The sequence below is a fragment of the Myotis nattereri genome, assembly GCF_964212035.1.
Source record: "Myotis nattereri genome assembly, chromosome: 10".
NCBI lineage: Eukaryota > Metazoa > Chordata > Mammalia > Chiroptera > Vespertilionidae > Myotis > Myotis nattereri.
Window position 1 is genome coordinate 43,418,955 of NC_138085.1, and position 119,076 is coordinate 43,538,030.

General features: G+C 44.2%; 1 protein-coding gene across 2 annotated transcripts; it reads right to left on the reverse strand.

Moving 5' to 3' along the window:
• Nucleotides 1-19,900: 19,900 nt before the first annotated feature.
• On the reverse strand, nt 19,901-95,811 carry ARHGAP25 (Rho GTPase activating protein 25). Of its 2 annotated transcripts, XM_081101008.1 has the most exons (11): nt 95,398-95,811; nt 62,589-62,788; nt 52,962-53,049; nt 47,413-47,529; nt 35,082-35,289; nt 30,279-30,411; nt 29,384-29,457; nt 27,628-27,749; nt 26,398-26,594; nt 23,065-23,597; nt 19,901-20,792 (listed from the first exon to the last, which is right to left on the reverse strand). In XM_081101008.1, the coding sequence occupies exons 1-11, from the start codon at nt 95,456-95,458 to the stop codon at nt 20,585-20,587; spliced, it is 1,941 nt and encodes a 646-aa protein (XP_080957134.1). In that variant the 5' UTR covers nt 95,459-95,811; the 3' UTR covers nt 19,901-20,584. The 2 variants fall into 2 exon arrangements, with proteins under 2 accessions (XP_080957134.1, XP_080957135.1); XM_081101009.1 differs by lacking the exon at nt 47,413-47,529 and having other exon boundaries at nt 95,398-95,772.
• Nucleotides 95,812-119,076: the final 23,265 nt, after the last annotated feature.

A 119,076-nucleotide genomic window follows, 5' to 3' on the forward strand; every position in this document is an offset into this window, starting at 1 on the left:
TGAAGAATTATTTCCAAAGCTCATATTAAACACATAAGAACACGTTACAGTTTCTAATAGTGCTCTGAATGTGAATGGATCTCCATGGTGTTGTAGGATAATGGGGCCATGAGACTGGCTGCATGTGACTCCAATCACATGGACGAGAGTCCACTTTTGCGCACAAGTGACTATTTGTAAAGAAGAGGCCTATTTGGAGAAGGTGAGAGCTTGTTAACTTGGGTGGTTATAAATGGATTATGCGATTATCTCCGACTCACTCTCCCGAACTGTCAGTTTACAAGAACCAGTTCCTGCCCTCTCTTAACCTTCCTTGGACCATTAGCACAGATCCGAAGTGCTCATCTTGTCCTGAGAAGAAAGTCCAGAAACACATGGACACCCCAGTCCATTTTTACTCTTCAATGTGATTCTAAGAACCTTATCAAAAATTTAGGCCACTCAGTTCGAATTGAGATTCTCTGGTGGAAGGCATGAAGCACCATCGTCAGACCAGACTCCAGCAAAGAGTTTTCACTCACAGGACACAGGGCCAACTTTTCTGCACAAAGATGGGAACAGTGTTAGAAAATCCGGTTCAAGCCCCTTATTAGTATTCCTGCCTAAAATGGGTAACATGACCTGACCAATTATAAGGAAATACCAGGTAAATCCGTGTGAAGAACATTCTGCAAAATAACCAGACTGCACTCTTTTAAAATGTCAGTGGCAGTATCTGGTAGGTGTGGCATCAGTTGGCCCATGAATCAGGTGGTCAGGGTTCAATTCCTGTTCAGGGCACATGCCCAGGTTGCAGGCTCAATTCCCAATAAGGGGCATGCAGAAGGCAGTCAATCAATGATTCTCTCCTCATCGATGTTTCTATTTCTCTCTCCCTCTCTCTAAAATCAATAAAAGTATATGTTTTTAAAAAATGTCAGTGGTAGGGTCCAACTCTATCAATCGTACACTCTCAAGTGGTCTTCATTTACAAAACTCCTTTGCATGGCTATTGCTCTCTCCCTGAAGCTGTGAGAAGCTGTGTGGCAGGAGTAACTGGGCTTTTGCCGAAGGCGGAGTCTAAGGGGCAAGCAGGCGGCATTGAAAATAAGACCTCCGAGCAATAGGCAAACGCACGCGAAGAATCCGAGGAGACAGAAAGGAGGAGAAACCATGCATCCGTGTGGCAAACCCGGGGTCAGCACATGCGCTGCAGTGAGATATTCTCCTGAAATAACCAAGCTCAACCCTGCATTCCCTGAAAAGAAGCGTGCTCTTCAGGCAACAAACCATCTGCTTGAAGTGTTTAGAAAACGGATCTCCAATCACTGGCAATTTAAACTTCCTTATACCCCAGTTCAATGTTTGATAAGGAAGGAGTGCTAACAGGCCGGGAACGGAGTTACTATATTTAGCAGCCCAGCCAGAACAAAAACCAGCCCCCGCAGCTGTTCTGTTTATGCTCCAGACCCTTCCGGTTTAATTAACACAATATTTACACGAAACCAGCTCCTGTTACATCTTTTGCTGCAACTGTCACATGTTTTGTTCTTTGTTGTTATTTTTGCTTTTTTAAAAAATTTCCTGCAAAACACAATTGAGAATATGCCTAAATGAAGTATACACACGGTGAAATCATACCATAGATAGCATCCTAGCTCCCAAGGGCCAAGCCCACCTGCTTTTGGGGTCAGGGATTCGGTTGCCAGGTAAAATGCAGGATGTTCAGTTGAATTTGAACCTGAGGTAAACAAGGAATAATTTCTTTAATATAAGTATGCCTCAAATATTGCATACTAAAAACGAACTTGCTTATGTGAAATTCAAATTTCATTGGGTTCTCTGTGTCTTTATTTGTTAAACTTGGCAGCCTTATTCAGATATTGCTCAGTAGGTTACATGAGTGGTAAGAGCCAGAGAAAAATTAAATACCTCTCTCCTCCAGTCCCAAATGAGCGGTTCAGAGGATCATAGCTCAACCTATCAGGGTTCATTGTCAAAGAACAGCTTTGAGATGTGAAGATGAAATGCACTTGACCACAACACCTGCCAATACTAAAATAGAAGCAATACCTAACACATCCTCCTCCCCATTTTCCTGGACAGCTTACATTAAAAAATTCTTTTTCATCTTGACTTTGCCTTTAGATTTTATTATATTCATAAAAGTGAAATCACTGCAGAAAAAGATATGCACCCTTAGAACATTCTGAGAGGTATTAGCAAGTTACTCTCAAAACGTTTACCAAAAATTATACTCTATTAGCTGGTACAAGAGCACTGATTCTATACAGTTTCTGATATTCAATAATACTATTGCTTTTCTTAGTGAAGGCTGATATGGTTGAATTGTGTCTCCTAAAAAAAGATATGATGAAGTCCAATGCCCAATACCTCAGAGTGTGACTTTATTTGGAAAAAAGGTCTTCAAAGAGGTAATTGGGTTAAAATGAGGTCATTAGGGTGGGCCCTAAGCCAGTCTGACTGATGTCCTTATAAAAGAGGCAAATTTGGACACAGACTGGCAGGAACACAGTGAGAACACCATGTGAAGATGAAGGCAGAGATCAGGACGAGGCATCTCTAAATCATGGAACTCCAAAGATTGGCAGCAAACCACCAGAAGCCAGGAAAGAGACAAGGACCAGCTTCTTCCTCCCAGCCCTCAGAAGGACCAGCCCCATTGACACCTCCCAGCCCTCAGAAGGACCAGCCCTACTGACACCTCCCAGCCCTCAGAAGGACCAGCCCCACTGACACCTTGAGCTCAGACTTGCAGCTTCCAGAAGTGGGAGAGGATACATTTCTGTTGTTCAAGCCACGCAGTTTGCGGTACTTTGTTACAGCAGCCCTCGGAAACTAATACCGATGCTAAGTATAACAATTTTAATTAAATATATGTAAACTTACCTCTTCAATGATTGGTGAGTTTGACTATGTTTTCATATATTTCTTGACTAATTCTCTTTATTTTATCCATAGGCTTTTTCTGTCTTTAACTTATAGTTTATATTGCTTATATTCTTCTGATTTGTTGAAATTCTGTATTCTGTCTAGTTAATGGTTTGCTATATGCTAGCAATCGTTTTCCTGTTTGTTCTTTATCTTTTAACTTTTAAAAATATTACATTTTGCTGTTCAAAAGTTTTACATGTTTACTTAGTCAAATCTTTTCCTTTAGGGCTTCCTGGTTCTGTGCATCATGCTTACAGGCAGTTTCCCCATCTCTAAATTATTAAAATGTCCTGTCAGCACTGTTTGGCTGACAGGAGAGTTTTTCCTGACAAGGACCATCATCAGCCAAATTCACACTGGGCTTGGGAAAAAAAGTTTAAAGCTTCACTTGTTTTGGTAAGCTTTTCCTCAACCTCCAATTTTGCAATTGCCTCTCAGTCTGTAGTTTCTGTGGCCTGAGAGCCAGTGACTCACTCCTTCTGTAACGCCAGGGAACCAGGGGCCAACCCCGGTCAGTTCTTTTGCGTTAATGTCCCTTCATGTCTTTAAGCAGTCTGATTGGATGGTGTTCCCGTTACTATCACTGTGCAACACGCCATACCCAGAGGGTGCTTGCAACAATAATAATAAAGTGGTGGCCGGAGCTTCGTCATCTTGAAGCTTCCTTACACACACATATGGCCCCTGACCAGCGGCCCCTTGAGCCTCTCTCTCTCTCTCTCTCCACGTGGCTCCCCCCGGGTAACTGGAATATTTATATGGTGGCAGGTTGCCAGAGTGCGTGTCCCAAGAGCACTGTATTGCCTTTTATTATCTAGCCATGAAAGACATGCAGTGTCACCTCTGCCACATTCAATTTGGCCGGAGTGAGTCACTAAGTCCAGCCACAATCAGCAGGATGGGCATTAGACTCCATCTTCTGAAGGAGGGGTGTGCCAATGAATTTTCAGACATCTTTTAAGACTCCCATAGGTGGTATCTAAGAAATCTCTAAGCCGGTTCTCTTTTCTGTGCACAGCCCATACCAGGTCCATGAGAAACTCACCAGCATCCCTTGCCCGGCCTAACCCTGAGAGAGCGAGCTCATCCCTGCTCAACAGTAACTTCTCTTCTTCACTCTTCCACCAGATCGGCTCACCGGTTGGTCTCTTAAACTTGCATTTCCTGGGTGGGGCTTAGACTTGAGTCCTTGATGCCCCGCCCTGAAAAAGTAGGAAACACATATCTAGCTCTCTGAGTGGTTTTATTTGAAGTGAAGACCAGGCATTCTTACTCCTCCCCTTAATTCCAGAAACTAGAGTTAGTCTAAGTAAATGAGTAAATGAGAATACAGTCAAAATGAATTGAGAGTCACCAAAGTCAAGTTTTGAAGAATACTTGTAGGCATGGAAAATATTTCCTTAACAGGAAAAATATTTTTTCTTAAATTAAGTCAAATGATAATAAGATTTTTTAAAACTCAAGATAGTTAAGCAATATATTTAAGCTAGAACTGTACGCTTCTTTCAGTTCTTTTTGTTCATTAGATTTTAAAGCTCTACTCAGAATTCTTGCTCTTTGGACAAAGGAGTAGGAGAAAAATTAAGCAACTTAACTAAAGTCATCTAATCAGTCAGTGGAAGAATTTAGTACAAGATCTAGATATCCCAACTTCTTGTATCAGGATTCAGTCTCATGTGACCAAGATGTTTTTAGTGAAGTTATATCTTTTTAGTGAAGTTATATCCTAAGGTTTGCCTGAATACTTGTTTGTTTTAATTATCAGAAAACAAACAAACAAAAAAATCCAGATCCTATTAGACTATATTTTTCATTTCTAAGCATTCATGAGCGTATTTTAACAAAAGACAATTTTTAACCAACAAATACTACTGAGAAATATTATTTAGTACATAAGGATCTACCTAATGTGGTTGAATGTCACTGGCTTGAGGAGCTGCAAAGTGAGAAGCAAAGTGCTTTTGAGACAACCCAGGACATGGTGTTGAAAAGCTACATGTGGAGTTAAGTAAAGGTTGAAAGCAGTGTGGATTCACCAGGCAAGTACAGTAACCAAGTCCCATGATCCATCACCTTTAGTTTGTTGTGTTTTGCTATGACAACTGCTTATCTTTGAATGTTTTTGGATCCACAGCTGACACTTGAGGATGTGGCTTTTCTTAACTGGCTTGACAAACAAAGACTGAATGTGAAAATTCAGCAACACAGCAAGAGATTTCCATATGGAGGATATTGGGGATTTTATTATAATTACTCTTTTTATGATCACACAAGTGATATCAAAAAGACACTTTGGCAGTACATATAGTAAAATTAATACAGAGAAGATTAGCATAGGAATGACAGGCAAATTCATGAAGCATTCCATATTTCTTTAACAGAAATAAACAAAAAAAACACTACATGGAGAATATTTGTTACTCTGAGCAATATCCGTTTTACCAATATATTGGTAAATATTTACCAATAAGGTGGATTTAATCAATCACCTAAAGCTAATTTGAGCCCTTTAGAGCCAAAAACTAGTGCTCTTACTATCAATAATTTAAAATCAATGAGAGAAAGGTCATATGCCCAGGCAAATTAGAGCAATTCCAGATTGCAGACTCTGGCATGCCACTCTGAGTCTACATGGCCATCTTGTCCACCAGTACAGCCCTAGTCCCTATCTTCTTCTTAGACCATCAAAGGATCCCACCATTAACTTGAGCATTCTAGAAGAGGATGGCACCCCTCCCCCCTCCCCCAAAGGCCAGACAAATAGGCGAGGTGGCCTGGTGACTGTGGACCACCAGAGGGCTCAGGCTCTGTCTGTTGGCAGCAGCAGCTGTGAGGTTCCAGACAATTGTTGCCACAGTAGAGTTTAGGCCCAGGTTACCAGATCTTCCAGTGTTTAAGATAAACTAGAAATCTGCAATTTAAAAATTTTGAATTTTTCCATCTGATTCCAGAAAGTGTCTACATCCTGGAAAGTACAAATAATGCAAAGCTGTGAGCCAAATTTGGCCCATAAGCAACTTCTTTGTCTTCTCTGGCCTTGATGTTAGTTGGAACCCTGGGCGAATCACATTCCTCTTGACTAGGACTAGGACTTTTCTCGCTGATCCCACAGTAGTGAACATTGTGTTCAGAATTGGAAATAGTTCTTCTTGAGAGTCAATCTCCCTGTTTGATTCCCAGGTGCTTCTCTTGGTCAAGATGGATCAAGTGATAAATTTAAAAAAGAAAAGAAAAGAAAAGAAAAGAAAAAGAAAAGAAAAGAAAAAGAATAAAAAAAGATGGATCAGGTGCTGGAAACAGTACTTTCTAACCCCCAGTTCAGGGGAGTTTGCCTCTTCTCCTTGGTGCTTTCCCAATAGCATCATTGATGCCCTCCGCCCCCCCCCCCCCCCCCGCCCCCACAGCCCCGTTAAGGCCCACCCTGGATCTGGCATTGTTCCTACAGTGAAACATTAGAATGAGACTTTCTTCAACAAAGAGGCACTCTATATTGATGGTTCTCAAGCTAGTTTGTGCATCAGAATTATTTGATGAATAATTTTTAAAACAGAGCCCCTGGTTTTACCCAGGAGAATGATATTCAGTCAAAGGGTCTGATATCGGGCAGTAGTTCTCAAACGCTTACTTCTCAGGACCCTTTACATCCTTAAAAATTACTAAGGACCCCAAATAGCTTGTGTTATATGGGTTATATCTCTTTATATTTACTATGTTAGAAATTTAAACTTAAAATTATAAAACAAATATTTATCAATTAATTTAAAAATTGAACTCATTGTGCATTCATATTAAGTAACATATTTTTTGTGAACAATGAGTACGTTTCCCAAAACAAAATTTATATCATGAGAAGATTGGCATTACTTTATAATTTTGCAAATTTCTTCAATGTCTGGCATAATAGAAGGCAACTGGACTCGCCTATCTACTTCTGCCTTCGATCCATTGCCATATGTTGTTTTGGTTGAAGTAAATGAAGAAAATGGGACCTTGAAATTTGTAGTTGAAAAAACAAGGTATATTTAATAGCTTTTTCAGATAATTGTAGATATTACTCTCTAACACTATACTAAAATTTATTTCTTAAGTGTTAAGAGCAAAGTAAAATCTTAAAATCAATGACTTCTTTGTACTTAGTTACATTAACATCCATTTACTTTCTTGCATTTTTGTGGGATCTTTTACCCAAGAGTGAAACTATATAACATCATGCATTTGTTATTTGAAAAATATTTGTTCACAGATCTTCTAAATGTTGACACACATTTTTTGTACAATATTATCACATATCACATAGCTGTTGGAAAACCCCATTGTACACTCTCACTAGAGAATGAGAGTGATAAAAGCAAATAATGTCTTAGTATTATTATGAAAATAGTTCTGACCTCTATGGACCCTCTGGTATAGCAAAAAGAGCCCTTTCCTAGAAATACATAGATTTTACCTCAGGCTGTGCTACTAACTAGCTCAGGGACCTTAAGAAAGTTTCCTCACCTTTCTATGACTCACTTTCTCAACTGCAAAATGGGAGTTTGGAACATGAGTCAGTGTTTATCCGTGGGGCACCACTGGCATTCAAGACAGAAGACTTCGTTGTTGTGAGGGACTGTCACTCATGCTATAGGATATTTAACATCCCTGGCTCTTCCACTAAATGTGGGCAGTGCCATACGCCACACTCAATTACTGTGAAACACCCAGAACCTCAAGAGAACTCTTTGCGGTGAGACAGTGCCTGCAGTCTAGACCTACTGGATTACAGAAACTTGAGGTTTTCTTCCCATTTTGAAGCCAATTCTATTAGAAGAATTTAACGTCTTTTTAAAACTTTTGATATGTGCGTGCACCCATCTGTTTAGGTGTTCTAGACATACATCTATTTGATTGAAACGAATGTTTGTGACGGCTTTAGTGAGATGGAAGGTAACACAATTAGAAGAGCTAGGGTGGGGGCCGGGGGGGGGGGGGGGACAGAAACAGGAAAAACATTCGCGTTCTTTTGGCCATATTTTTACAGACTTAGGGTTCTTACAAATCTTTCCCAGCGGCTAGTGCTTTTCACACTCACCGGGGCCACTGGCCAGAAGTGTGGAAAGGAAGAGCGGAGCTAGATGACCAAACTCCAGGGAACACCCCTCGGCCAGCCCTGCTTCCTTCTGCTCCTGAAGGGGCAGTGCGACCAAGTGGCTAGAAGCCTGCTGAGCCAGCCTGCCTCCCTGAGTGCCCTCACTTGCCAAGTGATACCTACCTACCTTTCCGAAGACTAAATGTGTTCATGCACAAAGTACTGGGGATAATGTGTGCCAAAGGCTGAGAAAGCAATACATGCCATTAATAGTGTTACTGAGGGAAGCAGGAAGCCCCGCTCCCTCCCATTGAAAACCTTGGGCCACCTTTGATGTTTTGCTCACCTTTCCCTGTTAATCTTTCCATTCTTTTCCCATAAGGCTGAACAGAAGGCTGGTTTTATCAGGCTTTTATGTGTGCGTGAGGGATGTTGGTTGTAACAGGAGGAAGTGCCATCTTGTAACCTTCCTGGCTTCAGCACAGAGCTCTCAGGGAGCTCTTCTTATGTCCATTCTAAGTGAGAGCCAAGGAATTCCCCAAAGCCCAATAGAGCTGGCACACAAGGATTTGGGGGCTTGGGACACACATTTTCTTTTTGTGAATCCTCTCCCCTGGATATTTTTTTCCTATTGATTTTTAGAGAGAATGGAAGGTAGGAAGTGAAGGAGGAGGAGAGAGAAGTAAAGGAGGAAGATGAGAAAGACACATCAATTGGTTGCCTCCAGCAAGTGCCCTGACCTGAGTGGGGCCAGGGAGGGCCCGGGGATTAAACCTGCAACCCAGGTACATGACTTTGACTGGACGGGAATCAAACCTGAGACCTTTCGATGCACAAGCTGACGCTCTAACCACTGAACCACACCGGAAGGGCAGAGCACATTTTAAAATGAGGCTATTCTGAAACTGTCTCCATTGGCAATGAAAGTCCCACCGATACAGGCAAACACTGTAATGAACACTGAGAAGAAAATTCCAGGTTTTAAGAAAGAGACGACCCTTGCCAGGACTTGTCCATAGGAAGCAGCTGAACAGGTTGGGAGGTGAATCTTGGAGGAGTGCTTCCTCTTCTGAATTTGGCGATTCATGCAAAGTTGTATCTTATTCCTTATCCTCCTCCAGAAAGAAATATTATTTCCCCAATAATTCCTCCAAGAAAGAGTAATATTGGGTGGCACAGTGAAACAAGAGAAGAAACAATCTTTTATTTTTCTTTATATTGTTTTCTTGACATACCTGTCCTTGAGCATGCTGCATGGGTGATTGTAGAAGGGGTGGATGAAGAAGGACACTCAGGATGCCCTGGCCACTGCTCTCACCCCATCACATCAACACAACTCACTCCCCCAAACCAATTAAGTCTCTACTTAGGCTAAGTGCCCTGTCTCCGAGAGGCCCATGTGCTCCCAGATGGCTACATAACTCCTCTAAAATGAGCCCCTGACTCAGGGAGAGAAGCTGCCTTTGCCATCACATTTCTTGAAATTCCCAGCTCTCTCAAGACTGCAGCAGCACACAGAGCTACACAAAAATACACTGGAATTTAATGAGCCTTTCTTCTCTACCCCTTGCTTTTTTTTTTTTTCTTTAAATCCTCACTCAAAGATATTTTTCTATTGATTTTTAGAGAGAGTGGAAGAGAGGGAAAGAGAGAGAAATATCGATATGAGAGAAACACATTGATTAGTTGCCTTCTGCACATGCTCTGACCAGGGCCCGGGTTGCGGAGGAGCCTGCAACCAATGTACTTGGCCTTGACCAGAATTGAACCGGGACCCTTCAGTCTGCAGGCCAACGTTCTATCCACTGAGCTAAACCGGCTAGGGCTCTACCCCCTTGCTTTTGACATCAGTAACTATTTCTTGCTTCTAAGTAATTTTTTGTCTACTTACCAGGTTTCCCCCTAACAATGCTGTGTTTTGCCAGCCTTGTTAGTATGGAACACAGTCTGTATTTGAAACCTGGTTCCACTAGTAATAGTGGTGAGACTCTGGGCTAGTGATGTGATCTCGCCAAACCTCCTTTATTTATCTGTATGCTTATGTATTTAGTTACTTCTTAAGACTATTATCACATTAAATTGAATAATCCATGTAAATGGCTTGCATAATGTCTGGCCTATTGTTAAAGCTTAAATTTTAGCACTAGTAATAAAAGTATATTTAGCTAAAATTATAACTAATCATGACAAATTATCACAATTTATCATCATCATAATGATGATTAGGAGAATGGGTGTTAGTATAAAGCCAATCTGCTTTTGATTATTGTAGTTACCACGTACCCTCTTTGGGCTGTTTTTCTTCTATGGAACGACCTCCCTCAAAAGATTGCTGGGAGGAGTAAGTGAGGGCGGGTGAAAATATTAATAAATAAGAACTTGGGGCCTGGCTAATGGCTAAGTATTCAATAAGCAGCGAGTTGCTCAAAAAGAGAGCTCAGTGGCAGAGCCGCCTTCGCTGCGAGGGAACGCAGGAGCTCAGGGAGGCTCTTCCTCCCAGGAGTTTTCTCGTTCAATTTACTTTATGGGCAAAAGGATTAGGCCCAGCACTGCAATCCTGAGTCCACCTGTGAGCAAATTCTAATTAAGCCAGAGGTTCCCAAACCTCCTCAGTTCACGCTGCTCCTAGTTCTTTACAAAGTGGTTTGTGGTGCCCTGGGGCCAAAAGGAATACCCGATGACACCATTTAGTAAACAATTAAGTCTAAACAATTCAGTAAGCATTTATGTCTTAATGATCCAGGAGCCTTTTGAAATAAATACATAAACATCAAAATAGCGCAATACTAGTTTTTATTTCATCTTTAAACAACATGGAAGGAGCTCTCGAGGAAGAGTGCTAGTGCAAGAGTTTTTCCCAAGTGGCCACCCTTTCCAATTTTGCACACAGTAAAGTATGCACTTGATTAAAGATTGTTAGTAGTTATAATTACTAATGGGATATGCGCTTTGGGGCACCGCACATTTCTCAAAGCTCGGAACCGGATAGGACGCTGCCACTCTCGTTTCCTGCTCCACGTTGATTTTTTGTGCGACGCGTGCATCTCATCATAACAACAACCAAAAGCTCAGCTTCAATAGATTTGCTGTCACTGAAAGGAGTGCGATCGTGGATTGAATATTAAAGATGTGCATTACTTCAAGCAGGACTAGGGGATGAGAGTCTGAGGTCAAAACTCCCCACCACAATGTTATCTTCTGAGAGTCCCATTACTCCACACAGCTAGTGGCAAGCGAGGCCTGGATCCCATAATTGTTGGGAATTGCTGTGTTTCCTTTGAAAATATAAAATATTGCGGTGCCCTTGTGAGTGTGCGAGGGCTCCCAGCACACAGTTTGGGACTCGCCAGAGTAGTCAATCACTGTGTGCCAGGAACTCCGCTACACACGGGGTCTAATGATGATCGTGGTCTGTGCCCCTCGAGTCCTGCAGGTTAGTGATGAGACCAACATTAATCAACTCATCTTACCTAAGCACGCATTCTTGCAAACTGTGATAGTGCAAGGAAGTAAAGCCAGCACTTTGCCAGGGGGCCCTTGTTCTCAGGCCTGAAGGAACACTCTATCCACATGCAGCTCTCAGCAGGTGTTTCCTTTGGCATCCACAAACCTTCAGTTGTACTCAGCACCATCCTTCCTAAAACAATGACTTGGACAACGAAGAAAACCAGCATGTCCAACTTTGGAGAATTTAAAATAGCCATGTTAGTCATAATGAGATGCATCCAGATGGGGTCAGAGAAGCCCATAGAAGTCATCTTGTTACCCCTGGTTCTCAGCGATGATATTCAGAGGGGACTCTCCAGGAAAGACCACTCACTCCTATAAGGCTTTGGCTACAGCTCCTAGAGGCTGGTCCGGGTGAATGCGGCTTTTAGAAAGGATGCCTTTTGCCCGGGTCCTGGGCAAGCTGAAGCTCACAACCTGCAGGCAGGCTGCCTGGTCTCCCCGGCCACTGTGCTCTGGGCCTTCCCCCTCAGCTGTAGATCCCATTTTTTAAAAGCTCACAGCATGTAAAGAATGGAAGGGGGGGGGGGGCAAGGCCGCAGGCCTCGCTTGCCACTAGCTGTGTGGAATAATGAGACTCTCAGAAGATAACATCGTGGTGGAGAGTTTTGAGTCTCAGCCTCTCATCCCATAATCCAGCGATTTTCACTTCATGGTACACGTAAACTAATATTCACTAAAATTCTTCAGCACACCAAAAAGTATATTATAGTTTTTGCCGATCTAACAAAAAAAATAGGCATAATTTTGATTGACTCGCAAAAAGAGTAAGAATAGTAATTACCTACACTTTTTGCTCCAAAGTGACCTTTTAAAAAATATTTTTATTTATTTCAGAGAGGAAGGAAGAGGAAGAGAATGAGATAGAAACATCAGTGATGAGAGAGAATCATTGATCAGCTGCCTCCTGCACGCCCCACACTAAGGATCGAGCCCACAACTCAGGCATGTGCCCTGATTGGAATTGAACCATGACCTTCTGATTCATAGGTCAACGCTCAACCACTGAACCATGCCAGCCAGTCAGTCCCAAATTGACGTTTTTTAAAAGTCAGATGTCAATACTTGTATATAAGGATTTCTAGTACCAAGAATTAACCAATAAGACTCAACCTTATTACTCGATGAGACCTATATGATGTAACTCTATTATATGATCTATACCAGTATATTATGTTTCAAGACAAGGCGTTCACACAGGACAGCTATTGTTGTGTTGCCAATTTTTTTTTACTGACAATTAAGGGAAAAGAGGTCAGTGCCCCTGACTAAAAAGTCAGGTATTGCCTGTTTTAAAATGCCTGTGGCACTCTGATTGAAAATCGCTGCCCTAGTCCAAGGCCCACCCACCAAAAAGACACTGCTCTGTTCTAGCCCATCTTGAGGTTGATGGAGAGGCATGAACCTAGAGCTCCCACTAGTGGCAGGAGTGGACCACCACCATTTCTCGACTTTCCATTTGTTTCCTCCCTTATTCTCCTTGGCCAGGCCTATGATCTGCAAGAAGCATTCAAAAATGCCATCTTCACCTTTAATGGGACATTCCCCCAAACACTGACAGTTCTCTGTGGACCCACAGGGAAAAATGATGTTTCCGGGCCTTTATGAATGTCTCTTCATTGTTGACACCCAAAGCCTCAGTTACTAGGAGGGACGAGTAAAGTGACCTCATTCTTATCACAACCCCTCACGTCTTTCTTTTTCTGAGGCCTGTTAAGAATCAAGAGATGTGGATTTTACACACACACACACACACACACACACACACACACGATTAGTTTATCGTTGTAGGCTATCCCTGCCTTCTACCAGCTGGGAGATAGGTAGGACTGCTGGGGAGTCTGGAATGAGCGGCTTAGAAAAGCTCTACACAGGGATGAAGAAAAATTCTCTCCCCCGTCCTTTCCTTGATGATGCTTCTCCCCTGTCTGCCTTTTCTCAACGTCAGCATGGTGAGTTTGGGGGCACCCAGCATAAAAGGTACAAGTTCACATCCAGCACAGGTACAAAGGGTCCCTGTGCTGTCATGGTGTCTAGCACAGTTCACTGAGGGGTTAAAACGTAGATTGGGGGAAAATCTTCATAGTATTAAGGAATGTGCAACTGTCTGGCATGTCCTGGAAGTTGTCCTGGGCCCCAAAGAAAGACAGTCAAGCTGGGATGAGTGACGTGTTCAGCTGACTTGGCAGCACCTGGGATAACACGGGACCAAGGATGTGGGACAGGAGAACTGTCAAAGGGGCACTGCCTGATCATTCTCTAGGGGCCCACCACCCTGAGTGAAGGTATGTGAGCCTGTTCTGATGGCAGGCAGAGGTTCCTGAGGCAGAGTCTCCTGACGGAGCTATTAGATGTACAGTGTGCCTGGAAATAGACTCAGTAACCACAGACTTGCAACAACTGCCCCAAGGTAATACTGGTTAAACTTGACCAGGACCACCTACCACCTAGACTAGAGAAGGGGGTCATTCTAGAATGGGAAGCCTGTGCTTCTAAGCTTGCAGCATAGATCCCTGGCTCTCTCCATCACTCAACTTTTTGATATTGACCTCTTTACCTACAAAATGTGCTTCTCATCTGCCATAAGTAATAACGGTGATTAATAATAACAATGGTAACAGCTCCACGTACTAATAAGCAGCTATTTTAAGATGGACTTCTTGGAAAATCTCTTGTGATCTCAGAATCCTCTTATCCCCTTTGTCTCTGAGCTTTTAGCAAAGTACATGTGGCAAGGGTGGAACGCCTGAACTTCCTTGTTCTCGAAGGGTGATGCTGCCAGGTCTGCCCCGCTGAGACAGCCTGTGGGAGAGTCCTCTGGCCGCCTCCTGGGTGTGAGCTGCGCCCTGTGCCCACTGGTGAGCAGCCAGGGAGCAGGGCGTGGAGGGCAGACTGTGACTTGGAGCTGTGCCTGCCCTCTCAGCTACACAACTACACATGGCAGCCCAAGGCAGGAGGCACTCACCATCTCCCCTCCCCAGAGTTCCACATGGTGAGCCCCTTCTGCCTTCTCATCCTCTCTGCAGGGTTTCTAACCACTGCACCACCCCACCTTGGCTATGATCTTCAGTTCAGTGGTCCAGGAAGAGGCCTCGGCCTTGGATTGTACTTTCTGTGGAACTCCCGTTTCCTGCCAGGTGCGAGCTTCACTTACGTTGTTGCCTCCCTTCTCACTTCACTTTGCTTTCCAGTAAATCTGTTTCCAGTTGGCCACGCATGGCTATTAATATGTGGGAGCAGACTAATTTGCCAAAAGCCAGTGTGTCAGATGAGCGATTCACCCAATTACTGGAGATCATCTGAAGTGTTAGCATTGCCCTCACGTGCCCCGAGCTCACCTCCAACCCCAGAAGCTGTCAGAAAACAGCTTCCTTCTGGATGTGAGACAGTTTGCAGAGCCACAGTGAAAGGCAGGAGCAACAGCAGAAGCCAGGCACTTCACTGTAAGACGGGGATACTGCTATCTAGCTCCGGGGTTTGTGAGGATTAACTCAGTCAATACAAATAAAGCACTTAGCACAGTCTGGCAGGCAATAGTCAGCACCCAATAAATGTTAGTGATTATCAGTATTAAAACAATTGTGACTTAATTTCACGCATGCATTTAAATTATATGACTTAAACTACACTAGGTGAAAAATAAAAATAACAATTTAAATGGGAATGTCAGGAAAAGAAGATAGATAGAAATCACTAGGGCCAATTCAGTGGTCTATACCCTTGGCCTTGTCCTTTACCAGGGAAGGAGAGGGGCTGGAGATAGAGTTCAATAACCAATGGACAGTGATTTAATCCAGCATACCTATATAATGAAGCCTCCATAAAAACCCAAAAGGCTGGGATTCAGAGAGTTTAGGGGTTAGTGAATACACGGAGATGCAGGAGAGCATAGAAGCTCCAAATCCCTTTCCCCATATCTTGCCCCATACATCTCTTCCATCTGGTTTTCCTGAATTATATTATCCTATCTAATAAAGAGGGAATATGCTAATTGACCCTCACATCATCACAAAGATGGTGGTGCCACAGCCAATAAGGAGGGAATATGCTCATTGACTGCCCCACCCTCAAATATGGTGGCACCCACAGCCAAAAAGGAGAGAATATGCTAATTGAATGCCATGCCCTCAAAGATGGCAGCACCCACAGCCTCAAGATGGTGGCACCCAGTCCCCTCAGCCCTGCTGGGGCGGCAGGCTCACGCCTGTCTCTGGAGTCCCCCAGTACCCTCAGCTTCCAGCCGGCCCAAGGCGCAGGCAAGCCTTAGATGGCAACTGCCCAGCCACCCAGGGCTGGCCCGAAGTTCAGGCAAGCCTCAGATGGTGGCTGCCTAGCTGCCCAGGGCTGCCAAGGATCAGTAACCAGGGTTGGCAGAGGCTTGCACTGCCGGCAGTGGCAGCAGCAGAGGTGTGATGGGGCATTGCCTTCCCCTGATCGCTGTGTCACCTCCCACCCCTGAGGGCTCCCAGACTGTGAGAGGAGGCAGGTGGGGCTGAGGGACCCCCCCTCCAGTGCATGAATTTTCATGCACCAGGCCTCTAGTTTTATAATAAATGGTAATTTAGTGAATAAATGGGTTGCCTGAGTTCTGTGAGCCACTCCAGTGGCTCTCAAATTCCATGGATTTGTTCATGAATAAGTTACTGTTATATTAAGATTTCTGGGTAACATTGTCAGGTTCAGTTTTCCCCATTTGCAAAATGGGTATATAACATAAATCTACTTTCTCTTAAGCATCTCTTATCCTAAATGAGTAAATACATGATAAGCCAGCAAGTAGGGCAGATAGAAGTTTAGTTGTGTTGATTGGACATGTAAAATGGGAGCAGGTAGATTTAATATTATCATTATAATTGACTTGAGCCAAACGCGGCAGTTTTACTGGTAAAAACCTTGTTTAATAACACTGTCTACATATTAAAATTAATAGGGAAGTTTTTTCAGAAAAAGAAATCATGGGCTCCACTCCCTGCTCCAAGATTCTTATTCAATCAACATGAGGTGGGATCTGAACATCAGATTTCTTCTAGAAATTCCTGAAGGGGATTCCATTGTGCAGCCAAGACTGAAAACCATCTTAGAAGAGCATCAGTAATGCAGAGTAGGTGAGAATGACATCACATAAGGTGGATCTTGGTTGTGACCAAGAGATGCGCTCACTCTACACTCTGGAAGCACTCGGCAACTGATGTTCAGCAAGTTTCAAATCATGATCAGGGAAAAGTCACTTAGATAAAAGCCAAGAATCCATGAAGGGTAGGTTAAAGGAGCCCTCAAAAATTATCCAAAGTAATTTTCTACCTGATTGCTGCATGAGCACCAAAGTGAAGCCAGAAGGGAGGCCTCTGGCCTCAGGTTTCCTAGCCATTAAACGAGCAGGTTAGATTAGGTAAGTGTAAGGGTGTCTTCCAGTGCTGTTATTCTAAGATAGTCTTCAAGCCTCAGAGAAAAGAGATGTTGACATTGCCCATTCGTGTTGGTATTCTCCGCGCATTCCTTGTCTGAAGTCACTCAGCAGCTCTCTCTGATGCTGGCCACGCGCCAGCCCGGGCCCCTCGAATGAGAGGCAGCTGGATCTTCACCCTTGAACTTCCCTCCACCCAGTCTTCTCCGGCAGGATGAAGGCTTTCGTGAGAGTCCTGTGAAGGCAGCCCGTCTGAAGTGCAGGGCAGCCTCTGAGCGATCTCTCTGCTCCCAGCCAGCACATGGCCTGACCACTGATGGCATCTGCAGAGGAAGTGGTGGAACGGGGAAGTTTACATGACGACAGTGCATGCACATCTTCCTGTCTTGAGTCAGAGGGAGCCCAGCCAACGGCTGCTGTGCCCTGATGCTCCTCGCTGTCCCCCCAGCTTGGTGGCCTGAGGCTTCCTCTGAGTCTCCTGCTTCATGCTTTTCTGAGGGGTGGGCCTCCGAGCAGGGCTTAAGGAATTGGTCAAAACAGCAACAAAAATGCTTATTGCTTACATCCTCTGCAGCAGGCTAGGCACTAGCGATGTCACACTGGATCTCTCCAGGCCTCAGAGTCTGACCAAAACCCATTGGGAGGTAATTGCTATGGTCTGAGTGTTTGCTCCCGCTACAAAATTCAAATATAGAGTTCCAAGTCCCAAAAGATGGTGATATTAAGAGGTGGGACCTTTTCACGGTACATAAATCATAAGGGTGGAGCCCTCATGAACCGGATTAGTGACTTATAAAAGAGATCCCCACAGAGATCCCCACCCCCCTCACCATGTGAAGATACAAGGAAAAGTCTGCAACTTGGAAGGAGCTCTCATCTGGCCCTGATTTTAGACATCCAGGCTCCAGAACTGTGACAAGTAAATACCACCCGTCTGTGGTATTTTGTTAAAGCATCCTGAACAGACCAAGGCAGGAGTCATCCCAGCCAATGCCCTAATGCGATGTGTCCTCTCCAGTGCACACGCATGCTTGAGGTTGTGAGGGAAATTAAGAATTTAGCTAGGAAAAAGGCAAGGGGTTTTAAAACGTGATTGAAGATCTTTTTAGGCTCTAGGTCTCTGTGCAGATAGAAGAGGTGGTAAGGTGAAGGGGGTGGGTGGCTGGAAACAGGCAGATTGAGTAGATATTGCCCATCGAAGGGCTTTGAAAGTGAAGATGGGAGCCCCAGGGTCCAACAGAGCACCGATGACATAGGTCAGTCTCTGAGTTCTGTTTCCTAGAAACTAGCACCTTGGTCCAGGTGAAGCCACCTTGTCGTGCATCTTATGTGCACCCTTTCAGGGCGTTGAAGACAGTAGCACCTGACCCCCGATCTTTCCTTGCCTTTCCTTGGACTCATGGGATCCTAGATTCTTTGGAAAACTCTTCCTTGTGCTCCCCTTTTATGGGAGTTGGCACAGGACCAAGTTGTGGCAGCTAAAGCAAGCAGAGTTTCCTCTTATCATGAAGAGGAAGTGACACTCCAGCTTCGGAAGCTGGAATGACAGTTCTGTTGTCTCATTGTATTGGTTGACGGGGTAGGACCAGAGGCATCGCGAGACCAGGAGGGAGTTTGAATTCGAACGTGGCCCTTCCGCACAGCCCAAGCTCTCACTCCAAGACCCGGTGTGGCCCTGTAACATGGACCTCCAAACAACAGACTCCGGGCTTCCTCTTTGCACCTTCACACAAATGTTTGTTCCCTTTGGAACTGCGCTGCCAGCTACTTCCTTATTCAAGGTTTTAGCACCCAAAGAATCAGTGTGAGGAACCCATGGGAGAACATGGGAGGGAACATACGTCTGGCAGAACTGCACACACTCATCAATGTAAATTAGGTGTTCATGAGTATTTCCATGTTTGCTACTCTGTAATTTAAAAACTATAAACCCCAGGAAACCAAATGTTTTATTGCTTTAATATGTTCGAAATCATTTCTCCACCTCCCAACCTTCTGCAAGCAGGCCTCTGAGAGCATGCCCTAGGTGTTGTCCTCACCCTCCATCAGTCTGGCCCTCAGGGGGCTGGGATGGGTGGAGCAGGGCTTGAGTAGCAGGACAGAGAAACACTGTCCCCCTACCCCTTTCTCTCTGTGAATAATAGGTCATGGCCACAGGCAGGAAGAAACTAACCAGGGTGAAGAACAAAGAGAGGAGGAGAAAAAGTAAGAAAACAGAGGGAGAAAATAAAAAATGGAGGAGACACAGATGCTGGGGAAGGCTGAACTGTCACTGTGGTAACCATAGGTTTCAAGTCACTGATTAAGCCATGAAGCCTCAAGAGTCAAGTGAATTTATGGGAGCAATGGGATGACATATGAAGCCAGTGCAGATAATACCTGCAGGGAAATCAAGCCAGCGGTCTCCAGAGCTGAAAGCATTTTTGAGAACATCTGCTTATATTTATTTTTATCTAATTATCCAATTTCTGTTCATGTTTTATAATATATATGACATAGTGACATGTATATAATTTATAAGTAAATAAATATTTATATATCGGGGTGGTGAATGCTCAAATGTTTTCTACTAATGGGGTACATGGTCAAAATAGCTTGGAGGCCACTTCGCTAGAAAACCATTAAAGATTCCTCCATCCTACCTGGCAAGGCCTGGGACCTCACAGAAGTCTCTACCAGGTTGGCTTAAAGAAATAATCAGCTATCTAGAAAGGTCTAGGGCCTCATGTCTCTTTTTTAAAGGGTGAAATCACTTGTATTTTGGTGAAACAGAAAAAAAATATTACTAATGTGACTGTCACTACCTAAACTCCCAACCATCCTCAAAGGAAGTCACATCAGAGCGGGTCCGCCCTGTGCAATTATGACCACTGAAAGGCAAGTAAGGACCAGAATCCAGTCTGTGCCCCACTCACCAAGCCGTATGCCCATGGACGGGTGCATCTGCCCCAGGGAAGAGGGCCTTTTACTAACTCTCACAAAGGTGTAAGAATCAACAGCCCTGCTTTTCTTTATTTATTGTTTTACTTTATTTGAATATAATTTTCTCATCTATGTTGCTTTCATAAATACAATTTATTGCTCATTTTCTCTTAGTCTACTAATAATTTTGAGCTTCCAGCTCCTGGAGATGGTGCAACATTGGGAAGTGTTAGAATGGGGCTCTGGCTTTAGCAAGGGCAGCCCCTCAAAACCATGGTGAGCACTCAGAAGCTGAAGGTCAATTTCAGCCTTTCTGTCTCAGAGATGCCCCGTGGCCATGTGACTAGGTGAGTTGTTCCACACCTAGACAACAAAGAACTAAGCCTCAGTCCAGCTTCAATTGGGGACAGGCTGTTCCCTGGGTCCTGAGATGTGGCCTGGCTCAAATGTCTCCATCGGACATAGCCATCCAGCCAGAGAAAGTTCCAAGTCACTCAGCCTGAGACGACAGTGGAATAATACAATCCTTTTGAACACAGCCACCGGCGGTCATGGATGTCCACATATGTCCCTGTGCACCCTTATCTTCCTGCAAATTCCACTGACTTATTTACTGGGAAATGTGATGTTCTCCTCCCAAATGTCCTCTCTTCTTAGGGAGTAATTTTGCTTCCCAGCTGTCACATAGCAAGGAAAAAGGGAGCAGTGTTGGGCCTCTGTGGGCTGCTTCGCCTGTACTCCTGGGATTCTCATGCATCAGCCTTGGGCTCCTTCATCGATTTGACAAATTCCTTGACTTCTTCTTCCAAGGTTTTGTTCCTCCTCTCAACATCCTCCCGGGAGCGCTCCATGTTGCGGAGGCTGATTTCCAAGGCTGCAGACTTCTTCTTTTCATTCTCCAGTTCTTCGTTGAGCCTCACCACCTTAGCCCAGACGTCATAATTTTCCTTCTCAAGGCTACAAGGAAGGAAAGAAATGAATGAAAGAATTGAGTATTACTTCTAGACTCCCCCTTCACCCTTGCTCACACCCTCCTCTGTCCATTTGCCTTTCCACATCACAAGACCCATACCCAACCTGTACCACTTGTTTACGTCCCAACCCCCATGTGAGTATTTCCTAGGAAACTGAATTCCCACAGCATGTCTGAGCCTGTTTTGCCATTTAACACCATCTTGTGCCATATCTTGTATTTGTTGTTCATGTCATTTTATGTTTTATGTCTTTCACCCAATAATAGTCTTTAAAAGAAGGGACAACATCTAATTATATTTATTTCAAAACCCCCTCCCAGCAGCTTGCATTAGTCCTGCTCAATAGAAATAGTGATTGACTACTGAAGCCCCATCCATGTTCCACAGATTCCATTCCCAACACCTTTGTACACTTAAGAGCCTTCTCATCCTGCTTCAATGGCGAGTATGGACAGCACCTTCCCTTAGTAAGGCCCCCTAGGAACCAAGATTTGAGAAGTACAGGGAACTTCCCTTTGGAGCAGTCTTGGCAGTGCCACCCTCACTTCTGAATCCTGCTCCAGGTGAAGAATCTGTTGGATTCCTGAATTCAGGGGCTTTTCACTGTGACTGGCCAAAATCCTAATCTAGTCCCAGGTGGCCCCCTGCCTGGCTATGCTGAATTAACTCGCAGGAATGAGAATACACATGCCATTTCTCAGCCAAAAGAGGGAATTTCGGGCTTGTGGGAAGATTGCATGATTGGAAATTTGCTTCAGAGTTTCATTCTGAGAGGTACTGCCTCCCTGCTCCCCCAAATGCCTGATCATTTTACATGGAGACAAGCTCCCATCTGAGCTCATGCCTGATTTCTGTCTTTAAGGGCTTTGCCCCGTTCTGCATATAATGCCTCTTGTCTACCACTTCCTACTGCTTCTTAAAATTAAATCAGTCTCATTCCTTCTGGTCCTCCCATTACAAAGCTCGTCTTCTTCTCCAAATTCTCCATATACCTCTTGCTTTGGGAGACATCTCAAATGAGACATTATGCTACATCCTGACCAGTGATTTTAGTGGAGAGGTAAGATCTGAATGGGCTTGGGAGCTGGTTGAAGCAGGTGCAAATCCCAGCCCCACCAATGATAAGTTGTGTGACCTTCAGGAATCTTTTTGTCCTTCCTGACCCCCCATTTATTCTGTAAAGTGGGTATATTACCTATTTCAAAAGATTGCTGTGGGGATTACATGAACAGATGTGTCTGAAGCATGAAGCTTAGACACTCTGGACTGTTTCTTCTCCCTCCACCAAGGATGGGAGGTCCCTGATGGTGGATTCAGAAGACTGTTCCATTCAGGAGGAGTGGCCGCCTCCATGGCAGACAGTTCTTTCCCTACCCTGTCCGTGGCATCCATGTTAGAGTACAGTGGGGGTCTTCTCCAGGATGCTTTGGTCACTGCCAAGGTGTCACACCAGCCTTTTAGTTCTACCAACTACTGATTTGTGCTCTGGCCTCCACTTCCCTCTCCTCTCAGTGCCTTCCTCCTGCTCTAGCCCACCTCTGGTCTGGTGCATGAACACCTAGACCTGCTTCCTTCCTCTGCCTCTGCACCTTTGGTCTCTCTGCCTGGCCTGCTCTTCTCTCATATGTAGAGCTGACTTTTTCCCTCTTCTCCTTCAGGCCTTTGCTTCAATGCCATCTTCTCAGTGAGGCCTTCTTGACAACCCTATTGGAGCCCCCTTCTGGAATCCCCCAACCTCCTGCCCTGACTTATTTCTCTCCATGGCATTTTCTACCATTGGGCATAGCATATATTTTCATTACGTATTTGTATGGTCTGTCTGTTCTCACTAGAAGGAAAGCTCTATTAGCACAGGGACTTTCGTCTGTTTTGTTCAGTGCTATTCCCCAATAGCTGGGATGTCACCTGGAGCACCATAGGTGCTCAATCAATATTTTCAGAATGGATAAATCACTAATGTGAAAAAAGTTTTAAGTTTATCTTAATTGACTAAGCATGTTGAACCTTAAAGAATTGCTATTTAGAAAGTTGATTAAGCTACATAATTTTTCATGAATTTACTTTGAAGCTCAGAGTTTTCACTAGCTTAGTCACTCATCACTCCCTTTACCCTTTTTTCTTATCAGGCCTAACTGCTAGAGATTACTGTATTCTCCAAACTGAAGGTTCATAATGTCACTTCTTTGGCAGATGAAAACAATCCCTATTGCTTCTTAAGATGGAAGCTGAGTGGCTCCCCTCTGCATGTGACTTACCTTTTAATCTGCTCCTCGTAGACTTGTTTCTGTGTTTCTATTTCCTTTTGCAGCTCCTGGACTGTCTTTTGCAAAGACTCCAGTCCCTCTTCTCCAGAGTTCTTTGTCCCAGGCCCGGTTTCAGAGTTTGGGCTCAAAAGAGCATCTCTCTTGGAGTCGCAGGCATGGGAAGCAAGTGCACCTGCTTCATTCCCAGGGGACCCTGGCAGGGTAGGGATGTTATCGTAGGTGGAAGTCCTCTGGGCATCAGAAAAGTTCTGCACACCTTGAGACAGTGTTCTCCTATGCCCCTCCCCGGCCTTCGCCTCTGAAGACGACGACCAGAACTCATTCTTAAAGATCTCCACTTTGCTGCTGTTGGCACCTTGAAAAGCTGCTGTTAAGAAACATTTCCGATTAGGGAGGGTCTGAGTCCTTTTTCGTGATTGCAGCTTCCAATCTCCTGGCTTTTCCCTGGGAGTTTTGCTGCTGTGTTCAGGAAACATGTCACTTGGCTGTTGTTCAGTGGGGCTGGTTGCTTCTGAGTCGCTGGCCTAGAAAAAGATGGCCATGAAAGTTACATGGGTTTTTCCCACGTGTCATGTTCCCAAGGAAAAGAATAGAGGCTTGAAAGAAAGCATCTCTGGGCAGCACACCTATGAAACTCTTCATTAGAAGACCATCTATTCATTGGTCACATTAGTTGATTATCTGACTGGCATTTTTTTTCTGAAAGGACATTGCACTTGAAGGAACTCATATTCTAAAGGTGAAGCCCTGATTAAAAGCATTATATGTTTAAGGTAAAAGAGTCCTAGGCCAGGATTCTTTTATAACTTTAGGATGAGGAAGCTTTTCTAACTAGGACTCAAAATCCAGAAGCCACAAACGAAACATTTGATAAATTCAACCTACATGGCATGAGCCCCCAAACTTAAAAGAACAAAATTAAAACAAAGAAATCACCACATGCTAAATCAAATAAGAAATGACAAAATGGCAAAAATATTTGCATGGCATACCACTCTCCCTAATATATAAGGTTCATAAAAATTGAGAAGAAAAAGACCAATAACCAATGGAAAAGAAAAAGACCAATAACTAATGGGAAAAGGACAAGATAAAGAGCTCACAGAGGAAAATGCAGCGGGCCTTTACATATAAGAAAAGATATTTGGACTCTCTTATAATAGGAAAACTCAAATTAAAATTACTGATAAATCAGTTCTCACCTATCAAAAGGACCCCCACCATAAAAGAACCCCAAATCTGACAGTACACCTCTGCTGGTGAAACTGTAGGGAAACAGATTATTTTATACATCACTGGTGGAAGTACAAAATTGCACAAACTTCATTTGATAATTTTAATGAAAATTACACATTACAAATGTATGTACCTTCTGAGTCAGCAATCCCAGTTCTGGGAATTTAGCCCAGAAATACATCTGCCTACATACAAAATGAAGCCTAGTCAAGGTTATTCATTGCAGCCTTATTTGTAGTACAAAGGAATGAAAACCACCTTTTTATCCATAGGGGCTGGTTAAGTAGATTATGGTACAAGAGTGGAACACTATACACATGCAAAAACATAAGGTCATATGAGGTAGCTGTCTATGTATTAACATGAAAAGGTCTCCAGTATATATTGTTAAGTGGAAAAATTCAAGTTACAGAGTGGAGTGTGTGTGTGTGTGTGTGTCTGTATGTATGTAGAGAGAGAGAGAGAGAGAGAGAAAGAGAGAACTCAAAAGAGATTGTTATATTTTGTGTAAAAGGGAGATAAATAACAATTTACATTCATATCTGCTTATATTTGCATAAAGGAACACTGGAAAGATAAATAAGAAACTAAAAAGGCAGGGAAGGGTGGAGTGGGTGAAGGTAGAGAAGGGATCAGGACTTCTCAATGTAGCTTTTTTTCTTCCTTTTTATTTTTTTCAGTTAAATTAAAAAGGAAAAGAAAAAGACCAAAAAAAAAAAAAAAAGAATGAGTCTTAAACGTAAAATCTGAACATAAGGGCCAAAACTCTTCTTCTAACGCTTCTGCTAATCAACTGCTTCAGCAACCTCGTCTGGGGTCAGAAGCACCTGGGCCTTGAGGTGAGAACGAGATCAAAATCTTATTCTGTAACATTCTAGTGCTGCCACCTTGGGCCATCTGGTCGACCTCCCTGAGACTGAGGTCCTGAGACATAAAATGTGCATGATAAATTCTACCCAATAGATTTACAGTGAGGAGTCCAGAGCTGATCTGTTTACATTTCCCAGCAAAGTGCCTGCCCAGAACTGCCCACACTGTTACCTTAAAGAAGAAACCTGTCAAATGAGCATAACAGTAGCTAATCTGAAGCACTTCTAGGATGATGCCACTATACAAGGTATGAGCATTTCTAAATATTAATTTAATTTTTGAGTGTTAGTAAGATGCATTGTGTCCAGACTTTACCTAAGAAACATCACCACCAACCACTACCTACGTTTCCCCCCAATCCTTTCTTAACCATCCTCAAGAAAGATTAAAAGTACTATAGGCAACTTACATTACCAGGTCAACCCAAAATTGGCAATTCATTCCTTGGTCACACATAATGAGTCAGGCTGCTATATAAAGTTCACACGTTCGTTTATAAAAAACTTGTTTTATAAATATATAAAACATATTTGACCTTTGTAAGTTGTTGCCCTCAAACAATCTAAATTTCAGAGTCTGCAGAGTTTTCTGACATTGGGAACGTGAGCCCCAAGCCCTCAGTACAAATGAGGGGGTTGACATTGCTGAGACAGTTTATCAGAGAATGGGAAATATTACACGAACACATCACATGCGCTGAGAAAGAAATCACGTTTCATGGGTTAGCAGGAAACCAGTTCTCTCTGGACTTCGACCCAGAATTTTCAATAACCCTCACTCAAACATTTACAAGGTGGTATATCTCTTTTCCCATTGAACTTCTCTGGACTGTTTCAAAGTGTATCCCTCCAGAGTGTGCTTCAGTGAAGAGTTCCAGTCATTGGCACACACATCACGAATCTCACCTCCAGGATGCAAGCAGAGACTAGGCTTTGAAAGAGGCCAAGCTTTCAAGATGCCCAGGATGGGAATGGCTGGAGGTGGGGGGAGGGTGTCAATTGGGGGAAAAGGAGACATATGTAAAACTTTAGACAATAAAAATAAATGAATAAATAAATAAAATAAAAAGATGCATTCCAATGAGTCCATACCAGCTGTACTCATAGCCACAGCATCATCAAAAACTCCCCCAAATTGCCAGCCACAGCAGCTCTTACATGGAATGACCTGGATTAAAGGACGAGTCTAATGGAAGGCCGAAGGCTCTCTGCGCCTTACCGTGTTACTGAAGCTGTCTGTCCTAGAAATTGGGACGTCCTCAGAGGCATCCCAGCCCACAGAGCTTCGAGCCACTGGAGGTTTCTTGGGGTCATTTTTGGGAGCCGGGGGTGACAGGGGTACATCCTTGGACTTGGGGAAGAGGACCTCATGGTCTCTGATCATCATGGTCATCACTCTTTGGATTTGAGGAGTCCCTGAAAGAAGAAGAGATTTGTGGTGCTGGACCATGGCAGAGTCCTCAAAGGTCTCTATACCTATGGGATGTCTCCAAAAGTGTCTCTAAAACCACAGTGCCCAAAGGACCTCATTTTGCTCCTCACAGGACTCTTCTTACTTGCTTGGGATAGGATACTGTGGTGAAAGGAATGGGCTAGAACAGTGATGGCGAACCTATGACACCCGTGTCAGAGGTGACACGCGAACTCATTTTTTTGGTTGATTTTTCTTTGTTAAATGGCATTTAAATATATAAAATAAATATCAAAATATAAGTCTTTGTTTTACTATGGTTGCAAATATCAAAAAGTTTCTATATGTGACACGGCACCAGAGTTAAGTTAGGGTTTTTCGAAATGCTGGCACGCCAAGCTCAAAAGGTTCGCCATCACTGGGCTAGAACAAACACATGGATTGGAGTGAAAGTTTACACCCCACTGGCTCAGTCTTTAATCAGGAAATTAGCAATCTAACAGCAGAGAAAATTAAGACATGTGTCTCTCCTAATGTGGTCTTCAATGTGACATGCGATTTTTATTGCACACACAGTTGAACACGTGCCAGGCATATTGCCTCCCCAAATCTATGGCAGACATCAGTACTCTACGGCAGGACTTTTGCTCACTGATCCCAGACACAGCCTCAGAAGCCTTTTCAACACAGCTTTACAAGTACTCTTTTTGTGACTTGGCTTATAAAATGAAACTTGTTTACTCTCTCTGGCTAAGGGTATTTAAACATAATAAAAGATTAAGAAACATTAGCTAACTGTTTTTGTGCCAGCCTATTATATGTACTGTGTGACCTTTAGGTAAATCTTTAACCACTGCTGTGATCTGGAGAATGGACATAATTCCTGCCCTGCCTACTTCACAGGGCTATTTTACAATTCAGACAAAATAATCAGCTGAAAATTCATGGCAAATTGCAGATCAGTGCCCAGACATAAGGGCTGGTGTTGTAACTGTCATTAGTTCCTCTGCATCTGTCTTACCACAGGACCATCCTTACCCCTCATAATCACAGCAGGGTCTTCTACCTTTGACCTGATAAGATTCACACCAATCACAGTAGCCAGATTATCCACGCTCATCTTGTTAACAGCACAGTTCAGCTGGATTTCATGTAGGAACCTGTGAACAGACAGGCAATCCCAGAGTAAGAGATAGGAATTTGCCAGAAGAAAGCACTTCTGGGTACCAACGAAATCTCAGAGATGCATCCCAATTCTCCTTCTGATCTCAGGAGTGGGATCAGCCTGCTCTTCCCAGAAGAGTTTAGCTTCACCCCCAAAGATTCAAGATCAAGGAAGAATAGAAACCAGGAGGGGCCTGGCCAGCTGAGGTGGTGGCCTTGGTCTGGGAGCAGCGAGGGGAGTTACATTGGCAGAAGGCAGAATCCAGTTTCAGGGAGCTAAGAGGAGACTAGAAGGACCAAAATGGGCATTTGACTGCCCCTTGTCCTGCCTTTATAAGCTTATCTCCCATCATGCCTAAGTCTCCAGAGAGGAAAATCTCAGAGATGGGAATCCCAGTGCCACCTAATCTTACCCTCCAATTATAGCACCAAGTATCTCAAATTCTCAGGTGCTCAATAATTAACAATTTTTACTATAATTCTACCCAGTTGAGGCATGCACTTCTTATTTACAATTAAAGAAAAACTAAACAGCCAACAAAGGAATTTCTACTTTTTCCGGAAACCATTTTTAAATGGATAGGCTGGAGTAACATAAAATTTGAAACACAGAGAAATGATCAAATAAATGCTGGTCTGTCCAAATGAGAAAAGCTTATAGAATATTATGAAGTTATTTATAATCCTATTATATGACATAGGAAAGTGTTCACAATGGAACATTAAGCCAAAAAAGAAAACGGGGTACAAATATATATATGTAATTCCAATTTGGTATAAAAATTGTTCTAGTAAATTTCTATTGACGAATGTAAAAATCAGTCATAGAGACAAAACATCCAGAAGGAAAAACACTCAGGTCTTAATAGTGATTTTTACTGAGTAAGGAGATTGTGGGTAATTTTTATTTCTTCTTTACAGTATGTTGCATTTTCCTGGTTTCCAAACCAAGCATATATGACTTTTTATAATCTGGAGACGATAACAAATGATTTTTTAAAATTAAGATAAATTTCAGCTCTGTCTGGCTTGGAGATCCAGGCTCCCAACTCAGCAGGTCTGGGTCAATGCACATGTTACATGCTGCCACAGAGATGACACATAGCAAGTCCTCAGAAAGGGGAACTGAAATGTATGCCTCTGGGGCACTAAGTCAGGATGATGGGAGATAATTCTAGAAACATTATAAAGATTTCGGTTCTATTGCATGTCCCAGGACTCTGAGCAGTGCTGAGGAAAGCCTGAGGAGGAAGCATGTACATTTTGTATGCCGATCAAACTTTCAGTGGGTCCTTTAAATTATCTTGTGGACACAGGAAAGTACCTCGGAGCTATGTAAATAGAGTTGACCTTCCAAAGATCTGAACTAGAGTCTCTGAGTTCACAGAGACACTCTTTCCTTCTCTATCCAGGAGCTTATTTATATTCTTCTTATTAAATTTATTGGTGTAACACTGGTTAATAGGATCATATAAGTTTCAGGTGTGGATTTCTATGATACAAGATCTGCATATTGCACTGTGTACCTATCACCCAAAGTCAGATCATCTTGCATCACCATATATGAGGTCCCCTTCACTCCTCACTCCCTTGACTAGAAACTGTGTAGCTAATACCGGGGGACTCCTACCTGCAGATGTAGCTCAAGAGGCTGTAGTTGTCTCGAGGAAGGGTGGAGAGCTGCTTCATCAACTCCTGCTGAGCCTGGAAAGACATTTTTAATACCAGTAAATGAGCCTGCTCACCTGCCAGCAATGAGACCTTGGAACCTAATTGGTGTGTCTGTGTAGAAGCAACACTTTGGCAGTGCTAGTGGAGTGTTACATCTCAGGTGTTCATTAAGCAATTACCGTGGGTATGAGTTGTTGATAGTCCTTGCCTCGGGTTCTTGGAAGAAGAACAAATAAAAAAGTAACACTACAAGAAAACAATGAGCCTCTCCATACTGTTTTTTGCAACATTTTGTGAATTTACAGTTGTTTCAAAATAAAAAGTTATTGAAAGACACACACAAAACTCTGAGAAGAGGAATTATCTCAGGGAGCTACAGACCGCACAGGCAGCTAAGCTGAAAGGAACAAGAAAAGCTCCCTGTCCTTCCTCTCTCTGGCACGTGCATTCCCTGTATGCCCATGTCTGACACTTGTGGTCATCATGGAGGGAGTACAGTCAGGCCTCTCACCTGCTCTCCAAGTTGGGCAGCTTGACCTGCGTCCCAGTGGGTCTCAACAAGGCCATATTGCTTGAAACCCTTATCAAATGCCTCCCCCCTCTCTTACTAACTTTAAAGTGACTTTGGGGTATTTGATTAGGGGCCAATTCTTTATTGGATTGTTACCTCCCATGAAGGCTGTCACCATGATTGGCTTCATTTGTCTTTGGTTTCCAGGGAAGTTCCTGTTGGACAAAGTATCTCACCAACAGGTGTGGACCTCCTGACACACTGTTCCCTGCCTACCAGAATAGTGTTCAGTAGCCATCACCTTCTTTCTGAGCAGGACACCTAACTCTAATGAGATACCAACCTTTGCCTCATCTGCATTCATGAGTTGCCCACAGAGCAGGAATCCCTCATACTGGCTCCAGGGAACCACAGGCTCTGGGAGGTCTCGGAGGTAGAGCTTTAATAGGGAGGCCACTGTGTGCACATCTGTATCTCTGGAAGAAAATAAGCAACACCCTTTGAAAGCAAAACTCCAGAAGTCTCCTCAGCTCCACCCTGGTGATCCACTGAATAGAACCCAGGTTCCAAAGGGAAGCTTTGCAGAGGAGTAGAGTCTGATAAAGGTACATTGACCAAAACATTTTTGCTAATTCCTTTTATGGAATAATCCCCCCCAACACCTTTTCCTTTATCTTTTCTGCCTAACTGCATCAAAGGCAAGTTCAAGGTCTACTTTTTCATTAATCCTTCAACAGTTTAATCTTCATTGCTTTCTTCTTCCTCCAAGTCCCTTAGCACCTCACAATTTAGCCTTCTGTACTTAGTGTCTCATTTTTCATGTGATAACTGCTTTATATCCATGGTCCTTTGATCTTTTTGATCCCTCAGAGTCTTAAAATAATTCTGAGATTCATTCATATATTTATGCCATCATTTATTCAATCAACAAGCTTTGAAAGAAACTATTCGGTGCAAGATACTATGTCAGGCACTAGGCTTTCAGCAGTGAACCCAAGGGACACACAGGACACCTCACTTCATTGAACCTCAGAGGTGTGCACACTTCAATGTTACCAAGTCATTACAATACTGTGTGGTTCGTACCATGAGAAGGGAAGTCCTGGACCTGGGATCATATGGAAATGTGGAAAGGGACACTGAATGCAGAGTTGGGGAGCTACAAGGGACTCTTCCGTCAAGATCTGTAGAGTGACCAGGAGTTACAGCATGGGGCCGGCAGCATGTGGATCAGCCTGGAGCGGGAGGGAGGAGACCTGCTGCAGGAACTGAGGCAACATTCATTAGATCACCTGATTAGCGGAAAGAGACATGGGCTCTTCAGCTCAGCTTCTCTGGTTTACCGCAGGAGTTGATACACCATGATCCCAGAGCCAAATCGGCCCGCTGCCTATATTTGTACAGCCAGCTAGCTAAGAATGGATTTTACATTTTTTTAATGGTTGGAGAAATAACTCAAGAACATTTCATGGCATGTGAAAATGACATAAATTTTGAATTTCAGCTCCCATAAATAAAGTGCTATAGGAACACACTATGCTCATTCGTTTTTGTATAGTCTTTGGCCAAGTTGAGATAAGAGCAGAGTTGAGTAGTTGCCACAGAGACCATCAAGCCCACAACACATAAATATTTCATATGTGGCCCTTTTAAAACGTCTGCTGACCCCTGGTTTATAGAGCTGTTGCATTTATTCCATAGAGAAAATAAATCTGAATCTACCATATACTGGATATCATTAGTAAAGAAATATTGATTTATTTCATATCAAGAAAAATTGATGTTCTTAAGAGATAGCCCTGATAGTATTTAGAAAGCTGTGATGTGGGAAGAGGTTCGGAAAATCTGAGTGTCTCCTTTGGTCAGCAATTGGGAATATAGAATCTGCTGGTGGAGTACCTCCTACTGAGAGACAGGAGGGGTGGGTTGGACAGGAGGAGGAGAAGGGAGGCCTTAGAGGCAGAAGTGAGAATGCCAGGACTTGACTAGAAAGCTCTGTCTTGGCTCTGTGTGCACATTTTTTAACACTTGTTTTTGACAGCCAGGGGTTGGAGGCAACCCCTTTGCAGCCCGTGAACTCTGTACCTCCGCCTGCACAGACCAGACGGCTGTTTATGCTCCATGGTGGACCTCAGGAAGTCAGGGGGTGGGGTTTCAGGAAGAGACTTCCCTGCCGAGTCATTGCCTAAAAATATCCCCAGGCAAAGCCCTTTTGGCAAAATACACAAGAAGTTCCCAAGAAAGTGTCAGAAAATCAACCAGCGCACACCTGGCAGGAGTAGCATTCTTCTAATGTCGCCGTCCACCCAGGTCCTAATCAGAATCCAGGGTCTGCGGTTTGATTGGGGTCTCTCTCACCCCACATCCAATTAGTCTCCCAAGTCCCCTCAATTCTACTATCTAAATGTCACATGAATATCTCCAAGTCCCTCCCCTCTTTCCACTCCACTTTTCAGAAGGAGGATATCTTTTTGTCTTCCCCTCCCTCCCCCCACGTCCCCCACAGCAGGACTGCTCAGCCTCCTAAATCTAGCCTCCTGCCTCCAGGGTTCCATTCTCCAGTGCACTGTGTGTGGCCTGGCACAGCCCGCAGCACTCAAAACACACCCACAGAAGGAATGTAGAAAACAAAGAATTTGGAATGAGAAAAACAGCATGGAGGATATGTCAAGAAAACAGTCTTTTGAAGAGAAACAATAATAAAAACTACTAGACAGTTTAGTCAGGAGAAACTAAGACAACATGAATAGCCAACATTAGAAGAGAAAGGGTTATAAACCACTGATACAATATAGATACCTCAAAGTTGGCATCAAAGAACACAGTTAGCTATGTAAATCATCCTAGAGCACTGAAAGCTGCCCATTCATTTTACCAGGGGAAGATAAGGCTGCATCGCCTGGCTAACTCTTCATGCTTCTTTATTGTGTCTCAGCTTAAATGTCATTTTCTTGGGGAGCTTCCTAAATCCACCAGACCATGTCAAAAACCCCTGTTCTAAATTCTCACAGTACCATCTCTTTTTCATTTTTAGCACTTAATACAATGAAAATTATAGCTATTTCTGTAAACTCTTGGTGCCCCATTGGGACAGGACTGACTTGGATGTCATTGTTATAGTCCAAATTTCCAGCATGATATTTCCTGATTTTACTATTCCTCCAACCCAATGGAACATCCTTAAATAATGTTTTAAATTAAAGACTAAGAGCAAGTCAGGAGCCAGGTGGCTTCTGAGTTCAAGCCCTGGTCCAGCAGAGATGAGCCAGGGCTCCCCATAGCTCTGCCCACCTTCCCTTGAAGCACTGATCTTATAACGCAGAATGTCTCTGTGCGTTTCTCCCAGAGACAATAGGTACTGGAAGTGTACTAGCTCTGTGATCAGGCAGTAGCCAGCCTAGTAGAGGCTGGACAAAGAGATTTTTAAATTCATGTTTTTATCTTGAATGAGAGTCTGACACACCTGTACTAGAATCTGCCAACACAGTTCCTTTGATTTCCTTCATCTAGAGAGGCAATTTTGGGGAACGCACAGTGAAACTGCACATGTGACCAATGTAGGGGTCTAGATGAGTACCCGCAAGGCGCATGTGGGCCCAAAGAACCAGTCCTGGGAAGACCCTGAAGGACCCTTCCTATTTCTGGCTGTGGGAACTCCTCAGTTCTGGCAGTGGAGATGTGTGATAACTTTCCTCCTTCCAGATCCAAATATTTCAGAAGAATCAAAGACTCTGGCTCTGCCACCCAGGCTGATTTTATACACGCAGGAGGCTAGGGCAGGTATTTGGCAACCCAAATCACCTCTATGCCTCCTGGCTCACTTCACATTGCTTTTGCAACAACCCACCTGCATCTTTTGATCAACTCAAAGCTAATTAAAAACATAGGAAGAAAAGTGAATATAAAGGTGGCAAGCTTAATTGAACGAGTGCCTGGTAATGAAAATCAATTTACGGTGATGCTAAAAGGTCCTTAAATTTCATGCCCATAACCTGGTATAAATCAAGTAACGACTCCACCCCATTGCTTTCCTATTAAAATATAGCACCCTTGCTACACTAACCTGTTACGTGCCAAGGGCAGCAAAGACAGGCCTACGGTGGCCCAAACTAAGACAGTGGCTGTGAGAATGGAAATGGATGGGTGTTAGAGATGCTTCGGAAGCAGAATGGAAACACTGGGAACTGGAGAGACAGGAGAGGGAGAGGGGAGCAGTGAGACTATCCACACAGCATGACACCCAGCTATTCACCCTTCCCCAGGATCAGCCCTGCTCCTCCGTCCTCAATAAGCTTGTGAAGAATTTCAACCTTTGGAAACTGGATAGTGCTCAGGCCTTAATTGCTAAATCTTAGTTTATGGGCCGCTGATTTGGAAAGAATAATGACTTTTTCTTGCCAGCAGGACAAGTGCATGCAGGCAACCAAGGCAAATATTGCACAATAAGCAGAGCGCGTGCAATGTAGGGTGGTGGTTGTCCTAGCCGAGCGTGGCAGACAAGAAAACCTCAGCTGGGAGGCAGAAGGAGGTGGGGAAGGAGGGGAATGGTGGGGAGAAATGTCCTTGCACCAGATATGCCCCAAACAGGGCTGGGCAACATCCATGGGAAAACACCAGGCAGCCAACCTGTTAGTATGTACTCCCTCCAGAAGGGCTCAGAACTAAGTTCAGAATTGGATAGGACTGTGCTCTCCCACACTAACAAGGGCCAGTCTGGTCGCTTCAGGAAAGCGGAGGGAGACCATCGCAGCCCTTGGATCTGGGCATGGTGCGTTCTCCACCACACCCAGTCTGTTGTACAGGCAACTCAGCCCCACGTTCCTTATCTGCCCTGAAGGCTGGGCCTGGAACTAGGACTCATCTTTCCCTCTACCCCATACTCCCCTCCTCCTGTATCCTAAACATCTCCTGAGTCTGCCCAGCAGGCTCTCCGTGGAGCTCACATCTCTCTCAGGTAAGGGATCACCACGCTCTCCTAACTGTGCCCCAGGCTCCCACATTCTAAACTATGAGCAAAACAAAGGCTCTTTCTGTTGCAAGCCAGGGCTCTCGGCAGTGTCTGTGTGCGTCCCATAGCTCAACTGGAAAAGAAAAGTCCTCTTACGCAAGTTAAGGCAGAGGGGAGGGCGAGGCGAAGGCAGCGTACCTGTCAAAGGAGGGCCTCTCCCCTGCGTCAAACGCATCTCTGAGCTGCTTCACCAGGTTGTCCTGCCCAGGCAGCCGGAAGATGCCCTCTTCATTCAGGCCATGTTCGAGGATGAACTCCGCACACTTCTCCACGAGGATGGGCACCAGGTGGGGGCCAAATTTCTGCTCATAGGCCACGGTCTCATCCAAACGCTGGCCAAACACCGCTGGAAGAGAAAAGCAGCACCTGCCCATTATTTTGAGTCCCGTTGGATGAACTGACAGGTCAGAGCGCTTTGCCTATTTCTTGAATTTCTGTGTTGCCTATGACCTCAAAGGTTTTGGGGAAATGATACTAAACAAAATAGAGGAAACAAGTCGCCCACAATATTTCCTGGGGCTGGAAACTGGGCCAGTCTCTGTCAGTCTCTTTCTCTTGACACACATTTTTACGTATTTAAAGTAACAAGTCACTTTTATTCAGAGTGCTAGGAGTTGTGTTCAGGGCTTTGCATATCTTTTCTTGTTTAATGTTGACAGCAATCCTATGAAGTGGTATTAACTGTTATGTCCACCTTACTGTTAGAGATACTGAGCCTTAGAGGCACTGATGAACTTGCCAAGGTCAGAAGCCAGGGCATGGTACCGTCAGAATTCAAGTCCAGGCAGTACATGCAAGAGAATGTGCTCTTAACCACAGCAGCGAACAGGTGATTTTGAATAACCTGCTTGTGTTATATCGCATTAAGCATAAGTCTGTCACATGGATGTCTCAGAGCGTGTTAAATCAGCGTGGCATTTGAATAATTTAGGTTGGTTTACTGTGCTTGAGTATTTTAACATTGCCACACAGAGAACATATTCATTCGCCTAGCAGAGTTCCTGGAATGTACGTAGCACAATGCATTTTTTTCTAATTAATTGTTTAATTAATTATTTGACATTTGGATGGATGAGCCCAGGCTATTTCTTCTTTTGAACTATTTCCTTAGGGCAAAGTCCCACATGCAGAATTACTAGTTCACAGGGCTTGAACATTTTAATCACTCGTTGGTATGCAAATCGCATTCCAAAAACACTGTTCCAAATGACAGTGCCTCCAGCAATGCATGCATGGACTAGCTCCGCCCCAGCCCTGTCAGCGCTTGGCTCTGGCCTTTTTCCACCCCAGCGGTGTAATAAAGTTAATTTCTAAATCAGGATAATCAGTGGCTACTCATTTTTTCCCACGAGGCCTGGAAGTTCAGAAGACAGGTTATGGTTTCAGCTCTGTCCTGCCCGAGTTTCCCTCTGTTATAATTAGGTCTGTGGCACCAACCACCTCAAGCCCTAGACACAGATTCCCAAAGCCTTTGGTTTTTTTCCCATGATTCTCTCTCTAGTTGGTCCCCTGGACGAGTCTCTAATTAACGTGGATCCCACCTAGCAAGAGCTCTAATGGGCTCTCAAATTTCCCATGTCCTTTCCACTCCTACCCATTGTCCTAGGCCAGCCCAGGCTGGATTCCTCTCTCATCTATGACGGTGTTTCTTCTCTTCTACTATGTTCAAAGCCCTCCTACTACTTACCTTTCTAAACCACGGGTCTACCTGAGCGTATTCCCCCTTATTTTTAATAGTCAGCCACTTCTTCCCAAATTACCACAGCAGTGTTTTTCAAATTACCCCTCAAAATCCTCGGGGTTTCCTCTGAAGCCCTTCCCTCACAACATCAAGTGCTTGTGAGGTGAGGGCACGGGATCCAGGAGCAGCTGAACAAGTGGGTCTCTGTTCTCCCTACTCCCAACCAGACCTGCTGGGCTGTTGTCTCACTTGTGTTTCAGTGACACTGATTGAATATTTCTGTGGCTGAAGTTTGGAAGCTGGGGCTGGCATTCTTTAGATTGGCATTCAGTCTGGCACCCACCTACCTTTCTGGCCTGACTTCCTGCCACACCCTCAAAGGCACCTCACCTCACCTGGTGTTCCGAAAGCCCACAGTGCTCGCCAGTGTTCATGCCCTTGAACGGTCCCTTCTCACTGCCCAGTCTGTTCATCTCTCCCCTCTCTGTCTGCTGGAATTCCATTGGTCTTCCTTGGCTCCATTCAAGGATCGTCACCTCTGGTAAGCCTTCCCTGACCCCAGCCTGAGAGATTCTATCTCTACTCTGTGTATCCGTATCCTTCTCAAATATCCCAACCCCTTTCCACACTGTGCTGTAATTATGTGTATACCCCTGTTCCCTCTGTATAACTACAGGCTCCCTGATGCCAGAAATATGGGGTTGGTCTCTTTTGACTCCCAGTGTTTAGTGTAGGTCTTGGCACAGGTAGAGTCAACAAATTTTGCTAAATTACTTAATAAGTCATTTCATCTTCAAGCAAATGCTTTCCATGATTCATGATAATTTTGGCATTTATTTAGTTTAAACACTAGTCGAGATCTCAGCAGATAAAGTCAGCTTTACACTAACATTTATTGAGTACCCTGCCATGTGCCAGGAGCAGACCACATGGCATTCCATTGGCTATACACAGTAAGGGACTGTTATGCTCAATTAGTTTGTCATCAAATTATGAAAATTAAAAGACCCCATGCAAAATAATGGAAAACAATGAGAGAATGTCAATACAATATAAAATTAGATTGCTGTTTGTCCATAAAATGATCTGGGTAGATATATTCCCCAAATTGGAGGGAAATAATTAAAATGATCTGACTTAAAATATAGGCCACATGGCATTTGTAAAATTCCCTTTGAGGGGGTCTAGGGAGAAGCACTTCAAAGGGAGAGGTGGATGTGTTTCCGAGTAGATGAAACTTGAATTCAAGGGGCCCACTGGGCCTCCTAAGGAAAGATTTCCCAAACACAATGTGACAGTGTGCACACAGCTGTCAGAGCTGTCAAATGTGAGCAGCAGTTCCAAGGTCCCCAAGCAGAAGGAAGGCCCACTTTGCAGGTGACCTGGAATCAAGCTGCTGCTTATACCCCTCTGCACAGTCAGTCCTCTAACTTTCCTCCTCCTCTGAGTCCATCAGTCTTGTCCTGTGTTCCTTCTCTTTTCCTCCCATACTCCACAGTCAGTCATTTCAATGTCACTTTCACCAGTACACTCATTCCTCACATCTTTTCTCTCCATCATCTCCACTCTGCTGATTTCCACTCCCTCTCCATGCCTTTATCAGGCCACTGGGAGCCATGCAGGGATGTGGCCTAACATTTCATGGACATGTGTATTTCCAATCTCTGTAAGATCGGTTCCAAAGCTACACCACTTCCCTTGAGCTCACCACCATTCCCTCTCCTGTCTCAGAAGGTGACCTTGTCTCCTCTTTCCCTTATCTCCCCAAATTGAGGACATCATGAGTGAACTCCCTCATTCTCAGTCCCCGCCTCTCTCATTCTTCTTCCTGTCTGCCTGCCTGTCTCTCTTAGAGGGAGAAAAGGGCCCTGTGCTTCCTCCAAGATAGTCTTGTCCTCCACCCTGTTCACCTCTTCCAAGATTTCACTCCTTCTCTTTTTGTATTTTTTCTCTTTCAATTGAAAGAGCCTACATGTGTCTAAGTCTTTGCTAATTTATTAAAGACTAATCTCCTACCCCAAGTCTCAAACACCCAATGCTTTCCTTTCTTCCATTCACCAGTATATTCATCCAAAGAATGATGAGTCTCCTTCTTGAGTAGTCCACCCTCACAGCCCTTACTTCTGCCCTTAGCATCCACTTCCCAACCCCTCAATCCTCTCCATCTGGGTTAATCAGCCTGCATCTTTCCACCCAGTCTGCCCAGTAAAATTTCCAGTGCCCTCCTCTGCTTATCCCACACTCCACTGGTCTTCACTGAAGACTCTGATGGGGGTGATTCTTCTTCCTTTTCAAGACTTTCTCCCACGTGAGTACAGAGTCACCCACTCTCATTCTATCCCCACATCTCTATGGGCTCTTCTGCAGTCTCCTTTTCTGTGCCCCTTCTCCCACCTGCTGTGCCATTTCCTGGCATTCCAGCTCAGATGTCCTCCCACTCTAGACATTGGGATGTCACCTACAAACAGGTAACTTAAAATCCACATGTCTGCTCCAAGTCTCTCCGTATCTCTCTCCGTCATTTCTCTCTCTCTCTCTCTCTCTCTCTCTCTCTCTCTCTCTCTCTCTCCTCTCTCCTCTCTCTCTCTCTCTCCTCTCTCCTCTCTCTCTCCTCTCTCTCTCCCTCCTTCCCTCCTATTCCACAAGTCCAACACCTAATGGCAGTTCTCCCAGTGTCTTTTCCAACCTCACTCTCATTCTACGCCCTCCCGACTGCTCACAAGTCACCCTTCTCCTATAGCATTCCTCACAGCCATAGTATTTGGTCAATCCAGCAATCAAACACCAAGCACTTTAATACAAGGTACCTGCACTCAGCCCAGTTAGCAAAAGTGTGAGTGTCGAAATGATCTGCAACACCCCTCTTTCCTTCCAGATAGATCAGTACATTCTAAATCGCACTTTAAACTGTCTCTCCCCTCTATCCTTGCTGCCACTTTCAAAATTACTGTAATGATTTCTTATGCAACTCTGTTTCTTGCAAATTCCTTTCACTGGAATTCACAAATCACTCAGCAAATACAGACTGAGCATCTGCTGTGGTAGCTAGCGATTATGATAAAAGGAGTGAAAAATGGTCTTTGCTCTTGAAAACTCTGGAACAAATGCCCTTCCTCCTTCTCCCCACCTGGAAACCTGATCTTACTATAGCCCAAGTTCAAATGTCATCGCCTCAGAGGGACTTTACCACTCTCCTCTGTGCTCACAGAGCTCCCTGTACATACCTCTATTCTATCCCTTCTCATGGATTTTACAATGATTTATTTAAACATCTCTCTCTTCCATTGGACTGTGGGCTCCTCAAAGGCCGACAGCCTGTCTGGCTCACCATCTATTTTTATCTCTTGGCACCGAGCTTGGCACATGATGGACCAGTCCTCAAGGAGCCGTTACTCCCTGCTGTCCCCTACCCCTCCGGTACTCAGCCTTGTCTCCCGTGAATACACTCTGATCAGCATTTCTTCATACTTGCATTTGCCAAGATCAATGGTCTATTTTACATTTATAAATCCTGGGTTCACATTCTCCATCTTCATATTAATTCCTCTATCAGCCCCCATCAAATTACCCCTCCTTCCTGATAAAATTCTCACATGGCTTTTGGACCACCACTCTCTCAGTTCTCCATTTATCTCATTGGCTGCTCTTTCTCAGCCTTCTCTGATGACCCTTCTGTGTCTCCCTGTCCTCCAAATGTCAGAGTGTCCCAGGCTTTCTTTTCCTCATCTGCACATACTCTGTAAATCTCACTCACGGCTTTAAATATCACCCATATGATGAAGACTTCGGAACTTTACATCTCCAGCCTACAAATCAGCCAAAGCTATTCTCTCCAACAAGACATAGCTGCTGCACGCTCTAGACACATCAGGACCAACAGGGTCCTTCTTACGAGAGAGGAGCATCCCTGTTTGCTTTAGTTTGTCTAGGTCAGGCTTCACCACTCTTCATCTCAGATTGAATATGAGGAGTTTGGTATAAAACGTCCCTGGAAAACCAGAGACCAATCCTGAGCTCTGCCTACCTCTGACTTCTAGGTCTTGATTGCCCCCCTCTGATCCTGGGTGGACATGAAGTAGCCAAATATGGGGAATAGATGAGCTGAGACATCCCAATGAAACTAAGGAGGGGGCCAGTGAAGGAGGAAGGGAGTGGGAGACACTCAAAGACCATTCTCCACCCCAAGGCTCCCCTTCTGTACCGTGGCGTCCTAGGTTGCACCTGCTCCTTCAGTGCACTAGTGCTCTTTCTGCCTTCTGCCAGCCACTCATTCACTGGAAACTGCTCATCATGTTGGACCAGTCAACAGTAACAGAGGCATTTCCGTCTTAACAGATACAAATTTTAAATGATTAGCTAATCACAATGTCATATAATAATAATTAATTAAGCTAATTCTATGACAAACTGTTCTAGAAGCTTTCACATGAGCTCTCAGTCCTCATAAGAAACATGGGAAGTAGATATTACTGTCCCATTTTACAGATGAGAAAACTGAGACTCAGATCAGAAATTTATCCAAGGTCATATTTGCCCCATGATTCCAAAGCCAGTGATTGAATACCTTCTGTTTAAAGTCAGTGGAATACAATTGTCTGGGAGGAATTTCAGACATCATCAGGTCTTAAGGGAAGGGAGGGAGAGGTGGACTGAAGCCCAGTTTCTGCTTATTGGCCATCATCCAGCCTTCATTTCTCAAGACCCCTCCCTAGTTTTGCTTAAAAACACACACACACACATTAAAAAAAAAAAAAAAAAACACTAAAAAAACAAACCAAAAAAAAACACCAAAAAAAAAAAAAAAAAAAAAACAGTAACAGGACACTGGGTTAGTTTGGGGAAATTAAAATGGAAGGATTAGCTGTTACTTCCTGGTCTCTCCTTCATCATCACTCAAACATTCCTGAGTTCAAGACAAGAGCCCTCCCCCCCACACACACACACCCCCACACCCCACCCCACACCCCCGGTCACCAGGAGAGTCTGCCCGCCCCCTCCTGCCCCCAGCTTCACCCCTTCCCACTGGCCCTGTCTGCTAAGCATTGGTACCTGCTTCCCGTGGGCGCAGTTCCAGGAGCTTCCCCATCCCTGACAAGGGAGGGAGGAAGGGGAGCGGGGCTAAGTGTCTGTTGGAGGGAGACCTGAATCACACAAGAGGGAAGAAATACCTTTCTTTCGGAGCCTGTGGATTTTCTTCCTGAAATTCCAGCCAAAGAGCAGTGCCAGAGAGGGAAAGCCACAGCCCAGTGCCCACTGCGGCATCCTGGGAATACGAGGCAGGCAACAGCAGGGAATCGCAGCCTCTGCTGGGCCAGCCTCAAGCCTTTCCTCCTCCCCAGGCTGGGAGAGCCACCCTCTCTCGCCTTCAGACCAGCACATGCTTGTAAATACTGCTCGGATTCTGACTCCAGGACAGAAACTCTGGGATCTGTAGGCACCTGCCCCGGGCCCTCCCTTCCTCCTTCCCACACCACTTCCCCTCCCCACTCACCTTTATACACATGACTCTTGGCTTTTAAAGAGTGAACATAAAGCTGTCAGGGCCCACAATAAAAATAAGTGCCTCCTTTTACTTAGCAGCTAATTGTCAACTGCCATTCAAGGGATACCACGGAGGTGGGTTAAAAAAAATTCCCTCACGCAAGCCCTTACCAGCATTGCCCCATATATCAAAGCATCTGGCAGGGACACAGGATTTCACTTAGCGTTGATGAAGCCAGCCCACCCTTCTCTGGGAACGCTTTCACAGTTGTAGGTGGTTTGATTGAGCCTTCAGAGAGAATAGTCTGGGAGGTGGGTTGTTGGCTCAATGGAGATGCTTTCCCCCTCCCATGGAGATGACTTAGCAAAGAGTGCAGCAACCCTACCAGACAGGCCCAGGAGACTTGAAATGGACTTTTGGCATCACGGGGGTAAGAAATGAGGGTTGGGGGTGGGGGTGGGAGTGAGGCTGCGATTGGCAGGAGCAGGGAGGATTGCCAGGAAAGGCCCTGGGCAGTGCAATGCTGCCAACCAAGAGTGTTCATCCCTCCATTCACTCATAGGCCAGGAATAGAGGACTCATTTTGGACTCACATTCTCCTTCATTTTGAATTCACTCCCAGGTCTGGCAATGTTACCTCCCCAATGCTGCACAGACCTAGTCACGTCTCTCCATCTCCACCATCACCACCCTCTTCCAAGCCACCTTAAAATGAAGACCAACATCTTTGTTAAGGTTCTCTTCACTGTTTTCACCTTCCTCTCAGTCCAAAGCCTGTTCTTTCTGTCACAGGACATTTGCACATGCTATTTCTCTGACAGACACTTCCTCTTCCTCTTTCCCTGCCTAGTTAACCTCTATTAGCCTTTCAGATTTAAGCTTAATCATCACTAGTTCAGGGCTGACCTGAATTTCTTAACAAATACAATTACCCCCTTTCCCTCCCCCCCACCCAGCACCCCCATCTTATCATGTGTTTTTCCTTTGTGGTATTTTTCTGAGTTGTAGTTACATGGTTTTCTTTGTGTGTGTTTTTAAAATTAATTTCTGTGTCTTCTACTATACTGTGAGATCCTTGAGAGGAAGGACTTTGCCTTTTTTTCTCTTCTCTTCCTTCCTCACCCCTGCCACCCTTCTCTCTTTCACTGTTGTACCCCTAGTGCTAGCACAATGCTTGGCCTATGACACATTCTCAAGAAACATTTGTTGAGTTCATGAATAAACTTGTATCTGTCTGGTGTTAGGATCTGGGGGAGGAGAATGAGGGAATGAATGAAAATGAGTAAAAAAATCATCCCTTTTAATGTCCAATTTAGCTAGAGAGAAAGAACCAGAACACATGGAACAATGAATGACAGACACAGCACTCTCTCACAAGCCACACTGTGCTACAGATTGTGAAATCATGCTCTGAGGGACAAGAGAACTTCAAAAATGAGAGGAAGCCAGGGAACTTAGACACTTAACAATTCCATACTTACATACCCTATGCCTAGTGTTGGCAAACACACAAAGACGCTTAACGCATGGGACCTACTAGTACTCCAGGGCCTTGGTATCTGGTTGGGCTGAGCAGACCTACTAGTATACACAATTTAGTGCAGTGCTTATGCGCCCAGCAGTGGCCTGAGAAATGCCTGCGATGGCCAGCCTCCGGAGGACGAGGGCAGAACGGTCCCGACTGAGCAGCAATTTGCAATGTGAACGGCCTGATCGCTGGGGATGGGGCAGAGACCAGGTTTCAGTGTGGGGATCCAGTGGAGGCAGAGCCTTCTTACTAAAAGGAGGTTGTGTTTTGAAGAAAACAGGCAGCTATGAGCCTGAGAACAAGTCACCAGTGGTGGAGATGTGATCTCCTCTCTTCCCTTTATCCTACTTAAATTGCAAAAACCCGGAATTGCATCCAGAACCTCTGGGGGAGGTGCTGCTGTCTAAGGTGTGACAGTGTGATTGATGGTAAGAAATATATATTTGGCCTTTGACTCGTTTCTTGGCACAGAGCTCGTAAAACTCTTGGAACTTCCATTATGAGAGTTATAAAGGTATCTTTTATCTTTTGGAAAGCACCAGATGATGGGAGGGTTGGAACTTTCAATCCTACCCTCTCAACTCAGAAGTCAGGGGAGGAGAGAGGGCCCGGAGGGTGAATCAATTCCCAATGGCCAGTGATTTAATCAATCATATCTGTGTTATGAGGCCCCATAAAAACCCAAAAGGACAGTGTTCAGAGAGCTTCTGGGTTGGTGAACACATGGAGATGAGAGGAGAGTGGAGCTCCTGGAGAGGGCATGGAAGTTCCATGTCCCCTTCCCCATACCTTGCTCTATGTATCTCTTCCATCTGGCTATTTCTGAGTTATATCCTTTTATAATAACTGGCATATGGTAAGTAAACTGGTTTCTTGAGTTCTGTGGGCCACTCTAGCAAATTAATCAAAACCAAGGAGGTCATTGTTGGAAATTCCCATCTATAGTCAGCCATCCTGAAGCACAGGTGCCAGCTGGACTTGCCATGACATCTGAAGTGTGTACGTGATGGGGGTCAGCCTTGTAGGACTGGGCCCTTAGGCTGTGGAATCTGATGCTATCTGGGTAATGTCAGTACTGAGTTAAGTTGTAGGACTCCCAGCTGGTGTCTATGACGCGTAGGAAACATCCACACACTCGCACTGGAATTGGGTCCTGGATCAGATAAGGTGAGAGGAATGCTCAGGGCCAGCTCCCAGGCAGAGGAGCCACGGGGAAGAAGCTGGGTATGCCGTGGAAACCACGTAGGCCATCTTTCCCATCAAGGAGAAAGGGGGCCAGGAAGAGGCCTTAGCTTTGCAGAACTGTCATTAGAGTGACTTCGAAAAGTTGGGATTCATTGCCTGGGGGGTGTAGATGACTATTGGGGTCTGAAAATACCCTGCAGTTGAACTCAAAATTATTTTGTCTGAACATGTCTTTGAAGAGAGTATCCAAAGCTTTTATTGAATTCTTTAAGGGGTCTATGAACCCTAAAGAACTTCACTAAAGCTCACCATTAATGTGCTTGAAGGAAGATCATTCTAGAGCAGCGGTTCTCAACCTGTGGGTCGCGACCCCTTTGGCGGTCGAACGACCCTTTCATAGGGGTTGCCTAAGACCATCCTGCATATCAGATATTTACATTACGATTCATAACAGTAGCAACATTACAGTTATGAAGTAGCAACGAAAATAATTTTATGGTTGGGTCACAACATGAGGAACTGTATTGAAAGGGCCAGAAGGTTGAGAACCACTGTTCTAGAGGGAGCAGGCCATTTACCAAATAATTTTGCAGATAAGCTGGTAGTCATTTATCAAAGTAGACAGCCTAGGGGAGTAGAACACAGTGCTGCTTGGATAAAGGGAACCATTCCTGGGCCTATTCCTTTAATAAACATTTATTGAGCATCTACTCTGTCAGGCACTATGTAGATTCTGGGATAGAGCACTCCCCCAAATAGAGGGAAAAATTCCTGCAAAGCAGAGTGAAGCCTTCATTCTAGTGAGGGGAGACCAACTCAAAACAAATGGGTAGACTATTTAGCTGTTAGAAGAAGGTAGGAAAGGAGAAAAATGAAACAGGAAGAGGGGATAGGGAGGGCTGGGAGAAGGGTGGGGAAGGGGTTCAATATTAAATGAGATGGTCAAGGGTAGGCTTACTGAGGTGATGTTTGAGCAAAGACAGGAACAAAGCAAGAGACCAAACCATATAGCTACCTGGGGAAGAGAATTACAGACAGACAGCGCAAGGACCCTGGTTCAGAAACATTGCCATGGTGTCTGGAGAAGATCAAGGAGGCTGGTGAGTTTGGAGTGAAACAAGCACAGGAGGAGGCACTGGAAGACAAGGTAAAAAGTAATGGATGGGGCAGACTGTGCACTGTGATTCATTATAAGCCTTTGACTTTTCCTCGAGGCAGAAGTGAAGCTATGGGACAATGTTGAGTGGAGGAGGACCTCCACTGACAAACAGGTTTAACAGTTCATTCTGGCTGTTCTGTTGAAGACGACTGTAATTCAGACAAAACAGTATAACACCTCACAGGACGGTACAGTGAAAGTCATGAGCAGTGGGCAGGTTCTGGGTGGGAAAATCCATAGAACATTTCACAAATGAGGCAGCAGCAGCATTCTCAGACTTCTCAGTGGTTGAGGGTGCGTGCCCTGCCCAGCTAACAGCACCAGGGGATCTTTACAAGTGGAAGTGAGCTACCTCCAGAGGCAGGAGCCCTGGCCCTGCTGCTCCATGGCTGGATCCCTTGGGCAAATTATTTACTTCTTCAGGACTGAAGTTTCCTGACTTACAAACAGGAAGAACAAACAAGTCAGACATTTGTTCTTCCTGTTTGTAAGTCAGGAAGTCTGACTTGCCCCGGGACCTCAGACTGGACTCTGCTATCTTCAAATGCCTTCTCATCCTGAGATCTATCATTTGGGTTCAATGAGAGGCTAGAAGAGCATCTGAAATGCCACAGCAAAGCCAAACCCTGTTCCTTGAATAAATAAATAGTGCTGTACTCCTCCCTTGGACTTTCCCCAGCCTACAGGACTTAGGCTTGACTTTCTTAGGATGTTGGCCATGGGGAGGGAGGAGGGAGAAATCCCCATGTGGATGATGACACAGTGTAGCAGTGTGCAGTGGCAGGGCCGAGCTGAGCACAAGGGACACAGATGTTGGCTACAGCACACAGGCAATAGTTTGACTCAGAGCAGGTATACGTTAGGCAACATCCACGACCCTTGTCAATGCAGACAGCCTAACGTGCTGGGCTGGGAAAAACAGAAAATGTCAACCATTTCACAATCCAGGGCAATAAGGAAGGTTGAAGCTACATTTACGCAGGCTGGATAGCATATAATAGAGCTTTAGTATATAAAAGCTTCATCTCAGCCTGATTAGCACCATAAAATTATTGTGTTTAGGAATTGGGAAATGTTTAATGAAACCATGTTATTCTTTTTTTGTAATAGGTTGCCGCTGTTCAGGATGACTGAGGCAGGCACTCCTGAGTTTGGCTGTCCCATCCAAATTACTTCTTTTCTTATAGCCCCCACATGGCAGGTCACAGGCCCCAGAACTGCCTCACTGCCCCAGGCCCTAGGTTCACAGGTGGACTCCAGACATCAGCTGAGATCACCTGGGGCAGGAATCTAGAGGCTTGACAATGAGCATGGCCTCAGAGTTGTCCTCTGGCCTTTGGACACTGTTCAAGGAAAGATCAAATCTAGAGCTACTTCCCCCCTATCCCAGAGATGTTACAGACACCTGACCACAAAAGCCTGCGGGGTCCTTACCTCCAGAGGGTGTGCCAGCGACTCTCTTAAGGAATTTAACCCACTCCTCCATCTCCGCCTGGGAGCTGGCCATGAGGACATAGGAGTCCTGTCCCGTCCGACTCTGGTCCCATGAGGCTAGAGGAAGAAGCAACACCAATGAAGGTCTTAGAGTGGAAAGGGGCTGGAGCAGGAGGAAGCAAAGAGAAGTGAACCTGAATGGCTTCCATGGTTCAATTAAACAATCCTTCAAACAACACCAAAGCATTATCTACTTATCCTCAGTGGCACTGAATATCTGTGCACCCTTATTGTTTTTGCTGACGCTCTAGTTCTCTAGACAAGCACTGACCACAGTGGCTTGCAGTCAGGGAGGGTGATTTGGGCTGACAGCTGCTCCTGTGGAGGACAGAAGCCATTTGCTACCAAAAAGGAAGAGGAAATTCACGGGGCAGGTTCCGTATTAGAGGAGACAGGATCACCCCATACAAGTTTGAAGACTTCGTTCAGTTCATCATGCCAATCATAGTTTCCTAAGCTACCCTTGAATGCAGTTGTGGGGGTGGGGAAGGGAACAGCATCTCAGGAGGGAGGGACAATAAATGTATGTGTGTCTTTCTCATGAAATCAGTGCTTTCTGCTCAGGATTACCGCTCTCCCGTCTGTACAAGACATTGCAAATGTTAGGTTCTTGATTCATATTTAATTGACAAATAAAGTTTGCTAGGATTTTATTTACCATTTTTTACTTTAAACACAAATTATAAAAGGATATCTGTAGTATTTCCTGAATTGATGTTCTCAAATGGACAAAATGGTGGACAAAATGACAGGGGCTGGAGAGAGTACGGGAGGAGACCAAGAGAGAAAATGAGAGAAAATATAATAGAGAACAATAGGGAGAGAGAAGGAGGAGAAAAAAAGGAGAGCATCAAACATGGGTCTTGGGAAGGACAAGAAAATAATAACAACCCTTTTCAATGATCAGATTCTATTAAATTTCAAAGGCCTTTGCAGACATCAACCCAATCTTCTCTCAATGTCAGGGCATTTCCCTCAAAGAGAGCCTGTTTTAGCACCATATTTGTGGACACTCTAGTTCTCTAGACAAGCACTTTTTCTTTCAGGAAAGCAAAAGACTTTCAATTCCCACCGGGTCTGGTCTCTTGAACCCATCTTAATGTCACCAAGCCACACCTTCTTTCATCCTCTGTGGTGACCTAATCCTGAATCTACGTTACCATTGGGTTATCCGCTGTTCTAACCAGCAGTGCCAGTCCACGGAAGCCCTGGCTATTCAGGAACATCCTGAGATCCGGGTGTTTCCAAAAGTAGAATGGGAAGTAAAAAGTTCTCAAGGCAGAACTGAAACATTCCATAGAAATCACAATTTCCCTTTGCTCTAGTATCATTTCCACTCCACAGATAATGTAACTGAAGCCCAGAAATTCACAGGCACCTGCTCATTGGTACCCAGTAAGTTACTGCCAAACTCAGGGCAGGGCTACTGCTCTCCTTTCTTCTAAGAAGAGTTTCCACTAGGCCATATTGCTCCCAATTTTGGCCAAAATTTATCTGGTGTCTTTCCCCACCATGCCCATACCCCAATCCATTCTGTTGTTAAGAACTGCCTTTCAGTTTACCCTGATTCCTGAGAGATAGTTTGACCATGGCAACCCCATGGAGAAACATCCAGCTCTCGAGATGTTGCAGAGTGGCCAAGGCTTGATCTGATAACCCAATGTCAGCATAGATTCAAAATCTGGCCATCCCATAGGGTAGAGAAGGCGAGGCACAGTGATATTAAGGTTCAAGAAACCAGGTCCAAAAGGATTTTGAATATCTTTTGTTGCCCCATAAAAAAAATGCACATTGAAGTGCTAGGATAAGCTCTCTTTGGGAGAAACTGCCTAACATTAATACAAAGCCCATGAATAGCAACTCTGCCCTCAGGGACATGCTTTCCCTGACTTAAACAGTTTGTTCAACATGTCATATATTGGGCTATTTCCCTTATCAGAAAGAAGCCTCCCTTCTTTTCTTCCCTGCCTGCCCAACTCCTACCCATTTTTAAAAACCTAACTCAAATGTCATCCTCTCTAGGGATATTTCTTAATATCATCTCTTCCCACTTCAAAGTAAGTGGGGAGTCCCTATTCTAAATCCTTTAACATCCTATCCTTACCTCTCTCACAGTAGTAGCTAAATTATCCTGAACATCAGTTTCCTTATCATTAATATCTAGGCAATTATTTAATACTAGAGGCCTGATGCACGAAAATCATGCAAGAGTAGGCCTTCCTTCCCCCCAGCTGCCGGTACCAGCTTCCCTCTGGCACCCGGGACCCGGGCTTCCCTCATAGCCCCGGCTTTGTCCAGAAGGACGGAAGGACATCTGGAAGGATGTCTGGTCTAATTAACATATTATGCTTTTATTATTACAGATGTCCAAAACTAAAGCCTGCTCTTCCCCCCAAAATTTGCTAGCTGCACAAATCTCAGCAAATACATCCTTCCAATTGTTTAGGCAAAAACATTGCAGTCAACCTTGGCTTCCCTTTCCCATATCCAATCTATCAGCAAATGAAGTCCCGTCTACCTTCAAATGTATCCAGAAATGATTATTTCTCACCCCTTCACCATTCTCATTTCTCACTTGCATGATTGCAATAGCCTCTTCATTGGTCTCTCTGCTCTGTCCTTGTCTCTTTTTATTCTCAACTCAAAAGAGTGGAAAAACATAAGTCAGATCATGTCATTTCTTTGTTCAAAACTTCCCAATGGCTTCCCATCGTTATAGCATAAAAACTAAACTTTTTACAATTGCCTGCAAGTACCAGTAAAAGCTGTGTTCACCTCTGACTGAATCTCCTACTCTTGTTTCCTGTCATCATTCCACTGTAACCACATTGGTCTCTTTGATGTTTCCTGAACATGTGAATAGGCTCAGAGACTTTGCATTGACTATTCCCCTTCCTGGAATGCTCTTCCTCCAGATGGGCCCTTGGCTCACTCCTTAAGGTCCTTCAGATCGCTCCTCAAAGGTCACCTTCTCAATGATGCCTACTCTTCCTGCTCTATTTAAAATGACAAATCAACCACTGCCATCCCCATCTCAATCAGCACTTTGTCTTTCTTTGCTTCATTTTTTTCATAGTACTATCCAAGCATAAAAACTTTACAATCTACTCATTTATTTGTTTCTCTTGTTAGTCTCCTCCCATATATGGCTATATGCAGGCTATTTTGTTCTTTGCTGGATTCCCAGTTCCTATAATAGTGCCAGGCTCATAGCAGATGCTCAATACATTTGTTGAATAAGTGAATGACATCTAATAAGGCAGTATGAGAATCGAAGGCAACATATGCACCGGAAGAAATAACCCCCTTATCCCTGGGGACTCCCTTTGGGTAGGAGACCAGATATTTTTCTGCGGGAGGTAAGAAGGGAGAAGGAAATTTGCCCTAAATTTTTGCCTGTCCCAAATAAAGAAAAACATAACTACAAGAAATCCTGGCCCTGATTAGCAGGGTCATTTCTTATGCCAGCAATGGCCCCTGAGAATCATCTTGCACAGGAGAATGACAAAAAGAGGGACTAAAAATTCTCTGCATCATAACGTAAAGTGTTTTATCTTGGAGGAGACTTGGAAATGATGGAGCCTTTAGGAAAATTGTTCCCTACCTTACCATGCTTTAGAATTGTTTTTCTTTAGGAGACCGTGTGTGTGTGTGTGTGTGTGTGTGTGTGTGTGTGTATGTGTGTGTGTGATCTAAGAATTTCCCCAGCAGCCTGCACGTGTGAGTGGAAATGAAAGAATAAATCTTCATTTTACCCCAGCACAGCAATCTCTGAGGGTACTGGACTTTGGTGCAAAGACCATGGTGAGTTTGCAGTTGGAGTTTTCGGTAGAGCTACCCAAGATTGAAAATTCAGGCTTTGAAACACGTGTGACCATGGATGGTGGCAACCCATGAATGGTGCTGGGGAGGGAATCCTGGGAAAGAGGTGGGTTTCCCCAGAGAGGAGAGGCTAAAAAAATAAACTCCTTCTCTGAGGAGGAAGAGAGATGGATAAACCTTCAGATAAAAAAGCAAGAGAGGACCCATGAGGAGGTTCCCTGGGAAGAGCGGAATTTAAAAAAAAATATGTCTTTGTTTTATATGAATAGTCATAGCCAGTTTTAGGATTCGCTTCTACATTATAATTTCCTCTAGCTCTTCCCCAAATATCAAACACTTACATGGCATTAACTTTATACCAGACACTGTACCAAGTGTTTCGTATATATTTCTTTATTTAAACCTCACTATTATCATCATTCATTAGCCCCATTGTACAGATTAAGAAACAGAGGCAAGGAGAAATGAAAGAACTTGGTCACAGTTACACAAATAGTAAATGGCAGGAAAAGGTTTTGGACCCGGACAGGATGGCTCCAGATTGGGCACATCTAACCTCTCTGCTACACTGCCTTTTCCATCAAGTTTCTTATGCATGTAGCTGCCTCGTGTGAGTGGTGGGGGAGGGAGCTAAGGGGAAGGGTGCTCAGGGGACGTGTGGCCTGCCCTGTTGTGTCAGCATGGTGCAGCTGCCTGGCTGCACGGCCTAAGCAGCAGACCTGGAGTTCCTGGTGGGGCTGGGCTGGCAAAGGAGCAAGAGTCAGGGAGAAGCAGCCTAAGTGTGATGGATTCACGCAAATACAAACTCCCCCTGAGACAAAGCAAGACAAGCTCCCCTTGTCCCACATGCATTCCAGGAAGGTAAAGTGACTCTTGATTGGGAAAAGCACCCTCCCGTGTGCGGCTAACATGTTCAATAGGTGAACTGCAGCACCTGACACGAGCTAAGTGCTCAGCAAGTCAGAGCTGTCATTCCTTGTTAGGTCACATTGAACCACAGGAGAGACGGTTGACTGTCAACTACTTTCCACCTACCAAAACGGCAATTTCACATGGTTCAATTTAGAGTTTAATTTTAATGTCCCACTCCCCTTCTAGACTGAACTTCCTTTAGTGAGCAGGGATGATGTACTTTCCAGATCAGTGTCCCAGTGCCTAGTGGAACACCTGGCTCCAAGTCCATGCTCAAGGAATGCAGACAGAGTTGAACGAATGCGCACCCACTGAGTTTGCTTGCTAGTTAATGAACTAGTATGGTTCATTGACTATATACGGAACTACTATGCATTCTTCTTTTGTTTGTTTGTTAATCCTCACCCGAGGATATTTTTCCATTGATTTTTTTTTTTAAGAGAATGGAAGGGAAGGGGAGAAGAGAGAGAATCATCAATGTGAAAAAGACACATCGACTGATTGCCTCCCACATGCACCCCAACCAGGGCCAGGGACTGAGCCTGCAACCAAGGTACGTGCCCTTGACAGGAATTGAACCCACAACCCTTCAGTCCGCAGGCCGATGCTCTAACCACTGAGTGAACTGGCTAGGGCCTACTATGCATTCTTATTAGGTTAGTTGGTTGACAGACTCACTGAATATATCTTTGACTTATAGGATCCAGAAGAAAATAAGAATGTAATATGCCTCTGGCCCACTGTTTGTCACTTACCTGGAATGACTTCAAAGACAAACTTCCCTGCTTCTTCTGGGTTTGTGGCAATCTCCTTGATTGTACTTCCGGGTAGATACATACAACCCTGAAAGATCAAAAGTCAGGCCTTTACGATGGGCAGCAATTGTACCACCTATTAGCTAACATTAAGTTGGAAGACAGGTAGGATAGTGATGGGATGGAGAAGAACATGGAAAGCTCGGCCCTTCTGCTATTCAGGCCTCAATCAAATAAAGTAGTAGCTATCGAGAGCAAGCTAGGTGTCTGGAGAGAAAAGGATAAGGTCCTGACAGGAGAATGAGCTGAGGGGGCATCTTCACCAATGCTTGTCTCTTCCCACTTTTCCAAGGACCTGACTTCCTGGCCAAACCAGATATCAGGTCATTGTGAAGGCTGGGTGGACCATGCTACCTGCTGGGCTGCAAGAGGGGTCATTAAGGGCTGAACCACAGGTAGTCATTCAAAGGGATGGAGTTTTCCCCCTTGCTAAGCAGCTTGAATATATTATTCATTTAGTCCTTCTAGCAATCCTCCAAGCAGGATGTCATTATGCCCATTTACAAGGCAGAAAACTGGAGATCAGAAAGCTTCTGTAATTTGCCCAATGTCACAGAGCTAGTAAGTAGCAGAATAGTAATTCATCTCAGAAGTGAGTTCAAAACCCCTTGTACATGAAGACGCTATTAGACAAACAAGTCACTCCCACCATGGGTACTAGTATGATTGAGGCTTTACCATTCACAGTACATGGTCACAAGCCTAGCTCATCAGATCCCTGCAAAGCTCCATATCAAGAGCATGGTAAGATATGCCACTTCTACTTTACAGATGAGGAAACTGATGCTTTGAACGTCTAAGTGACTGCACGAAGAGACATAGTGATTATGTACTACATTAGTTACTCATAAGTTACATCTCACTGGCTGTTGGAGGTAGCATGTCTGATTCTGAGCTGAGTAGACATGTGTGTCTTTATTCTACAACAAAGTGTGGGTGAAGAGGACAGGCAACAAAGAAGTTACAAAGGCAAGAGTCTTAAGGAATTCTCCGATCAGATCAGGACCCCGAAAGAATAAATGTTTATTAGAGTGCCTAGAAATAAAAATGTCTAAGAATGAGAAAGTAGAAGAAAAAGAAGAAATGGAGGAAGAGTAAGAGAAAAGGGGAAAAGAAAAGGAAAATGAAGGAAGGGGAGAAGGAGGAGGAGACGAAGAGGGCAGGAGAAAAAAACTAAAAAAAAATTGTCTATAAAAGGGAAGTCTGCATTTTCTTTTACATTTCTCTAAGTTCATTACTTAAAAATAACCTCCATCTACATGGTCCTCGCCATCTTTAAATATCAACGGTCTCATAAAAAAGAAATGACCCTGAGGTTGTGTTGTTGAGGCATTTGCATGACCTCTGGCACCATTTTCAGACAGAAGGGAGCATTGCCAGATAGGAAGGGGGGAAAGAGGTACCTGCCTCTCCCAAGTGCCTCTCTAAACTGTTATTTGATAACCCAAATCATTTCACCCAGAAATAGTAAAATAAATACCATTTATTGAGCAATTACTAGGTGATAGGCTCTATGCTAAATGGCCTGACTATATTATCACATATAATCTTCAGAAGAGCTCTATGAGGGAAACTGATATTTTTCTCATTGGAGAGATAAGGAAGTAAGGCTCCCAGAAGTTAGTTAGCTGATTCAAGATCACAAAGCTAGTTAATAGGAAAGCTATAACTTAAACCTTGCTCAGTGGGATTCCAGAATTACAAGTTAGGCTTTATTTACTGGCCCCATTTCCTTGCTGGAAGAAGTAATGATCAGAGTTAAACTAAATCACACCAAGGCATAAATGACAAATTGCAAGCCATTTCCTCATATTGAGTACGACAACCTTGAACAAGAGAGAGGAAGAGTAGAAAATACGGAAAAAGACATTATTAGGGATGGGGGTGGGGTGGGAACAGTGAAGGGAAGGAAGTATTGTCCCAGAAAAGAAAGGGCTTAAATTGCCCATGGCCACTTTTGCCTATTTGACAAGTAGATTGGGGTAAACCCTGTACAAAGATGGAAGAAGGGAGTGGTTTATGCTGGAGGCCACAAATCCTACAGCAATGATCCTGGGGAGAGAGGTTTGTCAATGGTATACCAGAACCCGGTTATATTGGCTTAGAACTATTACATTTTCAGGAACTCTGTGAACCAATTGTTAAACAGGGCATTATTAAAAGTTGTTATATAAACTTACAATGCAATATTTTATATTAAAAAATAAAGGTAATAGTACTAAGAATTCACCACTTCCTAATTATTTATTATATTTAACCATGATTTTTGTCCATGTGGTTATTCACATCTAATCTATTTATGTGGTAGAAATTCTATATAATATCTCTTCTTCTCAACTCTGTGTTCAGTGATGTCATGCTAGTAGTTTGAACCAGCCATGGTAGGAGTATTTACACCACAGAAATTAGTGTGAGCCCATCAGGCATGGTTCAGTGGTTGAGCATCGACCACTGAACCAAGAGGTCACGGTTTGATTTCCGGTCAGGGAACATGCCTGGGCTGCATGCTTGATACCAGCGTGGGGTGTGCAGGAGGCAGCCAATCAATGATTCTTTCCCATCATTGATGTTTCTATCTCTCTTTCCCTCTCACTTCCTGTCTGAAATCAATAATATATATATATGCATGAAATGCTTTAAAAAAATTGGTGTGAGAATTAGACAGACCTTTCTGAGACCTCAGAGGAAAAAAAAATGCACAGACTGCCTTCTATCAAGCCTAGAGGTTCTCAAAAGCAAACACACAAGAGTCCGTCTTTAGCATTTCATAAGTTATTTAATCATTCTCCGTTGTTGGACATTAGGTCCAATGTTTCTCACTATAAGTAGCACTGCATATATTATTGCTTTTGGACAGGCTCTTAAAACCAAAATGATTAGATGTGACATTTTTTTGGCTCTTGGAGATATGGCCACATTGCTTTGTAGAAAGGTGGCACCAATTACATGCATATCATCAGTACAGTTGAGGGCCCTTTCATTTGATTGCTCTTAGATTTGCTCTTAGATTCCCTTTTTGAGGTTTTTAGGGGTCAATGTGCATGTGTTCTTTTTAAATTGACAATGAATTTATATTTTTGTCATAGAAAAATCAGAAAGTGGACCAAAAAAAAGGAAAATTAAAATTATGGGTAACTCCAGTACTCAGAGATAACCTCGGTTAACACTTCTGTGTTTCTCTCCAGGCCTTTTTTCATAAATACACATTCATGATTTTCCCCCTCAAGAATGGGATTAGTATACACATAATTCTTTGTTGTAAATGGCTTTTTTCCCCAAAACAATTATATTATGGATGTCTTCCAATTTCAACAAGTATTAATTTAAGGCATCAAAGGCTGAAATGTATTCTATTGTATATAACACATATATCTATATCTTCCCTGATATAATTTAGCCCCTACCATTGTTTTCACATCACTGTTATAAGCAACACCCTGGTGAAAACCTGCACGGGTAAATTTAATTGTCTACATCAATGTTAATTGTCCACTTAGGTTAAATTCCTAAAATTAGAAATGCAGGGTCAAAGGGTTTGGCTTTTTGTTTCTGTTTTTTAAAGAAAGATAAATTTTACTTTGATTTGGTGGCACAAAAAGCACAAAAGAGAATTAAAACGTTAGTTAAAAGGCACAAAGGAATTGAACAGGGAACAGGAACTAAATTAGTTGAAGCAAATTACCTTATGGTTGTAAATCAACAGGGGTTCAGATAGATGTAAGGAATTCACTTCTGCTTCAGAATAGTTGTTTTTGCTTTTAAACAATAGGACTGGGCCTGTTCCTGGGGGAATTTAGATACTTCATTGCCAATCTTCAATTAAATGAAGAGCCCCCTCTTCATTTAATAAGTATAACCTGATCAGTTTCTTGTGGCTGAATTTTGGAACTGATCCTACCTTCCCCACTCCCTTCTCTTTTTTTTAATATATTTTATTGATTTTTTACAGAGAGTAAGGGAGAAGGATAGAGAGTCAGAGACATCGATGAGAGAGGAACATCGATCAGCTGCCTCCTGCACACCCACCACCGGGAATGTGCCCGCAACCAAGGTACATGCCCTTGACTGGAATCGAACCCGGGACCCTTCAGTCCGCAGGCCAACGCTCCATCCACTGAGCCAAACAGGTCAGGGCCCCCTCTTCCTTCTGATGATTGGGTGACCCAGAGTTGATTCCTTAGTGAATTTCTCCTTTAAGAAAATATCAAAGAGAAAAGATATAAAGAGCCGCCTAAAAGAAATGTTCAAAAGGTCTTATTGTATTTGAAATGGAGCATGGGACCAGTGAACTGGGAGGCTGGGATGGAAGGAGCTGGACCATTTCTCCTCCTCAGGCCCCCTGTACATTTGGGTGCTAGGAGGAAGGGTAATGGACAGGTGGCAGAGGAAGGAGAACGGTCCAGGGACATTTACACCTGTGCAGAAGCAAGGGTGCAGAACTGGATTGATCAAGAGAATTGGATAGCCGTCCCTCTGTCTTTCTGTCCATTCCAGCCAGATACACCAGAAGGGAGCGGGCATGGCTACAGACTCCAGTCCCACATGGGGTTCTGTGAACCTGGGCAAAGAGTTGGAACTCGAGTCTCTGTCCCCTTGTCTGCAAAATGGGACTGGTATTTTGTGCTCTGCATATCTCAAAGGTTTTGGGTGTGGATCAAAGACACCAAGTGTGAAAATACTTTGCAAAATTTAAGATGTTTAAAAAAGTATCCTATTAACGTGAGAATGGAGTTCCTGAGCCTGGCTTTGTATTGCATTCACCCAGTGTGAGCTTTTAAAGTTCACATCTTATCTCCTGGGTTCCTTCCCAAGGCGTAGGGTCTGAAATCATTAAAACACACACACACACACACACACACACACACACACACACACACACACCAAAACAGAATTATAGAATTAAAAGAATATCAATAGAACCCAGCTGGCATGGCTCAATGGTTGAACACTAAACCAGGAGGTCATGGTTTGATTCCCAGTTGGGGCACATGCAGCCAATTGACGATTCTCTATCATTGATGTTTCTATCTCTCCCTCTCCCTTCCTCTCTGAAATCAATAAAAATATTTTCAAGAAAACAGTATCAGTAGAAGACCTTTGAATAACGATGATGATGATGCATATAACAATTATGATGGGCTCTGACAGAGAAATAGTTCAAGGTTTTGCTTTTGCTAATCCAGTGGCACCTGGTCGCTCTCAGGCTCAGGTGATAAGGAGCCTTAGGTAACAGGCTTTCCTAGGGGTTGGTTTTACATTGATGCTTGATCCTTCTTTCGTGAAACAGGAAGGCAAGGAAATAAACGTACAGTAAGGGACTTCTCTGTGCTGGGAATGACAGTGGGTAATTGGGCAATTTTCAAGCAATCAGTGGGCCCCACGAACTCCCAGGCCGCTGGAGGGCTTGCGTTTTTAAAAGGCATAATCCTCTCCAGAAAGGTGGTATGGATTGTCATTTCCACCAGCTGTGCATGAGAATTCCTATTCCCTGCAACACTAAAATGCCTAAAAAATCCTTGGCAATTTGATTAAAAAACAAATCCCTGCCAGTTGGATAAGGGAGCAGTAGTATCTCATTGGTTTACATTGTATATTTTTTAATTATTAAAGAGATTGAACTTTTTATGTGCATTTTTTGTCCACTGCATTTTTTGGAGAAATTATCCACTTGTGTCATTTGCTCATTTTTCTATTGAGCTGTTTCTTACAGTCTTTAAAGAATACTTTAAATATTAAAAGGATTTGTTTGTTATATGTACATAAACAATCTTTCCTGCTTATTATTTGACTTTTCATTTTACTATATTGGTTTTTATGTAAGGTATGGACATTTTAATTTATGACATTAAATTTGCTTTTCCTAGTGCTGTCTCTGTTGCTATGCTTATGAAACACCTGCCTCCCAAAGATTTTGAGGATAACTACATTTTCTTCTAGGGTTTTTATTAGCTACTTTTTTTACATTTAAGTCTTTAATCCATCCAAAAGCATGAATGGTGTAAAACATATGAACTATGCCATTACTTTTTCCAAAGAACTTAGATCATGTCTGTAACTTTCATTTCATTTTAGGTATTTGCAATGCCTGTGAATCCCCAAACAATGTTAAATGGTAGCATAATAAAAGTACTCTATTTTGAATAGATTTTTCTTTATCTTAATGAAGTAATTATGGATATATGAAAAGTCTACAAGGATATCCTTTTAATTCTTGTTTGTAATAATAATATAGAAACATCAGCCCAATGGATTATAAAATGTAAGATTATTTTACCACCAATAAAAATTACATTGTAGAAGAATATTTATATAATGGACAATACTCACAATATATTGTTAAATTTTTAACTAAAGAATATTATTATGTTAACTTTGCATTTAGAATAGACAAGTTTCTAAATATATATATATATATCTATATATATATAAGATTTGGGTAGTTATTTTTGCTAATGGGATCATTTTTATTTCCTACCTTATGCTTTCCCACATCTTACAAATTTCCCATTATGTACACATATAGCTTTTGTAATCAAAATATACATATTCAAATAAAGTAAAATATTCTAAGAAATTCACTGTATTCCTAAAAATTTTTTTTAAAATAAACTTTTTATATCTGAAATTACTATTTAATTTTACCCAATGCTTTTTTCGGCCATTAATTTAGGGGTCGTATAGTTTTTCTCATTTGATATATTGCTCTCTACCTATTGACCAAATATATTAAGAGATTTCCTACAAAATAAACCCTACTTGTCACCCTGGAAGCAGCTTTATCTAATCTTCCCAGACTAATGTAATCCTGAGAGGACTTTCCAGACTTAAGGGAGAGAAGCTAGGACCTTCACTAATTTATTTCACCCTTTGACATCGTTTATGCTTTTTCAAAACAGAATATTTCTACACATGTTACATATCATTTGATCCTATGACAAATACAGGCCAGGTATGATTGTCTAATTTTACCAAAAAAGGGGGGTGTCCAGAAAAATTAAGTAAGTACATGGTCAGATGGTAGTAGAGCCAGGAAACGAACACAGGCTTGGAGAAAGCACACCTGTCACCCTCCACACCTCACGGAAGTAGATCCTGAGCTGTCCTTACCGCTCCTTCTGGAGAGCCCACACATTGTTGCCATCTCCCTCGCTCTCTGCTGATGGGAAGACTTCTGGCATCAGCTATCAATGCACCAGTTACCACCCTCTGAGCCTGTAATTACTTGGATCTGATAGAACTTGGTTGTTCATAAAGTGAAGGAAATCTGGTCACCACGCACAGGACGCTGAGCAAGAACCAGGTCTGGGGGGGGGGGGGAGGGGGGCAGTTTCTGGCCCTTTTGTGGCCTCTGTAGTGACAGACATAACAATCCCCAGTGGAGGCCCTTGGTAGCCAGGGGCTGCTGACGCATCATGGATCCTTAACTCTGTCCTTAAAGAGAACTCTTATTACCAAAATGACTGTCTCATTTCTTCACATACCCTGCCAAGAACCCCCAATATCTTAACCCTTCCTGGGGCTTTCTTTCTGGTTCCGGAAGATTCTAGAACAGTGGTTCCCAACCTTTTTTTAGCCATGCCCCATCTAAGCATCTCTAAAATCCTGATGCCTTCCTCCCTCCCCCTGTGACATATAATTCCTATTATTCAAAAAGTGAACTCCTATTCACATGGAAGAAGCCTAAAAGGCCGTTAACTTGGTCTGAACAAGCTTCCAAAGACCATGGCATTCATGAAAGAGAAAAATAAAAGAACGAAAGGACAGTTGAAGTACTGAGGAAGAAATCACTAAGAAATTGTTTTTAAAAAGTAATAATAATATGAAGTGATATAAAAAATAGCAAATAACGTTTCAAAACAGAGAACTGAAATGCATACATGTCACAATATATATTTATATGCTGTATATGAAGCTCCTAGAACCTTAAGAAATGCAAAAAATTCACTGTTAATAACTCATTCTCAAATTGTCCCCTTAAAAATCAACTTGCCCCCTGTGGGCATGTGCCCCACGTTGAGAACTACTGTTCTAAAGTCTGTCTTCCACTTCCAGAGACATGAGCTCTAGATAGGGTGACCAGGTGTCCTGTTTGCCCTGAGACAGAGTTTAGACCTGGGGTCCCAGGGTAATTGCTAAAGCACCCCTTTCACTCTTATGCAGCATCATGGCCACGAGGAATCAGTGATGCAGGGAGAAAAGATCTAGGCCCAAGATTTAGGATCAAAGCCCTCTAGCTCCACTGGGAAATCCTGTTTGCTATGCTTTCAAAGTATTTCAGGCATCTGACCCATTTCCCTCCAGCTCACAATTCCCACTGAGATTCTAAACATTATAACCTCTCACCTTGTGCCTCCTTCCTGTCCCTGAATCTATTTTTGGACATTGTATCGACAGCCATCTTTTTACTACATAAGTCAAAGAATGTCCCCTTTCTCCCCATCACCCTCACTGTAAACACTCCAGCCCGTATTATGGCATGCAATAGCTTTTGCCGTGTGTCCCAGTCCTTCCCCCTCCGCAGCCTCTCTGACCTCATCCCCTCTGATTCTCTTAGTCCTTAGTTTTGCTGATCCCACACTGCCCTCCCTGCTATTCCTCACACGTGCTCCGCCTCAGGGCCTTTGCACGGGCTAGCCCAGCCGTGGGCAAACTACGGCCCGCGGGCCGGATCCGGCCCGTTTGAAATGAATAAAACTAAAAAAAAAAAAAGACCGTACCCTTTTATGTAATGATGTTTACTTTGAATTTATATTAGTTCACACAAACACTCCATCCATGCTTTTGCTCCGGCCCTCCGGTCCAGTTTAAGAACCCATTGTGGCCCTCCAGTCAAAAAGTTTGCCCACCCCTGGTAGCCCCTCTGCCCAAAGTGCTCTTCCGCCAGAGATGTGCCTGACTTCTTGTCTCTCCTCCCTAGTCCTTGCTCAAATGTCACTCTCTTCACACGTCATTGTGACCATCCTTTTTAAAATTGTAACACCTCCCTCAAACGCTTGGCCTCCCCCCTTAACTCATTTTATTTTTTCCTCATAGAACTAGTGATTTTTCTAACAAACTGCATACATTTTGTTATTTATTATGTCTATTCTCTGCCTTTCCCTTCATCTTCTAAGTTCTACATGGCAGAGATTTTTATCTATTTTACTCACCGGTTTATCCCAAGTACCCAGCATATAATAGATGCTCAATAAATATCAATTGAACAAACAAATAAATGAAAGCCCCCAAATCCATTTTCCTGACCCCCAAATCCACTCCCTCTGAGCCCCATACTCAGCATTACCATCAAGACCATGTTGCCAGCCTTGACTTAGAGGTGCCCTTAGGAAGGTCCATGGAGTTCACCTGGGGTTTCCTGGAGGAGGGTCACCCTGTCATCTTTGCAACTCAGGTCTCTTTTCTAGAAAATGGTGAAAAGGAACGAGTAACCTCCTCTCAAATCAATGTGTGCCTAGTCCCCGTAGGAAGGCCCCTGGGAGATGACAGCGTTCTAAGGGGGCTCCAGACCCGCCTCCTGCAGGCCTGGGGACAGCGCCCTGGTCATGGGGACAGGCAGCCTGGCAGTACCTGTGGCTTCGTGTCCTCTTCGTCCTTGTAGTAGTAGAGCTGCTGCGCCCTCAGCACGAAGTACCTCTGCTGCCAGTTTTTCACGATGGACCGCTGCTTCTTCAGCCAGCCCATTTTGATGGGCCGCTCCAGCGGGTTGGGGGTGGACGACGGGTGGAAGGCTGCCATCTGCTCGCCGGTCATCACGCTCCGGGACCGAGCTATGGAGAGGAGCAGACAGGCAGACTGACTGAGGGACATGAAGCAGGGTGCAGAGCGTGGGTGGAGAGGCCAGAGAGGAACCCCCGCGGGGGAGGAGAGGCGGCTGGGGCCCCAGCCAGGTCCTGCTCAAGGGTCCAGATCTGTATCAGAGAAAATTCCCCCGTGACCCGGAGAGCTGCCCGCTCCCGCCCAGGCCAAGGCCGGCCGAAAGGAGCCCGCGGAGGAGGGGAGAGCCCGCGGCCCAGCGCGCACGCAGTCCGGCAGCTGGCCTCGGCCCCCTCATTCTGCAAAGCGCGAGATTGGCTGGAGACTTCTGAAGAGGAAGTGGCCGCAGCATCTGACAAAAGGTGCTTCCTTTTTCCTGCGTGGGCGTCGGTATCTGACAAGAGAGAGAAAATAATGCCTCGCTCTGAGGGCGCAGGGTGAGTCCCACGCAGCTGCAGAGGCACCGGAAGCTGCCGGGCATTCTTCACCCAGGGGAGCTGGTGTGTTTCGCTCTGGTCTCACTATCAAATAGGGCCCTTCCCCAACCGACCCCCCAAAACCCAGACCCGCCCCCCCCCCCCCGCCAAAAAAAAAAACCCGGGCCCTGTCCACACAGCCCGTATGCAAGAAACTGGCACCTCCTGAATTTTCCCGGTGAATGTCATTGAGTGCCATTCTGTCCCCTGCTCACTGAGAGCGTTGGCAGCCTTTTCTACTGGACCAAGGGCCTCCCATAGCTGCGTTCTTGCTACCTTTTCAGTCCAGTTGTCCCTCCCATGTGGCTGAGAGCACACAAGTGTTTGAAAGGAAAATGGATCTGCCAGCAGAACACAGAAGCAGAATTTGAATCCAAGCCCTCTAATCCACTGTATTGTGTTGTTGGCTTCTGTTTTTACGCGAGAGCTCTGCCTGCCGTTAGAACAGGACTGGATGTCCACAGCTTGTCTGCATGGTAACTCCATCCAGAACAACTCTCTCCTTTTCTTTCCTCCACAGGGAGCGAGGGGGATCACCCTGCCTGTGACCCCCTTTCAGCATGTCCTCTGAGCCTCACCTACCTCCTTTCCCAGACAGTTTAACAGTGCCCTTGAAACCACCTTGGAGCTCCTCATCTCCTTGACCTTGAACTGTGTTCCACACTTGCCAGTCCCCAGGGTCTCCATTCCTCTCCTTGCTGGAGGAAGTCTCCGTCTCACCATGCTTTTATTCAGCTTTTGTGGGTTCCCAGAACAGCCACGACTGAACTAAGCCAACTCCACTCTCCCCTAGTTGCCTCTCACCTGGTTAGAGACCAGTGCTTCCTTTCCTGGCACTTTCACCCTGAGTCCATTCTGCAACTTCTCTGTGCCTCAGTTTCCTCCCTGGTTAAGATAGGATAATAATAGTCCCTACTCTATGGAGTTGTTATAGAGATTAAACAAGTTTACATATATAAACAACTTAGCACAGTCCCTGGTTCAAGGTAGTATATGATACTCATTTTTATCAACAGGTGACTTTACTTCCTACTTCAAGGATGGAGATTAGCTTTGAGAGCTCCCTAAACTTCCTCTTCATTTCAAAAAAGTCACTCCATCGGCAAGCTTTCTCTCTTCCTTCATTCCTATCGCTAATGCATTTAATTGACAACTTTTCCCATTGCTTTTGATTCCTTTCTCTCTATCTCATTCTAGGCCTATGGTCTTCGAGCTTTATTTATGTTCATGGCATACTTTCAAATACCAAAGTTGTATTTGAAAGAGAATCTTTCAAGGGTCCAGATCTGTATCAGAGAAAATTCCCCTGTGACCCAGAGAGCTGCCTGCTCCCACCCAGGCCAAGGCCGGCCGAAAGGAGCCCGGGGAGGAGGGGAGAGCCCGCGGCCCAGCGTGCACGCAGTCTGTCAGCTTTTCCCATTGCTTTTGATTCCTTTCTCTCTATCTCATTCTAGGCCTGTCCGGCAGCTTTTTCGGCCCTTCTGTCCTCTCCTTGGATTTCTACAATAGTTCTCTGACCTGTTCTCTCCCACTCAATGACACTCATCAAAGAGAATCCTTCTCCCACTGACTCCAACTGTATCCAGAGTTACCATCCTATCCACATGTTGCCTTTCAATCCTGTATTGCTGTCTGATGAGGACTCCACCCTAACTGGGCTCCCTTGACCCTCACTAGGGGTCTGTGTTCTTGTCACGTACCGGCTGGCAGTCACCCCTTCCCTCCCACCAGGGACTGGAGAGGTCATACTATGTTGTACACAAGCGACAAGACATACTTGATTCAACAACCTCCTTCTGGACAGACATCATCCGATGAGTGCATATACTCAACTGTAGTAAAAAGCAATTTGACATTTTGATGACAATGTAGCAGCATGGCTTTGCATCTGTGAGTCTTGGAACCCCAGTTAAAATTCTTCTCAGATTCTTGCTCCTTAGTTAGCTGCTGTCTTCCAGATCTTACATCTGTAACCCACAGAACAGACATGGGGCTGGTCCCTTACGCGAAGGCTGTGTAAAAGATCTGAAGGAACCGTAGGAGGGTTTCAGCAGGAATACAATGGGGAGGAGGGAACAGGAAGAGCTGCATACAGCTCTGTGGCTCTCTAGCTCTGAGACTGTAACTTGCAAAGACTCATATCTGACCTTGAAAGAGAGTAGATAATAGGGAGAAATGAAAAGTGGTTCACACACACACACACACACACACACACACACACACTAGAGAAGACGGGGGCATTGTGGAAGATGCTGGGTGATTCTCTTCACCTCTGTGTGGCCTAACCCAGTGTGACTTTTGTCACTAAGAAGCTGAAGCAACATTAGACTTGGGAGGAAGGGTGAGGGAGGCCCCCTCCTAGCAGGGGCATAATTTGGAGTCTTCACTTGGCTTCTGGATGATCGTGTCACCATGAGGAGCCGGCACAAGAGAGGAGGAAAACAGACAGCTACCACCTGGTGATTATGAGGACTTAAGCTTCATGGGCTCCTCCCAGAGAGCCACAGAAATCATTGGAACCACAACAGGAGACAGGAGAACCTCAAGGTCTCCAACAGCACCGAAGAAGTAGGATGCGGGCACAGGAGCCAAAAAGACACTGCAGATTGAAGCGAGTTAACTCTACACAGAAGAATTCAGTTGCTGGGATATTATTCTATGGTTAGTTCTGAGAAATTGTTTATGCTCTGTTGTGGCAAAAACAACAACCACAAAAACAAACAAACAAAACCCCAAACCTCCCTCTAGAAGCATCTGTGCATTGCAGAATGGCCTGGCAAAGGCAGGAAGAGGTATGGGAATCTGATGATCTTAGACCCAGCCAAGAGGGGGTTAGATGCCCCTCGTAGCAACTAGACAGCCACCTGTCTGCCTGCATATTGTCAAGGCCTTGACTAACCATCATTTATATTCCAGATACAACACTGTTCACCCATACATGCTCCGTGTTTCTGGAGTGCCTCTGACAGTCTCCAGCATGGGCGGTGTGACTGTGACCATGGGTCCTATGTTACAGGTTAGGGTGCGGATGGCTCAGTGCAAACCTCCGCACTGCTGAAATTAGGCCCCAACGTGGGGGAGATGACAGGGCGGGACTCCAGTAACTAAGCAGGGGAACTTTCTGTCCTGTGTCAGGGTCATCTCCCACCTCAGCCCTCAGTGTTGCTCATCTGCCAGGCATATCATGAGATGATTTAAATATCAAGGAAAGCCTGCTGGGCCTTGAGTTTCACTTAGTTTTGACTAACCTTTCCTATTAATTCCTTTGAACAGTCTTTCTTTGTGGGTGTGACTTGTTCCCGGACAAAGTAAACAAAGAAATCTGTTACTATTTATGGAGCTATTTCTCATAATGAACATAATAACTATGATAAGCCTCCCTTGGGAGCCAGTCCTTGCACACTGTGTGCATGCTCCCAGGCCTTCAGGAGGGATTTCTGAACCGGGCTGTGGGCTGGAGAGGGGGCTGCAGGCAGACCAGGGAGGCGAGGAGGAAGGCACTTGCTAAGCGTTTACAGAACACTCTGTACCAGGGGGAAATGAGGGCCTCGTGAAGTCAGCAACTCACCCTTACTGGAGTAGAGAGAGAAAGAACAGCCCCTCGCACTGCGCTTTCAATACAGTAGCCACTTGCCATGAGTGCCTGTGTCCATGAAAATGAATTAAGAAACTAAATTCAGTTCCTCAGTCACACCAGCTGCATTTCAAGTGCTCAGTAGCCCCCTGTGGCTCCCGGCTAGAGTGGTGGACAGCATAGATGGCATGGCCATCATCACAGAAAGTTCTATCAGTCAGCACTTCTCTGAATCTGAGTGTCGTCATTACTAAACGCAGGGCCTTCCCCACTCACCTGACCTGGCTTTTTTGGCCCTTCTGTCCTCTCCTTGGATTGCTATAATAGTTCTCTGACCTGTCTTCTCTTACCAGACCCACCTCTAGTCCATTGACGACATCATGACATGGTCCCACTAAAACACAAATATGGCCATGTCACTCTCCTGCCTAAAAGTCTCAGATGACCTCCCAACATCTTTTTCCTAAAAGATGGAGGCTGAACTCCCTACCATGGGGTTCAGAGTCCTTGGTGGTTTTTCTACTGCATTCCCTGTTCTTCCTGAATACCAGCCCACACTTCATCCATGACAAAATGCTATTCCCTTTGCTGGAATATTCTCCCCATCCATGCCCATCCACCCCTAATTTTATCTCTTGGAAAGCTCTCATTCATCTTTTAAGATTTAGTTCAAGCCACACCTCCTATGAGAAGCCTTCTCAGCCCAGCCGACTCAGTTAGTTCCTGGGCTCCATTCCTTCTTAACTGGGTCGTATGCCCATCAAAGCACTTCCCTTCCTGCCTGGTCATTTTTCTTAAAGCCCTCCCTCTCCACTATAAGAAAACAGGGACTCTGTCTTGATGCTTTGGCCTTGCTCATCCTTGTATACCCCAGCACCTACCACAGTTCCTGACAAAGTGAAGGCAGGGTGAAATAGGGCACATGCTTTTACATACACAGCCCTGGGTGAGTCATGTTCTATCTCTGGGGGTTTGCTTCCTTCTCTGTGAAATTGTGATAATAATACATACCTTGAGAAGTGGCTAATCTATAAGTATTAATAATGATGAGTGGACAGGCTTTAGCCAATGTCTGCTTCTTAAAACATAACTGTTATAAATGGAAGCTATTATTATTAGCACTATTCTTATAGTACTAGAGGCCCAGTGCACAAAATTCATAAACGGGTAGGATCCTTAGGCCTGTCCGGCAATCAGGGCTGATCAGGGCCTTCTGGCTGCCAGCCGGGCCTTTCTTCGTTCCGCACCACCCCCCAGTAGTCAGCGCACGTCATAATGAGCAATCAAACTCCTGGTCTCCTGGTCAAACTCCCAAGGGGACACTTTGCATATTAGCCATATATATAATATGGACTCAATTTTATGCTAAATGAGAGAAAAGGAAGAAGAAATGAAAGAGGGATGAAGAAAGGAGAGAGAAAAGGAGGGAGAGAGAGAGAGAGAGAGAGAGAGCGAGAAGGCAAAAGAGAAGAGTAGCTGGACGTTGTACAATATTTCAGGTGCAAAGCCAGAGACCTGAATTAGGATGGTGGCAGTAGGAAAGGAAAGAATAAGAGAGACATTGTGAGGCAGGCCACCAGACCTCAGCAGCTGTCTGAACAAGGAAGATTGGGAGGCAACGAATTTGTGAGATTGCAGTTTGAGTGGCTCAGATGAGGTAGCCTTCTCTATCCACTCATGTGATGCACACTGGCTAAGCACTTGGCATGGACCAGGAACTGTGGCGGGTTCTGGGACATGAGATCAGCCAGACACAACCCTGCCCCCGAGTAGCTCATAGACACAGGAGACCTGCTCATGGAAGCAGGGAAGGAAGCCAGAGAACCAGGTGGGTGTGAACAGGTAGGGAGCTGATTCTGGCCATGATGAAATGTGAGGGTGGACTGAGGGCTTTAGACTTCCCAGAGTTCTGGTTTTGATAGGTAAAGCCTGTGGATTAAGAAAGAGGTTAGGGAGAAAAAGAGGTGCAAGCAAAAGCCAGGAGATTTGAGTGACATGAAAATCTCAGATCGGAAAAGTAATACAATAGATGTTCTGAAACCAAAAGAAAGGATGAGCACAGAGGACTTGAGCATTGAGGGAAGCATTTTTAAAAAATATATGTTTTTATTTATTTTAGAGAGTGAGGAAGGGAGAGGGAGAGATAGAAACAGCAATGAGAGAAAAGCATCAACATCGACCTGCTGCCTTCTGCATGCGCTGCACTGGGGATCGAGCCCACAACCCAGGCATGTGCCCCGACCAGAAATCAAACGATGACTTTTGGTGCATGGGTTGAAACTCAACCACTGAGCTTCACCAGCTGGGCGAGGGAAGCATTTTTAACTTGAGACTATGGAGATAAACTTTGACAGAAGACAGAAAAGATGTGTGGGCACATTACACAGAGAGAAAATAATGTTCAAATAAAACATATATAGCATGGGTTCCCTTTAACAAAGAAACTCATCTTTCTTATCCCTAATCAATCAGAAAAATTTATTGGGCACTTCTTATGCACAGGGAGGGCATGGTTTTAAAAATAAGAGAAACCATCTAAATTAGTGAACTCGAAACTTACGGGGTTTCAAATATTTACTGTGCATCTGGCACACAAAAATGCCGTCCACCACTCCCTGTTGCCATAGTTGCCTCAATTGCAGCCCATTTCATGATGTCATACTTGCCTTGAGTAAAAAAGTGGGATTAGCAATCAAGTCATGGATTACAAAGTGTTAAGGAGAGGTAAGCATCTGGTTTATCTGGTAGAGCGAGAAAAGAGTACCGCAGATGAAAGTGTAGAATGGAAGCTCAACCGTCAGGAAGTAGGTTCCCAGGGCAGGGGATTTTATATGTTTTTCTTCACCAAAGTAACCACACCTCCTAGAAGCGCATCTGGCCCATTGAAGGTGCCCAATACATATTCGCTGAGTGAATCAGATGAACATTTTAGAATGAACTGTGAGCCACTATCGGGCATTTTATATTGGCAACAAATATTGGCCAGTTTACCTACTTGTGAAATTTCTAGATGTGTTCACAATCGCCCCCTCAGCAGGGTGGCCAGTAGAAGATGTCATTCCTGATGTAATAACAGTCCACGTCAACAGTGACATGTTTAACACAAACACTTTCTAAGTGTCATTTCATTTAATGGTCCCTCGGATGCTTTATGGTAAGCACTGTACTGTCATCCCCACGTTATAGACGAGCAACTGAAGCTCAGACCAGTGAGATGATCTGCCCAGTTACACGGCTAGAAATCTGATTTCAAAGTCCAGTATCCACGCAGCCCCTGGAGAAGCATGTATTCTAGTGGTGGGGAGAGGCACTGGCCTTGAGAATCAGTGTATAATAATTCACAGGGCTAGACAGTAGAGTGAAGTGAAGGAGAGACGACACCCCTCTTCATCTGGGAAGGGAACAAAGCCATCCTTCCTAACCAATCACGTGAGGCACCTGCCTCAGCCTCCACCCATTTTGCCTTAATATTATGCATAAACAAATTTGTGTGTTTTTTTTTTTTCCATCCAATGTGTGGTCTTCAAGGCTCAGCTGGCCTTGGAACAAAAAGTGACAACGTAATGGCACTGAAACCTCAAGTGCATCGCAAGGCTGTGCTGACGCCCCAACAGGAAACAGACATATTAGGCAGTCCTGCTGTGTCTTACCAGCCCTCTGCCTTACCAGCCCTCTGCCCAAGCTCATTTGAAGAGATTTAAGGATTCTGACCAAAGCCCAATGTGGCCGAAGCGTGGGAGAAAGGAACATGGAACCAACCTGAGGTGGGCCCAGCCCTCACAGCCAGCTCACAGCCCACGCACCACCCCAGCTGAGAAGGGAGCTGCTGGGGACGTGTGAAGTAGCAGACACGACATCACTGCCTTCCTGATAAACAGGTATACCTACACCGTTGCCTACATCCTGCACACACACACACATGCACACACACGTGCACACACACAGTCCCCACATACACCACACACATGCAGACACTCTGTCCAATTATCACACAGGGAAGATGGCCCACATGGGAGAAAATTAGGTCTTCTAACTTCAGAAACTTGCATCTTGCTTTCTCTACCTGCCTTATCCCCCTCTCCAAAGCCAACTGCCCTCCCTGATAAATCCCCCTCCTGAATGGGGAACTTTTAATATCTTTCCACTTTCCAAACCTGGCATGTAGAGTCCAGAATGAACTTATCCTGTGATTACTGTCTTAGATTTTTTTTTTATTTCTAAGTTTCATTTTTAATGTTGGTATAGGGAAAACTCTGGCCCATGTCAAAGGCAACACGCTGTGACTGAGGACAGCAAAGGGACTTGCTCTGTGTGTGCACCTGCAATTCAGTCACACGGGGTTTTTCAGCACTCTCACAGGGGAAACAGATTTACATACCCTCATTTAAAAAGAGAAGATCTAAAAGTTGTTCCCTGGCTGCCTGCTACCATTTGCCGGAATTGAGTATGTTTAATTTCCCCATGTTCTATCTCTTGTAGAAATGTCCTTCACTGTTTGACAAGCGAGCATTTCAACCCAAAAGAGCAAATTCTGCTTTGGAAAGGGACTTAGCATACATGGCTATGTCTTTTGCAGGAAGAGGCAAAAATGTGGCAACAGTAGCAATAGGAAGGAGAGAGAGAGAGAGAGAGAGAGAGAGAGAGAGAGAGAGAGAGAGAGAGAGGAGAAAAAAAGAAGGTGGGGGTGGAGACAGGGAGGAAGGGAGAGAGAGAATTGGTTTTCTGTTTCTTCTTAGGCTTGCAAAGTCTTTTGCACTCTGGCAAATTCGCTTGACTGGATGCCTTTCAGGGCCACCCCTCTGGTGTGCTTGTGTGTTTCACAGGAATTTCCAGTGCAGTTGCTTCTTGTGAGTGTATGGCTCTCTCAGTTGCAACACTTCACAGCCCCCTCTGCCTATTTTTGCATAACAGGAAGCCAAGTATAATAACAAGAAGCTTACAGAATTGTGACTGCTTCCTCCTAAGCACTGCCGGGCTGCCTATTCCTCGGCACAAGGAGAAGTGGAGATTTGGCAATTGTTGTAGACGATGTGGCTGTTTAACTGTGTATCAAGCTAACAGCCTTCCCAGACAGCCACATAAGGAAGGCCTTGGCATCACGCAAGACTATGGGACGCTGTGCTCTGCAGCCACATGGTGTGCTAAAGCAAGAGGGCATTAGAGGTACTAGCCTTTTCATTGTCAAAGCCAATCGTTTGTTCTAGGTCAGAGGTTTTGCTCAGTCACTAATATTTGTACTTAACGTATTTGTATTTTATAGTCAAATGAATTCCGTGGCCCCAGCAGCCACGGCAGCAATTCAGCCCTGGCAATGCTCAAGGACTAGTATTGATGATCAAGTACTCAGCCTTGACTATGTCACTCTTGGGGCCTTCACTGGTTTTCAGAAATAGTGATCTTTTCAACTAAAGGACTTGTATGCATGCATATAAGCATAACCAGTGGACATAAGACATTGGGGGATAGGGGAGGCTAGGGGACTGTCTAGGGCGGGGGGATAAAATGGACACATATGTAATACCCTTTGTAATACTTTAAGCAATAAAACAATTTTAAAAAAAAAGAAATAGTGATCTTTAACCTTGTAATTTCACTAAGAATGTGAACCAGGAACAATTCTTGCAGTGGGATGGGCCTGGCATGCAAGTCATAATATGATTCTCTTATTCTACAATCTGATAAAAATAGTCTATTGAATATTAACACAATAGTTTATGGATAGAGAATATGATACCAATAAATTATTAATTAGTTTTGGTTAAGTGTGATCAGGCAATGCAGCTGTGATAGCACTGTAATTAGGCAGTTATTAATAATAGGAAAAAAGCAAAGGGAAGGCCGACATTATAAGTGTGTCATTTGGGCAGCTTCACCAGGAAGCTGCAAATTCACACTCCCCAGGGAACAACCAGCCAATTCCCTGCTAAACACTGGGGGAAGGGGCTGGACAAAGGGGAAGATGGGCATATGCACAGTGAATTGAGGTGACATAGGTAAGATACTTGCCTATCAGTCAAGCCTGGGGAACCATGAATTGGCTAGAGTAGGCAAGACCACTGCACACCCATGAAAATTTGGGACTACAAAATCCCTCAAAGGAGCTCTCTTGTGACCCTTGGCTCTTGGCTCTCTGGTTCCTTTGGTTTTGCTCCTGCTTCCTGCATTTGCCCATGTTTCCTCCATAGCCATGTGACCCTTCAGACCCCATATGCAATGGACTGATGGACTGCAGCAGGAAACACACACGAGCCTGATGCTGGATTGGATTATACCCACCATAGTACAGAGACTCTGGACACTGACTTTGATTTTAGCTCTACTGAAAACAAAACGGGACTTCTATGGGACCTTGGAAACTCAGGGGGTTGATTCCACAGAAATAAAGCTTCCTACGATATCTTATCTTCCCGAGCGAATCTCAGAAAATTCCTTTTCTTGGGATATCGCAAAGAGCCCACTCCCACTAGCAACCAGTGGAGACATGGAGCTCTCTCCACCAATAACTGTTAAAAAAATTAAATGTTCATATTTTTAAAGATGTATACTCAAGCGTGAGGAATAAAAGCACAGTGCCTGGGATTTGCTTAAAACATCTCAGCAAAGAAATAAAATAAAAGGAAAAGAAAGGGATAAATAAAGCAAATGTGACAAAACCTTGACAATTATTGAATTTCAGTAAAAGATACACATGGAGGTTCATTACACTTATTCTCTGTGTTGCGGTTTGAAATATGTATATAATAACACTCTTTTTCAAGATTCTATTTAGTCTTTTTTTTTTTTTTCACACATCAGCTATCACCCTGAACTTCAACTTGCTCATTTTCCCAGGCCTGCATTTCCAGACCTGTTAGTGACTTCTCTGAGCACAGCAGAATGATACTATGCAGATGCTGTACCACACACGTACACATTCCCTCCGGAACAGACCCTGCCCGTCCATTTCCCCTGCACTGTCATTTTATCAGTTAATGAAGGGGAAGAACCGAGGGACTCCTGATGTTTCCAGTTATGGATAGTATTTCCTGTAAAGCCAACTTTTCTTCAGTTTGCAATGTTGATGGTGTGTGTATGTGTGTGTGTGTGTGTGTGTGTGTGTGTCTGAGAAAGAGGAGTGGACAGCCCCACTTTGAAAAAGAGTGGTTGCAGGGAAGGCTTTGTCTCAAATGACAATTCCTTTTGACTGGGAGTAACGTTGGGGCATCTGGGGCCTAGTACAGGCTCACTAGAAGAATGGAGTGACTGGTTATCAGTGTTTGCAATGGCAAAAGTTGGAGGAACTGATAGGCCACAGTCTACCAATGTAACACAATCATTAACACTTGATAGCTCCCCTGGCCCTGTGGTAGAGGGGCAGGCAGTATGGTGCAGTGAAAGGTGTATCTGATTAGGCATCAAGAGACCCAGGTTCAAGCTCTAGCTCAGACATAAGCCAGCTGTGCAATTCTCTGGGCCCTTTTGAACCTTCATTTCCTCATTTGTAAAATAAAAAGATGGAAATAAATCATCTTGAACACATATTCAACTCTAAATTTTTTTATTGACCTTTAAGACATATGTCAGCCAACTGCTTTGTGTAGTAATCCTATTGTAGGTGCAAGGCATCAAACTTAATTGGCCACCTGATGCAGGACTCCATTTCTACACCAAAAACATATGCCTCTAGAGATGCATTCCTTTAATTGATTAAGAAAAGCTGATTTTGCAAAATACATACTCTGGATGACTTTGATTAAACAAGATGGTTTGATAAGTTTCTGGTTAGAGTGTTTGTGAGTTTTAATATTAGGTTAAAGAAGATCCCCTTTGCAGTCCCCTTAAAAACGCAGGGAGGGAAGTAGGAAGACAAAAGTCACTGTAACTATTACTCAAGGACTGACAGCTCAATAGGCTGTGTGGCCTATTTATTCTGGGGTAATACCTGAACTCACAAATATCACAGAGCCACCACCTTCTGGAGAGATCTCTCCAACTCTAAACCAGACTTTACATATCAAAACGGCAAATGCATCCAGGCCCTTTTAATCAAGGATGTCGTCTAATAATTTAGTTAAAATAATATATGTATATTAAGTTTATTTACAAATGTATGCACTGCAGTAAAAAATGTATACAACTAAATGTCCAATAACACAGAGTCAGTTGAATGAAGTATGCTATATCATAAAGTAAAATACTATGTAGCCTTAAAGTAAATGCTTTAAATTCATGAGAACACATTGAATTTATGAGTAAAGTTAAAAATTTTTCCTTCCAAAATAGTACATATAGGATAAGTACATTTTGTTAAAAAAAAATACATGTTATACACACACATTGTGACATAGGAAAAGCATAGATACACATGAGGTGTAGCACAGAAAAACAAAATGGCAAGATTCACATAAGACTGATTATTTTCCAGAGATGTTGGATTATGGCTAATTTTTCTGTCTCCTATTTGCTGTCATTTTTTTTATTTTTTTAAAAAAAGTTATTTGTAAATGTTCTATGTCAGTTTTCTCTTCAATGACCTGAAGGCTGAGTTTGCCAATCTACACATTTTAAGACTTAAAGTGGGTCAAGAAAGATGAAATCACTGAGAGGAATCTGTCCCGGTGTTAGGAAGAATTTACAGACTCTAAACCAAAGCAAATTCCAAAAATTTTAAAATTGAGCATTTCGAGAGCTAGCTCTGTCCCCTTGGGCAAATCACCCTTCTGTGCCCAATGGGACATTGTACCAGCAAGAGACAAGATATGTGTCCTTTACGACATGTAAAGTAGGTATAGATTTGCTTATTATTCTTGTTGTTAACAAAGTTTATACATATATAAAATGAGGTTGTTGACAAAGATGCTTGCTAAGATCCTTCTCAGCCCCCCAACTCTTATATTTTTTGCATACTAACAGTTTCTACCAGTACCACAATGTATGCAGAGTATACAAGTAGAGAAAGGGCAGCAGATGAGAGGTTCATTATTTGGGAAAGAATATAAAGGAAAAAGCACTCTGGGAAGGAAAGGACCAGTACAGCTTGGAGCTATCAGCCAAGACATCCCCGAAACTATAGAGCCTGACCATGTTCTTTGGGACTAAGAAGAAAGGACAGCAGGAATGCCGCGGGAGCATGAAAGGAGGTTACTCTAAGAGTGCTCAGGAAGGAAGAACCACTTGGAATTCCATGCGGTTTGACCTCATGGTGTAACAGTTCCATTTCCAAATATCCATTGCAATAACCAAAGAATTGCTTCAGTGATAATGAAAGAAAAATGGAAAATGAAAGTAGAAGTAAGGAAGGATGCTCTCTGTGTGCTATCTCTTGGGAGGATTTCTATAAGATGCAGGTGGTGAGCATCTGACCTGACAGAAAAGCTAACCAACCCACAATTCAGTATATACTGTATAGGGAACAGCTGCCTCAGAACAGGGGCTAGAATGTTCCATAAAGAATCTGCACCGACATCCAGAAAAGAGCATCACTGCTGGAGGCGGGGGACAGGTGGAGACCCCAAGAGCCACTTCCAGAAGTGCTCACAGAACAGAGGCCGGGCTGGGGCATGTGACTGCCAGTGCACCCCAGGTGCCCAGAGTCCCGCCAGAGAAATCAATGGTGGTCCTGCTTTGCTGGCTCCTAAACTGAGGCCCTGCACTGAGAAGGGAAAAGGATAGGAGAAAAAGAAGCTCCCTGAACAGAGGAGGAGCTACTCTCTCTAAACTGGATGGTTCTTAAAACATTACCCATAAGCTTACCATGCCACCCAGCCATTCCACATCTATCTGTGGGAAGTGAGACACACGTCCACAAAACTTCCATGCAAATGTCCCCTGCAGGGGTATTTATAATGGTCAAACTGGAAACAGTCCAGGCTCCATCAGCTGCTGGATGGTAAACACAATGCTGGATCGCCAGGCTGTGCAACACCACCCCAGAATAAAAAGGAATGAGGTACTGACACGTGCTACACATGGTGAACCTCAAAAACGTTATGCGAAGAGAAGGAAGCTGAATGCAAAAGACAACGTATTATGAGTCCATGTATAAAACATACCCACAAATGGCAATCCTCTAGGGACAGAAAGCAGATGAGTGGTTGCCTAGGCTGAGGGTGAGAGCAAGGATTGACTGGAAATGGCAGGAGGCAACCTTCTGGGGGTGGAAAAGCTGTTTTAAAACTGCTCTGGACTGCCCTGGGATGGTGTTTCTCATAGTTAGAGCCAGCCTACAGATCAAATGGTCTCAGGTTCAATTCCTGGTGAGGGCATGTACCTAGGTTGCAGATTTGATCCCTGGTCCCAGTTGGGGTGTATGCAGAAGGTAGCCAATTGATATGTCTCTCTCACATTAATGTTTCTCTCTCTCTCTCTCTCTCTCTCTCTCTCTCTCTCTCTCTCTCTCTCTCCTACTTCCCTTTCTTCCACTCTCTCTAAAATCCAATGGAAAAAATATCATGGGCTGAGGATTAACAACAAAGACACTGCATTGTACTGATGTTATATGTTATAAATTTACTAAAAATCATTGAATTGTACACATAAAACAAAATAATTTATGGCATTTAAATTGTACCACAATAAAGCAATAATAAGGAAGATCAAGAACTATATCTATTTAGCTGCCACACACACAAAGTAACCCACAGTGGAAGCAGTGAGAAGCTGAACAGCCTGTATAGAAAAATAAGGAATAATTCCTAAGTCATTTTATAAAGACCATCTTAAATAGACCACACACCACATGAAATTTGAGATCTGCCCCTGTTTTGTCACTCGTGTATCCCAAGTGTCTAGAATACTCCTGGGATGCAAGGATAGTTTAATATTAGGAAAACCATTAAGTGATTTATTAATCAATGGGTAAAAGAACTAAAAAGCCATATGCTTTGAAAAGACTGTGAACTTACATTTGATAAAGTTCAACATTGATTCGTATCAGAAAACGAATTATCAAGAATACTTCCTTAGGTGGTAAAGAATGTGTCTCTAACCAGCAGGAGGGAATTGAGAGAGTACTCTACGTCCCTGAAAATTCAACTACTGAAAAGTAGAAGAATCATAAGTTCTTAGGAATCAGCTCAAGTGTTTGGTATTTTAGCAGTGCAAGGAAAAATGATGTACAGGTGAGACACTTCAAAGAAATAAAAAATGACACAGCAAAAAGTTTCTGACATTTCTACTATCTCATATAATTGAGAATTGTGGAATGTGTGAAAATTTCTATCCCTGTGACATTTTGCAATGCTGTTGAAAGTTTTTATGGTTTGACAAAAGAAATCATTCTAAAATTTAGGAAACATACATAGAAAAAAATCAACAGCAATGTCGTGCTTAGAACTGCTGACTTGTGGGACATTATTGAGAATTTACTTTGTCATAAAAGTATGTTGTTTACCAGTGTTCCTGTTCATTGCAGGCTACGTTTTGCAGTACATGGGTGAGGCTTTGCAGAAGGCAGAATTTCCCCTGTGATTCTGCCGCTGACATCCTGCCTCCTCGTCTAAGCTGTCAACGTTATCAGCTGTCTGGGGGGGAAATGGCTTGGGGGTTTCCTTTTATCACCCAAGGTTCTCACAGAAATGTTAGGATTTAGCCTGCATGTATCTGTGAGCAACCAAAGTGTCTCTGTCCAACATGGGCTTTGTTGGTCAGCCACAGGCCTGGCCCTGATATGCCTTGATGGTTCTCGCGCCTCTACACCAACTCTCCCGCTGCCCATGGAAGAACAAGAAGAGTGTCATTCCCCTTTCTTTTTTCTTTACCCACGTGTTTGCTTTCAGCCGATGGTCAGTTGAAGGATAAACTAAAACACTGAAGTCCTGGATGCAGAAGCTGAAGAGGCAGGAAGCTCAGACAGACAAACAGGAAGTGGGAGAAGGGAACCACGAACAAGTGACTTTGTGACTGACACGGAGACACCAGGATTCACTCCCATTTTTAATATATGGGAAGGTAGTTTCAAAATACAAATAGAAAAACACAGCCAATTAATTGACCTGAACGTTAAGTTCCGTTGATACATAGCTCGAGTTTTGCTGTACGAATGTATTTTTGAGGAGATGGGCTTCCAGAACGCCTTTCCTACTTGCATAAGTTTGTGAAAGAGGATTGAGAGTGTTCAACTATAAAAGTAGCACTGACTATTCCAGTCTCCCAGCACTTTCCCCTGCACAATAAAAAAAAAACGCTTTGGAAAATGTGACTTTTGTGATCTTTGGGAGGAGGCCTGGGAAGGGAGGGCTGAGGTTCACAGTGACACAGGAAATCTGTGTTTGTAATGCTGAAGTGTGTGGGTGTGTTCACATGGGCAGAGCTGCAGAGGAAAAACGAAAGAATATGTTTGCAAACCATTGCAGAGGCTGAATGAGAGGATCAAAGAGTCTTTACCACTTATGAAACATATTGATATCTACACACTATCCTGGGTGGGGATTCTGGAAAACAGCCCTTGACATCAAACGTGCAGTCTCTGAGAGAAAAATGTGACATTGGGCTTCATCAAAATAAGAAGTTTTTGCTCTGTGAAAGGCACGAAGGGAATGAAAGTAAGCCACACACAGATTGGGAGAAAATATTTTCAATCACTTATGTGGCCAAGGGAATTATATCCAGGATATCTAAAGCATTCTCAAAGCTCAACAATAAGAAAACAAACCGACTTTAAAGACAGGCAGAATATTTGAATAGACACTTCACTGAGTGAAAAGGTGCTCAATGTGATTAGTCAGCAGGAAGACAATAAGTAAGACCACAATGAGACACCACTGCAAGCATTTTAGGATCACTAAAATAAAAGTTAAAGACAAAGCAACAATCTCAAGGCCTGGTAAGGATGAGAAGCAGCTGGAACTATCGTACATGGCTGGTGGGAGCACAGAATAGGACAGCTGCTTTGGAAAACAATTTGGCAATTTCTTACAACGTTAAACATATGACCCAGCCGTCCCACTCCTCAAAATTTACCCATGAGAAATGAGACTTTATGTTCACACCTGTGATCACATATTTATAGCAGCTTATTCATAATTTCCAACAATTAGAATCAATCCCAAAGTCTTTCAACTGATGAAGGGCTACATCCATGTAATGGGACACCAGGGACCAATAAAAAGGACAAAAATGTGTGTATTTAAGCAATAACACGGGTAAATCTCAAATGCATTCTGCTGAGTGGAATAAATCAGACTCCAAAGGCTACCTACTGTGTGACTCCATTTATATGACATTTTGGAAAAAGCAAAATGAGAGGGTTGAAGAACAGATGAGTGGTTACCCAGGACTGCGGCTGGTGAAGGGAGGTTAACAAAAAAAGAGATGAAACTGTTCAGTATCTTGGTTGTGGTGGTTATCACAGGACTGCGCACTTGCCAAACTCATAACTGCAGACCAAAATGAATACATTTTATTCGATTTCAAAACAGTTTTTTTCATCTGCTCACATTTGTTACACAGAATCGTCTGATATTCTCACCCTGTCCTGACCTTCAGAAGTTTCCGTTGGTAATGCAAGTTCTGAATGGAAAACAAGTGATGTCTACCACTTCCCAGTGACTTGAGTGAGGTGTATGGCCTCAAAAATCATGGAAATGAGGGAAGACCAACATACCAAGCTAAATCTCCCCAAGTTGTAAGGGAACAGGATAACAGAGTTGGTCTCTGTGCCCCTACATTTAGCTTGTCCCTTTCCTGGATGTTAGGGAAGGCCAGGCCTGCCATCCCCAGCAATAAGCCCACATTCCTGTGAAAAACGTCCAGCTGTGCTCCTCACACAGATTATTCACTGTGGTGTCCCAGACAAATAAGAGACTAGAGCAAGGGATGTTTCATTCCATACACACAATATGCTAATTCCAGTGGTACTGGTTTTAGCATAAAGGATAGCACAATGTTGGCAAGATAGTGGGTTTAAAGACCCTGCAAAGGAATTCTCTTGGGGAAAGTAGTAGGAAGCCCACTGGGTAGTGTCCAGGAGACCTGTTATCCAGTCTCAGTTATGCTGCTAACTTGCTGTATTCACATAATTTCTTCATGCTTTATCACTGTCTTAGTCAACAAATGTTTGGCTGCAAGAAACAGATTCTGAGTCAAGCTGATTTAATATAGATAGACTAGAGGCCTGGTGCATGAAATTCATGCACTTGGGGGGAGTAGGGGTCTCTGGAGGACGGTCTCTCAACCTTGCCTGCACCCTCTCACAGTCTGGGAGCCCTCAGGGAATGTCTGACTGATGGTTTAGGCCCATGGGGAGTGGGCCTAAGCCAGCAATTTGACATCCTTAGTGCTGCGCCACTGCCGCTGCGCTCACCATCCATGAGCCTGGCTTCTGGCTGAGTGGCACTCCTTCTGTGGGAGCACACTGACCACCAGAAGGCAGCTCCTGCATTGAGCATCTGTCCCCTGGTGGTCAGTGCATGTCATAGTGACCTGTCATTCTGCATTTGGTCAATTTGCATGTTAGCCTTTTATAATATTAGATAGATAGATAGATAGATAGATAGATAGATAGATAGATGATAGACAGACAGACAGATGGTTTTTATCCCCTAGGGGACATTTGGCAATGTCTGGAGATATTTTTAGTTGTCACAAGAGAGAGGGCTGCTATGACATTAACTGAATGGAATCCAGGGATGCTGCTAAACAGCCTACGATGCACAGAGAAGCCCCAGACAACAAAGTATTCTCTGGCTCAAAATGGTAGTAATACTGAGGTTGAGAAACCCTGATATAAGTATAGACACATACATATCTATCGATAGGTAGATAGATAGATAATGCATGTGCATGTGTGTACAATTATTTAAGTATAGCATATTATTTCAAAAAAGCTAAGAAATGTTGAGAAAAATGGCATGGCTTCAGAGGAGTAAAAATCAAGGTAGATTTCGATAGTGATGAGCTCTTACCAGAGCTCAACGGCCATCCTGTTAGTGCCCTGCAACTTGCAGGGCTCAGTTCCAAACACCCATTCTCTATGGACTTCAGACTGAGAGAAAACAAGATAGCTGCATCTTGACTCAGCTGCCCACCCTGCTCCAGTCAACACTGTCCAAAGTGTCAAGGTTACAAAGGTCACACCTGTGGCTACCCTTGGAGACTGGGAGCCCTCTGAGAGCAAGAGCTGGTGAAACAGCCCCAAGGAGCCCTGTTATATTCATCCCAAAAAGTGACAATAGCACCACCTCTCTTCTAGAAGCCTACTGCTAAACAAAGGGCCATGGGCCTCAGGTCACCTGGAAGGAGAAATAGCAGGTCTCTCCTTGAAAAGGAATTATTAATCTGTCGTTTTCCCCCCGTCCGATCTTGCAGAACAGTTTGCAATCTTTACACTGCTACAGAACAAAACCATGACTATGTTCCACAATTTGCATGGCTGATTTCAGCACGTTAATAAGTTTTTCTTCTTTTTGGAAGGTCCAAGTTTTACCCCCTTTGAGCTGAGAGGATGTGGAAGGTAATTTTTCTGCCTGCCTGTTATAAGAACCAAGTGAGATCATAGAAAGTGCAGTAAATCACTGCCCAACACAATAAGCAGAGTCCCAAATGCAATCATCCACTGTACACACACGTCAAATTATTTTGAAGCTGATGAAATGGTGGCATGAACCTGCTCAGCTTGCCAGTGGCCGCTCCCGAGGTCTGGCTGCCCCAACCAAACCACTCCAGCTCTGGCTGATGTGCTGCCATCTGGTGGCCATGGGCAGCTTTATTTACACATCAAGGAACAGGATGCAGTCACGTGGCTGGCTAGGACCTGCATTTCAGAAACAAGAAGCAATTCTAGGAATTTCTCAGTTAGGGGTCAGCATCCTATTGGCCCCAGCCAGGAAGACTGGATCAGAAAAAGACTGTGGACTAGGGAACCCATAGGATGTTTTCCCACTCAACCATATGGAGGCTTCTCTCTTCGGCTCACCTCACACTCTCCACTTTTCCCTTCTCCTTTTACCAGATCCTTCCATCTGGGTGCCTCTGTCTTACTCGCTTTGTCTTTCCTCATTTCCCCCTTCCCATGCTGCTCCTCACCACTTATCTCAGCTACCCACTCATACCAACTGACCATATGACAACACTGATGTAGAACCTTAGTATTTGTATTTCTTGAGTAAAGCTGCCTTGCACCTGAGTTAGGAGCTCCCTGGATACTAAAGATGTTGAAGAAAAGAATTTGTTAAAGAAGAATTTAGAGGGACCCAGTGAAACCTTTGTGTGGGCCCTGGGAACAGCTCTGGCCTCCAGGGCATGTCACAACCCCAAGTGGTCTAGAAGGCAAGCAGGATCCAGGCTACATGTGGGCACGTTCCCCTGGCCAGACACCTCACCCCGTGAGGAGGAATACAGCAGAAGCTGGACCCTGTGGGTCTCTGGATGGGGGCCCTCACTGCCCAGGGCTAAGGGTAGTAGTGGAGGTGAAGATGTGGGTAGGCGAAAGCACCTGGTGGCAGTGAAATGAGGGGGTTCCCATTCAGTTGAACATATGTTTTCTTCATGAAATATAAAAGTGAGAGTGTTGGTGGCAGGAGGTGGTAAGGTCTTGAGGAGAGAGAGAAAAATAAGTATTGGGGGAAAGGAAAGTAAATTTACTAGGTAGGCGTAGTATGCTTGTCTACCTAATATGTTCGGTCACAAATTTAAGTGAGTCCAGGGGACTCGTTTATCTCATGTTCCCCAGCCATGCTCAGCTGCCCAGGTCCAGGCCCTGAGAAGGTGGACCATTGTTTAAACAGGTTTAGGGGTTTTTCCATCTGGTTAGACAGCAGGAGAGAGGGGCGGGAGATTGGAGGGTGTTTATTCAGTATTTCTACAATGCCAGAATTAGGAATCTACACTAAAGGGGATGTAATGGATGACTGGTAGTAAAAAAGTCACAGAACCATGGGAGCAGTAGCTCGTTGAGATCAGAGAATTGCTGAGTGGGTGAGCTGGGCTCATAGGGTGTGGCAGTCACAGCGTGGGAAGCCTGAAAACAAGATTTCAGAGATGGTACAATTATAGAGATGACATGGTTTACTTATGAGTATGAGTGGCCGAGCAGGTTGGAGGTCGTATTACTGGAGATGGGGCCATTAAAGGAGAAATACTACCGGTAATAAAACAACAATTGGTGGCCGGGCACTATGCTCAGGGACTTGTACACACAGTACTTGATTCTTTTCACAATGTTATAAAGTGGCAGGACTGCTTGTTTTTCAGATGAGCAAACTGAGGCACAGAGAGATTAATTACTTTCCCAAATTCAGAGGCGATTAAAGGCTGAGCTGGACATCAAATCCAGGTTTATCTGACGTCAAGGGTGGTGTTCTTAAGGACATCCCATCCCCCTACACTCGGGTTTGGCTTCTTAGCTCAGTGGAGTTGAGGGGGAGGGGTGTGTCTCCATTCAAGAAACACTTTTTATCTGGAACCTCACTTTTTATCTGTAAAGACACAAAGATGACTAAATCATCACTCACTTTCATTATAACCCTGGGCATTTCAGGCCACAGAAAGATGAGATATGGGATAACTTTGTGCTGGCCAGAGACTGGTTAAATCCAGGACTTTCTGGAAACAAACCAAGTTGATCAGTAGTAATACAACTACTGTACATTGTCTGTGGCCGCCCTCTATTGGCCATTAAGCAGAATAGCAAGCTGAGATTGACAATGTGTTTTTTGGTAGACTTGAATTAAGTGAAATAAGCCAGTCAGAGAAAGATAAATACCACATGATCTCACTCATTTGTGGAATATAGAGAACAACATAGACTGATGAACAGGGTCAGATCCAAAGACAGAGAAACAGCAATCAGACTATTAATCCCCAGAGGGAAAGTAGGGGAGGGTGGGGGTAAGGGGAAGAGATCAACCAAAGGACTTGTATGCATGCAAATAAGCCAAACCAATGGACATGGACAACAGGGGGATGAGAGCATGAGTGGGGGGGGGGGGGGGTAGGGTTAATGGAGGGGGGGGGATGATGACACATTTGTAATTCCTTAACTAATAAAGAATTTAAAGATTTAAAAAAAAATTAAAACTTGCCTCTTGTATATATTTAGAGGCTATAGCTCCCGGGAGGCAAAAAATAAATAAATAAAAATAAATAAATAAATAAAAACTTTAGTTATAGAACAAACCCTGTGTCAACTTCTTAAGTGTCATAATTGCAATGGTGTCACTTAGGAATTGATTATCTTCAGTGGGAGAGCTCCACTTCCCTCTGAGCGTCTCTTCAATGAGACTGTGAGCTGCTTGAGGTTAAGAGCTTGATCTTTTTAATCTTCTTACATTAGTACAGTGCCCAGTGTACAGTAGGTGTTTGATAAATGTGTCAATCAGAGTGGAAGGAAAATGAGCCACATGGCATAATTCCACAGAAGAAGGAGAGATTAATTCTACCTGGGCAATCCAGGAAGTCTTCCAGGAGGAGATGAGTGGTGGTGGCCATGGTGATGGGGAGGGAGTGGTAGAGTTGAAAAAAGAAATCCAGAAAGCAGAATGGCAAACCTAGGAGTCAGATATAGATTCCACAGGGCAGGGGGTTTTGTGTGATTCTGAAAAGAAATTCCCTGCCATGTGACTGACAGGTGTGGCTCCCAATCCTTCCAGTATGAACAAGAATGAAAAATGTCATAAGCACAGATTCAGTCTGTCATTAACATGGCAGATTCAGGTAGGCTAAAGAACGAATTTGAAAGGACTTCTGGCTCAGCCAGTGTGGCTCAATGATTGAGCGCTGACCTATGAACCATAAGATCACAGTTCAATTCCTGGTCAGAGCACATGCCCAGGTTGTGGCCTTGATCCTCAGTGTGGGTATGCAGGAGGCAGCCAATCAATGCAATCAATGATTCTATCTCATCATTGATGTTTCTATTTCCCTCTCCCTTCCTCTCTGAAATCAATTATATATATATATATATATATATATATATATATATATATATATATATATTCTGAAAAGAAAGAACTTCTGACTTGGGGTTTGAAAAAACACACCACAATATAAGGTTTTAAAGTTTCCCCATAATTGCACTCTTTTTTTTTTTTTCACCTAAAACTGTGTGACCTCACTGAAAATTTAATTCAGTAGATATACACCTATCACAATGATGGCATTATTTTCTCAAGATACTGGTTTTTATACTGAGTGTCTCATATCGTGGAAACCTCTGACTCTGAGACAAATTGGAATGGCTGGTCACCCTGAGACGGAGAACTGAGAATGGCTCAGAACGGGATCAGTGCCACATGAAGGGAAGGCAGGGTGGTCTCAGAACGGAGCATAAGGACCCTGGCTGAGCCCTGGGGTGACAGCTGTGCTCTGTACCTATTATTATCATAATTGTGTGTGTGGTGCGATTTCTCACCCACCGGCTATGGATGTCTGGGTTCTAAATGACCAAGTGAAGAGACTAAATTCCAGGCGGAGGTCCTCAAACTTTTTAAACAGGGGGCCAGTTCACTGACCCTCAGACATTCCACACATGCGCACTGCGGGCCCGGGACAGTCGGCTGCTAAGCAGGACAGGCAGTGGCGGCAAAAAACACCCGGCGGGCCGGATAAATGTTTTCGGCGGGCCGCATGTGGCCCGCGGGCCGTAGTTTGAGGACCCCTGTCCAGAGGATAGTGAGAGAGGAAGGATACACTCACAAGAACCCTTGAGTAGCAACAGCAGAAACTGGGGCCAAGGAAAGGAAAGTCTCATTTTGAAGGTCCTGCTGTTTTCTCACAATTATATCTAAAAATAAGGGCCTGGAAATGAAGAGTAGGCCACGTGCAGGACGCTTACAGTAAATCAGAAAAACAAGTCAGCGGCGGCTGCTGTAACCCACATGTAAGTGATCACAGACATTAAACCGTGGCGCCAGGGAGACCCAGACAAACAACATTCAGCTTCACTGCAGCGGTCAGAGGTCCACGGGACAGCGGGGGACGTAGCAGCTCTGGAGGAAGCCGCCGCTCAGGAATGGAGGGTCTTCCAGGCGGCGCACAGCCCACAGTCACTTTTCCTACCCAAAGGAAGGGAAGCTGGAGGAACTGCTCCCACCGCAATAGCTCAGAGACCGTGGCGTCTCTACGGCCAGCATTCCTCAGGGAACTTACAGGAGCCCCTCATTACTCTATTGGAGAGTCACAGCTCAGGCGCTTTACTAACTTGGGAATGAAATGGCCAAAAAAAAAAAATAGAGACAGAGAGAGAAGAAAGAAAAACAAGGAGAAAACTGATATAGCTCCATAAATATGATTGATACAGTCGTATGCATTAAGGCCGGCACATTCAAACAGTAGAGGTAAAAGGAGTAGAAGCAAGACATGGCCCATCAACCACAGACCAGCAGGGTGGCTGTGGGCCAGGAAAGTGGATCAGCAGATGTTGTAAACACTATTTCTCTAAAGAAAAAGAAAGAAGAACTAAACTGGAGTAAGACAAGCCAAGCTCTAGCACTGTTGGCTGTGGCTTTCACCAATGACTTGGGTAGGAGGAGCTAATATCATGCCTGCATCGTAGCAAGGCCCATAGTGGTGCTATGATGACAACTGATGTTAATGAAACACATACCAATGGTGTTTTTATAGGAAGTGTTTGACAGAGATCATCTCCTTTAATCCTCACAATATCCATATTTCAGATGTGCCCATTTTCCAGATGAAGAAGCTAAAGATGAAGGTCACCTAGCTAGTGATTAGTGATAGTGGGATTCAAATTTAGGCAGTTTGACTCCAAAGCTAGCTTTCTAATCCCATAGTATGTGTAACTGTCTCATTTTACTGTAGCTAGTTCAGGCTTTGTCAGAAAACTCTTTTTGTTAAATTTATAACATTATTTTAAAATATTGAGGAAATATTCTGCATCTGTCTCAAAATATTTCTACTGTAGCACTTCTTCTTTCACTTTGAAACTCCCAAACCAACAAGGAAGCATATAAATGGTTCACAAGCCGTAGGCCAGAGACCCAGCAGTAGAGTATCGCCGGCCCCCTCTGGAACAAAGATCTGCGTGTGCACATTTGGGGAGGGGGGAGGGGCAGCTGAGGGAGGAAACAAGGGAGTGAAGCAGTTGTCACCTGAGTTAGTCACAGTTCTGGTGCCGGACACCTCACAGCTTATGGGGAATATGTGGAGGCACCAAAGTTGAAAAACACTTTTTCTTTGGAAAGATAGAGGTGTGAGTGACGGGGGGCTGTCAGAATGAGCAGTCCACTATTGAGGATGCTCCTTGAAATGGACCTATCATATAGAGGTGAGCAAAGAGATGCTTTATGAATAAATGAATGAATGAATGGAATGCTCAGCCTCAATGGACTAAAGATACCATTGTCTTATGCAACTCCAGGGAAAGAATATGAGTGCTCATAGCACCGTGTTTTGATTTATGAACTGAAAATTGTAATGTCTAATTGCTACTAATAAGTATGACATCTACCCATCGGATATCTGAGGAGTTGTGGCTACCGATATGCCTATACTTCCATGCTCTTCTTAAAGTAAAAGATGTAATGGGGTTTTCATATTTAAATAGAAATTTTATTTACAATCAAGACATAAATATATTTCAAAGACAAAGGAAAATATATTGTGATTGAGCGTCAATTTAGCTCTGAGCTTCCATTTAACTCTGAGTTTCCTGGGAGCCAAGACAAAATAAGAAACACAATAAATTGCACAACTGTCTTACCAGAAAGGAGGAAGCATGGCAGTCCCTCAAAGGACACATAGTACTTCTGAGCACTCAATTCTCAACAAATTTTCCTCACATCAAGTCACACATAGGAGAGTGGCTGGCATTGTCCATTCCTTGCTCCCATGTTCACAGAACACTCAGAAACAAATTCCGTGAAATCACTAATTGCAGTAATGGTTAAAAAATGAGGGTGAAACATTGAAGCATAACTCAGTGCACCCATACTGTGAGGGTATCAAGATACTGTAGTTTGATCTGAGGTTGGAAATGAGATTATCTTTTCAAAAGGAAACACATGTTTGCTGAACGCCTAATGTATGTTATGGGCATGAAATATTTTCTTCCTCTCAACATACGTGTTATGAATTCTATTCAATAATTATGCTAAGCAACTTGCCCTTGGGATTCACTGAAAAATCGCAGAAGGGTCCCAAGCTCAGGCTCTCTTTTCTGTAGCCCACAGCCTCCTCCCCTCGCACACTCCCATCAGGAAGAGCCAATGGGCAGTTCAGTGCCTTAGACAATCTTGTCAGTGCAGCTTTTTCCAGGCTATTCGAGTTTATTCTCTCCAGGAAAGGCCGAGAGCACTGGTGTTAGATATTACTGATTAAGGACAGACTTCTTTGTCGAAAACCAAGCCATCTGTTGGTAGGGTCGACTCATATCATGCAAGTTCAGGAGCGTTCATTGAGCTCACCTCAAAGGAAGCCCACAGTGTCTAAAGTTATGAGCCCCTCTGTTTAAACAACTTGAGGAAGGGGTACGATACTCTCCTTCCAGTGATTTGCAGATTTAGGGACTCCCAGAGGACAAGATGTCCACACTTGTGGCTAAATCACAGGGAGGAATTGGGTGGTCGTAGGGGAGCCTCGAGTAGAGAGGGCTCCAGGCAGATGAGAAAGAACAGAGAACTGAAAGAGATAAGTGGCTGAGGTCTGGCATGTGAGAGTGTGTGTGCCTGCGGGGGCTGGTGTGGGGAGAGACAGGTGGGAGGGTGAGCAAGGCCAGGGCGTAGGACTTCCGGTTTAATCCCTCCACAAGGAGGAGCTATTCAAAGTTACAAAGTTTTTTCTTCTCTGGATAAACAGAGACTGTGTACAGGAAAACCAGTGTGAGAAAAATGGCAAATCCTAGATTCACTGAAGAGCATACAAATCTAAACCTTAAAGAAAAGAAATGGCCGTGATGGGAAGAATGGTGGCAGGACCAGCTCCTGTTCACAGGCTCCGTCCTGCGGCTCCCACGGCTGCTCTCAGCCCAGTGCTTGTCTAGATGTCCTATAAGTTGTCTCGTCATCGGTGCCCCTACTAGCCAACGAGCCCTGCAGAAACAGAGAGCAGGAATGCTTTTTGGTTTGTAAGATGATTTTTTGTTTTCTAAATAGTGTCCAAAGAGGAAAAAAAAAGTTTACAAGGAGAAAAATGGTGATGAGTAAAGCATAAGACAAGAAATGTATTTTCTCTCTTTGTAACTTCCATATCTCAGTTCCCCTCTGGGGAGCCTACAAAATTTACGGACCATCCCCTGGATGGAATCACTCTGATTGACCTGGGCTCCCATGGTATTTTCCTGGCTCTCCACACTGCCCTGCTGTCTCACTTGCTGTAGCCACAGCTGGGTTTCACTTCAGCTCTTCGCACTCTCCCTTCTCTTGTATCCAATTAGCCAAGCACAGTGCTGCCCCGTGAGAGGTTACACTTCTTTTCTTTCAAGTGTGTGAAGGAACCACCATCACCAACTTACTCTTCTCGGTTAGCGCTTGGATCTTTCAACCCCCATAGAAGGCACTGGCTGCTCGAAGGGCCATGCTCCAGCTCTAAAGGGGACGGGTGGTGTCCCCATAGTTCTCCCAATAGACACTCTGTGCACATGCTTTATAAACTAGACCAGAGACGGCAGACTGCCATGTCTGGGAGGCACTTACAGCTGTGTATCCCAGGCCAGGACCCTGCCACATCCTCACTCTAGACCAGGGTGGGCAAACTTTTTGACTCGAGGGCCACAATGGGTTCTTAAACTGGACCGGAGGGCCGGAACAAAAGCATGGATGGAGTGTTTGTGTGAACTAATATAAATTCAAAGTAACAATCATTACATAAAAGGATACGGTCTTTTTTTTTTTTTTTTTTTAGTTTTATTCATTTCAAACGGGCCGGATCCGGCCCGCGGGCCATAGTTTGCCCACGGCTGCTCTAGACCCTTTATCAGAGATACATGCACTGACAGCCACTGAGCTCACCTCTGCCAACCCAAGTGTATCTGTACTTTGTCCATGAGGGATCAGCAAACAGGATTTTGACTTCCTGTCATCACTCAAGTTGGCCCTCTCTCTCCTGATGCTTAGAGTAACATCAGTCCCTGTCCCCCAGGGGGCCAGGAGGCTCTCAACCTGGGCAGTCAGAGGCATGTGCCTTTTGGAAAGAACTTAGTTTACGCCTAAAGGTAAGTCAGTGACCACATAGGGACAGACATTTTTACTTGGACAGGAATAAAACAGGTATGGACCTTAAGAGGAGCTCCTCTGTGTCCATGTTCACTATCTGAGGAAGGCATGTTCTTGTCCTGGGTGCTGCTTGCACGTGTGGAGACCTTTATCCATCAGGGACCGGGAGCTGCTCAGGGAGGGCAGAGGCTTCGGCCACAGCAAATGGACAACATTTGGTCCAGAACCCAGGCCAGACCAGGTTAGCACATTGTAAGTTTCACAATGCTGAAAGCCAAACCAACCAGCTCACTATAGGCTGGGTGGAATAGTTCCATGTTTATTGTATTACTAGAGGCCTGGTGCACGAATTAATGCACCAGTGGGGTCCCTCGGCCTGGCCTGTGGGATTGGGCCGAAACTGGTTCTCCAACATCCCCTGAACGGTCCCAGATTGCGAGAGGGTGCAGACCAGGCCGAGGGACCCCACCAGTGCAGGATGGGGCTGGGGAGGGACACGGAAGGTTGTTCAGCAGGGGAGGGACTGCAGGAGGGATCCAGGGCATATCCTGCCCATCTCACTCAGTCCTGATTGGCCAGACCCCAGCAGCAAGCTAAACTACTGGTCAGAGCATTTGCCCCCTGGTAGTTAGTACATGTCATAGCAAGCGGTTGAGTGGCCTTAGCATATCATTAGCATATTACATTTTGATTGGTTGAATGGCCAACTGGATGACTGGACACTTAGCATATTAGGCTTTTATTATATAGGATTCCTATTCTGAAAAATATCCATTCATGTTGTTTGTTAATTTTTTATCATTTTTTATTGATTCATAGTACTGCTTTATATATTTAATTCTACCTCTGTATATCTGTGTATCTATCGATGCATCTATCTAAAAGCACACTTTCAATTAAGACTTCTTTAAATAAGAATAATAACTTGCATTGAATAAAGCCATATGGTTTTATAAATTGCTCTAGTTATGAAGGTCTTAAGTACAAAAGTTTTCATTCCCTTTACTCTGATTTTCTAAGGGACAGAACTAGACCCAATAACAGACAAATTATAATTTATCAGATGGAAAAAAATTAAGTGGAGAAAAACCCACCACTGTTGTCATTATTCACTTTACCTTTTGGAGACTGGAATAATGATTTTTTTGTTTCTGAATAATTTTTTTCAACATTAAGTTTCAGAGGGAAGAAAAGTTTAAACAGCCCCCCTCATAGTCACTTTCATTACGTATCTCAGAGTCACATGCACTCTAGGGCCTGTTCTGCCCTACTTTGGCTGGGGGAACTGAGAAAAAAGAAGAAGAAGAAAAAAAAGATGTGCCTGTGACTGGATACAATGTGGGTGGTCCTGACATTCACGCAGCAATCTTCCAACTAAACACTCCCAAACCACAGGGCAGCAGGGGCTTTCCCTGTGTGGTCAATACCCTCTCAATAGAGCGCCTACATGCCAAGCACTGGATGTCAGACCCCCCGGACAGTGCAAGAAAGGATGCTAAGTCCCGCAACCCACCCTGCAGGGCATACAATGGATTAGGAAGACATGTGAAAGAGTAAGAGTTTTGAGTAACAGTGTGAGAAAGCAGTGGAAGGTTGTCACGATTTTCATTGTTGGACTAAAATGAATGATCAAGAAGCAAAAGAAGAAATGTGTGCCCTGGGAGCCGCCTCAAGTGAAGTTTGTTGGTTCTGCATTTCCCTTTCTTCCAGCCTCCACCAGGATCCATGGGTCACAGGCAGGGGAGCCAGGGTCAGTTCCTCCCACCCATGTCAGGTCCACGGTGGTCGTCTCCGGGAAGCTCTCCCATCCAGCGGGCCCTCCCCCGATCTCTGAGATGGGAGTCCAGTGGAGAGTCCCTCCCCCACTCTCAGACACTTTCACTTTCACAGCAGCCCTGGCTCAGCACCCACAAGATTTAGGGGAAACTGGAAGCATAGATCACCAAAAAAAAGAAAAGCCTGGGGCCCCTTTCTGGGCCACATAATGAGTCCATTTCTTGCTGTTTTCCTAAGCAAGTGCAGAACCCGGCATCTTCTGCGGGCTACTGCCCTTGCCCCTGAATCTCTGTCTTGCTAAGAGCCTCTTGAAAATTTACCTGGACAGTGAATCACGAGGTAATATCTGGCTTCCAGCCCCAAGTGACCTTAAAGTCACACTGTTTTGGTGATCATCTCCTCCAGTGGTTCTCAGCTAGGGAAGGTGTCCCTCCCCAGACGTCTGGCCATGTCTGGAGATGTGTCTGGTGGTCTGGTTCTCACAATCAGTGGTGGTAGGGGGTAAGAGGTGCTATTATCATCCAGTGGGTGGAAGCCAACGATGCTGCTATTGTGTTATAATGCACAGATCAGCCCCCATCACTAAGAACTACCCAGACCAAAATACCCATAGTGTCCAGGTTGAGAAACCCTGATCTACCCTGCACTAGGCCATGCTGGAAAAACCACAGGCAGTTGGCTTCCCTGACATGATTCCCAGCTCCACAACTGTATACCTACTTTTGCCCCACCTGGACACAGGGCTCTGGAGAGGGGATTGGAGGTCCTATGATTCAGGGACTCTCTCCCCGTGGAGGCCTCAGCCTATAATCTGAATTCTCGTTGATGGGACATTCATGAAAGGTATTCCGACTGCAGTCCAGTCTCTAGGGATGACAAACTTATAAATGGCCTGGATAATGACAAGCGCTACTTTATATTTCATTATATAATTATGTTTTATTAACTAGTACTAAATGATATCTTCTGCTGGTAATCAGTCATTGATTCGGTCAACAAACATCCTCTAGGACCAGGCACTGTGCTCTATTCTAGATGAATGGTAACTCTCGGAATCTTCTAATTTCAACCATAGCCCCTACAGCAAGACTTCATCCGGTGGGATGGAGAGGTGAGTGCTTATTAAACTGCAGATGCTTGGGCCTCCCTCCGGAGATTCTGAGTTCAAAAGTCAGGATGGTGCCCAGGAATCTTCATTCTGAGCAAACACTTTTAGTGACTATGATACAGGCTACCCATAGGACCATGATTTAAGGAACATTGGTAGAAAACATAAAATCTACCCAACCTAATCCCAGGCCTGAGAATATGCAGACCTGAGAGCTAATGTAATTTTCTATAACCCTGAAAAAAAAAATGTAACTCTTTAATCATCTAATCATTCCTTGTCTCACATTTCCCATTTTTAAACAGAAGGCGAGTAAGACCTGTCAAACACAGATGGTGAAAGGGTAGAATGACCTCATGTAACCAGAAGCAGGACACCCAAATGAAACAGAACCATAGAAGTTTTACTTCTAAAAACAAATGTTTATGACATGTAACAGAATGTAAGTCAGCCAAATACATTGGTCAGGAGAAGAATCTCTTGCTGATGTAAGACATACATGCTAGCTACTCTCTGAACTGACATTGGCATGACATGACTCCTGGCTTGATTAGGATTAACCTTCCTGGTTACCAAGATAAATGGCTTCTCTCAATTTTCTTTCAAATCCTTTCTCGGACCTATAGATTAACATTCCATTATGTGACTTTGCAATGGATCACTTATTTTAGCAACACGTTAACCACCATTAGAAGCCCAAATCTAACGTTTGTTCCAAGCCATTAGAAACACCTTAACACTTGTCTAATATCAAGGAACTTATCTCACCATATGGGTAGAAGAATAAAACACAAGGAATCATTTTTGGCCCAATTGCTCTACCTAAATTACTGTGATCAATTTAATAGTAGAAGAAACGCATATAGAGAAACACATAAGAATAGTTATATAACAGATGGAAGTTAGGGTGTCACTATCCTTAATGAGAAGAGGTGTGGTTTAAGGGTCAGAGAATTCAGAAAACATGCCAGCGTCCCTTAAGATAATTAATCTAAAATGCATCGCTCTTTTTCAACTTCTCCATCTCAGAATTCCCTTCCATCCTGTCCCTTTAACTAAACTTATCTTTATTATCCCCTCACATGTCTCCATGTTGCTGTCTTGTCTACCTTGTTTCCTTTTGCTGCAAGGCTCAGCCGCACCTCAGCCCCGAGCCTGCCGCGAGGGCCTAGAGACCCGGTGGACTCATGGAACAGGCTACCTTGACTTTGATCTCAGAGCAAGCACTTCCAAGACCACAATCTGGGCTCTGACCAAAACCCACTCCAGATATGGATGTGTCCACACAGGAGGGGAATAATCCTTCCATGATAGAGAAAAACTTACAGTTTTGTGTGCGATCGGTAGCTTTAACCCATCCAAAGTGACCCAGATCCCACACACCAGGGAGCTCCATTCCACGGCCACCTCCTAACAAAGGAGAAGCCCCTCTCGGCATTTGGAAACTTTGAGCCAACCTATCAACTTGAATGCAAATCTCCCTCCAAACCCAGATTTGCCAAGGCCCATTTTTAGGTAAACTATTCTCCCTGCAGACCAACATGCAAATGGTGGGGGCTCAAGTAGAAGAGCCACGAAGGCAGCAAAAAGACACGGACCGTACCTATTTTCCCAGCCTCTCCTTTCAGGTTGAAATCCCAGTTTCTTGGCAATTTCAGGGACATTTTGCTTCTGGTTCTGGTGAGCAGCTGCTGAAGCGGTGAGTCTGCCTCGGTTCAGCCGGCCTTTCCAAGCTTTCCCTGTGGCTGTGGCTGGCGCGTGTGTTTTCTCCTTTCAGATTGCTTCACGGGCGGCCTTGGGTTTGAGGTTGATTTGCCAGCGTGTGTCCTCCTCTCTCTCGGATGAAAGGTCCAATCATCTGTGACTTGGGGGATGGCACCCAAACCCCCACCAAGCCCCACCCACAGCCCCCAGGGGCTGGTATCTCGTGAAGTGTGCACCCTGCTTCTCTTGCTTTCAGTTTTACCAGAAATATCCCAGTTGCCACTTCGCTCTGTGTCGTGGGAAGCAAGGCCCCTGGTTGAGAGAATCTCAGGCCTCTCTGAGGCGTGGTCCTCATAAACAACGCTGCTGCCTCTCGGCTTTTTTTTTTTTTTTTTTTTTTTTTTGTTAACTGTCTGCTTCCTTGCATTTGAGGAAGTGGTGGCTGCTCCGTGTAGATGATACATTCTGAACACTCTTTCTTAAGAAGAGGTTTTTTGGAAATGCTTGCATAAGTACAATGAGTGCTCTTACGCTAGAAGGCTAGAGCTTTGATTACAAGAAAAAGAACATTCCAAGACTCTCGCCATCTACCTCTAAGCTCTCCCCCTCACCACATGGATGAGGCAGCCAAAAATGATCAGTCAGACAAGCAGCATCCCCCCAAACCTACCTTCCTTGACATGTTTCCTGCTCTACGGACCACATGGTAAGTTCTCCACCTGCTCAGGATAAAGGTGCCAAGTGACCTCGGCCTGATCTAGGGAGGGTTCTCACGTATGTAGCTAGTAGGTTGGCTTTCGATGGGGAGACCCTCGCACATGTTATAATGGTTCTTTGGCATTCTGTGCAGGGTGTGGGTTTGGGAATCAGATCAACATGAGGTCAAAACTCAGTTCTTCCACTTCCTAGCTCTGCAGCTTTTAACAAGTGGCTGAATCTCTCTGGGCCTCAGTGTCTTCAGTGGTAAAATGGGGTTGATGATAACCGTGACTGCACGGAACAGCGAAGGCACCTAGCACAGAACTCGAACACACAGTGGTTGCACCACAAATGTTATGTCAACCCTAATTCTCTTTAGCTCAGTTCCGTGACAGGCTTTATAGGCTTAACTGAGTCACGCTAACCTAGTCTTTAAGTATTTGGCCCCAGAGCCAGACCACCTGTGTTCAAATCTTGGCTCTCCCACTTTCTTACTGTGTGATGAAGGACAAGTTTCTTGACCACTCTGTGCTTTAATTTCCTCAAGTGTAAATGAGGCAAATAATAGGGCTGCTTCATAGGGCTGGCGTGGGGCCTTATTAGATAGCAGGTAACAAAGTCACTGCTGGCTAACATGCAAGCTACACATCATAGTCCATTCATTCTTGGACTCTCCTGGAGGACTCTGTCATACTTTCTTCTTCACCTCCCATGAGCTCACTATTTTGTTGGTGACCTGGCTTCCAGTTTCATTGAGAAAGTTGTTGCAACTGGAAGAGGATGTCTGCAGGCTGCCACCCCCCTGCATGTAGGCCCACAAACTCAGCCTTCTCCCGGTCACCGTGGGTGAACCAACTGTCATCACACCTCCATCTCTACAGCATCATCAATGTCTTCTTTCTCCTGGATCACTCCTGTAAGCATTCAAGCTTCTTATTTTTTAACCCATCATTTAAACACGCCTCCCTTGGTGCCAGTTTCCTCTCGGACAGCACCGTTTCTCTCCTTTGTTTCTGAGCAAAGCTTTGGTATGAATTGTCTACACTTGCAAATGTCTCTGCTATTATTCTCTTCGAATGCCCTCTGTTGGTGTGTTTGCCACCATAACTCCACAGGATATACTCCTATCAAGGGCATCGATGAGATCGCTGTCAGTAAACCCACGGGTCATTTCTCCATGTCATCTCACTGCCTTGTCAGCTTTGGACACATTTGATCCTTGTCTCCAACTCTGAGCCTCCTTCTTGGCTCCCACGACTTTTCCTGGCCTGGTTGTCTGCCTGCCTTTCTGGTTGCTCCAGCTCTGTTTCTTTGCTGCTTTCTTCTCATCTCTCTGGCCTCTAAATATTGAAGGAAACCAAGATTCGGTGGGCTTCGTTTCCATCCACACCCACACCATGATGAGTCCATCTGTCTCAAAGCTCTAAATGTCACTGTCTGATGACTCCAGTATAGATTTCCAGCCAGACCCTCCCCTGGACCTCAGATCATACTTATCTCTGCCATCTCATACATATCTCTGCCATCTCATACATATCTCTGCCATCTCATACATATCTCTGCCATCTCATACATATCTCTGCCATCTCAAACTAGACATGTCTGAAACTTCTATTTCGGGGACCAGGCTGAAGAAAGAGTGGTGACCTGAGGCATATTCTTCTCATTATGAATGAAAGGAGCGTAAGAGGGAAGAACCACACTAGTATACTTAAAGCCTCTGGTCACAGCATGTCTGCTCATATTCCAGTGGCTAACTCACATCATATGGTCAAGTCCAAAGTCAGGGAGGCAGGAAGTACACCCTCCCTGAGGGGATGGGAGAAGGAGAAGGCAGGGAATATTTATTTGCTGATCAAACCTCCAACCCATCACACCAACCCACTTTACCCAGCTACCCTCTGGTCTCCCCAGGGCTGCGGACTCCTCCGAACCTGACTCAGCCAACTGGAGACTGTGAAGCCCCCCCACCCTCTGCACTAGTACCTGCCAGACAGAAACACCACTGCTCCTTTTTTCTGCCCTGACTTGGGTTGGGGTAGTAGATAGCTACCCTGAGCCCCGGCAGCATCTTCACTATCCAAAGTTTCAGTCCTGGGACCTTTAACTCAGGAACTCTGACAATATTGTGAAGCAGCACTTAGAAACATATAGGGAACTTCCTTTACTGTTTAGGGTGGGTTCCTGTAAGTCTTGGAAAAACTCATGACTGAGGGGGAAGTTGGTTGTGAGTACTTGGAAAAGGCGATCGGAAGAAAGGCACCCCCAGAAAGGCCTAACACAGCAGCCTTCCCTCTGAAGAGCCCCCATAACTCCACAGGATGGGTCAGCCAGCTGCCTGGCTAGGGGTACAGGGAAGCTCCCCACTGCAGCTCCGCTCCCCTCATCCTCTCCTCCAGAGAATGAAGAACAGGATGTCTTACCTGGTCCCAAAGCTTCAATCAGCATCTGCAATAGCAAAAGCAAAAATTCATTCATCTATTTGCTTATTGAGTACTAACCATTTATTGAGGAAGGACTTGAATTTGCTAGACATGTTCACGAACAAGCAGTCTTGGTTTCTGCTCCTGTTCAACCTACTGTCTATTGAGAGAGAAGCACAATTAAGTAAATAGTTAAACACAGCATGAGAAGGGTTATGTTGGGGGAACTATAGGGAACTATGGAAGTTTATGTCAGAGGGGCATACTTGGGACTTGAGGAATGAGGGAAGGCTTCCTGGAGGAAGTGTCTTTTAAATTAAAGCTTGATGAATGAGTTATGGGGGCAAAAAGATTGGAAAAAGGCTTCCAGACAAAGCAAACCGCATGCAAGAGGCACAGAGGCAGAAAAGAACTCATCAGGTGGCTCCTGAAATGGATGAAAGAGTTGAGATAGAAGAGAGATGAAGCTGGAGAGACAGACAGGGCTGGACCGGGGCAGGATCCCTGGTAAGCCTTGGTAAAGAGTTTTGACTTTACCCTGGGGCAGGAATGATGAGGCTGTGGCCGTGTGTAGGGAAAGAAGGGAAAACAACTCAAGAGCACCCAGGTGGTAGGATTACGAGCCCCAGTGAATTTCTACCGCAGGAAAGAGACATGCCCGCAGCCCAGAGGGTTGGAGGCTCCAGTCACAGAGATGGGCAGGGCACAAGGTGGAGGGCCGCTATGAGGAGTGGGGTGGGCTGTCGAGGTACCCCAGGTAGAAGATGCTGGGCTCAGTTTGGGAAATGCTATGTTTAGAGACCTAAGGGCACTTAAGTACAGACGTCCTGCCGGTATATGAACCTACAGCTCAGTAGACATTCATTTATTTATTCATTCATTCATTCACTCACTCCATAAACATTTATCCAGGACTGTGCTGGATGCCGAGTAAACAAGGATGATTAAGAACCTAATCCTCAAATGACTCATGAGAGAGGCATGTAAACATAACGGCAGTGCTGTTCCAGGTACAAAAATAGTGCACACACAGGGCGGGGTGAGAGCGGGAAGGCTGAATTCTGCTTGGGTGCCCAGGGATGGCTTTCTGGGACAGGGGACCCGGGAGAGAGCAGCCAGGCAGGAGGCAAGGTGGGGCGTGGGAGGAGGATGTGCTGGGCCGATGGAATAGCAGATCGCTGCTAAGATGATAAATCCTTTTAGGGAAGTACCAGGAATGGTGTGTGGCTACAGGACAAGAATGGAGGAGGGGACAGCAGAGGTGGCAGGGGCCGCTGGGCCAGGGCCTCTGGCACTGGCTGAGGAGTTGGACTCTATCCTAAGAGGCAGTCATTGGAGGAGTTTTTAAACAACCTTTTTATTGTTATTTTTACCATTTTAGACGTCTATGCAACTTTATATGAGCATAAAGAAAATGAAAATCATTGTTACCATTTAATGTGTAATGAAAATTTTTCCCATTCTCGGTTTCCATCTCTCTCACTCTTTCTGTTTATCTGTATATGTAATATATGTATATATGCACTTTTAACTTTATTAAGAAATAATTGACATGTGTAATTGTATATGATTAAAGTGTACAGTGTGATGATTAGATATTCATATACACTGTAGAATGATTACCAAGATCAAGATAATTAACACACTTGTCACTTCACATAGTTAACAATTACCCTTTTTGTGTGTGTGTGGTGAGAATGTTTAAAATCTACTCTACTCTCGGCAACTTTTTAAGCACACAGTACCATATTATTATAGTTACCATGCTGTACATTCAGTCCCGTATGTATGTGTTTTAAAATTTAAAAATAGTGGTTGTACCAGATCTCACTTATATGTGGAATCTCATGAACAAAATAAACTTACAAACAAAATAGACCCAGAGACATTGAAGCATGCAACAGACTGAAGTATTTCAGAAGGAAGCAGAGGGGAGGAGGGGGAGCAGGAAGAAATTAATGAAAAAACTTACATACATATATTCATAACCCATAGACACTGACAACAGTGCCGTGAAGGCCTGGGGAGGGGGCGGGAGCTAAGTGGAGGGTGTTAATGGGGGAAAAAAAGGGAACATTTTTCAACAATAAAGATAAATTTTAAAAATAAAAATTAAATTAAATTTAAAAATAGTGTGCAAGTTGTGTTATAAACTGTTATGTTCCCTTGACAAAAAACAGATCTGTCATGAAGCATTTTCTAAAACATCATTATTAATAACCTCATAACCTCACAGTTTTTAATTATGTGATGACAGTCTCCAACACATCTCTGTGTCATTGAGCATTTGAGATGTGTACACATTTTCACAATATTCGTGTACAGATCTAGGTTAATTCATTCTTCCCCTCCCTGCCCCCAGGTGAACTCTCATAGATAGAAATGTGGGAAAGTGAATTAAGAAAGTTAAGACCTGATATATATTTCCAAACTATGCTCCGGAAGGTTCTGCCAGTTTATGTCCCATCAGTGATACCTAAGGGGCCTCATGGCCTCATTAGCAGTTGATATTTTTTAATAAATCATTGCCAATTGTTCAAGCAAACAATTCTTTATCAAAGAGTGAAACTGGAGTTATTTTTTAATGTGCTTACCGGTCATTTGTACGGGTCAGATATGGCTAGGTGCCCATGTGTCAGTGGTTTTGTAGGGAATCTGCAAAGCAGGTTTTCTTATGTCTTTATTTGTGGCTTTCATTCCACTCACTCCAGGATCTCCTTCAGAAACTCCCCTTATCTGCATGCTACCTCTCTGCTCTGTGGCCTCCCTCTTGCATTTCGCCACCTGTGCTATTGTCCTCTGCATTTTGACACAATTTGTCATGTTTGTTCCTCATCTCACTGGTTTTGCTTTTTAAGAGCTTTCTTGAGGTACAATTTACAGGCTATACAATGCACCCATCTAAAGTACTTTATACTGAATGGGGTTTAGTCTATTCATAGAGCTGTACCACCATTACCCTGATCAATTTTAGAACATTTTTATCGTCCTTAAAAGAAACCCCAAATTCCAGGATTCCCCCGTATGTGTGTCCTGGAGTGTGGCATTTGGAAACACACACACACACACACACACACACACACACAATCTTTTTCATATGGATTTTAATAGTCTATATCTTTAAGAAAGTTAAATGTAGAAAGCACAAGTTCAAGGCTTTATGCCCTTTCCCTTGGCTCTACAGAGAAAACGGGAATAAACAAACAAACAAACAACCTGGCAGAGGAAGAGACTTCTGTCTTCCGAACACTCCGCTTGAGCTCAGGGGACTCGGCCAGGAGCCTGGGTTCAGAGCCTCCTTCCTCCGGCGCCTGAGCAGAGGCGGCCGTGCCTTGCCTCCGTACTGCTCCACCTCTGCCGAGTCTCTGATGTTGCTTCTGATGGCTGGTCACAGTTTGATAGTCTATTGACCTTCGCTTCCCCTAACTGCCCCATAGCTCCGCCCAAATGTAGCTAGAGTCCTGCCCAGCAACAAGATGGTTGCCCAGCCTGTTGGGGGTGGCTGCACGTATAAATAGTTCAATGGTTGTCCTTAGAACCAGAGCTAAGTACAACCATAGCTCCACCCAAATGTAGCTAGAGTCCTGCCCAGCCTTGCTGCTGCCAAGGCTCTACCTGGAGGAAGGCTGTTCCATGGGTTGTGGGATTAGGGAGAGAAATGTCTCTTTCAATAAGAAACTTGTTACCCAGGGATTATAATCAGAATAGAACCAGAGCTAATCAGGGGGAAATGTCTCCCACATAACACCTCCTTTGGGCCACTGATGTGGATTACATTCTATCATGAAGTTGCTGATACTTGACTGCTTTTGACCTGTAAAAACAATGATTTTATATGGTTCCATGTAAGGTGCCTACTCTGCCTCCTGCCACTCATCTGCTCAACAAATATCAGATGAATTGTTCACCTATTACATTCCAGGCCTTTCTAGGAGCTGGGATACAGCCAAAAGCAAGACAGACACAAATTCCTTCTTTTATGAGAATTATTCTGTTGAGAAGGGACAGACATAAACACAATAAATAAGTATGATATGTTCAATGGTGGTGAGTGCTGTGGAGGAAGTGAAAGTGCTGTGGGAAGGGGGAAGGTGTTTTGGGATTTAGGAGGGGTGGCTGCACATATAAATAGTTCAATGGTGCGACATTTGAGGAAAGACCTTGAGAAAGTGGGGATGAACCAGGGAAATATCTGTGGAAGAGCCTATCAGCAGAAGGGAGAGAGAGTTCCAGAGCCCCATGAGCAGTAGGAACAAGACAAGTACAACCATAGACAGCAAGGAGATCGTATGCCTGGAGCAAAACGAAGAAGAAGGAGGTCGCTGGGGACAGAGTTGATGATGTTACAGGGGACAAACTGTACAGGGCTTTCTGGGACCTGTCCAGGACTTCGGGTTCTACTTCAGGTTTTGAGCAGAGGAGTGACTTGTCCTTTCAAAAGATCACTCTGGCACCCATGTCAAGGACCAGAGATGAAATGAGAGGTCCCTGATAAAGCAGGGAGGGAGGAAGCAAAAAGGGGGAATAGTCTGAAAGGTAGGAGGGCAAAAGCAGGAGCAGAGACCTCAGAACTTCGGGGCATGTGAGGAGAGAGGATGGTGGGTCTGCACCATGTGGACCAGCCAGCAGACCACCACCACCCATGGTTGTGCCATTGGGGGGAGGCCGGAACCCAGCCAGGGCCCAGAGCCTAATGTGGGGCCCCGTGCCTCCAGAGGAAGGGGCACTTCTTTCTGCGCAAAGGCTCTGAGTACCCATGAACCACCGGGGTGATGTTTTTCTGATTTTACAAAAGCAACGCCACAAGGACAGGCACAGGCTCTGGTGGTAGTCAGCGCGTTGGTGAGCAGTGCCGAGATCCCGGATCAATCCTTTCCACTCTGTTAACAGATTGGATTGATGGGATGTGAGAGAAACTGAAACTCCAAGGATCATGGCCTGAGAAAATGGAACAATGGATTCCCACTTGCTGAGATGGGAAAGACTGGGAAGGAGGGGTCTGCGGAGAGGGGGTGGGGTGAGCACTTCGTGCGTAAAGATGTCCCATAGACATCGAAGTGGGGATGGTCCAGGAGGCAGTTGGATATGAGTCTGGTGTTCAGGGCTGAGGTCTACTGAATGGGCATTTTAGATCATTTAAAAAGACATTTCTTTGACGTTACACTTTTTTGGATCCCCAAAGTGGCTCAGGAAGAACATCTGCCAGTGCAGTTGGTAATAACCTGAAGAGTCCCCCAGCGCCCAGGCCCCCATTCTCTCAGCATCTCGTAGAGATTACACACTGTGGGGCTGGCCCCAACTGGGGCGGCTGCCGAAGGTTGTTCTCCTTTCTATGGGACTAATAGGAGAGAGATTTGCCCAGGAGAAATGAACATCACAGGCTCAGATGTCAAAGGGACTGAATTACAGGCCAGGTGTTTATGGGAGTTGGGGAAATACCAGCTCTCTCACACCTGGAGAGCTGGGGGCCCCAGTCCAGTGAGAAGCTGAGTCCAGAAGAATTTCAACGTTTCTCGCTGGGAGAAGGGAAACCGGATTTTCAGCCACACAAAGAAGTCCTCAGGTCACTCAGCAGATGGTCTTGCTCAGCTAAAGTTCTGCCCGGCCACCCCAGAGGCTCGTCATCAGCTCTGCTGTATCTGACCTGAGAAGAGGGAGATTATTTACCCCACCCCTCCCACTTCCCAGTGTCGAACTTGTCCAAGCCCAACCAATTGGGCTTTTTCTTTCCTTCCAAAGTGAGCTAAATTATTTACTCATCTCTTTAGAGCAATAACTCTGGGAGGCTCCATCTTGCCATCATATGTGACCTTCAGGACCAGAAAGCGTGTTAGTAAAATCGCCAAGACATGTCTGTATGTCCAATCTGTCCATCCTAGACGGACTGCCTGTAGGCAGTGAGGGGGCCTGTCTCCACCCTCTTCCCCTCCCTCAAGCCCTTTTAAATACTTTTTAAAGTGTCCTGCAGCTATGAGCACTAACCCCCAGGACAGGTCCGAGCCACTTGCAGGACAACCAAGCCAGCAGGCCAGGTAAGCAGGGCTTGGCAGGGTAACTCCTCCCCCATCCTCATGCCTCCACCCTCCAGGATCAGGAGTCTCCCCAGAACAAAGGATCCTGGGCCTCATGATTGCCCCCCTCAGGGAGTCCCTCCATATCAGCATTTCCCAAGCACTCCGCTCACACAAGACCCCAAAGTTGGATTGAAATGGTCAAGATGACAAGATTCAGTGTCTTTTTCTTTCTCCTCCAACTCCTCAGAACCCAGTGGGGAGTAGGAGTTTGCTCACTGATCCCCAGAGGGAGCCCTAGAGCTAGCAGGAAGCCCTTGTTGCCCTTCTCCTGCCTTGACCATGCTCTGATGGCCCCCCCTCCTTCTCAGAACTGCTTAGGTTTCCATCTGCCCTTTCTTACTCTGTCCCAACTATTAGCATCCGCCACTAGGAGGTGCCCAATAAATGTAGCCTATTCCTATACTTTTCCAAAGGTCTGTCCAGGTTTTCAGGTAGTTTATGGGTGTTCTGTTTCACAGTTGGTCCCACAGTAGGTCTACAGGTCTCGGCAGGCTGCCCAGAGCTCAACATGAGCAAGTCCACCAGAACACCCCTCCCTCTGGCTGACCTCCTGCTCCCTCACCTTGCCAGCAGCCACAGTGCTGGTTTGAATCCTGCTTCCTCAGCTGCCCAGGGGCATGTTGATTAATATCTCTCAGCTTTACTTCTCTCATATGCAAAATGTGGGTAATTACTATGCCTACCTCATAGAGCTGATGAGATAATACACCAAAAAACACTCACATCAGTGTCTGGCATGTGGCAAGTTCTTAAACAATGTTAGAGAAGACAATAATTTCTTTTGGCTGAAATAACATGTCCTTCAGAGCCCTCCAAGCTCCATTTCCTGGGACTTAATAAGAAAGGAAGCTAGTAGCTAACAAGGTAATAGATGCTGTTTTGGCTCCAACCTGGGGACCAGGAGGGTCCTGCTGTTCTTGGTTAAGAGGCCTATCAAGCTGCAAAGCCCGCTGGGGCCGATTGGGTTGGGGCCCAGAGAGGTTATGAAAGGGAGCTGTCTGTCCACAAAGCACTGCAGTGCTGAGATGCTACTCTGGACCACAAACCAGTGGTGTGGTTTCGAGAGCCCGTTGGGGCCTGCCCAGCACATGTGCAAACAATGACACACCCAATTTGATCGGCTTGGCTGGACAAACCGGAGGTAAGGAAGTGGTGTTGTAGGCAGTGGTAGCGACACCCAGAGAAAGGAAAGGGATCCAAGTGGCAGAAAGGCAAACGTGTAATCTTCTGTCTACCTGGGGTTTTGCTGCGAGGAAATCTAACCCAACAGTTCAAGGACTGTGTTTTTAAGCCAAACCTGGACTGCACCGCCAGCCAGCGTCTACACTCCTGAGATCACGAGGTGCTCAGCAGGGCACTGCCAGAACGAGAAGTGACAGAGGCAGCTGATTTTGCAGGTGATATGAAACCCACAGTTCACATTGAGTAATTACACACAGAACAGCCAAACCCTGCTGGGGGAAGGAAAGCGTTAGTGCCTGTGAACTTCATTTTAAACCCATTCCACACGTTGGCAGAGAGAACACTGGACTTTCATGCCCACTGCAAATTTATTTTCCCTTCATGATTTTCATCATAACCCTGTATGTAAATAGGGCAGATATTATTTATCCCATTTTACAGATAAGCAAACTGAGGCAAGTATAGGAGAGGAAATATGCCTAGAGGGTTGGTCAGAAATCTATATTTTGTCCATGTGTTGTTGTAAACCTTCGTCAGAAAATATACAACATAATCCTTAACATAAAGTATAACATTCAAAATAAAACAATGAATTCATTTTCAATTGTTAGTTTTGACAGCCAAAAGCTCGGGTTTGGGCCCATTTCATAAACCATTTGTTTTATCTGTTATTTTAGAAAAGCTTTGTCTATAAAACTTCAAGTAGCCAGGGAAATTTTAAAATGTGCACATTTTCATTTGAAACAGGACTATTTCCAATGTTAAAGTAGAGTTGGTATTAGTTATTAAAACTTCTTATCCCCAAGAAATTTCACGTGTGCTTCCAGACACATGGGGCTGGAAAAAAGAATGAGGGTGTAATGGGGCTTTGAATTCTGGGGTGTCTTAAGTGTTTCCCCACCCAATCACATCTGTGGATTTCTATAAAAACTTGCTTCAGTTTTGAAAGATAATATTGGTTAAGCAGGGGAGTCTATTAGGGTCACCTTCAAATATTCCAAAATATCTGGAGGTGGGGAGTATATTGAAAATAGCTTATAAATTTAAATCACACAGATGTTGCCTACCTTACTAAGGGACATTTGAATCTGGGAGGTTGAAAATGCTGAGATCGGACTGTGGTTCTATGCACAAAGAACTTGCCCTTTTGAATGATTCCAGTAACAAAGTGATTATAGCCACATAATGGAGGGGAACTTGATCTCTGCCCCTCGAAAAGCTTCCAGAGCAAGTACAGGAGCTATTTTTGTAAAAACCTGTTTGAAATGTCTCCATGTCCTCAATCTCTGTTCTGCCCCAGCTTCACTCCTCTGCCCCACCAAAAGTCTGAGCAACAGTTTATCAGGGCAGCTCATCAGAGTGACGCGGCTGACACTGCCCCCTGCCAAGGGACAGCATTTAAGTCTGATTCCTGTGATTCCTAAAGACGGGGACCTTCCCGTCTGGGTGTGTGATTTCTAGAAATGAGTCCTGATCAGTCGGCTGATCGCGCACAGGAAGCTGCTAGGGCTTTGGTCGAGCAAAACCATCACTCTGGTATTTGCATAACATTCAAAAGTTCCTTCTCAAAATAAGCATGGGCTTTAGATCCGTGAGCGGAACAGTGAGGGGACAACTCTGGACTGTCTGATGTCGCTCGTCCTGATTTGGCGAATAAATCAGGTGATTATGTTGATGGCATGAGCCAGGTACCAAGAGGTACTCAGTAAACCTGGATGCATGAGAGTCAGGGTGCCAACTCCTGTGATTTCTGAACCCCAGGCTTCTCATCCACAAGGACAGGATAATAAGATCTACTGTGGGCTTTTTCTGTGAGGATTAGGTTTCATGTATGTAAATTTCCTGGGACATAACAGACATGGTTAAATAGTAATGATAATAATGCTACATTCCCTTAAAACAATAACTGACAAGGTTGTTGTGAGAATAATGGCTCCCCAAAGATGTCCAAATTCCAATCCCTGGGACCTGAGAATGTGTTACTCTCCATGGTATGAGGATTTTGCAGGTGTGATTAAGTCAAGGATCTTGAGATGAAGACACCATCCTGGATTACCCAGGTGGGCCCAGTGTACTCACATGTGAGAGGGAGGCAGGGGAGGTGGCCGTGAGCACAGAAGCACAGGTGAGAGTGGTCCGAGAAAGGGGTCCACGAGCAAGGGGTGTGCCTGTCCTCCAGAAGCTGGAGGAGACAGCAAGCAGATCCTCCCTCAGAGACTCAGAGGGAAGCAGCCCTGCGGACACCTTGACTTTACCCCAACGAGACAAACTTGGAGTTGTGACCTCCAGTATTATCTGAGAGTCAATCTGTGTTTTCTTAAGCCACTGGGTTGTGGTAACTTATTATAGCGGCAAGCAGAAATGCTTACAAAGATTATGAAACTGATTTTCTTGGGTGACCCATGAGCTGACTCTGGATGCAATTTCCAACAAAACAACAGTTCTCATTTTTTCAGAACAAGATTATCACATATTTATGCTATACCTCTTTTGTACCAAGTTCAAAATGTGATGAGCCCACGGAGGCAGAGTGTGTATAGTGGGAAGAACAGAGGCCCGAACGTACACCTAAAGCAGTGATCTGCAGGCTTTGCTGTGATTTTGAATCATTGGAGTTCTTGTCAAAATGAATGTCCTGATTCGGGAGGTCCTTGGTGAGGCCTGAGACGCTGCATTTCTAGCATGTTCCAGGCGATGCTGCTGGTCCCCACGCCACACTTTGAGTAGTCAGGCTCTAGAAAACCACTTTGAAGGGAATGTATTTGATTGGCACACAAGAGGCTCCTTTCTGGACCTGCCTTGAACTCACTTCCTTACTCTGTGCCATCCTTTGTAAAGCTTCTTGATGGGTGCCCGGGGTCCACGGAGTGCTCATGACGACTTTTACTTCTAACTCTCAGCAAGTGAGTTAACGCAGTTGGGTCTATTCCCAAGAGAATGCTTCCCAGGGGAATAAGAGCTGTATTTACTATTCCAATTATATGATGAAGTCAATTACTTAAACCAATGAAATATGAGTGCAGAGAAAAACACAAAGCTGTTTTATGAAAATTAAGTCAATGGCTTAGGAAAGAGAGAATAAATGAATAGCACTAAAATATGTCAAGTCACATGTGGGTAAGTGAGTGGAGGGGGTGTCCTAAAAATCTCAACACTTAGAACACTTTAAAACATGCCTTTAGGTTTTTATTTCACTCCCACTTTCAATAAACAAAGACTTTGCCTAGCCAGTGTGGCTCAGTGGTTGAGCGTCGACCTATGAACCAGGAGGTCACAGTTTGACCTCCAGTTGGGGCACATGCCCAGGTAGCAGGCTTGATTCCCAGTGTGGAGTACCCAAAAGGCAGCCAATCAATGATTTTCTCTCATCATTGATGTTTCTATCTCTCTCTCCCTCTCTCTTCCTCTCTGAAATTAAATCAAAAAAAATTTCAATTAATTAAAAAAAAAACAAAGGCTTTCCTGCAGTGCATTACAGGTGAGATTTAGCCAAGAAAAGCGATAGTGATAAGCATCTACTTCCTAAGTGAAAATGTAAAAGGTCAAGCAGTTGTCGCCTCTCTCAATGGTGGTGATGGTGCGCTGGCTTCCTCTTCAGACCTCTGGCTTGTTTTTAGACACTCATGTTGTTACACACTTCAAGACTCAGCACCACCAACCTGTCAGAGGCTGTCATTAATCCCCATCTTTTGCAAAGGAAGAATCTGAAACTCACAAAGAGAGGAGTGAATTGATTCAATTTTAGAGCCAGGAAAAGCCTCAGCATTCTAACCAACGTTGTGATGCCTCTGCCATGTTGTTGCCCCTTAACGGGGGAGGGGGTGTCCCTGATGAGCTTCAGCACAGGACTGAGAGTTTAATATCTAGTTAACTATAAGAGAAATATTAAGAATACACATAAAACAAATCCTTCTAAACAAACAGAATGTCACATTCTGACATTTTGAGAATCTTGTATTGTTCAACCAGGAATAAAGAGTAAATAGACATATGAGTTGCGGCAAAACCACATCAGGTTGAAGAAAGTTTAGGCCATATAAGTCTATAAAGTAGAATACAGATGCCTATCTGAGATTTCCTTAGAGATCCCATAGTGGTTTCTCACCAATGAAAGTGCTACCTCAAGATTACATCAAACAAACAAACTGGGCCTTTTGATTAATGTTGGCAAACTAAGCATACTCTTTTCTCTCTCTGCCCTTCCCAAGTCCCTTCTAAATGACAGTAAATGGAGGGCACAGGAGATGATCAGCAGGCTAAGGATTTCATGAATCTCTGGAAGCCAGTGAGAGATAAACATTCACAGAAAGGACATCAGCTCAGAACATGCCCAAGTGGAGGCTGCAACAGAACAGGGGTCTGGACTTGGGGGTGGCAGGTACTGTGGAACAAATGGAGTAGGTTCATTCTGCTGTCCCCTCTCCTCACCCATTCCCACAAGATGTCCTTATAGGATGATTGCAAGATGGTTAATGTCAGGGCTCTACGATACCATTATGAGTCTAGATCTACAGAGTGGCCAGATTATTATGACCACCCCATCAGTACAATGAAGTGAATTAGTTATGCAAATAATAATAATAATAATAATAATAATAAAACCTTGAGAGTATTTGCTTAGGAAGTTTTCAATATTCAGCATTTTTGGAAGTGTCAATGAAGTACTGATGGGGTGGTCATAATAATCTGGCCGGTCATAATAATGGCCACTCAGTGTATATGCTTTTCAGCTCCACCCTGCTTAGTGTGTCAACTCACCCCACTACCATAAGTAGTCAGCAGCAGTTCATCCATCTCACCTAGACACACAACATCTGGTGGAAGGACTGAGTTGGTCTCCCCACTCTTTCATGTATCTCTTTGAAGAGCAAAAATACTTCCCAGAAGCCACCAAAACAAACCTCCCATCATATCTCATTAGCCAGAACAGTCACATATCCACATATCCTAAATCAATCTGGCAAGAGGAATGGGATTTCTGTTGACTTAGAGCAGTGCACCTCAAACTTGGGTGCATAACACAATGGCCTAGAGAACCTACTAAACACCAATTGCTGGGTACCACCCCCATAGGTTCTGATTCAGGAAGTCCAGGTGTGGGGCTGGAGAATTTGCATTTCTGCCAAGTTCCCAGGTGATGCTAATGGTGTTGGTTTAAGAATCACTGAATTTGAGGAGGCAACCTACAGTGAAAGGGCCCCTCCTCTTTCGGCAGAGGTTCTAACCTGACTTCCTGCCCACGTGCTTTAAGTTAAGCCTTCCAGTGCCCATGACCCGCCCTCATGCTCAGATCTTAGTCATCCCTCTCATTCAAGGAAGTTATGATTGATTGTAACCATCAGAGGAACGAAAAGCAGAAATAGCCAAAAATGGCTACTGCTGGGGAGTAGGTGTGAGAGGAAGGGGAAGAAAGAAACTGATGACATATTTTATTATAATTATGTGTTTATCTGAATTGATTGAATTTTTTATCTGTATTATTGTTTTAATAAGAATACTTTTGGAATGCATGTTTTTCTATTAAAGAATATTTGCAACTTTCTTCCTTTTTCAAATCAGCAGTTTCTAATATCAAGATGAAGGTTGTTAATGGAGCTTAATGTAGGTAGGAATAGTTATTCTTTCAAGGATACCAGAAATTGAGGTTGGCAAGTATTAACCTATTGCTTGCACCAAAATTTGTCTTCTGAAGGGCACTCTTCCCTTTCGGAAAGATAATTTGAGAAGGACCTAGGGGGAAAGTTCACTTCCAATCATCCTCACACTGCCACCACCACCACCTCAGACCTCTGTGAAGGCTAGCACCAAGGCTTAAGAGAAAAGGGCTAAAATGCATAGCCAATGAAGGGAGAAGCTGTGGACCTCCTTGGGACAGCTGATGGAGAGGAGAGGGAAGGGAAATGAGTGCCATTGGTGGGTGAATTTTAAGCTGTAACTCTCACCTGGACATCCTTCATCACTTCCCTAGGACCATATTCAGTGAAGAGTCTTATACCTTCTGTGCCTGGATTTTTGTGGTGGAAACGAAGGCAGCCCTGTTCCACATTTCACACAGATAACCGAGGCAACCTGGGAGGAAGTGGAAGGCCAAGGAGGCAGAGGAGACTTGGAAACAACTTAAAGTTTCTTAGCAGAAATCTTGGTTTCTCACTTTCCATGGACCCAGTTATTAGAAAGTTGAAGGTAATTCCACTTACATCTTAAAGGGCAAGTCCCCCCAGTTAACACCCGGTTATATAAGAACTAGAAAAGGCCACCGAGTTTATATCAAGGAGCAAAGATTACAACCCTATGAACTCACCAGATGACTGAGGGCTCTGACCTCCTGAGGAGGAGCTGTCACTCCCTGATGTGGAGATGAAGCATCCATCTTATATAAAAACTGCTGTTTGAAATTTTAACCCTGCTATTTCGGCTCCTGTAAATGCTTGCTTGCTTAAATAATAAGGGAAACAAGACTACTCCCATTCCAGAGAGGCCATAAGCCTTCCCCAGACGAAGTTATCAGTGCTGGTGAAGTACCCATCTTATATAAAAACTGCTGTTTGAAATTTTAACCCTGATAGTATGGCTTCTGTCTTAAATAATAAGGAAAATAAGACTACTCCCATTCCAGAGAGGCCGTAAACTATGCCCCAGTCAGAGGTGTCAGTGCTGACACCAGGCCAGGCCTTGAGATATGGTCTCATGGCTCCTTCCCAGCACACAGGCCTTCTTTCTCGGATAACTCCCGAGTGGTTGGGAGCCATATCTGGCGCTTCAGCCAGGCAGGGTACACTATGCTCTCTGTTCCTAAAACACATAGATAGGAAGGTAGTCACTGTACTGATTGATGCTGTACTGTGTCGGGAACAAATTGTGTAAACAAGGCTTTGTAACTAACTTTATGGTTTTTGCAAATAAAAACACTGTAACTCCTGTAGTTGGCACTGCAGTTCAGCCTCTGGTTCGACAGGGTGCTGTAACTGTAGTCACTGGCCAGCTTAATAAAGACTCCTAAATCTTGATCTGAGTCCCTGGTGGTCTTCTCTGCGGGTCACCCCATTACACTGGTGCCAGGCCAGGCCTTTGGTTGAGGTCTCAAAGCCCCAGCACATAGGGCTCTTTAAGAACTTGCAAAGGGGACTGGAAAACCCCCTATTTTAGAGACAAAGGAAGTAAAAAGATATAAATAGGGAAACTTCCTCCGTGCTGGGGCCAGAATTTGAAATACAGTTTTCTCTCGGCCTCGCATAATAATAATAATAATAATAATAATAATAATAATAATGTGTAACTCCATCTCTCTAAGCATTGCTTGGTTCTTCTCCGGTCTTCTGTAACAGAGATATCTCCCTGAAAGAGGGGGATGGTTCAGCAGTGTCCAGAGCCACCTGGGCTGGGAGCTATAGACCAAAAGCTGAGTGTGTCCTTCAGATGGAACATCTTGAGAGCTCCTGGACTGGCTCTTATTTACCCAGAAACAAGAAAAGCCAAGCCTGACCCATTTCAGAGGCCTCTCTGAGCAAATAAATAAGGACATACAGTGGTGGGCAAAAGTAGGTTTATAGTTGCTCATATGGAAAATAACACAGTAATAAATAAATAATAATATAAGAACAAACTGTGTTTCATGGGCTTACAACTGTAAATGTACTTTTGCCCACCCTTGTAAATAAATAACAGCCCTATAGCTATTTTTAGTCTGATTCATTCTCTATCTGAAGAATAGGGACTTTGATTAAAATAATACTTATGTTCCATTTGGTTGTAGTCATCATTCCTCACTAACCCAGGAAATAATTTGAAGTTCTGCCATTAGTACAAAATTAATGTTATTACTCCATTTGCTCAGGAGCTTAATGGATTCTATTCGTCAATACATTTTTTTTTCATAATTCAAGTTTGTGTCTTTTTTTCTTAACCATTTCCACTTCTCTTTGCATTTTCAAGCCTAGGAGGAATTTTTATTTTTTCCTCCCTTTCTGTGGTCAGTTCTCCCTTTCATTTATAAATTACCTACTTGACCCATTTTCAGAACTAGCATACATCAACCTCAAGCTATACGTTCTGAGTAATTAGCTGCTTCCTTTGTGGATCAGCTGGAAGGGTTTGTCATCAGACTCTTCACTAAGGCATCTCTCGCTCTCAAAAAGAATAACACTATTATCTTAAGGTAAACCGTTCCTTAAATTCTTAGAAAAACATATCTGAAGAGAAATGTATTGGGCCATTTTTCCTTGTAATCTAAAATCCAATTTGATTCTGCTCTCTTGGGCTCCATCTCGAAGGGGGCCATAAGGCAACACAGACAGCCACGTTGACTGGCATGTGCTACATTTGTCCCCCTATCACTCAGCAACAAGGACCACATGTCTGGCTCAGGGAGGCAAAGTAGTATTGAAATACCAGGCACACTCAATGCCAAATTCTGGGATATTAGGATCTTGGTTTAATCTGTTCCAAATTGTAACCTAGTAGAGAAAAGTTGTTTTTCTACATCTGCGGTCATGGGAATATATGTCAAGAAGAAAATTGTTGTTTTGCAGCTCCCTCTGCTGGCCTTTCAGAAAACAATGTGTCCTCTGACTACCAGATCCTGTGCTTTTCATACATAGAGAGCCATCTTCCTGTGGATCTAAGCTGATAGGGAAGTTAGGAGCATGTCAACTGGGAAAGACTTCTCAAGGATCCCAAAGGCTCCAAAATAATAATAATAATAATAATGAAAATGGGTCCTGGTTGGCTAGCTCAGTTAGTTGGAGCGTCATCCTGAAATGCCATGGTTGCGGATTCAATCCCTGGTCAAGGCACATACAAGAATCAATTAATGAATGCTTAAATAAGTGGAACAACAAATCTCTCTCTCTCTCTCTTTCTCTCTCTCTCTCTCTCTCTCTCTCTCTCTCTGTAAAATCAATCAATAATTTTTTTTAAAAAAAATGAAAATGGAAGACGGGCCTTCCCAATAGTGAGTCCAAATCAAAATGCAGACTCCCCAACCGGGCTGACAAAGTGAGCCTGAGATGGCCCAGGCCCCTCTGAAAAACAATCCCAGGTGATTCTGCTGCAGCTCCTGGTTGGGGACCGCAGGTCCTAAAAGTTCTGTTCTATTGTTTAATGCCTAATCCAGTTGCTACAGTTCAAATTTATATCTATTTTGCAGGATGTGTGTGTGTGTGTGTGTGTGTGTGTGTGTGTGTGTGTGTGTTTTGGGGGGATGGGAGAGGAATAGCTAATCATTTATCTGACACAATATGCTTGTGTGTTTTTTGTTTTTTGTTTTTTTGGTTGTTTTTTTTAAAAAAGGCAAGATACTTTTTAAAATATATTTTATTGATTTTTTTACAGAGAGAAAGGGAGAGGTATAGAGAGTTAGAAAAATCAATTCAGCTGCCTCCTGCACACTCCCTACTGGGAATGTGCCCGCAACTAAGGTACATGCCCTTGACCAGAATCGAACCTGGGACCCTTCAGTCCACAGGCTGGCACTCTATCCACTGAGCCAAACTGGTTAGGGCTACGCTTGGTTTTTTAAATGGCACCTATGGCCTTGCTTCCTCAGGCTAAAAACCCCAATTCCATTATCCTGTCTTCACAGTTCCTATCCTCCTGAAAGATTTCTCTTTCATCTTTGGCTTTCTCATGTCTTCTCCCTTAAGGGTTTTGCTAATGTCAGTGAATTCACTCTGAAGCTGGTCGGCAGCCACCCAGCAACAGAAGGGCCATACCTCCCAACCTGTTCGACACCGTATATTATGCTTAACAGCAGGGAAGATGGGGACACAGTGCTGAATGACACATACAGCATGCTGAGTCGACAGTGCCGAGGTCTATACATCAAGCCCATCCCTGGCAAAGGAAGCATTCTTGACATGTTAGCTGGGTGACTAAGAGATTGCTTCTTATTGGCCGGGGCATGAGTTTCACTCAAATTTCTTTTGCCCCAGTCAGAGATGCTCTGAGAAAAGTGAGTTCAAGTCTTGAGGCTGTACCCATGACCGTGGCCAGGTGCCCTTCAAATGGTTATTGGTTATTGGTGCCCTACAAATGGTTAGTGGTCTTGGTTATTTCCTACCCAGAGAAATTTGTCTAAATAACCATAGGTCAGTCTAGGTACACACAGATAAGAGAACAAAACACACAGTTTGTTTTATCTGGGAAAATACTGTAAATTTACAATATACCTTCCTATAACCCTTCATTCATTACAAAACATGTTAATATGTGTTTTACAATCAAATTTCACAACCACAAATACATGTGGAATTGTTACAATGATTTGTTTTAATTGTTATATATGTATAGGGTGGGACAAAAGTAGGTCTATAATTGTGAGTATGTGAAACACAAGAGTTTATTATTGTATTATTATTTGTTAGTTATTGTATTATTTTCCATATGAACTGTAAGCCTACTTTGCCCCCTCTGTATAATTTTTATATATTTATACATATGCCCATAATTTTAAAACCAGAAATATTTTGAAAAAATAGATTAACACCTCTAAGATAAGCACCTCTAAGATAAACATTATTATTAAAAATAATGTTTCAGTTTGGGCAAATATGCAGCCAAAATATGTGTAAGAACTCAATCAATGGCACAACACACACACAGTCAGATTTAATACTCTGTGAGTAGTCTGCTGAAAAATATCAATAACAATACACTGAAATGATTAGGTTCTATGAATGGGAGAAGGAGTCTTGAGATAAATATAGGTAAAGCTCTCTGAGTTTTACAGAGACTTATCTTTTTTTAAAAAAAAAATTACTTACAGACATAATATAGGTTCATCATGCACCAGAATTGGGAGGCTCTCAGTTATAACGTTATCAATGAATTGCAATTCATTTGTAATTTTCCAAGAGGAAGATTGATATCTACCAAGAATGCTCCTTATTTACTCATCTGATTGTTCATCCTTCCACTCACTATCTTTTGTTCACCACAGCTAAAAGATGAATTCAAAGCTCATACAGAGTTTCCAAATTCAAGTGAAAATACACTGAATACTAGGAAGAATTAGGACACTGGTTCTCTGGACCATTTCCTTTGCCCATCCTACAGCATGGGGGTGGAACCTGGAGGCACAGGAAAGGGGTTTAAGTCCCCCAAATATTTAGGATTAAATTGGCCCCCAATGCTAACTCATTTTCTAATTGTCTTCATAACTATTTCATCATGGAATTTAGCATGACCTTGTTTGGCTTTCTATATTCATTCACTCAACAAATATCTATTGAGTGTTTACTGTATTCCTGGCACAATTTTCAGTGCTGAGGATGCAGCAATGAACAAAGTAACTGCCTTAGTGGAACTCATATTCCTAAAGATGCATTATAATTCATATAACAGGTGGTTAGAGGAAAGACAATGCAGCTTTCCTAAGGGAAAAGAGAGCAATGCGGTGGGGGGTATACTTATAGGGTAGTCAGGGAAGACCTCTCTGAAGAGGTAACTGGTGAGCAGAGCCCAGGGATCATATGTGAAGGAGCAATACTTGTGAAGGTGGGGTATAAGTTCCTCAGAACAGGAAATAATAGGTACTAAATCCTACATATATAATGGTGAACCAAGTGGGTGTGAACTTCCACTATCATGACACTTATAAACTATTTGGGGATATGAAAGTGCAGTGGTGACAGTGGGAGTGAAACTAACTTACTTAAAATGGCCAGGACATGTTTCTTGGAAGAACTGACACTTATGTGGAGGACGATATTAGCAAGGAAGCACTCATGGTGGCCAAGAGAATGTTCCAGGAAAAAAGAATGGTATTCTCAACGAACCTGGAAGATCAGTTGCCTACATAATTACTCCAGCTCTGGTAGTTTCCCATCGACTGTGTACATAGGAAAATCTCACTCCCATAATATCTGCGTGGTTCAATAGATATAAAGGATAGTTTCTGCACCATGGTCTCTCTTCAGATCTCCACCTGGGCATAGCAGTTTCCTACCTTGTAGCCACCAATGCTCCAGCAGATCCTGTCCCTGCTCCCATGCAGCTCTGGCAGGAATGAGTATCACTGCCATTGCCCTGGATGACCCTGCTGTAAGCAGTGAGCCACAGGGCACCAGAGCTGTGCTATATCCTAGGTGGAAATGGGAGAGAATGACCCCTTCCCATTGTGTTACGTACTGTAGGAGAGATCCCAAAGCAGGATGGCTTAAGGCCTATGTATTACAGAATTTCTGCTTTTTCCTTCAGTGTGGGTATCTAGGCTAAGGGCAGACTCAAGTCGTTACAGTTATGTCCTCCTATCTCTAACCCCTCTGGGAAGTACATCTTTTGACTGGTTCAAGTTCTTCTTGCTTGGCTCCTTCCTCCCTCAGGATACAACCTCCCTCAGCAGGTTTCTTTCAGATCACCCCACCAGTTCACCAGAAATACCCACTTATTTTTTAAACCAGCAGGATGTGCAGCTTGAATCCCACAACCAGACTCAGCACAATTTAGAAGACTAGTTAGCCTCAAATGTGAGTAGCCATCTGTCAGATCTGTCATCCAATTAACCAAATACATCTGAATTCATGTAATAGGCTGCACTGACAGTTGCAATTTCCATACTGAAAATATATTTTTGTTAACAAAAGTGCTTCTCAAATGAATTTACAAAAATTCAAAGTAGAGAAAATGGCGGCGGTATAGACAGACATGTCCCGTGCCTTGTCCCAGAGCAGATAGGGTGAGCAGCTGAAACGAGTAACATCTAGCTCAAACAGGCAGAGAAAATTCAGCTGGGAGACAGTTTGCAACCGGGAAAGGCAAAGGACTCCCGGAGAAAAGAGACTGTTGGAGACTGCTGAAATCTTTCACGGAGCGGCCAGCTGAGCTGCGGAGTCCACGCCATCTTGAGTAGCTGTTTTTGGAAGCGTGTACATCCAGAGACCCTGCAACCACGGCATCCAGGAATCGGCTACTAACCCAGAAACACCGGATCTAAAGCAACGCGAATACGTGGACTCAGAGGATCCCTGCACCTCCTCACGGAAAGGTCATATTTTGCCTATATAGAGGTGTGGTTTGCAATTCAGGTTGGAGAGAGGAACGTGTGTGGGGGTAGTCTGCGCCCCACAAAGTCCACAGCCGTTGGGGCCAGCATGATCCGTGAGTGTGGAAGGGGTCTCACAGGGCTGCTGGCAGAAGGGAACTCTAAAAATAAGCCCACAGCTGGACTGGGTGCAAAAAGGCAGCCTCGGATTTTGCCAGTGT

Excerpts from the sequence above, each read along its gene's own strand:
- ARHGAP25 (XM_081101008.1), bottom strand. The coding sequence starts at position 95,458 with ATGTCCCTGAAATTGCCAAGAAACTGGGATTTCAACCTGAAAGGAGAG. Across the intron at positions 53,050-62,588 it reads AAGAGGACACGAAGCCACAG|GGTTGTATGTATCTACCCGG; the intron begins GTACTGCCAGGC and ends TTGATCTTTCAG. Across the intron at positions 20,793-23,064 it reads TACGAGGAGCAGATTAAAAG|CCTTGAGAAGGAAAATTATG; the intron begins GTAAGTCACATG and ends CCTTCCTTGTAG.